At 44.5% G+C, this 127861-nt stretch overlaps 5 protein-coding genes and 1 non-coding gene across 12 annotated transcripts; 3 read left to right on the top strand and 3 right to left on the bottom strand.

The window, feature by feature from the left end:
* Window positions 1–10898: 10898 nt before the first annotated feature.
* Window positions 10899–10970, bottom strand: TRNAG-UCC (transfer RNA glycine (anticodon UCC)). The gene has a single exon. It is a non-coding gene; the product is annotated as a tRNA-Gly (tRNA).
* A 2501-nt stretch (window positions 10971–13471) lies between these two features.
* TBPL2 (TATA-box binding protein like 2) lies at window positions 13472–20920 on the top strand. Its single transcript, XM_055793987.1, has 7 exons — window positions 13472–13608; window positions 13899–14305; window positions 15303–15390; window positions 16057–16148; window positions 17001–17168; window positions 18786–18880; window positions 20684–20920. Exons 2-7 carry the CDS (start codon window positions 13935–13937, stop codon window positions 20761–20763), a joined length of 894 nt encoding a protein of 297 aa, XP_055649962.1. The 5' UTR covers window positions 13472–13608; window positions 13899–13934; the 3' UTR covers window positions 20764–20920.
* A 2549-nt stretch (window positions 20921–23469) lies between these two features.
* On the top strand, window positions 23470–43268 carry ATG14 (autophagy related 14). 2 transcript variants are annotated; one of them, XM_055814059.1, is made up of 10 exons: window positions 23470–23753; window positions 29195–29257; window positions 29395–29437; window positions 29848–29929; window positions 34555–34792; window positions 35212–35441; window positions 35898–36015; window positions 37097–37187; window positions 37298–37383; window positions 40195–43268. In XM_055814059.1, the coding sequence occupies exons 1-10, from the start codon at window positions 23485–23487 to the stop codon at window positions 40499–40501; spliced, it is 1527 nt and encodes a 508-aa protein (XP_055670034.1). In that variant the 5' UTR covers window positions 23470–23484; the 3' UTR covers window positions 40502–43268. The 2 variants fall into 2 exon arrangements, with proteins under 2 accessions (XP_055670034.1, XP_055670042.1); XM_055814067.1 differs by lacking the exon at window positions 23470–23753 and adding an exon at window positions 24268–24287.
* A 3635-nt stretch (window positions 43269–46903) lies between these two features.
* FBXO34 (F-box protein 34) lies at window positions 46904–87202 on the bottom strand. 5 transcript variants are annotated; one of them, XM_055811192.1, is made up of 5 exons: window positions 87071–87202; window positions 72795–72873; window positions 72580–72676; window positions 58433–58632; window positions 46904–49671 (listed from the first exon to the last, which is right to left on the bottom strand). In XM_055811192.1, exons 4-5 carry the CDS (start codon window positions 58507–58509, stop codon window positions 47487–47489), a joined length of 2262 nt encoding a protein of 753 aa, XP_055667167.1. In that variant the 5' UTR covers window positions 58510–58632; window positions 72580–72676; window positions 72795–72873; window positions 87071–87202; the 3' UTR covers window positions 46904–47486. The 5 variants fall into 5 exon arrangements, with proteins under 5 accessions (XP_055667167.1, XP_055667163.1, XP_055667176.1 ...); XM_055811188.1 differs by lacking the exon at window positions 72580–72676; XM_055811201.1 differs by lacking the exons at window positions 72580–72676; window positions 72795–72873; window positions 87071–87202 and adding exons at window positions 51122–54854; window positions 61537–62477.
* Window positions 87203–93387: 6185 nt separating this feature from the next.
* On the top strand, window positions 93388–117487 carry DLGAP5 (DLG associated protein 5). 2 transcript variants are annotated; one of them, XM_055813666.1, is made up of 19 exons: window positions 93388–93444; window positions 95863–96110; window positions 97426–97634; window positions 98605–98697; window positions 99639–99723; window positions 101794–101907; window positions 103035–103105; window positions 104770–105044; window positions 105452–105573; window positions 105656–105785; window positions 106178–106263; window positions 106872–107032; window positions 108474–108566; window positions 109780–109999; window positions 111140–111386; window positions 111745–111802; window positions 113205–113373; window positions 113791–113840; window positions 117087–117487. In XM_055813666.1, exons 2-19 carry the CDS (start codon window positions 95873–95875, stop codon window positions 117093–117095), a joined length of 2430 nt encoding a protein of 809 aa, XP_055669641.1. In that variant the 5' UTR covers window positions 93388–93444; window positions 95863–95872; the 3' UTR covers window positions 117096–117487. The 2 variants fall into 2 exon arrangements, with proteins under 2 accessions (XP_055669641.1, XP_005243095.2); XM_005243038.4 differs by lacking the exon at window positions 117087–117487 and adding an exon at window positions 114880–115105.
* Window positions 117366–122128, bottom strand: LGALS3 (galectin 3). The gene is made up of 7 exons (XM_055813675.1): window positions 122049–122128; window positions 119817–119870; window positions 119663–119685; window positions 119019–119345; window positions 118707–118795; window positions 118283–118451; window positions 117366–117623 (listed from the first exon to the last, which is right to left on the bottom strand). The coding sequence occupies exons 3-7, from the start codon at window positions 119678–119680 to the stop codon at window positions 117468–117470; spliced, it is 759 nt and encodes a 252-aa protein (XP_055669650.1). The 5' UTR covers window positions 119681–119685; window positions 119817–119870; window positions 122049–122128; the 3' UTR covers window positions 117366–117467.
* Between the last annotated feature and the right edge of the window lie 5733 nt (window positions 122129–127861).

Genomic DNA, 127861 nt, shown 5'->3' with positions numbered 1-127861 from the left:
CAAAGCATCTTTAAGAAATCAACTGCTCCACAAGCATTCAATATCAAAGGACAATTTGCATCGAGCTGTGCTAAGAGCTCACCATTACCCTCTTCGCCAGCCAGCCCTGTGTGTCACTCACCTGCAGGCTACCACCGCATTTCCAAACTATCTGGAGCAAACAAAGGCGGCAGTGCAAGGCTGACACTGGCAGAAGCTGTGCCTTTGCATGCAAGGCTAAGCGAGTCCAGGAGGCAAGGCCATGGTGGCAGCTTTGTCCACGGGGATGTGCAGGAGACGGCCACTTTGAAAGTGGGACTGGCCATCAGCTGGCGAGGCAGAGTTTTGCTGCTTCATCCCAGAGCTTCCCTAGCTCAGCATATCCCAGCTGGTCACTCTGCTCTTGCAGGACCGTTGCTGAGTGCAGCACATGAGCCAGCCAAAGGCAGTATCTGCACCCTGCACTTGCAAGGTGAAAATTTAAGGCCAAATTTTGCTTATATTAGCCATTTAAGTAGCTGCAGTTGTTGTGGTGGGGCTTGGCAGCAGCAGATTTTGCCGATGTTTAATTGCTTTTGTCCACAGCAGAGTTTTCCAGCTGGCATCAGAACCAAATCACCATTTCCCAAGAGTGGGAACAGATTTGCTGCCACACAGACAGGGGAGGGGGGTCCTGCCAACAGGAGGAGAAAAGTTGGGGCCAAGAGCCAGGGAAGAGCGTAGGAGGGGCCAGAAGCTGAGCAGCAACAGAAGAGCAGAGAGTGCAAATTCGGCTGCTTACAGCTACAGATCTTTCTCAAAGGCAACTGCCCTGCTCTCTGGTCACTTACTACCAGCTCAGAAATTTCAGGTCCTTCACGTCTTATACATTTGCCACAACATCACAGTATAAGGCATGATATAAGGACCTGAAAATGCTTTTACTTCGTATGTTGTGTACCAGTGCCCAACACCTAAGGCAATAAACTATCTAGATTATGTGGACTGGGAAACCTGGTGGAAAAACTCACTGGAGAGCTACTGCTGTGCAGATTAGCCAGCCAGGGTAATGATGCTGAATATCCCCAACTGCAGGGAGGAAATAATGCAAACAGTCACTGAAATCCCAGTCACATTAGGCAGCCACTCATGGGGAAAAAGAAAAGGTTTAAAAATGCCGCAGGAGCCCTAAGTCATTAGCTTTGTCAGGAATTTTGCTTTCTCACATCACAGGGAAAAAGCCTTCAGATCTGTGGATACAGAGAAGGCCTGAGAGAAAGGCACGCTATGCGCTTAGCAGGGCTGTAAGTCATGAAAGCTGATTATTGTTAATTTAGCATTTTATATAAGAACGTGAGAGATCCTTATCAATGCCGGAAACAAATGCCCTGCAAGTTTCAACAGCTCGCTGATTCCAGTTAGGAAAATAAGAACATGACCAAATGCTGGATTTTTCTCTCTATTTGCGCTAGATTTTTTATACATTTTACAAGCATGAATTCCTACAACTGCTACGAAGTGGAAATTAATAGATAATGCGCACATGTGCCAAAAAAGTTTTCAACTGCTGCTAAAGAAGGTGACAAAAATTACTACAATTTTCTTCTCATGGTAGTAAATGAAGAGTAGCTCCACTGCAGAAATTTGAGCTACACAGAAAAAGACGTTTGATCAAATCCAGTTGTAAGGAAATAAAAATACATCTGTCCTAAGCAGAATCTGTCATCAGAAATGACATTGGAAACTCTTGCAAGAAGAATAAAAGTTCCTAATAAAAACCAGCAGTTTAAACCATGACACTGTGTGTGATCAGTGTGAAAATCCATCAGGCTAATACAAGTCTCCACATAATTCACATGCTATCACAACATACATATGTTTCTAATTAAGCTGTGATGATCACAGTCTCATTTTGTACTGCCGAAAATCCAGCTAATAACATGAATTATTAGAAGCTGTTTCAGAGCTCACTGAAAAAAATTATTTATAAACTATATCCACCCTCCATTTCTGGATTTCACCATTGTAATAGAGCACTGGAAAGCCCAAAACGGGGTTTAAGCTTGTGCTGTTCAATTCTATCATGTTCAACAGAGGACCAACTGTAAGCAGCACAATTAAAGACACCCAGACAGCTCAGTGCCCATCTCGGTGACTGATGTTTTCAGAGTGATCAGACTTAAATTAGGACTTCAGGCTCTTCAGTCCTAACCTCCTTATACAGATCCTCCTAATACAGACCTGGGATTAGTCACTCTCAGCTTTTGCATTTGCAAAATAAAATGGAAATCCCAATGGGAACCCTCTTGCCTTCCCTCCTCAGGCTGCTGTTCCCATACCAGACACCCAAGCCGCAAACGTCTGCTCCCGAAACACTGTGGTTTATATCTAGCGTGGAAGCAATTGGGTAAGCACTGCATCTCACCTGGCTGTCCAGACTGCACAGCTCATCACCTCTGGCCGTGCCACGGCCACCCTAAATCCATGCCAGCCCAAGACAGAGCCCTTCTGACCATCCTATGCACCAACACAGGCAAGCAGACTAAAACAAGCACCTAAATCCCTGCAAACTCAAGGCCTGCCATCAGTCTGAATAATCTCTGCTAATTTTCAAGTCACTAATTATTCTTACACCTGTATCGGATGGCTTTATCTTTTCTTCCCAAAAGAGTTCAATTTTGACTGAAAAGCAACAGCTTTAGCTGGAAGAGCTCACTTTAAAGGAAAACCGATTTGCTGTGACTCCAGTGGGTCATCAGGTCTGAGCCACAAAGGTGGAATTTAATTTCTAATCTGGAGATTTCAAGCCTTCAGTATCAGATATAGCTAAAGGGATCACAGTGAAGCTGGACAGAAAAGCAGCTTTCCGAGCAGCACAATAATAACCATGCTTTGAATTCACATTCGAGTACTGTTTCAAAGCAAGTTTCAAATATTCTTCCTCTTTCTTGGTAGCATCCTAGCAGAAGATGATTTTTTCAAGATTGGATGGGTATTGTTAAGCAAAGCAAATGAAGAAATGACACAGAAAATACCTTGTCTCCTGTAAAACACTCCCTTGTGTGGAATCACAGTGACAGTTCAAATTCATTCTCCCATTCATCATTCATAGTACCAGTTGTTATTTATGCTATTCTACATTAATCATTAGCAGGTTTGAAATTAATACTCTGCTTCATCAATACCTATAGAATGAAGATATTTTCCTTTGCAAAAAAACAAAACACCAACGCAACGCTCCTCCTAAGCACAGACCCATAATTCACCTGAAACGTAGCAGGATGGGTAGCAGAGAGAAACAATATGCAGTGACAGAGAGGGAGGAAAAAAAGAAATGGAAAGTCAGACAGACCTTCTGCTCCAAGGGCTCTTTCAATATGAGGGTAAGGTATCCCACCGCTGAAGCAGCCTGCAAGGCTGGCTCAGCATGTTTTCCTCCCGCAGCCAGGGAAGGACATTGATTGAGCTCTGCGAGGCATCACGGGAACAGCGTGTGTTAGGCTGTGACAAACTTCTAACGAAATGTGCAGCAAACAGGCTTATAGCCTGTCTGGATAAATCAAAGAGTGCAGGAAGCATCCCAGCTGTTCATGCCACCAGAGAGTAAGTTAATATTAAGTATTTTGTCTGTGGCTACTAGAGGGATGCAGCCACCTGCCTGGTGTAGTAAGTGTCATGCCAGAGGGGATCTTTGTTCTTTGGTCCCCAGTTTGCCACCTTGCCATGCACCCGTGTCCCAAGGGTGGCTGCAGACTTGGAAAGGTTTGCAAATCCTCGGGTCCAAGGAGATGTCCTGTGAACAGTGCAAGGATCACTGGTGCCCCAGGAGACCCAGTGACAATTCCCAGCAGCGTCACAAACTCCACACACATCCCTCTGTGCGTTGCTGTTTAGCTCCTCATACTTAAAATAAGCAAATATTCTTCTCTTCAGCTATATAGCCAATCGTTTTAGATAGTGACAAGCCTCTCCCTAGTGACCCTACCATTTGCCTATGTTGTGTCTAAGGGTTTCTATCACACCATTCGTAAGGACAGAAAGGGTTAAGAACCAACTCGGATTCTCTAGGGAAAATAGAAAGGCACCAGAAAAGAAACCAATTGAACTGATTATAACCAAAGGGACAAAAGGAGGTTTAGAAGGTGCTTTATAATACAGAGAAAAGCATTATTGTCCTACAGGGAAAAACATGCCCATTAACAAATTAGGTGAGAGTCCAGTGAGATGTAAGAGGTCTGAAACAGCTGCATTCCTCAACGCCTTTAAACTATCTGTCTTCACATGCTTCATTTATTTTGGCTAGCAGCACTGCCCATGCCAATCTGGGAGTAAAGGGGACTGTAAAAATACCTGGGGATAAATGTGAGTATTTTTAATGTTAATAGGCAAAACCTAATTGATCTGAGAAACACAATTTGGGTTTTAGAAAACAGCCAACTTAGGACACTCCCAAACACAGGCCCATCTGGGTTCCTCATTTTCCTCAAAGCATTGCTGAGCGTACCTTAGCAACTCTACCTGAGCGGAAACAGAGCTCAGGGGAGCTACTCTTGTATTTATGAGTTGGTTAAATGCCCATTGAAGGGAGGCCAAAGCAATCACAGCATGTAATTACTCCTGACAAGTTGCAGATAAGTAAACTGGGGGCGGGGGGGGGGGGGTCCGAGAGGAAAAAATTACACCTTCATAAGGAGGGGCACTGTGACAAGTTAGCTTCTTCCACAGCCTGCAGACACCAAAAATACACTAAAATATTCCATAATAGTATCTTGGATTGTATGGGGGAAATTAACTCATATTCCACTTCTATACACTGACCATAAAAGCTAAGGAGTAAGAAAGCATGATGTCCATAGTCTAATGCCATAGCCTGTTCAAGGGAAAACTTACTAACAACAGAAACTGCAAAGACAGCAAGGAGGAGTGGGGAAGATCCAAATGGAGGGATGAGGCTGTACCAAAAGGGATCTCACGCTGGATTCCTGCCTGGCTGGGATGAGCATGGAAATGAGATGAAGCACAAGAAGTGCACATGACGGCAGAGCTGGGTATGGACTCCTTCATCACGGCTAAGCTAACTGCATTTATTGGCAGACCACAGGCGAAGGCCTAGAGTGATAGAAACATGACTGCATTAACAGTTAATTATGTGTGTTAAAAGTTAAAAAAAAAGACAGGGCGGCGGGATTGGAGCTTCTGCTGACATCTGGCAGCATTTTGGGGATCTAGCTTCTCCTGAGGTCTTCATTGACTCAGAAGCACTGATTTGCTTGCTGTTAACTGGAGGAAGAGGCAATGAGAACTGACTAATCGCCGAGTTGTGCACCCTGCGGACTCATTCTGGTGTCAGTCATTATATCTGGCTGATCACTGAGACAAAACTAAGTTTTACGGGGATTTCAGTGACTGGTCAGCACCCATCCCTGGCTCATTGTGTTTGCACAGTATTTAGTTGTCCTCCCCTGTACAAGAAGCTAGTAAAAATCTAGTGGTGGCGTAACTTTGCTGACGCAGCAGTGAAGGCGTCACAGTATATGCTCTAATTCCTGGAGAGCTTGCACTGAAGGTCCTAGACGTGCTAATGTCATTGCTTACGTCTTCAACGTTACTACAGCCTCTGTAAACTAAATTAACAGAGGTCTGTTAGCATCTGCTCTGCTTTTCTGTGCAAACACACGAGTGCTATTACTATATTGTTTTTCCAGATAAGGCTTAAAGGATCAATATTTAATTGCAGCAGTAGGTTCAAGGTATGAGACAGTGTTTGCATTAGAGCGATTTGTCACAAAACTTGGAGGGAAACAGCAGCAGTCAGATGAACTATCGCACATTCACCTCATTTAAATGCAATTCAATTTAGACAGACCATTTGGCACAAAAATTAGCAAGATGACTTAACAAAAAGCACAGAAGAATACTTCTGAACACAGGTGTCAGATACATTTGTGCATGATGTTCATGGAGAAGCTGCCCAAGAAAGCCTGTAGCCATTAATTGCTATGTTGGCAGCCAATGTTTAAAGCCCCCCTCTACCCCCCTTTTCTAGCCATATTTAAATGCAATACAGAACGAGAAATAAAAATAGACTGATGTGTTCTCCCACACACAGCAGTACAAGGCTTAAGAGCACAGCTGGGCCAGGACGAGTGGATTTCTGTGCAAACAACATACAGAATGCCTTCATTTAATCACTTTGCACAGATAGGAAAATTAAAAGAAGCTAACTGTATAGTTTTAAAGTCACCATTCAGCCTTTCAGTTGAGACAGATGACTTTTACTTACAGTGCTTCCTCTGGCATTCAGTGGAAGATTTGGCAATCCTCTCTGGGTCTGGTTCTCAGCTATTCTCTGACACAGGGGTAGTTACGTGTTGTCATTACACATAATAGTGCTGTAGAAGCCAGAAAAATGGCTCTTTTCTAGCCAGTTTACCCCTTTTCCATCTGATAGAAGTGACTTTCTTTCCTGATCCAGAAGTCAATGTATGCTGAGCATTGACCTCACGCTGGCCTCTGCCAGCAAGCATGTAAAGCACATGCATTAGCAGACAAATGCTGAGAGTCTGCTAATGTTTGAAAAAAGTACCAAATCCCCCATTACTGTCCTTCTCAGGGAATAAGAGCACCTAGTTTAACTGGGACAAAGAAGCAGCAGCCTTACCACTGTGTGACCTGGGCTGCATTATCCGATGCAGGGAGGGACACATGGCACTAGGGGGTAAATGGGAACTTAAAGTCCTTCTTCCCATCACCCAATAAACTTGGAAAATTAAACTAGATTCTGACCCAATTTCAAATCATTATAACCTCACTTCTGTAAGAGGGTTACTCTTGATTTGCACAGGGGCAACTCACAGCCAAATATCAAATCTAATGGATTTAATTCTCTTTACACCAGCATAATCTAATGATGATACACTTAGTAATTCACACTTAAAAGTCACATTACTCACTGCTACTCAGTGAATAGTCATGATGGCTTCTTTCCTTCCCTGGCAATAAATCCAGTTTCTACTGACACTGACAAGCATTGATCAGGTCTAGAATGGAATATTACAGGACAAGTAAGTATGAGAGAGTGATGGTCACACTTGTCAGACCAAAGGCACTCCAGCATCTCTGTCCAAGTTGCCTTTTGGGCTGCAGTTGCTTCTCGAGAGCCTTGCCAGCTCCATGCAGGTCTTTTGCTCCTACAGAGCCTGCTAACCTCACTGCAGCTCATCTACTTCTCTCTCTGACCCCCTTCTGGGGTCCTCACTCTATCTATAACCCTGGCAAGAAGGCAATCAAGGCATAGGGACCAAAACAGGGCTAAACCAAACAGAAGGAATCACCTTCACAACAAGACTTGGATTCTGCCATTGATAGAGAAGCATAGAGTCCTGGGGCATTCGGAGACATCTTGTGCATAATATATTGCTCTTGGAATGCGATCCTGCTCTCACTTGCTCTTCTACCCCTTCCAAAGGCAAGGCTTTAACATTGCAGGCAGCAAGAGTACCAGGAGATGGAACTACACCTGAGACAAGCTACACACTTCTGAGACAATTACAGCTATAAAAGTTTAGCATAAAGCTCAGGACAGCAGACAGCAGAACACTGTCAGTCACGAGCTTTTAATTCTCAATTCTCAAACTGGCTCCTCAAAAAGATAAGATAAAGCCAAAGCAGATTAACCAACTTCAAAGCAAGCCGCAAGGCATTTACAGCATGCTAGAATAGAAGGCAGTTGTTGAGAGCACTAATGAATAAAACAGGTAGCGCTTCCTTACTGAATTACTCCTTGTCCCTTCCAGGTTTTTGGAAGTCTACTGTGACTAGTCCCATCCCATAACCAGACTACAGCATCCAGGTAATGAGGGAATGTCTGCTACAGGAACATTAAGAGACCGATACAGGAATGCTTAGCAGAAGCTCTGTGAAATAGTCTTCTCCAATTAGTTATCCAAGGAAGAATGATACTGAATGACTCTTACAAAGAATGCACAAGGCACTTATTGTTCTACTAACCATCAACTTTCTAAGTAAAATTAACCAATTTGCTAATTAAGACTCATGACAATTCATCATTGCAGTAACTAGGCGCATCAGATGATTCATTGCCCTGTAACTGGCTCCAGCCGCTCCAGGAAGTGCGTAATGGCTGCCTCCACCATGCAGAAGGGAGCGTGGCTCCCTCCCTGCTCGGAACAGTCCTGCTCATGAGTCACCTTAGCCTGGCTCTGGGCAGCTGCTGCTTTCAAAAGGGAATTAAAAAAAAAACCCAAACAAACAGGGGGTTGCGGGGGGGAGAAGGTAGCTTGAGATAGAAATAATTTTTTCAAGTTGGGATGGGAAAAATAGCTGCCCTTTCTAATGTTATTTGACCTGGATGATTAGAAACTGAGCAGGTAAGTCTCACAAGTTCCAAGCTTTAAATTTACATGTGTCCAACTGATGACAGGGGTCAGAGTCTCCTGCGCAAGAAGGAAGGAAAAACACTACCTCACAGCAGAATGATGCCTCTGATGACTAAGAAGGGGAGACCCAGAGAGTGGGAAACTTGGTGGCGGGGAAGCCCAGGGACTCACTGCATTGCCACTCTCTGGATGTCCCCCTACCTGGGCCTCCACTCGCTGGGTTTCCCCAGCTCTGGGCATCCCACACACTGAGCCTCCTGCACATTGGGCACCCTGAGTGAATACCCAGCCTTGAGGAAGAGAGTGTCAGCACAGAGCCTTCCCGAGGCACAGCCATGCCTCCCCTCCCTTGGGCAGCAGCCAGAAGACCCTTCCCCTACATCAAAGCAACTTAGCTTGAGTTGCCCACACAATATGACTCTAGACTCCTTTGATGATCTTTCAGCTTTCTAAACATCTTTCCTTCTTCTCTACCTCAAGATGGGTAAACAATCTTACACCCATTTAGCAGGAGAGGCACCAAACTCTGTGACTTACCCAAAGTCACATCGCCTTCCACTGGTGCCCTTGCCATTTGCAGGGTGCCCCTATCCAAGGCAAGAAGCAACACCAATATTAAGAGATTTGTATTTTAAGTTGATCTCTGATCATCTCAGGCTCACAAAATGCAAATCAGTCCCCAGGAGCTGTAAGATTAACATATCTCATCTCCAGGGGGTTCTGCAGTGCAACGAAGGATTAATTAGTTGAGGAAACTAATAGCACCACAGCTGCAATGCTACAGACAAGGCCACACCAAGGAAACACCATGACCACCTCGATAATCTAGCTTCCCGACTAAAGCACAGCAGTAGTGTTCACAGGCTGGGGGAGTGCCAATCTCCTGTCCCTGTGAGATGTCACTGTGAGGACAAAACAAATTCAGCACAACCCCTGCATTGAATTCAATGATACCTTGTCATTGTGGGCAATGCAGGCCCACACTGTCATAAAGAAGCCCGTGAGGGCTGTGTTTGCCACTGCTGGTGGGAGCACGACCCCCACCACAGCCCTTGGTACTGGCAATTGTGTTGACAAAAGCAGCTCAGGCTATGGAGCTGTCTAGAACCACCCCAATCACCCCCCAGCCCCAAACAGGATGTTTTAGTTTTAACCATCCTGAACTGGTCCGAGCTAGCTCCACCAGCCTTGGTAACTCAGGTGTAATGTCTCAGAGAGCCCTCTCCTTGCTTTGCTGCTCGGCTTGCCTCCTGAGTGCTCCAGGACAGGCTTGTGATGTAAATCAACTTGCTTGAGGCTGAATTTTTCCAGAGCCAGAGGGATTTGGCACCTGTAAAGCACTGGGGCAAGGTAAGCCCTAGAAATACCACGAAACCAGCCCAGCAGGCTGTGCTGAGAAGGGAAGAATGCTGTCAGCCACACATGCTTTGCCACAGGGATGAAGGGTACTAATTTAAACCTTTGCACCTCTGGGGCAGCAAGAAGAGCCTGGCAACACCTCCTAAAGACTTGCTGCATGCCTGGGCTTTGACATCTTCTTCCAAAGGGTTTCTTCAGCTCAGCCAGCTGTTTGCAAGCAAATCTCACAGTGGAAAGCAAAGCAAAGTCTAGCAGAGCAACAAGTACATCAATCGCGACAGTCGGCACGTCTACCCCTCCAAGACATGAACAGGGACATGTCGCCAGCTGCACCTTCACAGAAACCCATCCACCCCTCACTGCACAGCGACAGCACAGGAGGAAAGGAACAAGTCTGAAAGCAACTGTAGGCATCAAGTCAAGCAGCACCCAAGCTGAGCTGCGTTAGCAACAACAGGCTCCTGCAGCACCAGCTGGTGAGGCCTCCTCCCCAGGCTCTGCACATGTGAGGCTTTTGAAAAAGGATCATTATTTTTTAAAAAAAATTTACTTAAATCATCACACATAAAGAGCAGGAACAAGAAAGAACAGTGAAGAAAATGTCTGCAAGAGGAGAACAACAGTGGATAGAAGAATAGCTTCTTCCCTCTCAGCAGTATTAGGCACATGGGTCTAACTAAGTACAAGCTATTTCATTGCAACACCTCCAGCTGGAGATTTATAATTTTGGACTGGGGCTCCTCCCAAAGGACCAGATGTGCCTTATTGCATATGATGAGGCAGGTGGGAGAAATTAAGGGCACGTTACACTGGCTCACACCAGCTGGAAACAAAGCCGTACCTCTGCAAGGCCCAAGGCACAACTCCCGCTCCCAGGGAGCTCAGGAGCAGGTTGGGTTCACAGACCACCTACCTGAGAGCCCCCCACAGGGCAGGTGAAGGGCACAGAGGCTGTTTGATGAGGTAAAAATCCCCCCAGGAGGGCTGGCAGCCTGGTGGCAGGGCACGGCTCCCTACCAAGCCCTCCGGTGCCGCCCCCACGGTTAAAGCCGGGCCCGGGGCGGCGCTGAGGGCTCGGACGGGCGGCTGCAGCTATGGATGGCGCGTCGCCGCTGAAGCGGTACCTGGAGTGCTACGGCGGGCAGGTAGGGAGGGGAAAAAAATTTTATAATAAAGGAAAGCTGCGTTGGCCGGGAATCGAACCCGGGTCAACTGCTTGGAAGGCAGCTATGCTCACCACTATACCACCAACGCCACGTTGAATAGCTTTCCCGCCCTAATCCCAACTGCGGCTCTGCGTTCCCGCCCGAGGGCCCCGCCGTGTTCCCGGGCCTGGCCGCCGCCTCCGGCCCGGCCTCGCCCAGAGGAGCGGAGCGCTACAGTGGCCCGGAGCCGCTGGGAGCATGGAGGAAGGGGCGGAGGGGCTCTCTGCTAGGGGAGGTAGCTCTTACCTGCTGCAGGAGCAATGCTGCTGTGGTTAAACTCGCTATGAAGCGCTGTTTGCGAGGAGTGGCCTGTGTACTGGGGTGTGCTGACACTAAGGGGGTAGGAGGCTCAGATCTCTTCATGCTGACTGGTAAATGTTTGCAAAAACTGCTTTTCTTCGGTATTCGGACTAACCCTCCTGGTCTCAGGTGGCTGCAGAGACAAGAGGGTGAGGGAGCGGGTGGTGAGGGTCGGACTCCACAGCTGAGCAGCATCTTCACCCAGGGAATGCAACTGCTTCACCTGCATCCTGTTGTAAACTACTTTTCAGCTCAGAAAAATGGGTTTAGCACAGGCTGTTTAAATCCAGACACCTCCTTACGGCAGTCAATAAAAGTCTTTGAATATGGCCCTATAAAATAATGTGGTGAGGTATAACCAGGGGTTTATAAATGCTACTGACTGTGCTGAATACTGAAGCATTTCAGGCTTGCTGAGACACTTGATAATAGCAGATATGTGAAATATCACTGCAGAAAGAAAAAAAAATAAATCCAAGTCTGTTGCTTAAAGCAGCTGGATTTGATTTACATGTACCTGGCTTGCAGGGATTCCTGCAGTGGAAGTGAAAATGGCTCTTTTCCCCCTTTCCCCCCAAGCCGCCCCCAGCTTGGTGATCTCAGACAGGATCTGTGTGTGAAATCTCCTTCCTGGAGCTGCTGGGAGATGTCCAAAGCTATGTGGTTGCTGGGGCCTTCTGTGAAGTTAATTAACCTAGAGTCTATAGCAATAACCCTTGGCAGCCAGCCCAATATAAACAAGGTCTTGTGCCCCCTTTCACAGCCTCTGAGCATCTGTCTAACAAGAAGGCAATCTTCCCCAGCGCTTAACCCTATAAGCGCTCTTTCCCAGAGCAGTTATATGGAAACTGGATGAGAAAGGAAGATTAGCTTTCCGTTTCTACCAGCTCTATGTGGTTTACTTTCTGTTACTTTTTTTTTTACTTCTTTTACAGCTGTTTAATACTTCCAGCCTCCTGTACCATTAATTTCTCCATCAGCTTCTTTCTTTAAGCTATGCCACAGACTGGGATGTGTGTGTTTGACTATTACATTTATCACATTCTCTGATGCCCCTTAGCACAATGTGTGAGTAGTTCTACAGGCTTGCAGTGATGAGGCTTTTCTGTGCCATCTTCTCTGCATCATGATTCATACAAAACTTTCCCAGTTAGCTCCTGTACGGCTGTGCCTTAATCCACTGGAGGTCTTGCAGGGACTGTGCCTTCACCTGCTGCTAACTTGAAATATAGTTATTTAAAACAGATGTGTTTTAGTTATTCCATAGCATGTTGTTCTTTGTTAACACACTTGTATCTGAATGCTTAATTCTCAGGTAGTGCTCTTGGATCCTGTTTTCCAAGGAGCTGAGGAGTTAAGGAGTACCTAGCCTTACTCACTGGCATACTGCCCCAACTGATCTCGTGTGGGGCTATGCATCTAGAACTCAGTTTTACAAACAGTTTCGGACCTAGGTATTCATGATGCCTTCAGAGCTAGACCTGATCACATCTGTATTCAAGCAAGTAAGGGTTCTCTGGGAGGAGTTGTCACTTAGTAAGATTTTTCCAAGTATCTACAGGAAAATATACTGCGAAGTAGGAGCAGAGATCTCCCTGTGTGCATGCTTGCATTGCTAAGTGAGATGATTAGCACTGAACATAAAGCAGCAGTAGCTTAGGGCTGAAAAGCATTGATCTGGAAACCCTGCTCCCACTGGAGCTCTGGCAGTTGCTGCCAACTGAAGGGCCTCAGTCTTGTGCACTGTTCCCTGTTCTGATTTTGTGCTTGGACTTCTCAGGTTCTTCTGGCTCTTGAGCCTAAAAGTGCGTAAATGAACACAAAACATCTTGTATGGATCACCTAGTCCAAGCTGTTGCTTGCTGTGGGTGTTGGCAGAAACCACCTTCTTGCAAGAAGCTTTTCAGTAACTAGAGGCTTATGCCCTAATGGAGAAGGGAATAAATCCTTTCCTAAACTCTTGCCTCCTCAATATTATGAAACCTTTTAAATGGCTTTTAAGAATAAATAGCTGACAAAGAACGTTAGTATGCAAGAACTTGCTTGCAGATATGTTGCCTGCTTGATCTGGGAAAGGATGCTGGCTTTGCCGACTGGGCCTCACTTAAATTAGGCTGGTGACCTCCAGCAGCTGGAAGAGGGAACTGCCGGTGATTCTGTGAGTTGCTGCCCTCTGTTGCACAAATCCAACACGACACTGACACTGTCCCCTGGTAGCAGGGAGAGGAAATAGTAATATACCGAATGGGAGTTAAACCCAGCCAGAAAATGCCAGCTGTCCTCTTTGGAAAAACTCAGGAGCAATTATGTTGGTTATGTGCGTAACTGAGGCCCGACAGCAGCTGTGAAGGGCAAGGCACCAACAATACCTCTAGTTACTGCTGAAGGTATATAGTTAATTTCTCAATTTGTGGTATTACAGTATTCTAGACTGCCTTTTAAGTGTAGTGGGAAAATGTGTATCTCTGCTATAGAAGTTACCTGGATATCTATATGCTGATAGACAAGCAAAGGACACACTTTCAGATCTTAGGACTATTTCTTGCTATAATGTTCTGGGAAATGGGGTGAGGAATGATTGAAACTTTCTCACTGAACAGAATGTTAATCTTAATTTAGTCTCCCAGTTAAACATTTTAATACAAGATCCTTAATGACACTTTTTCCTTCATTCAAGGATGACCTCTCAACTAGTGATCAGCTGTTTACTTCCATGAGCCCTTATGATGTAGACCTTCCAATTCAAACAACTGAAGATGCGTTGTTCGCTTCTCAATTTAATCAGCCCAAAGACTTCCCTACAGACTTCTCATCTGTGGATCTCAGCTATCTTCCTGATATCATCCAAGGTAACCCAGAACAAAATCTATCTGAAGATGGCTGCGAAATACAAAAAGAGCTTGATAGGTCAGCATCAAGAAGTGAGGACAGTGGTATCTTCAAGGATGAAAGCAGCTTGTCACATCCAGATGCAACTCAACCATCTCCTGAGGCATCTGGTGTATGTCATCCTCTGATGCCAATGACTCCTGTGACCCCAGTGACACCTGCATCAGAAAGCTCTGGCATAGTGCCTCAGTTGCAGTAAGTTCATGTATTATATATGTAGCATATATAATAGTTTTGCTTAAACTGCAAGGTAGTGCTCTGACTTCTCACTTAAGAGAACGTAGCAAAAGTATGGTTTGGTCTTTAATAAGCCCAGCCAAAAAAATAGAGGGGCAGTTCTTCCTCTTTGAGGAGAGGTGGAGAAAATGAACTGACAATATTGGAAGGCAACTGGATTCTGCGCTGTGCAATACAACACAAAAATGGAAGTGGCACAGAACAATATGCAGCTTAGCAAAACAGGGGAGAGTGGACTTAATAAACATGCTGAGTGAGTAACTGAAATGCCAGTGGCTTTTTAAGGGGGGAAAGTCTCTTTAAAGGCAGAAGTGTTTGGTAGAAATAATTTGTATATCTTATGTACTGCTAGTTATTTCAGTCTGCAGGATGAGAAGACAAGAATACTTGGAAAGGAGGACTTCTTCCATCAGGGAGAAAGTTAAGGGTGACAGCAAGCTCTCTGGGTTTAAAGATGTCAGCCTGCTGCTTTTGTGAGCAGAAATAGTCTGAATTGAGCAAGGGGAAGGGGCATGACAAGAAGCGTGAGAAATTCTGGCCTTGTTAAAAGGTCCTGTCCTGTCTAGGCTACAGCAACTATGGAGTAATTTATACCTGTAGAGAATAACATACCCTTATCCACCCTGAGTGCTGTAGTAATTCTGTAAATACTCGTTAATGGTTCAAGTCAAAGCTGTAAAAGACTTCAGTGATGTAGTTATTGGAAGACACACAAACTCAGTATTCAGGGACTAATAATTTTGTACTTTGTTGTACCTCAAAATGTAATTTTGGTATTGAATTACTTAAGTTTTGCCAAAAGTCGCTTAATGCTAGAGTGGGAAAGAGATAGGCAGGAAGTTAGTTGATGGCAATTATTAATTAGAGTGTGACTTCACATTAAGCTAATAATGCTGGGGGTTGGTTCTGCAGTGGCTTGCTTTTGCAATAAGAATTTTTTTCTCTCATTCCTCAGGAATATAGTGTCAACTGTAAACTTGGCTTGTAAACTAGATCTGAAGAACATAGCTCTGCATGCCAGAAATGCAGAGTATAACCCAAAGGTAAATCTTAAGGACTCAAAACTGTGCTATCACTTAGCTTTCTCAGTGCTAATGGATTCTAATATAGAAGTTCACCATGAGCTTTGTACTTTTTCTAATAGCACTGTCTTGACCCACAGAAAAAAACCTGCAACTTGAGCCTGTTAAAGTGAAAGAAATACAGGGGACCACAAGGAGATTTTTTTTTTTAATAAAGCCCCAGCAATGTTACGAAGCTGTTTAAGAAAGGAGATGAATGGTCCCACCTGTGGCTAGCCACCTCCAGCTGAAATGGCCCAAGCAGCCCTTGTTGGGGGGAGGAAAGATCAGCCCTGAAATTCTTGGCTGGAGGAAAGAGAATTACTGGAGTCAAACTGGTATTACAGGATACTTCTATCAAGTGGCCTAGGCTGTAGAATCTCACTGGGAATTAATGGGCTTTCTGTAAGTGACTCCAGACTGCTCCACAAAATGTAAGGGACAAGGCAGTGGTCCTGTGACTATAGTCTTAAGCCCCTTGGTCCTAGGGAGGTGGAAAATAGTTTCAGGGTGGTAAATAAACACTTTTACAAAGCAAAGGCATGCTGTGTTGAGCTTTGCAAGTGACAATTCTTGAAAGAATGAACAGAAATGCAGTACCAGCCAAATCTCTTGGCTGGACTGTGAGGTCTGCCTCTGAATTTGTAGAGGTTTGCTGCTGTGATCATGAGAATCAGGGAACCACGAACAACAGCCCTCATCTTCAGTTCAGGAAAAATGGTCTGCACAGGAGCAAAAAGGTATTTTTTTGGTTTTCCTGCCCTCTAAAGGTCTGGGTCTTGCAGCTATGCCTATATTGTAATGAAAAATGTCAGAAAACCTTGTTTAAATTATCTAGCAAAGGGTTGTCATAATTGCAAGAAAAAAAATGAAACATTGGTATTAAAAAATGTCTAGCTTTCTTCATGATGGCAGTTTAGTAATTACTGAACTATGTGTTTCTGTCCCTGACCATAGATTGAGCTGAGCAGACATTAGCAGAAAAGCTGCTAAAACGCCCAGGAATTGTTAAGGGATTATTTGAATTTCTCACTGACTTTGAAGTGAATTAGGACATAACTTGTGTCTGTCAAGTCTCTCTTCAGTGTCTGTTTGACACATCTGCCTCTAAAGGAAATGGGAATTGGAGAGAAGCAAAGCTTATTTCTATACTCTGAAGTTCAGCATCTGCCTTGGTTTTTATGTCCCTAAATTGTCAGTGAGATAATGCATTAATTTACAGCTTAGAAGACCTCTTCTCCCACCCCAGCTAGCTAGATGATTGTACTGTTGTCTGCAGTCTACCTCTTGGATCAGCTCTGAGAAGCTGTTTCAAGGAACTGAGAAAGAAACCTCTGAAGAGGGGAACTCCTGAGTGATGCAAAGTGCTCCATCGTGTTCAAATAGACCACAGGAAAGTGAATGACTAAGTGCCTTATTCCTTTTAGTTTGCTCAAGTGGCTCTAGGGATAGAGGCTTGCTGTTTTGTGCAGTAGCGTATCTTTTTCTGGAGCACAGATTAGTACGGTGGTGGCTCCTAACTGACTTCCATCTTGAGAGCAGAAGAAAGCACTAATCAAAGATGCTTTTTGCCCCCTCTGCTCTTCCTTCAGTGAAGAGCAATCACGGCTCGCAGCCAGGAAGTATGCACGCGTGGTGCAGAAGCTTGGGTTCCCTGCCAAGTTCCTGGATTTCAAGATACAGAATATGGTTGGGAGCTGTGACGTGAGGTTCCCTATCCGGCTGGAAGGTTTGCTTCTCGCTCATCAGCAGTTCAGCAGGTGTGTGGAATTCAGGTTTACAACCCCATGCAACTTGAAGTGGTGTCATTGTAAGCTACAAGCAGACTCAAATTCTGAGGCTGTACAAGCCTGGAAGAAGAGAGTAATAATTAACTGGATACTGAATATCGAGCATGTCTTTTGCTCACAGAAAGACATACTTACTGGTCAAGCAAGTGTGACATGGCTGTAGATGCCATTGTGTTACAGTAAAGATTGTAAGGTTTATCTTCTGCAGTAACTCCTGTTCTGAGAGGGGCACAGGCCAAAATGACCCTCTGATTAATTGCCAGGATAATGTGCAGCAGCTAGCAGTAAAGCTTCCAGTGCTTGAAACCGTGACTGACATAATTCAACAGTGAAGGGCTGTTGTAAATTGCCCTCCTGTGCATTTTTCACTGCTTTCTCCTTGTCGGGACACGATAAACACCAACTCTAGAAACCTTGTAACTGAGAGCATACTACAAACTGTTCAGTCACTTCTGGGGTAGATGGGATGCAAGTTAGATCTGGTTAAGATGAAGGGCTCGAGAACCGCTTCTGGGTTGTTTGCTCAGTTGGTTAATGAAGATGCTGTCTTTTACAAAAGCTTTCTTTGACTGTGATGCTGTTGACAGATTCTTCGGTATTGCTGCATATTGGCAATATGTACCAGAGATTTTCTTTAATCTGAGCAGTGTTGGTGATCATCATTTTACTAGTCTCCTGTAATTGCTGAGTGCAACGTTAAACCTTAGTGGTTTATAGTGTCAATATAGTTTATATTGTCAATATATAAGGTTTATAGTGTCAATAGGAAAATAACTGGTCTTGATTAAACATTTCAGGTTTAATTGGAGCAGCTCTTAAACTGCTTGAACCTGGGCTGTGCCCTTGCTCCATGTGAAACTTTAATACGAAGTGGGCCTCTTAACTCCTGTCAAACCAGATGCCAATCTGCAAGGATAAGGTTGTTAAACTTCAGGCATGAAGCCAGATTGCAGCTGTAAAATATAGAACTGAAAATACAGTGTGTTTCTCTAATATCACTTTGGTCCTTTCTGTCTGGATCTCTGTTAGACATCAATTTAAAGTAAACCTGTAGTTGAGCAATGGGCATGCTGTGCCTTCAAGATGGGCTTGTTAAGAACTAGTTATTGCCATTGCTGAGGAAAGGATAAAGATTTCAGCACTGACAAAACCAAAATTCTGTTGTCTTTTTCAACTAGCACTGCATTTAATATTTTGCATTTAATTTGGGGACTAAATACATATATTAAAGATTCACTTGGCTGTCATTTTGTCTGAGTTGCACAAGATGCTTCCTCATAAGGGCTCTTTGCAGACTACAAAGGATTTGAGTACTGATCGGAGATTACAATAACGTCTTCAATGCTATGGGAAGTCACAGTCTCAGAAATCTTTAAAAGTAAGCATGAGGTACTTGTACCAGCTCCAGCTGGGAATACCAGTTTTCTCGTGAAGATGTCTAAAACATGACCTGCCTTTCTCTGGGTAGCTAGCTAAAATCTGTGGATGCAATTACTCTATTCTTAGTATAATTAAAGAACAGTTTATGCATACAACACTGAAATAGTATTTGCGTTTTACTAATTTTACCTGCTTGGTTTGAAACAGCTATGAACCTGAACTGTTTCCTGGCCTTATATATAGGATGGTCAAACCCAGAATAGTGCTGCTTATCTTTGTGTCTGGAAAAGTTGTGCTGACTGGTGAGTGGTCTCCCTCTGTATATCTGTAATCAAATGCTACCATATCTTCAGAGGAAGCATTTAAATTGAACATTAGCTAAACTAACACCTTGCCACAGTAAAGCCACTTGGAAATCTTTTTAATGCCTGCTACTGCTTATCTGTGTTTTCTGCAGATAACAACATCAGTATTGTACTAGAATCTCATATTGCTTCATATAGAGTCTCGTATTTCCATGTCATTAAACTTGAGTGTCTTTATTCAAAGCATAGTGCCATGTGTCAATGTACAGAATCCCAACAGGATGCTGACATGCTAGTTACTACTTAGTCACTTAAATACTAATATCACAACAAGCAATTTAAAATTGCTTGGACAGGAAGCAAACTTCTTAAAACACTTCACTGACAACATTTAGCAGGGATTATTAGAGGAAAGGGTGGAGATCTGAGGACTTGTTCTAGAGTGTTTGGCAAAACACTCATGAAGCAAAAGCCTCGCTGAGTAAGTGTGCTCAGTAGATATCTGTACCTCAGATCCCATGTCAGAAAAGTTGAATTTCTGAGTGCATGTCCCTAACATGTTCTTTTGTAAAGCTCATGAAAATACTTTTACTCAAGATGTACTGAAAGGTAAATGGTACTTGTTCCCAGAGGACTCGAATGCTGTATGTACACTCACAACACAGCTTTGAGGTATGTGAAAGATAAAAAGAGAAGTGCCTGCCTTAGCCAGAGATTCTCGCAATCATAAATCATGAATGAGCTCAACTAACTGAAGAATTGGACACTCTGTACAAAGCTTGAATGCTTTTCCCTCCAATGTGTGCCCACCTTCTTCTTGGGTCTCAGTAAAATCAGTCTGGTCAGTTCCATTCCGCTGGTACTTGCATTTTTGGGTACACTAACTGCAACACTCTTGAGTGTGCAGCAGGCCCAGAAGCAGTGAGGTAAGCCCTGGAACTTGTGTTCACGTGGAACTGTGAACAAGGGGTGCAACTTTAATGACAAAACTGAATTTACTGAGCTGTGAGGTTTTTTTCCCCTAGTCAGGGAAGTAACTTGAAAGTAACTTTACTTTGAAAGTAAAAGTTGTGGTAATGCAGATGAATTAGTCATGCCCAAGTGTGTTCTGAGGGAAAGGTTTACATGCTCATCCAGAGTAGCGCTTAATCCATCTGCTAGTTCATTTAAATGCACTTTTCTTGTAGCTGACGTTTGTTGTACTAGCATGATAGTCATGTCACTGGCAAGGAATGTGGCTGCCTACTGCATTACAGTTAGCATACAAGACTTGGCATTAAAAAATTTCTTGCAGTAATATGGAAAAGGCTAGCTTTGAAATCACAGGTGCCCTAACAAAGCTTAAAACCAAAAAAGCTTCTCAGGACTGAAGGAAGGGAGTTCTCAAACCATGGATCAACTTCCAGTATTGGGATAAGTGTCCATCATTTCTTGTTTCTATCTTTCCACTTACGAACAGGCAGAGCTGTTACTGTTAAGCAGGTAACACCATAGTTCTTCTCAGTTCCTTCCCCCACCCCTCCCAAAGCCAATGTTTAGCACTTGGAAAGAGTAGCCAACTGCTGGTTTGGTTCCACAGATTAAACAAAGCTAGTCTAGTCTTAAAGCAAAGCAAGCTAGAAATTATTCTTTGTGAGGTGGCAGAAGTATGATGGAAATTCTGCCTTAAACTAATAGTAAGTTGCTTTTAAACTCCTGTGTTTCTTCATGCTTTGTAATCTTTACTAGGTTTGAGTTGGATTCAGTTATTCTCAACACTCTGTTAATTCTTAACTTGTTTCTTCCTAAATGTCTTTCTAGGAGCAAAAGAGCGTTCTGAAATCTATGAGGCATTTGAGAACATCTACCCCATTCTAAGAGGTTTCAAGAAATCATCATAACGTGGCCCGTAAAGCAACTAAGAATAATACATGGGTTTGTATTACTATGCATGGAACAGAGGCAAGGGCACTTCTGGACCCCGTTGTACAGTTGTGGATTGTTAAGCGAACAGTGCTATTCTGAATGCTATAAATGCTGATGCCTTTTTGTAGTTTGTGAGATGTCCTTTTTTGCTTTCAGGTTAGCTATCTGTAATCCAATTGAGTTCTAACAACTTCTGTCAAGCCGAAAAATCTTCCAAATGCATGTACTTTTGATAGAATACATATTAAGGTGGGACTTAAAAGTATTTTGTGATAGAAATCACATGTCTTTTCCCCTGTTGAACAGATGAATCAACAAGTCCGTTTCAAACTAGCTTTGTCAAAATCCTTAGCTTTAAGTGTACTGAAACCTAGCTCCTGCAATGTTTTTGTATTTTCATGTGTAAACTCAAAATATATTTTTGTCTACAGTGTAGTTTACAAAATCCAGCATGTGTTTACTTCAGTGTTTTGCAGACAGTGATTTTTAGAGGACATAAACTGAACCCCTCTGATCCTACCAGTTAGATAAACTCTTGTTTGTAATGGTGTTGGTACTCTTTTTGAGAGATGATGTTCAAGGCCCCTGACTGCTGGAATGTACCTAGAAAGGTTGTGGGTGGAGGGGTAACTAATCAAATCGCCTAATTTGTTAAAATTAATTTGTGCCATGACAAAATGGTACCCAACTGTATTACTGAAGTCCCCTCAGATGATGGGAGTTTTTTGCCTGGTCCAGACAAAAACATGTTGGATAGGAACTGCCTTAACATGGACTTGATGGAAAGACAGAAAGTGTTGGATGCTCAAGACTTGTTTTAACCAGAGTTCAGCCAGTGGCACTACACCACATTCGGTAATTTTGCAGCTAAAATAATGGAGATTTTGTACATTATCTCCAAGTGAACTCGGGGCTTACTTTGCAAAAAAGTGTCATGCTTGGAATGGCAATGTGACTAGGAGCAGTACAAACACTATCCCTTCACTGTTCAGGTACCTTCTACAATTCCCTGGAAGCAAGGTGTTTTTTTCCACAACAGGGCTTTGGTGGTGCTGGAGTTTTTGTGTCCTCCCTTTGTTTCCTGCTGAAGATGGGATGGATCTGCCGAGAAGCTCCCTAAGCCACTAGAGGTTGCTGTTAGATGACTTACGCATAACCCAGGCCAAAAGCTAGCTGTGTCCTTGATGGAAATGCACAGTATGGACAACAGCTTAATACAGAACAGGGAGTCATAGTCTTGCTGGGCTTAGTTTTGCTGTCACAAGTTTTTCTGATTTGGTGAGGATGTGGTTTCAACTTCTGTGTCTGTAATATGTCTTACAAGTGCTTCTGTAACAGTCGCTCTGCTCCTCTGGGGAAAAAAGTTTGAACAACTTCATGCACTTCCTTATGATAAACTGGTCTTAACTGTTACCAGTTTCTTTTTCACAGTCAAACTGGATTTCCACACTCAAATCTATTCTAAACAGAGGCTTGCTTTTCTAACACTGTAGGCTTCCCACAGCTATGGGCTGGACTTTTATTTGCATTGTAGCTGTAATAGCTGATGATCTTGAGTTACAATAATGTTTTCCAAGCGAAAACCAACCTGCTGTTATTGGGATGCTGGAAAAAGTTTATTTAAGATGAGTCCTCTTAAAGAAGTTGCATTTTAATTATGAACTTGCCACATAATTTCACCAGTAAAGTTAATGCTTTTTAAAAGTGTGGATAAAGCCTAATAGATGAGAAAAGGGCTCTGTGCCTTTTCCCTGAGCTACTGATTTAGTTTGCTATGGTAATTCTTAACTATCTTGGTTCTACCTACATGCTAGTGTTTTGTAGCACTTAAATATATGAGGAAGGGGAAACAATACAGGCTGGGTAGGCTGGAATTCTCTTTTAAAACTGGAACATGTTTTAGGCATATGTGGTCTGTTTCCTTTTGATGGGAGATACTGCTTTAAGTTATTCTGGCTTGGGTGGACTCCTTCTCCTAACTGCCTGGCATTTCCTACAGACTACTTGCTCTGCTTTTACATACTGGTTGATCATATCTATTGAACTCCTGAGCCTGGCTCCAACCTTGAGGCTGGGATGAGGAAACCTGCTAGTCTGTCACCCTTAAGGATGTGTATGGGGACTGGCTCTGCATATGTATAGTCCGTGCAGCATTTACTGACTGGCTATGGTGCATACGGTCCCCTTAGGACTGCCACGAGGGTGGCTGCAGCTGGAGCCCCCCCCAGCCCTGCTGGGGGGTGAGTGTGCTCCCCTGGGAAGCCAGGCCATTCCTCCCCAGGGTGACAGACCCACGAGGTTCCTGTGAGCACCCAGCACCCCAGCAAGCACCACTTACTGCTGGCTCTGAAGCATGATGGCAGATCTGCAGTCGGTGCTTTCTACGTTTTGTTGGGGTTTTGGGATTGTTTGGGTTTGGTTTTTTTTTTTTTCCACCTCAGCTTTTACAAAGAATGTAAAATGACACAATTCTTTACCAGGCCCGGCGGAGCTCAACCCGGTCGTGAGGGGAGCAGGGATGGGGCTGCCCGCCTTCTTTCAGCAGGTGCTGAGGGCAGCCAGACTGAGGAGAAAACCCGAAACGTTTATTTTTAAGGCCAGTATGTGCTCTGGAGGGGTACGCGAGGTGCCCCGCAGGCCGGGGCCAGGCGGGGGCCGGGTCGGGCCCGCCGCCGCCTCGGCGCTCGCTTCCCACAATGCCCCTGCCCGAAAACAAAGTCCCACGTGACCGGCGGCGCGGGGAGCCCATCATGGCGTCTCCCAGCGGCTGCCGGCCGCAGCCCGGCGGGCAGGGCGGCGGCGGGGCCGGGCCGGCGGCTCTGCGGGGCGCCGAGGAGGACGCTGAGGGGCTGTACGTGGCGGTGGAGCGGTGCCCGCTCTGCAACACCACGCGCCGCCGCCTCACCTGCGCCAAGTGCGTCCAGAGCGGCGACTTCGTCTTCTTCGACGGTCGCGACTCCGAGAGGTACCGGCGGCGCTGAGGGGACGGGGGCGGGGGACGCACTCACTCTCCCCCCTCAGCCCAGCCCCTCCGGGGGGGGAGGCCGGGCGGCCCCGCCTGGCGCGGTGGCCGTTGGGCTGCCCCTCCCCCGCTCCCCTCAGGGCTGGGGTCGGAGGAGGGGGGCGGGTCGTCCGCCTTGTCCCCCTTCCCCGCCGCCCTGGGGCGGGGGGCGGTAAACGGGGGGCGGGGGGGTGGGGGGACGCCCCTGCCGCTGCCGGGCCCACCGCGGGGCTGCCTGCTGGGGGGGGGGGGCCGCCCCGCCCGGGCGGAGCATGGCCCACGGTGCCTTCCTTATAATAATAATGTAACTAGTACAGCCCCCGCGACTTTCCTTTCGGCGGGGCCCTCAGCAGGTGTGCCCGCGGCGGTGTGGCTGGCAGAAACTCCGACGGTTCAGGGCAAAGCGAGAGCGCTGCGGCAGGGTGTTGGAAACGGCTGTGTTTTCAGCAGCACGCGTTCAACCGGGAGCCTTCTAAATCATTACACAAAATCAGGAAGGTGTGCAAGAAAACAGCACCTGAGTTTTTTTATTTTGTTGCCTATACAAATAGTTGTAATCATGCCCCCCCCCCCTTTTTTTTTTTTTTAGAATTACAAAAAATGCTCCGCTGGAGTTAATCATGTACCTTCCTGCTCAGTTTTGCAAAATGTTGGCTGTGTGTTACATCAATAAGCAAATATTCTCATTACATGACTCAGATCCAGATCGCCCCTCCGTAGCTGTCGTTCACAGCATGTCCATCCCAGATTCTTAAAAAGTCTGCCCAGCACCATCTCCAGAATAGCTCTGTTTTTTGGCTGACGCTGTGTTCTTGGTCCTTCATTTGTAGCTTCGTTAGCAGCTGTTGAGAGTGATTTCTCAAACTATTTTGGGAAGGTGGTAAGCAGCGTGCGGTGTGTTATGGTCCTCACACCAAAGGCTCTTCACATCCTTCTGCCAAACACAAGAACAGCCAAGGGGACAGTGGTGTCTGTCTTCCATTAACATCAGTGGGAGTAGGCATAGGGTGTCAGCCGACGTGAATCAGCTTGTGAAATCGAGACCTTAGTCAGCTGCTGGATGGGCTTGCTTTTTATTATTATTATTAACATGAAAAACTGTGTCATAGAACCACCAACTGTATTTAGTCTTTCTAAAATAGATGGAAAATTTGTGTTTGTGTGAGACTGCTTGGGGTTATCTGCAGCTTCCACAAAAAAAATTGGATTTGGAGTTTGGAACATAAACCACTTTTTTTTTTTTTTTTTTTTTTCCTTGCCCCTTTTGTAGCCTTAAGATTTTGGCTAAACATCAGGCTTAATTATAGAAATTCAACCGTAGCCTTTGTTACAGTGGAACCTCTGTCATTCTGCATTAACTAAGGCTTAAGAAGTTTTTCTACCCATCAGAAAAATGAAGCCATGAAGAAGCAGCCTTAGCCAACCAAAGTGCCAGAGTCAACAGCTTGTTGGAAAAAAACACAACTCTTTATCTTACTTTATCTTCTCACGTGAGACAAGATCAGCTTTTCTGTCAGACAGTTTTCACTGCATCCTCCTAAGATGCTTTAACTGTCCCATTCATCTGTGGCTAGGAAATATGTATATTTACACTGTGTTTCTTAACTGCAGGAAATAAGTCTCTCATTTTTTTCCTTTTCCCACCCAACACCACCCCCCCCCGCCTGGACCCATGGTTCCATCTGTAGGGATCACTGCTCTTCTGTTCTCCTAGAGCCTCCATTCTCAGGGGTCTCCCTCTACGTTCAATTTCCCCAGGCTTTGTTTCTCCTGCTGCTCAAAACTTCCCCAAGCAGTAGTGTAATTCATTGAAAACAGCAACTTCATATTAATGAATTAAAGGAACGACGTAACGTAGAGGAATAATGCAACACCCCAGTAACACAGACATGTTTGATGGCAGCAGGAACGCTCAGTGTAGGGTCAAAGCCCGCTAAAGCTCGGGTTTCTTCTTGTTCTTCTGAGGATAACAGAATTCCTTGGTTTTAAAACTGTGCTTGACACATTTTGTCTGCATTCTATAATTCATGCGTGGAATGACTGATAGAAAAGTGAGGAAGAGCCTGTCACTTCAGAGGGCAGTTTTCTTAGTTTCCTCTTTGTAGGTAGCGAGCGGGTGCCTGTGAATGTCTTGCCACATGAGCACAGAGAGGGGGAGCGACTTTTTAAACGGCAGCCACACACCATGGCAAGGTCATGCAGGGACAGGTGCAGTTAACTGGCTGGCTTTCAGGTTGTGTTTACTGTCATCATTATTTATTTGTTTACGTTATGCCTTCTAGTAGTAGATGGGTTAATTTTAGATCAGTGTTATGGCCGGTGCTGGAGGAGGCTGACAGGGTCACGACAAGGGCTTTTCTGTGTGATTCGGTTATAAGGGCCGTGTGAGAAATTCAGAATGTGGAAGTGTATGGGGTCACTTGGGCCTCCCATTTGTCTTTTTGAAGCATTACAGATGAGGGAAAAGGATTGTTCTCTCTCTTGTGAAAAGTAAAGGAAGCAAGCATTGCTCCCTGTATCCAATGGTGGTCTATTTTTAGAATTTTCTTGTGATTTGTCCTTATAAGAAGATAAATTGTTTTGTGTTCTAACAGTAAGAATTATGTCAGGTTTCTTTTCATTGGACTGTTTTGTGTGCTAATTTTTATAGAAGCTGCAGTAAGACTGAAGTTGTTCAGCTGTCTGGCAAAAATCACACCCTGTATCTGTGAGGGGGAGAGATGGAGGAGCTGTTAAGATTAATTATTAAAGTACAGCTACAATTAAGGATGAGTAGGCCGGAAGTCCTCCGGTAAAATAATCACTGACATTCTTCTTTTCATTAGTAATGTGTTGTATATTCGCAAACGAAGCCGGCATCTTGAGGTTGGCTTCAGCTTGAAGACTCTTCTTCCTCCCGGGAGTTTGCTCCAGCCTGTCATATGCATTAATTCTCAGAGTGTATTTTACAGGCATGCTGCATTGCTTTGCTTTATGTGTCTGCAGGTGGCAAAAGCCAAAGACAATATGAATGTGACATCTAAGCCTGTCTGACTTGTTTTAAGCTGTGGGTTATCATTAGGAACAGTGACTTTTCGCAGCAACGGAGTTTTATTATAGCAAACAGGTGCGGTAATGGAGGTACCTATTGCTGTCCTCTACTCCTTCGGTGTTAATCAGTCCCTATAGATTAGGAAGCCCTTCTTGTTGCTTCTCTCCAGTTGTGAACATGTGGAAATAAGCCAGGTAACTGTAGAACATGTCAGCTTAACGTGGTAAGACTGAAGAGAAACATTTAATGGATGATTCGAGATGTTGAGTTCTTTCCTTCTCTGTTTGCATTGTATGGGAGTTCCTATAATAGTTCATCTGAAGTCTTGTCTTTGCCAAATTGGAAGGCTGTAGATATATAGGGAAAAATTAGTTACATGATGCGACGCAATTAAAATTAGGGCTATATAAAGAAATGGAAATGTTTGCTTAGGAGAAACCTGCTAAAGAAGTTTGTAGGAGCTGTTTGACGTAGTTGCTGAAGTGCGTGGTGAGCTGTAATTTTTGCAGGCTTTCACAAATACTTCTATCTTCCCTCCACAGTAAGAACTTAATTTAGTCGCAGATTCTTGACAGATCATTCAACTTTTTGCTGATGTGATGGACGTGATTTGGGTAATTGTGTTTAGTCAGACTCCATGCCCATTAACCCAGCTTTGAAAACAAGAATTGCCAAACTACCCCAGCGTGTTCTCCCTGTGTGAGTGCCGAGCGGTGTTTCTGGGCCAAGTTATTTTTGGTTGCAGCCAAAGGTCGAGGTGCAGTAGGTGTGCATTGCTCTGTGGTAAACTGGAGTCTAGTACAGTGCATTTTTGTAATTTCCATGATGACTGGTGGGGTGAGGACACAGGAAGAACAAATGCACTGGGTTGAGCAGCTGGGCTGCAGTTGCACCACATTCCTCCGGCTCACGCATAGCCTCTGGCTTTTATGCCAAGCACCTGCATTTGGTTTTGGTTTGTTTTGGAAGGAAAATAGGTATTTTTGCTTTACTACAGAGGCAGCAGCCAGTAGTTTTGTTGTTGTTTTAATGCTTATGTCATCTGGAAAGGTGATTACTCACTTTCTGAACCCAGAGTTAGTCACCGAGCTTTCAGATTTCAGCGCTTCGATGAGAAAAATGAAGCATTTTAATGTTACACCTGAAATCAAACCCACAGAGTTGAGCAGAGAGGGAGGCCCAAGATGCCATCCTGTCAAGGCTTACTATGTAATTCTTTCTAAATAAAGGACTTGGTGGGTTGTAGGTAAAATGTTTAGACCTCTGTTAGGATAAAATCATCAATTTTGCATGTTGCAGAGGGAGATAGAATGAATTGTTTTTCCGTGCCTGGACTTAACCCAAGACACACTTTTGAGGCTTGGATGGGGATGCTGCTGTAACATCACAGGCACAAAGGGAAGCTGGGAAGCCATACGCTGGCAGAAGACAGAGTGCATTTGCTATTTTTTGTGTTGTCTAAATTTCTTGGCTGGCTCTCTTGCTGTTTGCTCTTACTGTTAGCTTTGTCGCTTCATGCTTCATTGTCATTTCTCAATATGCATCATTCGTGTTTTCTTTAAATGTATTTCTCAATACGTTGTGGAACATGGAGGGGAGCAGAACATAGCTGCTGCGTATTCAAAGGGTGAAAACACAGGGTGATGCATCCAAAAGAGTCCCCTTCTGATCAGTTCTTTGTAATTGCCAGACCTCAGACATCTGGGGAAGCAGAACTCCAGCAGACAGTTGGGTCATGCGCTTGTGACGGCTACAGGTGCCTGGTAGGAAGAAGTAGAAGGCTGCAACTTATTGCTGTTACTAATACAAAAAAGATTTGGATGTCATGTAAAAGTCTTAAGAGAGTGCTGTCCTATTTGGACCCCTTAATGAATAAAGTGTGAGAGACTCTTGCATGTTGGAAGGGAGAAAATGCAGTGTAGTGTGTGAAAACCTGCATTTCCCACCACCAGAGTGGACTCAGCTAATACCATCGCAGCTTGTGAAAATACGCAGTTCAGCCTCATGACAGTAACTGAGATAGTACTGTTAATTTCTCCAGCGACTAAAGGTTTTTATAGTACTATCTGTTTTCTTAATACACAAAATATTGATGTTTTGAAACTATAAATCTTCTAGAAATAGCAAATAATTTGCTTACAAGTTGGGTAATACCACAAGCTGATGTTTCCTCATCGTAGAGGTTCTGTTGCAATTCCTGTGAGACACATGCTGTAGAATTCTGCAAGAGTTTTATACATTCAGCCATTACTTCCCAAGAATAAGGCAGATAGTTGAGGTTTAGACTCCCACAGGCTTAAGTCTTTTTATCTTTTCAGAAACTTACAATGCCATATTATGCAAAATATCAATAAAAACATTTAATCTCTTCCAGGTTTTCAGACAAGAAAGAAAGGCTGATGCATCTTAAAACCAAACAGAGAGAATTCCAAAAACAGTAAGTTGTAGTTATTAAATGAAAATAAACTGTAAGAACTCTCAGAAAAAACCAAAACAGTCTCTTTAATGCACTGTTGCTGGAGACAGACGTAGTCCAGACAGTCATAAAACTTTCAATCATGTTTTTTCCTCTAGTGTTTTGAAGGCCATGGAAGGGAAAGAGATAACTGATCAGCTGGTGAGTTGTTCAAAGCGTCCCATAGTTTTAAAAGTCTCTGAATTCCTAGATCTCATAGTTTAAAGTTAAAATTTACCTTGAGGTCATTGTGTTGCTGTCCCAAAAAGCCTGTTGTAAGCAAAACTGAAATTGGCTCTGCAAGCAGAGTGATCCAAACTGTCAATATTTTTAATTTCTTACTAGATATTTGATCAATAACATATTATACTGATTGACTTTATACTAGGCATTTGGTTTGTTTGTGGCATTCTTCTGTGCACCAAACAGTATATGAAATATTTATTTGTTCACCTGATCCAATTAAGAACATCCTGCTACTTTTGCACTAAAGCTGCTGGCTTTGTTGTTAATCATTAGTCAGTGTGTTTGAAGTTGTTTGTGCCCTAGAGTTGCTGAATGTTCTTTTTCAGAGATGGAAAATAATGTCTTGCAAGATGAGGATTGAGCAGCTGAAACAGACCATTTGCAAAGAAAATGATGAAATGACAAGACGTGAGTAATGCCTGTGCTCTTGTGATGTGGAAAACTGTGCCTTAGAGTGAAAAATCAATTGATGTGAATTTGAGTGTTAGTTTTTAAGAATGGTGAATTTCCAAACTGTCACTTCTTAAATCAACTTGAAGGCAAATTAGTGAGTGGATTTTAGCCTTTTTATGCTTGAGTTTTAATTAGAAAACAGTAGATGTTCTTCAGCTGGATGGAAATCATTTTGCAACAGCTTTAAAAGTAAATGCTTAGCAGCCTATGGCTTCAGCTTGGTCCCTAGAGAGGGCCTTATTCAGTGTAGTGTTTCTGATCACTTCCTCTTGATAAAGAGAAGCAAACAGCTTTGCAGCTGTTGTGAAGTAACTGATGAATTTTAACCCACACCTGCCTAGAAATGCTAAAATCCTCCTTGAGCAGGGGTCACAGAAATGCAGCGTAGGCTGGTAAGTTGCCACCGTTCAGCAGCTTCGCTTTTGGAGCAGTGAATTGTTCTACACAAGAGATTTGTAGGGTCATTTTCAGAAAAGAATATGCAGCACTTGTTACGGCCTACGTGCAAAAAAAATATAGGAAGCCTATTCAGAAGCATATTGATGCAATCAAGAACATTTTTACGACTTGAAATTCAAGGGAGCCGTACAGACAGTGGGAGCCACAGCATATACCTGAGAGTAGTTATAAAGGATTAGCACAAGCTTGTGGTGATAATGTCAAAAAGGCTGAGATGCAGTATGTTTTTCAGTTAATAAGGAGGATGGATAGTAACAATAAGAAAAAGATGAAGAAATAGGCAAGTCTGATAGTTTACAGGAAAGAGAGCAAATAGCAGTGCAAAGAAGTGTGAAGCATTCAGCACCTTCTTTGCTCTGTCTTCTCGAGAAGAAAATGTGATCAGCTGCTTAGCCAGATTAAATTTTACATCATGAGAGGACCGCAGGCTAAGGAAAGAAAACAACCAGCTAAATAATATTTTGATTATGTCAGCAAGGCCTCACAAGATTCACCTTAGGGAACTTGAGGAACAAGCTGAAGTAGTCTGTGGAGCACTTGGGAACATGAGGGAGAGAGGATGTCCCAGGAAACAGTGAAAGCAGGATCTGTTTTCAAAGGGTGAGGGAAGGGACAACCTTGAACTGATGACATATGGTCACCTTATTATGAACCTCTGCCCACTTTACAGGTAGCTAGAAGATAAGGTAATTAAAAGTAGGCACCACTTTGTTAAGAACAGGCCACGTCAAATCAACTGGGGATCAAGCGGTCTAGTGGAGGATGGAGCAGAAGATGCGACATACCTTACCTTGGGGCGCTACCCCGTGCCGCCTCGCAAGCGAGCAGATACATTTGCTCTGGGGGTATCACTGTAAGGTTGACACAAAAGGCTAGAAAGGCTGCATTCGAAGAGTGGCGATACTTGTCAAACTGAGGAGGTGAGACAGGTGGAGCTCAGCAGGAGCCAGTTCCTGGCCCAGTTTTGTCCAATATTCTCCATAATAGCCTGCATGGTGGAATAGAAGGTGGAACAGAGGAAGCCAAGGAGGATGTTGATATGACTTCTGCAGAGAACGGGATCACATTCAAAATAATGCAGATAAATTGGCAATATCATGAAAAGGACAAAGTCAAGTGCATATTGTTTAGGAAAGAGAAACATATATATATAAATCCGAAGTGGGGGACAGTGGTGAGATTTGATGGGAAAAGGACCTGGGGAATTGCAAATTAAATATAAATGAGCAATCTAATGCTGCTCCAGAAAAGTTCAGACCTCGTTCTGGGTCATACTAATATAAGGATTGTATTTAAGGTGGAAGCAGTTACCCTGCTGTGCTGGCGTTGCCTCAGTGGAAGTCTGGTGTCCAATTTGAGCAAGTTAAGAAAGATACAAATCAACTGGAGAAAGTCTGGAAGAGAATATTGGGAATAAAACACAAGGAATTGTCTAAGAAAATTGATGTTTGGTTTGGTTTAGAGAAGAGGAAGGTGAGGAAAAGCAAGCTTTTCAGTAGGTAGAAGATTATTATGGAGGTAATAACTACTTTCTTTCTTTAGCCTGTGCAGCAAGAATAGGAAGCCAGTGTGACTTTGAGGAACTTAGTCATCTTTTCTCAAAATACAGCTCTGAAAGTGGCAAAATGTTAGGACCAACTGGGGAGTGGAGTTCCTCCACTTTTCTACTATTCTGTTAAGTGTATTACCTGCAGCTTCTGCAACTTCTCTGATTCACAGTGAACTAGATTAGATTTAACCCATGAACTGACCAAACTGTTGACCTGTTGTTAGCTCAGTTACCCCAAAGCTGCTCTTGAGACCCAAAATTAACTCTTGCTATGAGTGGCCAGTAGGTCAGGAACCCAGCTTGGTTCACTCGTGGACCACATTAGGAAATGCAGATTGGTTGGTTTTCTTCTCTTAGATATGGTTTAGTTTTCTGAAATAAGAACGATTTCTTGGAACATTGGGTTCCTGCTTTTGGAGTTGACTCTCCTTGATACCTCAATAATTGGTGCTTCTTAAAATAAGCTTTTAAAATGTTTGCCTTCTGCCTGTGGAGAACAGTTCAAGGAGACAGTCTTGCAAATATCTGGCGTAGCGCTCTGTTGGGCAGAGATCGGTGTGCCCGTGCTTGCATGTACCAGGCAGCGTAGGTGTGTGGGACATAGTGATGTCCACAAATACTTCTGGGGACAATTTCTAATCACCTCATAAACTGGGTCATAAAACAGAGGTGCTATGCCAAAAAAAGGACAGTTGTTTCTGCACCGGGACTGCTACTGAGGAAACGCGTGTGCAGTGTTCTCCCCTGCTTCTCAAATAATTGCTGTTGAACCTGCAGAGAAGGGAGTTCACTCTCTGAAAAAGCAGCCTTTAAGTACAATATGAGTATGAAAATTGAACAGACGGACATTTTTTTCCTCCTCTGTCTCTTACTCGTTATGCAAAGGGAGAGATTGGGAATATGAATGCAAGCATTAATTGATTTTCTGTTGAGGTTACAGGAATGTTTAAAGGAAACTGAATTACTAGCCAACACGGGGATTCTCGGTATCGCTCAAAGAAAAGTCCATTTTTCTATGATTCCTCTAATAGGGCATCACTTACTTGATAAACTTGAGAATTGTTAGTTCTTATCTGCACAGAGAAACTATTCTCACCTTCTTTAATCTGAGACTTTGCATTTCCCGCGTATCAGATCTTCCTTCCGATCAAACACATCATGGATCACCACAGGTCAGACGACTAGAAATAATTCCTGACCTTCAGAGAAAGCACTCTCTGTGTCTGTGGGGACAGGCATGCTCTGAGGGGTGCCAGCAGGCCTGGTCTCCCCCCTCTGCTGGAACAGGGACCATTCCAAGGTCTGTGTGGTTCCAACCCTGCGGCTGTGAACCGGGACTAGCAGGAGGGTATCGTGTGCTGGCTGAGCGTGGCTGGGCACAGACCTGCAGACGGGAAACGGCCTTTGGTCCCATTCTTTGGATGTAGCCTTTAATTTTTGTGCTCCCCTGTTGGGAAGGCTGATGGTCTGAATGTGTTGCTTGAAGTAGGTACAGCTACTTAGAGGTTTTCTTGATTTTAGTAGTATGTAATGTGGCTTTTTTAAGTAGCAGATGCCATGAAGCTTCTTGTTGTAGCTCTGGTCTCATCTGTCCCTTGCAATCAAAATAGATCAGTAAAATGATGTCAGGGCTTAGTGCTTCCCTTCTGTGCAAGGGACAGTTATCCCACTTCTTAATTATGGGAAAGTGATGCCTTGCTGTAGGAAAACCTGACCAACACTGTTTCTTTTCAGCTGTAAACCCAGAAAATGAGTGACTAAGATAGCTCTCGTTCAAACTAGGGTACGTTAATACATGTGTTTGGAGAGTGTGTCTAAGAAATATTTTCCTGTGCTTTTGAAAGACAGAGGTGGCTAACTGTCTCTAGCACCATATGTTTGTGGAAGCATTACTGCATTACTGTGGTCAGTTATTTTATAGGAGAATCAGCAGATGCTCTTGGAGGATATTTTTCTAAGCCTCTGTGTGCCTGCTGCGTGGAGTGAATTCCGGTGGTTGCAGTGCTCCAGTACACAAGCACATGTTTCATTTTGTTACTGGAAAGGGAGATAGTGTTCCCTTGTGGTAACGAGAAGTCTGCGCTGGTGGGATCCAGGCGCTTTAAGAGCACATGGACGAGAGCAAAGCCCAAACAGCATACACTAATAGCAGCAGTGGTGCCAGAAATGGTGAATAAAGATGCTATCTGCGCTTGATTTTGGCTGCAAGCAACGTATGTCTTTTTGGCCAGCACCATGCAAACATGTACAGTCAAGCTATTTCTGTCATGATGATTACCTCAGAAGTTTAATTAAACTGTGAAATCTTGGCTTTTCTGCTCCAAATCCAAAAATAGCTGGGTAAAAGGCAGGGAAAGAATAATCCCAATTTCAGTCTCTTTGGAGATCTTCAGAAAAGATCAAAAAGTTGTACCGCTGAGCGGCTGGAAGTTGTTAATAGTTTAGCAGTGTTTTCCATTTTAAGCTGCTATAGATCTTTTTTTCTAGAAATATTAGTAATACTTTTCACAAACTTACTACAAGTGCCTCAGAGCTCCTTTTCTGAGGCTAATATCTGCTGCTGCTTTCACAGACACGGAGGGGCTTCTGAGAATTAAAGAGGAGAACCAGAAGCATTATCGCAGGGCCCAGCGACATCAGGAGAAGAAAGAGAAGATCCAGAGGCATAACCGCAAGCTGGGAGACTTGGTAGAGAAAAAAACCTATGACTTGAAAACCCAGTACGAGCATCTGGCAAATCTTCGTCGGACGCATATCCTGGAGCTAACATCAGTCATATTTCCCATTGAAGAAGTAAAGACAAGCGTGAGGTACGGAAGGCTTATCCTTTTGGACTCGTTTTGCTCTGCTTTAGACACCCAGAAGTGAGTCATGTAAGTCTAAGCTAGACACTCTGGCTCCCTGAGCGTCTGTGGGGAGAAGGAGGTGTTTCCCAAAGGCAAAGCATCTGACCCAGAGATAGAGGTCCAGAATAGAAGAATCTGGAGGTGCTAGCATCTCCCCACTGAGAGATCTGAGGTATGTGTCCAATGTTAAACTTCCTTAAAACAGATAATTAAAAATCCTAGAACAAAGGAAAGCAGTTTGGGGAATGAGGAGTTTTGCAGGGGTGTATCTACAGGCGTTCTGCTCTCTGCGAAATCTGGCTGAGTGCCTGCTAAGTGCATCTCTGAGGATTTTTTTTTTTAAGCTCCTTTAAAAACACTCTGTTCCTCTTTGGGTGCTACAGAGATCCTGCAGATGTGTCTTCTGAGAGTGACAATGCTATGACCTCTAGCACTGTGAGCAAGCTCGCGGAAGCCAGGAGAACCACATACCTGTCTGGGAGATGGGTGTGTGATGATCATAACGGGGACACCAGCATCAGTATCACAGGGCCTTGGATAACCCTTCCTAATAATGGAGACTACTCAGCGTATTACAACTGGATGGAAGAGAAGAAGACTACCCAAGGACCAGGTAAGGAGGAAGGCCTGATTAGGCATCTGGGATACTCCAGAAGCCGTAGAACTTGCAGCCGTGGATGCCAACAGAAGGCAGTGAGGAGCAGTAGCTCGGTCCGTTTGTCCTTACCCAGACAAACCTGAGTCAGAAATAAACACCGGGATAGGCATCAGTCCACTCAAATCTTCTTTTGCAGGAAATGCTCACTGGGACACAGCGCAATGTAATGGAGAGGTAAAGTTAATTATTCACAGTTTTGACATGGTTCACATGTTGTCGTTTTAACAGGAATTCCAAGAATTACTATTTTCTACCAACTTCTGACAGATTTCACTGTAAATGATTGCTGGATTCAGGCTGTTCTCAGTACTTACAAATGACATTTTCCAGAGTAGACTTCAGTAACGCATTAACACACCCACTGAGGCTTTATTTAAAACGAGACTTTCATGGTGTTTTTATTTCTTTTAGATATGGAACATAATAACCCTGCTTATACCATCAGTGCTGCATTGTGCTATGCAACTCAGCTTGTTAACACTCTGTCTCTCATACTCGATGTCAATCTTCCCAAGAAGCTCTGCAACAGGCAAGTAAACGCAAGCCTCAGAGGAGGTGAATCGGTGGCCAGTTTTGACTGGTCTTAATTCAGTTTGGTTTTGGGAACGAAGTCATTACTTGGAACGGCTTTTATGGAACGGTTGATGGCTCATGGATTTTTGTCCTGTTCAATTTTGGGTGGAGGGCTAGCAGGATTTTAGACCACAGTTAATAGTCCCGCCCTCATTTTTTAGCTCCTGAGTATGTAGACCAGCCATCATAGTTGACGATAAGAGCTTTCTAATTGACGTATTCAGCATCCTCAAATTAGAAATGAAATATGACAGTCGGTGAATAGCAACTTTTTCGTTTTATGAGACCCTACTGCACATTACAAAATCGCAGCCCAGTTCAGCAGCTCTTAGTCATCTTGAATAGCTCCGCTGCATTAAGTGCTGTAGAACAAGGCCTTATAACGTGGCATGACAGCAATATAATTCTCCTAGGGATAAAACACCAATGGGGAACATACCTGGCTGCCAGATGTCTGGGAGAGTATTGCAGAAACCCCATTTGTGATGAAAAGCACTGTCAGATTTTTCACGTCTATGTGGAACAGATGGGATGTGTACAGGAGAGGTACTGAGGGAGCTGGAGAGCTGGTCAGGCTTCCAGGGGGCTCAAATATGCTCCTGATATGCTTTTTAAGTGTTTAAAATAGTGATTGCTGAAGTAAGGGCACAAAAGTTGTTTTTTAATACTATTATTTGGGTGCTCGGTCTTCACAGAAGGAAAAGCTTGGGAACAGGCAATGATGCAAGATTTAAAGGAGAGCTGAAGTAGCTTGGCTACGGCAGATCTTCAAGTTTCATACAGTTTACATCACCTGTCTTGTTGACACCAGTGAGACTAGGGCAAGCAGTGCTGGCTGGTGAAATGCTAACAGTCTTGCTAGGTGAAAAATTAATCTCCTGAGCACTCTAAAACCGGCTGTATAGTTTAAACAAGCACTTGCCGTGAGGGTGTTCACTCCGGGATTTGTTAGGAAGCCTGGGCACAGAATGCTAATGTCTCCAGTAGGTGTATTTTCACAGCATTTTGCTCTCTCTTTCTGTATGGTGTTTCTACAGCGAGTTCTGTGGAGAGAATCTCAGCAGGCACAGGTTCACACGGGCGGTGAAGAAGCTGAATGCTAACATCCTTCACCTTTGCTTCTCTCAGGTAGGGGGAATGCATGTTTGGATTCTTTGAATAGCTTTTAAAATACCAGCTGTGCCTGCAGGTTTCCTCCAGTAACTGATCATGTCTTTTTCTTACCTTCCCCATGGTAGCATGTAAATTTAGATCTGTTGCACCCACTGCATACGCTCAGGAACCTTATGTACCTGGTCAGCCCAGACACTGAGAACTTGGGCAGGTAAGAAAAGCAGTATCTCAACTCACCTGTGACTGAATCCCTTTGAAGTTATGCATTTGCCTTGTTACTTATGAGGGAAATTCTTCTCTTCTGCTGTGCCTATAGATCAGGCCTCGTTACATCAGAAATCAGGGTAGTTACAAGGAGGAGGCAAGGGAGGACAGAAAAAGAAGGGGCCTGAGTAGGAAATTAGATTTCAAAGATGCGTGTCTGCTGTGCTGCTGCATATGGCAGGCTCAGCTGGAGGCTTTGCTGGAGACTTGTTTCCCCTGTGCCCAGAAGCAGGAGCTCCTTCCCTCCAGGGGACAGCAGCACAGATGCCAGGCAGTCTCCCTGCGTTCCAAATATGACCTACCCCTATCTTGCCAACATGTGAATACCTAAGAGCATCCAGCAATATAAACCCTAAAACAAATCCTAGGTAAACCTTTCCCAAAATACTTCCAGTCAATGAACAACCTAGACCAAAGTCGACACTTCAAATAGTATTAATTTATATGTAAATCAAGATTAAGCACAACTTCTCTGTTAACTTAGTACGTGATGAAAAGAACATCAGTTCCCATGGGCCCACGTGCACCAGGTTTAATAATTATTTTTTTTTTTTACAACTGAAATATAAGAAAGCCAACAACATTGATTTCCTGTTGGGATAATCCAGTCACAAGTCACTTATGCCTAAGATAGTCTGCAAATATTTGTTTAATCTTTATCCCCCCTTAAACACCGTAATGTTCTGAAATCTGCTTTTCCACTTTGTTCTCATGTACAGATCTAGTTTTATTAGAAAACCTGCAGTGCCACTAAGAGGGACCGAGTGTGTGCCTTTAACCATTTACCTGAAGTTCTCTGGGTATATCCCTGCTGATTCAGCCTAAAGATACGGGGAGCCAAATCTTTGTAACATAGCTCAGTTTGGAAAAAATTTCGTGCTTGCTGCTGCTTGCCTGAAAACGGGGAGAAGTGCAGGAAATACCCAGAGAATGAAGAACTGTGTCCTGGAAAGCAGCTGCTGTGAAAGGCCCAGGCGCCACAGTGGGTCTCACTTCTCTGTGCACGCATCAGTTGGGTCCACGCAGCAGCATAGGAGGTCACAGGAAAGAGTCGGAGAAGATACCTACCAGGGAGGGGTGTGGTTTAGTCTGTGTAAAACTGTCTTAGCTTGCTAGAGATGAGATCGATAGATGGCTTGGTTTCCATGCCTTCCTGGGGAGGAAATAACGGGCTACTGAATGGCTTTACAGACGCCGTTGGAAGCAGAGAGTCTGAGCTAGGTTGAAATGAGGCGCATGTGCTTAACACAGAGATTGATTACCCACGAGAATGAAGGTGGGGATTCTCTGTTTCCTTATGTCATCCTGTCAAGGCTGGGGGAGTTTCCAGAATGGATGCTTTCATCAGGCAGAAGTTCCTGGGCTCAGGACAGGGGGAAGGGGTGGAACATAATGGCCTTTGTTACGGAGGAGATCACTCGAGATGATCTAATGGTCCCTTCTGGCCTTAAACCTGATGATTCTCTTATGTTGCCTTGTTAAGCAAAATGCTTTGCCAGAAGACAGTGCTCCCATTCCTTTCCAGACTAGGGAAGAGGAGTGGCTACCTCTAATTTTTCAACTGTCTGCAAAGTCTGCAGCAACCAGCTCTCTTTATTTTTCTCTAGATATCTAAGCCTATAGATGCCCGATAGTCTCTTTTATAGGCTGCTGTTTTCACATACATATAATTTTACCAGGCTTTAATTGTCTGGATTAGAATTTTCCATGCTAAATCGCTACTTCAGGCTCCTCCCACTCTACACTCTTACCCATCTCACATTCTTGCTCCGGTTCCACTGAGCAGCTTTGTGTTTTGGAATGAACTTTGGCCAGGGATGCTGCTTGCTGCGGGCAATCCACCTTGCAGCACCTCCCTGAAAACCTCGCAGGCTCTGACCATGGGTCACAAGCCTCTGAAACCGCCAGCTTTGGCTCGGTGAAGAAGTTCCAGGGTCTGGCTGCCTGTTCGCTAGCCCGAAGCGGCGGGCTGGGGTGGGATGCAGTAGCTTCCCCCACCAGGCAGTGGCAGCAGGGAACTTGGAGTCACAGCGCAGGTGGGTTTGGCCAGGACCTCTGGACATCCAGCCCCTCACCCCACTCAAAGCAGAACTCAACTAGAGCAGGTTACTCAGGACCAGTGGCCGCTATGGTTTTGAGTATCTCCAGCGGAGACTCTGCAGCCTCTCTGAGCAACCTGTTCCAGTGTTTGACCAGTTTGATCAGAATAAAAAAAAAAAAAGATCTTGAGGTGTTGCTGAGGGTGAAGCGCTGCTGTGGGAAGTCTGCACCAGCAAGTTGTGCCAACGCAGCTCCGTAAGTTGTAAACTGCACCCTTCCCCTCGCTGACAGAGCTGCAGCCGTCTTGGCCTAGCCAAGGGCTAGCGTTAAAAATAAAAGCCGTTCCACATCAAGCTGAGATTTCCAGCAGTGGAGCTGTGAGTTATTAGCAGTAGCTTTTTCTTTTGAGTGTACGTGTCTCACCGTCCACTGCCAAAGCAGAACGGCTCTTCCGCCATTCCTGCTCCGTGGGTTGGAACCCAAGTTATCGCTTCCTTGGCCAACTGTGTTCATTTCACTGTTGTCATAATACACAGTTATCTCTGTAGCCAGTGAGTTTCTCTCTGCCAACTGATAAACACAGAGGTGTTATTCTTTCTCTGCTGTACGCATGACAGAGCAGGGTGCTTTGGCATGCCTAGGACTCATGTGAGCGAAGGGACGGTCCCTCTCCTGCGTGGTAGCAAGCGTGCTGATGGCTTTGGGTCCGTGTTTGCAGGTCTGGGCCATTTGAAATCAGTGCTGATCTTGAAGACTCCATGGAGTTTGTGGATCCCAGTGCCACCGGTGAAACAGATGAGAGTGGAGATGAGCACGTCAGCGATGAAGAGACAGACCTAGGGACAGACTGGGAGAATCTGCCGAGCCCCAGGTTCTGCGATATCCCCTCTCAGCAGGTGGAGATGCTGCAGAGTCAGAGCACACAGGTCTCTCAGCCCATTGCCAGCAGCAGCGCTGGTGGAATGATCTCGTCTGCTGCTGCCTCGGTGACTTCTTGGCTGAAGGCGTACACTGGACATCGCTAACAAGCACGGGAAAAGGATCGTAGGATTTGTGGAAGGAATCCCTCCCTGACAATGCTGTAGTAAAACCGTACCTATTCAGTTAAGTAGTGCCTGGAACAAAGAAAAGGTCAGACTTTCATTTTGTAAACCAGAAAAACCTTTTTATTTACCCAAGATGACTGTGATGGTACCATTTTGTAAATTAGCTAGCTACGTACTTCTGATGGATTCTGTGACGGCACTTTGTGTCTTGGTTCTGTCTGCGTTGTTGAGTATCGAAGAAAAAGGACCCAGCAGCAGCCTCCAGCTCTACTTTCTGAAGAAGAAACAGATTTTGGAGTATTTGGATCAGGATGAGTACAGAGAGAAGGCTGCTCAGTGTGCGGTCTGGACAGTGGTGCAAATGCAGTTCACATTTTCCTAACTCCTTACAGGGTTTTTGTTTGTGTGTGTTTTAAATCTGTCTTGCATAATGCAAAAATGCATATTTCTAAATTTTTTTTCATTCAGGACATGAAAATTATGCATTTTTAACATGTTTTCTAATCTCTGTTGCCATATTTTTAATACAAAGAATCAGCATGGACAAGAATTCACACAGCAAATTGCTCTTACTTTAGGTTTGGTTGTGAATCTTTACCCAGTTTTGCCATAGAAAACTGGTTTGTTTCAATGCTGTTTCCACTGGTAGGTAGTCTACAAGTTTCATGTTGTGCTCTTTACTCTTAATATCATACACCAAAGAAACACTGGACGTTCTCTTAGCTAGACCCATGTTTGAAGCTGATACAGGATTGCGTTGTTGCAATAATATTCATCAGTTACGACACCACGTTGCCACTTTTTAATATTAGAAAAACCTCATTGCAAGCTAGTTTAATGAAGTCACAGGGTCTCCACACTACATGCATTTTTAAACCCTATTTTATGTTTATGGTGGGGTTTTCTTCTCTTGTTTACTGAATGCCAAGAAGTTGATTTCATTTCACTGCAGAAATGCTCACAGCGCAGCTGGCTCACTTGTAAAACTACGGGAGGTGCGATGCCAACAGATGTGTTCGTTAGCAAGTGCTCCTCCGCTTCCTCTGCCTTGCGGTATGTATTACTTAAAGATGGTTTGCTCAGTGAGGCTTCCAACATACGGTTTACATTTTATATAGCTTGACATTGTACTTCTCCATGGGGTAAACTGACATGAAAGCATCCTCCCGTCCCTCCGAGAGGGAAGGTTTCTGCCACTCTGCCCGGTAGCTTCCCTGTGGGGACGCAGCTCCTAACGGGGGCACAGCGAGGGTGCAGTCAGCGCTGCGTGAGCCACGTCCCTGCCATCGGGCCGTGTCCTCCTGCACGTCTGAAGTCCCGGCTCCGGGACTGGCTTGCCTAGCCATCTCGTGGAGCGTTCTGTGGTGGTTTTGTGCTGTTCCTCTCCTGGCCAGCCAGCGCTGCCTCCTCGCTCCACTGAGGAGGGGGTGGAAGAGCAGGTTTGGTTCCGATGCCTGCATACCCCAGCGAGCTCCACGCCAGGGGTACCAGCCCAGTATCGTGTCTCCCAGCCCCCCACCCCTCTCATATGGCAGCTTTTCTCTTTGGCCTTGGGAGTTGGCGTCTGTTGTTGGTAGTTTGATTCAGTTTTTCTTTTTTTTTTTTTTTTTAAACCAAAGACCCTTACCTCCACACTAGCACCATGGACGTGGTTAGATGAAGACACCCTCGATCCTACCATCCTTTTGGTCTAAATCCAAGAGTTGGGTTTGTCTTAAGAGAACAGCCAAGGCTCCCTTGACTACTGCAGCCTGAACGGGGCTGGTGCCCCACAGCAACGAGCACTGCCGGGGCCGGGAGGGTTTGGTCGCTGCTCAGTTCACAGCACTTTACTCCTTGCAGCTATCGGACCCTTCGCAGTTCAGAGCAACCAGCACACTCTCACCAGTACTGTATTTTGGGCTCTTAGCATCGCAACAGCCCCTTCTGCTTCCCCGTTTATTTTGCACTGGACCCCGCCATAGAAATATCTTTTTTTGTTTGTTTGTTTTTGTTTTAATTTTGCGTTTCAGTCACTCTTTCATTGCTGCCTTTGTGCTACTTTGAATCCCTAAAGGTCAGGCTGTGATTCAGCTGTGTACACTGTCATTTACTTAGGGAAAGAAAACCCGACACAAGACCTTTTTTAAGCCATATACTTCATGTTTTCCAAATAATTTATTTGCAGTCGTCATATTCTGAAAGTGCACAATGGCACCGCCAGGGTGTTAAAATGCATTGGGCTAGGTCTTCTCACGAAACATTTTTGTAACAGAATACAGATTGTGAGTTTTGTTGTTTTGTTTTTTAAGTGTTTTGCACATGTGTAGCTAAGGAAGAATTGTGTGTGTCCAAACCTTGAGTGCAATCGCCAGGATTAGTTTTCCAGGTTGTTTTGGGGGCAGGGGAGGGAGGGCAGGAATTTCTGTAATTATAGGTATTTGAAGACAGCCAGCTGAGAGTTTACAAAACACTTTGCGTAACATGAATGCGGGAATTTGGGTCTGGGCCGTGACTTTTGTCCATGACCAGTGATCTGGGGTGGCCGGTTTGAGCTGCCAAGGAAGAGCCTGATTTTGAGCCCGGCCCTCCGCTGAAAATCGGGTGCCTTTGAAGGGTCTCAGATGGGACACCCAAGGGTTGCTTGTCACCTGCAAAAACTCGGGGCCTCTCTCTGCAACTTCCGAACTAGATGTAACTAAACACAAATGTTTTTGGTTTTTTTTCTAAATTTTATTGTATTATTGCAATAAATCTTTAACAGTAAGTTTTTTTAAAGTTGTATATTTGTAATTGTTACTTCTGTGCGGTTTCTTTTTAACTGTGCTGGGGAAGTACACAAGAATTTCCAGCCTTCAAAGCATCACAGGGACCAGACCTGTTACAGTGCAGTCATACAGAGGTGGAATAAGCAGTACGCGTTCTAAAAAAAATAATCTTGCATAAAATAACTGCATCTCCTCTGGAGCAGGTAGTGTGAACCGAGAAACCTCGTGTGTAAGCCTGGCTTTGAACTGCTCCTCTGCTGGGTGACGGTGGTTTCTGCAGGTGGCGAGCCAGAATTACTGCTGCATGCCAGGGAGGACGCTCCTCTTTACACGGTTATTTCAGAAGGACGCGTCGGAATTTTTAAAGAGGTGACGAAGTGAACCGTTGCATGTCTGAGGGAGAGGGGTGGGAAAGGGCCACTAACTGGTCAGCAAGAGGCAAGCTCCGCCTGTGGGACTGGTAGCCTGGCAGGCCATGGATTGCTGGCTGCTTAATTTTTTTCTTTATGGCAGGTAGGGGATGGGAGGGCTGATGCCCCGTGATTCCCGACAGCGGCACGTTCAGGTTGGCAGCAGCTGGGGCTCCGCACACCGAGCTGGGGCAGTTTGTCGTCTCGGCCGCAGCGCAGTCGGTCCTGGCTGTGCAGGAGAGCAGCCTGTGTGCAAAGCCAAGCCTGACCGAAGCTGAGCGCATCCCTGCGGGTCGCTTAGGTCACTTCTGCCTCAGCAGTGCCATCAGCAGGAGGTGTGGGCTGGGCTGTGGCAGGAGAGCAGCCTCGTCATACCCGGAGTCCCACCCCTGCTCCAGGGTTGCCCGGATTAGCCAAACGCAGGCTGGGGAGGAGAAGCAGCCTAGGGTGAGGCTTTACCACCCTTCCCACCTTGCCAGAAGTGGGACTTGGGACACAGGTCGGATGCGTCAGTGCAGTTCTGTGCAGGGGTGCAATGCCAGGTGCTGCAGAAAGGGAACGGAGGCCAAGGCAGGGGAGCCCAGCGCTGGCGGGGCGCTGCCGGGCTGCAGCACAGGGGAAAGCTGCCGCACACACAGGCAGGAGCCCAACGGCAAGCCTCAGACATGACGGCTTACTCAGGGGTGTCCGTGCCAGGAGACCCCCAGAGCCTGATGAAAACTAGAAGTTTACGAACAATAGAAATGTTATTACAATTTCTTCACAGGCCTATCTGGAAATTCAGTCCAAAGACTCTTAACTGCTCCCAGGCAGGGAAGTCAAGCACACAGCCCAGTCTTCACTCAGTTCTTCTGAACACTGAATTTTACAAATCCAACACTAGACTTTTTTTTTTTTTTTTTTTTTTGTTATTTGCCTCTTAGAAAAAAAAACGTTCATTGGACCTTAGGTTCTCTCTGAACTGGCCCTTCAGGAAACAGAAATCTGTACTTTACTGCTTTTTAGAGGGGGAAAAAGCCTGCAGGCAGCTCAGCATGGCTACATTCAGAACCAACCCACTTCAGGATGCAAAACTTGGTTCTGTAAAACAATTCTGTAGCAGCAATGCTGGGCAACAGGGATAGTTCCTGCAAACTACATAATTAATGATGTATAAAACAGCCCATGCTCCTCAGCCAGTGTGGGGGGAGGGCAGGCATGGGATAAGGTAGAGATCAAATTGTCCTCAGTATTTAACTGCTTCAAGGAACAAAATAGCCCAATGTTATTATTTTATTCTCATTTTTCCCCTTGTTCAACAAAGGTGACCAAAATCTCACACCCTGTTCCAAAGAAAATGACCTCACAGCCCCCTTATCTAGTTACAAAATATTTTCCTCTGCTGCTTCTATTTCAGCCTCACAGGGACTTTCCTCGCTGCTGTCAGCCTGGCATGGGTTATCTCAAGTTTTCCAGAGTCTTGGGTGGGGGGCAGGAAAGCAGTTTCTTTCCCCTCTTCCTTAATTGAAATTAAGCTGAAGGCCTTGGATGGTGACAGCTTTGGCAAGACGACTCCTGCCAGAAAGTTGTTTTGCAGCTCATCCCAGTGCGGCTGATGAAGCGGATCGAAGCTTGGGTGAAGCCTGCACCCCATTAAAGAGAATGAAGTCACAAATTAACGAGGGATCCTGCTTTTCCTCTCCCTCTTCCCAGCTGATTACAAGGCAGCCACACCCTTCTCTTAGATTTCTAATTTCATTCCTCCTGGTTGCCATAATGTCTGCTGCACTGCAGAGGTGGCTGAGCGGCACCGGGGAGGGGTGCGGGACGCGCAGCCTGGCAGGCACCAGGTAAAGCAGGGACTAGCAAAAAACCAAACATACTCTTTAAATCTACCGTGAGCATCCTGGGCTCACCCAACCCGCACTTCATGCTGGAAGGGCTCCGTTTTCTTTCTTTCACTGTTAACAGAGAGAATAAAAGGCAGATGCTTCCACCTTTTATCCTCCACCCTCTCCTCCCTCCTGTTCTCCCACTCCAAAGTGCCAGGCACTCCACGCAATCCCACCAATTTTAGGCAAACAAAAGGGAGGGAGCCGGGGGGCTCAGCCTGGCCACCACAGCCGCAGCTTTCCTCACCCCCCACACCCCTGCGCTGCGTGCACAGCCCCCCCTCCTGATGCTGCTCCCGTGGAGAGCCCTTTGCCCTCTGCCAGGTGCTCCCCTGGGGTTCGCAGGGCAGGAGGAGCCTGGGTGAGCCCCATGGGAAGGGGGCACCAGCTCTTTTTGCACCAGGTCAGAGGTTTTTGTCTGCCCCAGCTGCAGCAATGATCGCTCGGTGTCCATCCTGGTCCTGAGAAGGGGCAGAGAAACAGCAACGGCACGAAGCGCGGGGAGAGAAGGGACTGGGGCGAGGCAAAGGCACAAGTGCCACTTGCTGCTTGAACAGCTGCTGCTCCACTACTCCGCACCCAGGAACCAAACGCTGCTGCCGGGCTGTCCAGGGTACATTCCCAGGCTTCCAAACTCTTCATCCCCACAGGCAGTGAGCTGTAGCAAGGAAGGCTGTAGCAGAGCCCAGAACACAGGACTGCCAGCGGGGAACGCGTTTGAGGAAATACTCAAATAGATGCCACTCTCAGCTCCCGTGCAGAGTTCAAGGAATTACTGTTCACCTGCTCTTCAGATGCAAACGTTCACAACTCTCCTCCAAAAGCACCAACTCGCACCTCAGACATAAGACGACAGAGGCTGTAGCAGAGCAGGGCAAAGCACTGCAAGGACCCCTCTTCTTGCAAGGGAAAAGTTCAGCGTACAGCAGACAGCAAAGCTTCCAGCACACCACTGAGCCAAGGCAACTCCACTTCCCTCCTGCTGGACTCACTACATCCTCAAGCATCCAGGGCCCAGTAAGGGGCTGGTGCAAGAGCTGAGGAGCAGGACTCAAAGCAGAGTGCCCCCCTTTTTGCAAGTTTTACAGACCTAGCACCAGCCCTCCCAACAACAGGAGCCTCTGCTGCACACACAGCTGATGGGACGGAAAGGAAAAGCTGGAACTTGTGAATGTTACAGCAGGGAGTTGTTCAAGTAATATTAAGTATTTTTTGTTTCTTTTTTAGGAGGATGACTAGTTTTCTACAGGAAGCATGTCCAAACTACTTCACAGTACCAAGTTTCTGCCACATGTTTTACAGTATTTTTATTGTGGGGCAAAAGTCTTACAAGAGAAAATCTGGTAAGGCAGATCTAGGAATGCACATTTTATTTATGTAAAAAAAAAACCACGAACAACAAAAGAAACAGAGCACGGGTAAGGTAGACAAGAACTTTTTATACTCTGACTATACAATAATATTCCTCTTTTTTTTTTTTTTTAAATCCACTGCCACACTACTATAATGGACCTGTTCTAGTCTAACTTTAGGGTTGTCCAGTTAAGTTGTCTGCAGATTCTTTAAACAAGTTGACCTTTACCTATTTAGAGTTTCTTCTCAGAAACATTCATATATTATACAGGATATACAGATTTTGAAACAAGACACTTAAAACCACACACAACTATAGCCGCAACACTATCATAGCTGCATTGTAGTGATTACATTGTTCAGCCAGCTGTAGACTCTGTATGTACAATTAGTTTTTATAGTGTTATTTACATAGATGGACTAAAAGCTATCTTTAATCTAAAAGGTAAAGGCTCTTGTGTTTAAGTATGTGCAGTTTCATAGCCCTGTGAAAAAACACACAACAATTATATACACTGTAAACAGCACAAGGCATGAGAATCTCCTCCTACCCCAAACAATCTTGCAGGAAAGTGTATGTGCACTAATACTCCTCTTCCACTTCAGCTCCCGCTCCTCTGGTTTTCTTATGAATAGCACGGTTAAAGCTGTGGCAGGCAGGAACCCAATGATTGTCATGAAGACCCAACTTACAGCCTGGGATGCCCTTCTGAGACCGGTGACAGCACATCCAGTACCCGGGCCCATAGGGTAAAGCCTGGCAGTATGGTTTGGGATGCCACCGGCACAGCGATACGTCCCCTTTCACGTACTTCTTCTTGCACTGCTTGCAAGGGTCCTCTCTGTAGCGGGAATCACGGACCCAGCGGGAGTCTGCTGGCCTGATGTTGTAGTATTCAATGATGAATTTGAAGTAGTAGCAAGTGCATTTGAGGGCAACCAGACTCCTAGTAGGAAGCAATCCAAAGATCTTCACTATGATGTGGTGAGGCAAGAAGGCCATATACTGCTGAGGCTCCAACAGCTGCTGGATTTTAAACCTGGTCTCCAGAAAGTCATGCGAAACCTGCCTTTTTAAGCAGGAAGCATCAAGTACTTGCAAAGCCCCTTCTGTCGGAGGAACAGGAAGGGCAGATGGCTCTGTAGGGACACCGCTTCTGACACACGACCTGTCAGATGCCAAGGCATCCTCATCCTCATTTTGGACTACTTCTCCTGGCTTTTCTTGGGTACTTTCCCGTAGTGGCTGTTGCTCATGAGCAGCAGGCTGGTCAGCCTGGAGGAAGAACAGCCTCCCTGGGAGCGGATCTTCACTAGCACTGGAGTTGGAGAGCTTCTCTTTCCTGCATCCCTTCTCAGTCTTGGTGACCGATATACTGATGCATAAGGGCTCCTTCCTAGCAGGATGCAGACTTTGCTTTGGGAAAATTACAGGCTCTTTCGCTATGCAATCAAGAGTCGCGTTCTTGCTCCGCAAGGAATCCGGCAGCAACCTGGCAGCAGCTGGACATGCAGACAGCAGGGGTCTGGGAGGCTCGATCCGCGTTTCAGAATCACTCCTGCCAGCAGCTACAGCCAATGCTGTATGAGCAAGTCCCGAATTCACATTCCCCATCTGAGTATCCAGCCCAGAAGGAAAAGGCTGCTGAGCAGAGGCAGCACCATCCCACAACTCTGTGTCACCCAGAGGACCACAACACCCTCCATACCCAGCTTCTGCTACCCCTGCCTCCTCCAAGCCATCCCCCTGAGCCAGGACCCCCGAGGAGACCTTCCCCACCTCGCCCTCGGGCTGGGTGCCGCTCGCCAGGAGCACCCTCCCGACATTTCTGCGGAAGCTGTTGTTCCGCGAGAGGCTCCCAGCCTCCCTCTCGCTCTGCTGCCTCAGGCACTCTGACTCCAGCTTGGCCACCATGTCCAGCACACGCACAGGCTCGCTCTGCTGCTGCTCGCTATTGCTGCAAGGTCCCCTCTCCACATGGACCTCGCAGGCCCCGGCAGAGGAGAAAAGGTCTGAGCTGGGAAGCGCACCTTTAGGCTGAGCGCTCAGCCTCGTAGCAGAAGCAGGCATGCAGGTTTTAGCACAGTCTACCAATAAAGCACTTGCTCGCTGCTCCAGAAAGGCTACCATCTCTATCACCGAGAGGGACCGGCCTGGGAACACACCCTCACCGCTGTCATTCACGTAATGCACCGAACAGTGCTCGATGCCGCAGGCGAAAGGCTCTGGCTGGGAGCACCTGGCATTTGCCTCCCTCATTCTTTCCAGCTGAATTTTGGCTTTTTTAAGATCTACTGATTTTTTCCTGCGTTTAGCTGTTCTTCCGTCAATATCCCACGTGCTTTTGATTTTCACAGAGCCTAGCCGGTTGTTGTTGCTGCATTGCTGGGCTGCAAAGAACGCAATCTTCTCCTTCGTATTGCCAGGTTTCACTACAGCCCAGACATCCAGCGGTCCTTCTTCTTCTCCCTGGTGGATGGTTGCAGAGAGGGCATTCTTCTTTTCCCTTGCACTTGGACCATCCGCTGGGCCTTTCCCATTCATATTGCACATAGTATTTGGATAAATAATCCCCAGAAGCTTTTGAGATGGAGTCACAAAGGAGGGTTTTGGGAAAACGCTCAGTTTGGTGCAGTTGGTATATTTTTCTTCTTGTGCTGGTCTCTGATGGCTCACAGGTGAGCCTCTCAGAGAATCCTGGCTTATTTCTGGAGATCGCTCTTTCTTCTGTAACTTCAGATATGGCTTTAAGTGCATACCAGAAACCCTAGGAAAAGAGAAAAGGAAGAAGTTATAGCTGCAAAATATGCCTGCCTGGAATTAGAGAAGGTAGCCCGGAGTAGGCACCAGCATACCTCCCACTCCATGTCAAGCAGCCCACACCTCAACAGGGACACATGAGAAAGGAAAAGCAGCAACCAAGAATGCAGCACCTGCCCTTGGAGAACTCCTTGTAACAGGATCATGATCTTATGGACAGCAGAGATCTTCCTGTTACAGAAATCTGTTTCCAGGGAATTGCAAGGAGAAATGCCAACGTTTAACTTATATGTGTTGTGCAGACTCTAGAGTCAGAGCTATCCTTCTGTCCGTTCATTTAATCCAGCTGTAAGGTACATGTGGGTCAAAGGGTTTATCTTGACATTAGCTACCAGATATATAGATAGATATGTTCTTTTCAGTAGATACAGTACAGTTAAAGCTGAAAAGGAAAATTAGTGAGTGTAATTATATTCATCAGAGATCCCAGCAGATATCTGATTCCCTAATACCACCCAAGATTAAACCTATCCTTTAGTGTATCAACAAAGGCAAATCTGGTGTGCTTTCCCATAAGGGTTCTTATGCTATATATATCACATGGCCCTCCAAAAAAAGTGACAGAAGCAGCACATACAGCTGAAGAGAACCACTTTCAAGGATGTGGTTTTATGGTTAGAAATTTAAGAGCTGTAAAGGAGACACTTGGATGCTGCTGACATTACAGCAGCAGCACCACTGCTGCAACAGTCCCAGGCACTCGACTCCTCCTTTCAGTTACACCTTCGCACTAATCTTCAATTCAAAGCTCAAAACCACAAAAGCCCAGGGCACTGCCACATGGGATGCAATTATCAGGAGACTTCAGCCTCTTCTCCCAGGAGTATCACATAAGCATATTACAGAACTAACTATAGATTATGTTTCCATGGTAATCTTTGAATTGTTACAGGTTCAAATTGAATTGTTGAAAGGTTCAAAAAGGACTTTTTGAAACACGGATAATCCACGCTTGCTAGTTTGAGAACAGCAGGCTCAATGCCACATTTACCACAAGCTGATACGGACACAGACAGAGAGTATGTTTCCCTTGACAGCCACCACCAAAACAACTGCTTTAGTATTGCGTTTCTAGCCTAAAAACAGCTTTTAATCAAAAAACTCAAGCTATAATGTCTAAAAAGTGGGTCAAATTTATAGTTTAACACCTGCAGTTCGCACACATAATAGGTTTGTATCAGACAGACACAGCCAAAGTCCAGCTGGGCTCTCCCTGCCATGCCACGGTGCAGCTGGGACACACACCTACCTCAAGACTCCCTCAGTGATGCTACACACAGGGTACCCATGGGGTCAGCACACAAGGAGCAAGGAACCCAGCACACCCACCCCTCGAGCAGACCCTCCAGAGCGCACAGGATGGCTGTAAGAGGGAAGTCTTAACAGCAGACACTGACCTAGAACACACATGGACATGCCGTAGGAGCAACCTGGAGCACAGCTCGGGGACCTTCTGGGCAGCCCTGCCCCACGGGATAGCCAGGGCTGCAGACTGTCCACAGTAACGGCTGGCAGAACGGAGAGCTGAGCCAGAGAGCACCACAGCCAGCCAAGGGAAGGCTCTGAAAGCAAGATGCTCCACTTCCAGCTGCTAACACAACACACACAAGCACACAAGGGCAACAACTCAGCCAGGCACCACCTGCACCTCTTCTGCACCAGAAGCGGCCATGCTGCTTAACCACTGCTTACCCCTGAGGTTTTGCTTCCTCCTCCTGGCCCTAGCGATAAGAAGTGAGGGGATGGGTGACAAGTGCTGGTAGAGGATTTGGCGAGGTACATCAAGAGGAAGGGCTTGGTTCACCTTCCTAGGAGCGTGCATAAAACCTAGGGGACCCCTCTGGTCCATGCAGTGCTTTGAAGGCCAGGAGGCAGTCACTGGAAAGGGATGCCGTTATGTTCTCTCCCCTCCCAATTGCATAGGAAGATCATTACCTCACTCTTGCAACCAGTGCCAAAACCATCTGCAGTTCACCTACAGCCTGTGACGATGTGAGTCCTCATTACTGCAGATACCCCGATCTAGTCCCTGGGTTAGATCTCTCCCCATGCCTTCTGCATGCCACTTCCAGCTCTTGTTGGAATTGGGTCACCTCCCAATTCAGTCTCCTCTGCAAAACGCAACCGAGTTGTTTTGTTTGCCTTCTCAGTTGGATGCTAAAAACTGAAATAATCTGATAAAAATAGAACTTCAGGGTGCTGAAACAGATGAAAAGGGAGAATGGGGAATCAGTGCTGCTGTAGTTTGTTCCAGCTTCGTTTTCCATAGGGTCTGCCTCATTTCGGTTGCACTTTACAGCTAAGCAGGGTCAGGCCACCGATGTGCTCGGGCCAGAGCAGCAGGTGAACCACTGCAGCAAGCCGCTGCAGAGAACGGTGCCTGCGGCCCTGCATTCTCCACCCAGAAGGGCATTTTGGAGCTGGGTTTTTCAGACTAGAGAAAGAAAAGCTCTGATGGCTGCCCACCACCGTACCCTGGGGAGAAGAGGTGAATACAATTAAATACACGACTCCGCACGTTCAGTCTCATGAGCTAGAAACAGAAGATCAAATTCAATTCATGAGTTTTCATGCCAGGGTGTTAGAAAGATGAGCTGAACGTGTTTTTAAAAGGCTTTCTTCAAGCAGTTTTCAGGAATCGAGCAGGACAATCGGTTCAACACCCTTCATTAAAAGAAGATGCAAAACAAACGTGAGACCAGGTTTTATACGAATGAAAACAGGACCAAACTGGTTACCCCAACATGCTTAGAGGACACGTTTAGCCAGCAAAGTTGGTTCAGCTGCTCCCAGCTATTTCTGGTCTATGGAAAAAGACAAAAGGGCAGAGTTATGCCTCACCTATTACAGATTTCTCATTTAAGGTTATATTTCCTCCTGTGTTTCAGTTAGTCCCTGGCTCAGCCAACAATACCATTTAAGGTTGAAAAGTTATAATTTACATAACAAAATTATGCCTTAGTCAGAAGTTTTACTGCCAGAATAATTGCCTCATTTGAATTCAGCATTCAGTTCATTGCACTGTTTTAATGGATCCAGATTTAAAGAAAACCTTCATTTAATAACTCCAGACAGCTATAAAGAGTACTGCTAACTCCACCTGACCAGCTGAATCACACAGTGCCATCTGCCTCCCAGTTTTCAGGCAGTGGGGAAGAGAACTTAACTTCCATTTTAGAAGAGTTAGTAACAAACCTTACCTGAAGGTGTCACTTGGAAAATACAAGCCCCCACTCCCACACCCTTTGTGGTGAGCATTAAGAACAACAAACTGAGGCAAACAGAGCTTCTTCCTCACACAGCAGCAGCACATTTCATTTCTAGCTCCCAGAATTAGAACAAGGCTTCCCAGCAGAAGTTTCTTTGAAGATGAACCAGAGCCCAGCCCTCACCCACAGAATACCTTTTTTCTACAACATTTCAGTGCTGGCAAGCAGAGAATTGCGGCAGCTGAAGTTAAGTTTTTAAATATTTAAACACACAAAAAGTAGCTGTTAAAAGGTGAACTCACTGACAATTCCCTATGATACTTAATTCCAGAATAATTCTGTTTGTTCCCCTCCACCCTTTAAGTCATCAAGCTTTCCAATTTCATTTTGAGAGATTACTCTTCAGAAATTCATGGAGTAAGCATAAAAGGTTTTTCAATCCTAAATGTGCCATTTTGAACTGCTGATAATTCTGCCAGGAACGATCAGCACTGAAACAACTAGCTCTGCTGTCTTTATACTGTTATTCCATCCTTAGGATGATGAAATAAAAGGGCCAGTTTTTCTATTTCTCATCAGCTGCATCTGAAAAACAGGATACTTACACTTGTGGAATGACACTGCTGTTTTTACAGGTTGTAACTACAGCTTGTTTCCACTACAGTTTTATCACGTTAGTTACTACAACGGATTGATATGGAAATATATGCCTTTATACATGCCCAGGCACGCACGCACCCCTCCTCTCTCTACTGAAGGGAAAACCCATAAGCTGCCACACCAAGCTGGTCAGAATCTTTCTGCATCCTTTTTTACGTATCTTCTAAATCACAGCAGCCTGAAAAAATAATATATTTGCTCTAACGGCAGCTCCAAAGTTGGAGGTAAAACTGGTAGAACAGGCTCAGTTTTCACTGCTCCTTTCTGAGATCCAGAGAGCCCAACTGCCCCTCACTGCACCTGGGTCAGGGACTCTCACAATGCCCCACGAAGCCAACAGATTTCCTCTGGCCAGCAAGAACAACAACAACGTGCGATCTGCTCAAACAACATAATCACACTGCAAGTTTTCTGGGCAAAGCACCGGAAGGTTTTAAGGTGAAAATTTCAGTCAAAACCCCAAAGTTTCCTGTGGATTTCTTCTTGTAAACACTTAACCCCAGTTGACAAAAGTTCCTAGCATTGTTGACTGCACATGCAGTGCCAACTACAACTCTGAAAAAACCCTCAGGACATACCAACACAAGGCAGGAGCCAAAAACAAAAAAAAAAGAAAGAAAAAACCTAACTACAATAAAACCCACAGCAAGCAAACCTCTGGCAAGGCATTTCTCTTCCCTGGCATCCCATTTCTCTGTCTATAGAGCTTTGCTCCTCTCTAAAGGACACTGACAATTATGAAGGACTGAGTACTGAATGCAAGTTAAGCTATGGTCAACCCCTTGTTATTTCTGGAAGAACTTGGTGGGTCCTTTGGGCTCAGTCTCCAGCACCATTTCCATCCCCTTCGCACTGCCAGGGCAAGGCAAAGCAGACAGAGCTGCTCCAAAGGCATTCCACGGATCCTGCCAGGGCGGGAAAATCCCAGCCAGAGCAGCCGGGATGGAAGACACTCTGCTACTCAGTGGAGCTTGTTCTGGCATGTGGCAAGTGTCCAAGCTTGGGGAAAAGCAGGTTGGGAAGCACGATGCTCCAGATCAGGGGCGGGTTTGCCTTCAGCAGCTGCGGAGGCATCCAATTTCTAGAAAACCCACTCCCTTGCAGCAGTAACTTCATATTAAAGCAACCGCTCCTGACCCACCTCCCAGCACCTGCAAAACCACCTCCTGCATCAGAGATCAAGCGAGGATTTTTGTGGGCTTTGAAGGTAAACAGAAGTTATCGGACTGCTGAAGCGGCGCTCTCCACTTGAACAGCGAGCCTGGGGAGAAAAAGGAGCAAGCTGAACATGTGGGGCAGAGCTGGCCCAGAAGAGCCGAGGTGCTAAATGCAAAGTAGGTGTCTAACTCTTATTGCATCCCCCACTGCTTGTTCACCCACACCAGGCATTCAAATGGCCTGACTTTGGTGTTGACAACATCCAAATACAACTGCACACAGGAGCAGCTAAAAAAATTTATCGCGTATAAAATCCATCTTCTTCACCAAGTAGAGGTTTAAGGTGAGATTGCACACCCGAGCCCAACACACAGACTACTCTAGTCTGAGGGATCCCACCCATTAGTAAGTTTTAAACACATTTTAAAGTAAACACACACACATATGCCCTTCAGCATAAAGCACAGCAGCCTCAGCTACCTTCTAAATTCTACACAAGTGCCATTGCTTTGCCAGTCTTTTATACAAAAGCACTTAGCGTGAAGCGAGTGACATAGAAGCAATTCTTTGTTGAGCCTGAGGAAGCTCAAACCCATGCTCCCCGCTTTCCAACTGTACTACAGATGACACAGGGATGACAAAGCGGAAGGGAACAAAATAAACTGAAAGATTTGGTATTCAAGATTATAAGATGCTCCAGAAACACGTAGCTCCGATGATAGGATAGCACACATGCCTGTGGTGGAACAGGCTAAGGTGAGAAGAAATCACAGAAGCATGGTAAGAAAAGAAGTGGTGGTTTTATACAACTGCCCAGAGCAGCACAGGTAAGTGACATGTTTCCTTCTGGAAATGTTCTTTCTTAACATCTGGTTTCTAATTTATTGACTGCAAGAGGGCCTAGACCTTTCTTAATATCACGGCACAACAAATTTCTTCAAGCAGTTAATGAACCACAAGAGTGATGCTATTTAGTCCTTATTTTTGTGCATACATAATGAGAACACATGAGAGGTTGTAGCAATTAACCTTGGACCACACTATCTTTATTATTTAATTCAAAGTTCAAAAGAGAGAATAAGCAAAAGTAGATTGAAGGCAAGTCATCAGGTTGTTCTTTTGAAACTCAAGACCGAAAGGAACTGGATCATGAAGTCAGCTGCCTTGCAGTGCAAAGGATTTCACTGCAGACAGCACAACCCAGCAAGCATTTTCCAGGAGTCAAAAAGCTGGTTTCATTATTAACAACACATCCCAAGAACACAAGAAACCACCTGAATACATTCCTCCTTCAGGAAGGATACAAGAAGCAGACACAGGTTTTGAGTCACCAGGTCACATCACTTAGAAACCTGTATCTTAAGCGATCAAGAAGCCTTGGAATAAACAAGAGAACCGGTGCAGTGTTAAGACACAGCAAAAAGATTTCAAAACAAAGATGGTAAACTGTTCTTCAGTTTGTGGGAAAGGACAGAGAGAGAAAGAGGGCTGCAAACAAGGTCAGGGCAGAGATTAAGAGTACTCTAGGTACAGCACAAGACACCAAATTCAACTTTGCATGATTTTTAAAGAGGGGTGGGAACAGTGATCTTGAAGGCAAAAGCCCAGGGGCTAATTTGAACAAAACCATTGGTGTGAGGGGGAGGATTACAAAGCTTCATGAAAATTGTGAGGACTGGCTCATGTCAGCTTTAGAATCCAAAATAGACAGGCTCATAAACTGCAGGCCTAGAAGCAAGGTTTATAAACCTCTTGAAAGGCAAAAATTTGAGTTAATAAAATGTGGCACATCGGAAGTGGCACTGCAAGGGAGAAAGAGATCACAGCCTCTCTGGGCCTGGCAGTCTGATTTCAATATAAAGGTGCTTTGCAAGCAAAGAGGATTAAGGTGACACAGGGAAAAAGGGGGAAGAGGAAATAGTTCAAAAAGCCAGACTAACCTGAAGGTTCTCAAAAAAGTAATCTTTTTAGACAAATGTACTACATCTTCCTCACATGGACTTCAGAAGGCACAAGGAGATTTACTGGCTAAGACAGATTGGCAGAGGAAGGGAAAACAGACAAAGGAGCTGGCTTAGCAGCAGACGGCGCCAGGTGATGCTGAATAAGAAAATACCAGCCTGCAAACCAAAGACATGCCTCTAAAATCAGCCTTAGGAACATCCGATTTTGTTAGGAATTACCTCAGCACAAATACTATAGGTGCACTCACAGAAATGAAGGCATTTCCAAAAATGCAGAGGCACAAAACATCAAGTAACAGAAACTGAAGCAAGTTTTGAAATACAGATGGTGATGCACCAGCAAGCTGAACACCAAGAAGTTTTGGAGGTAACTAAGAAAGGTGCATTGGCTACCACAGACATATCCGTGAAACAGAGGTAAGCAGAGGAGATTCTGTGATACTTTCAAGGCAGCAGTGAAAAGCCCTCCTGCCAGATTGTGCCCTGGAACGCGACATACACTTTTTGACACCACTCAAAAGTGATACATCCACACTGAGAACAAGAACACACACACTTTGTTATTCAAGAAGCTACTAGGTAACACCTAGGTCATTTAGCACAGCAAAACCACAGATGAGGCTATACAACCATATTTTATAGAATACAGCAAAAGTAGTAAACCACTGAAAAAAAGAAGCAGTCCTTAGACAAAAGTTAATAAAAAAAACACACTAGCTCAAATGAGTATATAAGCTGGCACAAATGTTGCACTTCTGCAAATCAAAAGAAGGTTCCTAATCGCACATCTTCGGTAACGGCTTAATCTATGGGAGGAGAGAAGAAAAGACATAACTGTTTTTAGGGTGGACCAAGTTTACAAAAGGGATTATGAGATACTGCTTGGGAAAGCAAGGAGCTGGGTGACCCAGGAAGTCTCTTCCAGCACTAAATTACCATGAAACTAACATAGCAAGCATATGCTGTCTACACAACCACAAAGAACAAAGGTTAAATTTTGCTTTAAACCCACACAGCTTTTGGAAACCAGAAAGCTGGCTCTCTTCCTCCAGACTGAGGAAGTTTAAGAGTCTTGGTTTCAGAAAAAGAAAAAAAAAAAAAGAGAAACATATATTTTCAAGTAGTTTGAACTCAAACAAACTGGCTTGTTCTTGCATTTGCATAAGGACAAGTTGTTCTGTACGGTGTTCCTATAATGAGACACAGTGAGAGGCGTTCACTTAATTGTCACAAGCAGAAGTGTTTGAAATCAATCATGCATTTCTTATTAAGACAACACACAGGAGAGTGGGCAATACCATATCTGAGCCTAAACTAATTTAATTACTCCATAGTAAGACAAACCGCAACAATGACTGCCAGTATTTCCACTTGCTTTAAGCTGACTGTATGTTTTAAAGCCTACTATGACAAGCCATTCTTCAATTTTTACTACAAAACCATGCTCCCAAACTAATTTACAATTGTTGCTAAAAACCCCAAAGATTTCTCCAAGTACAGCACCAGCTGTAGTGACTCTACAGTTGTCATTATCAATTAAAAATGCTAAAGAATGTTTCTACTTTTAAGCCATTACAAGATTACAATAAAACACTATTCGCAAGTAAGAATTTAGACCAAACATTTGAATGACACTCAAGACAATAGGAAAGTAAGGAGAAGGCTGTTATCAGTGCTAAATACTTAACCATGGGCAAGCCAGCCAGTCTGTTCATACCGTTTGACTTGATGGAAAGTGGAAGATGTGGAATTTAGCGGTTCCCTGTGGAGGCCAGCTCTGCAGGAACTCTTCATCGTAACTACCTCTCCAGCTAAGGCACACCGTCACAGCCAGTCCATCCTGGGTTACACGCAAGGCTTCCCCATCAGCTTTCCTTGCCCCACACAGAGCTTCACCGTGTCTCTGCCACCTAGAAACTGAACAAACAACCGGTAAGTAAGATCACGTTCCAGTACAGCAGCAACTGAAGCACAGATGGTCAGGACAAGGATTCTTTCCCAAGAAAAAGAAAAATACATGAACTCATATATGCAGACACATACATACAAAAGATATATATAACAATATAAAAGAACTTAACACCATTATGCCATTATCGCAGCACGAGTTTCTGAACACCATTAAAATACAAACTAACACACCCCCCAACAGCCTGTCTGCACATACAATGCTTCCTTCACCTTATATATGACTGCAGCACTACCTTGGCACCTCCCATGGAACACGCTGTGTTCCCAGTTCCATGCAAACAGGACGCACAAGATCTTTCTGATTAGCACTGCATCAAGCTTTGGAGGGTAATCGCTGCTAGCAGTAAGATTTGATGCTGCCAGGAGTCAACGTTAGCATTTTAATCAAAATAATGTGGCTGATTACATAAAGGACAAAACATGACACTATGCAGCCTCCAAGCCTTGTGAAAGCTGCCCGGTCTTTGCATCACACACAGATAAGACCACAGATTTCACCAGAACAAAACTGTTCTGCACTATCTCTCATTCGCACTAGGTTGCAGCCTTCTACACCTTGTCCTTGGAGTAGACACTTGATGTACTTAATGGCGCCTTCGTGTACTTTGATGGTGAAAAAAAAAACAACCTTCAAGTTGGAACATAAAAGGAAAGAGTGACACAGCAAAAGAGCTCTGGAAAAACTCAAATACTCAAGCCTGAATTGCCAACAATTGTTTTAAAGATTGTCTGCTTCCTCTCTAGAGGACCACGCACAGTGATGCTGCAATAAACAAATGCCATTGGAAGACGCTAACTATAGAGCTGTGTCCCCAGGGGATTTGTGATTTAGCACAGCAGGTTGTTCTTTCCTTTCCAGCAGCTCCGCCCAGTGCTCCTACCGCTGCCCTATTCCTACAGTGGCATTTCCATAGCGCAGCCTGGCAGAGGCACTCGCCGGAGGTTCGGAGGTTTGTGCTTGCTGGCAGCCAAGCTCTCGCAGAGATGGAGCCTCTCACATCACCCCTTCCGCAACACCTGCCAAAGAAAAAACTTCCACACAGAAAAGCACCTACATATGCACAGCTCAGTGTATAAGTTAAGTAATTGGTGCTTGACCGGTGTGGTTTTACAGCTCTGCACTGCCACTAACCCCTCCTGGCCTGGAAAGCCCACCCTGTTCCTGTGTCAGGTTCCCCTGGTTCCTGTCAGGGCCATAACTTGCCCATTCCCTAGACCTGGCTTTTTGATGAGTCATCTGGTAGGCTATTTATTAACTGTTAAGTCTGTGATCAGGACATTTTCCCTTTTTGGCACTTTTGGTGTCCCGTGTCGTGTCCCGTCCCCCCCCCCCCCTTTTTTTTTTTGGGGGGGGGAAGGGCGAAGTCTTCAGGCTGCCCTCCCAAGTGCACCAGGTAAACACAATCTAAGACCTGAGCATCACACTGTTGGTGGTCTGTTACCTCCTCAGGAGTTACTGAATGAGACTGTTTGGGTATTTGGGGGAATCACCTTGACACTGATGCACTTTGTTTTCCATTCAGTCCATGCTACCTCTGCTAACACTGACACATATTAAACATGACATAAAGCCCGCTCCAACTGGGTAGCCACACTCGCCAAGAAAGTGACGAAGGATGACTTTCCAAGCAGGGAAAACAGAAGCTGGTTTAGAGCCATCTGACTTGATGCCTGCCATAGCAATTCCTCTAGTGAGTGTGAATGACAGGTCAATCATTTGCCTACATTTGAGTAAGCAGGAGCCTAAAGTAGTCTATAAAGTATTATATAAACACATTCAAGTCTTCATGAAAAAAAAAATCTCTGCTGAGCTCTACACAAGGCAAAGAAACATGTTGGATGAAGACGAGCGAGGCACTGCACCGGCAGAGTGGGGGGATGAGAGCATGCCCTCTACTCCACAAATTCAGAAAGACAAGGAGTTAGGCTGCCACGGTTAACAGCGGCAGAAATTGAAGCTTTGTAGTTAAACACCATCTTCACTGGACTACCCAGAGCCTATAAGGAGGCCCTGCCTGCAGGAGGGAAAACTAGGCATAAAACACCAGCCATTTCTGATGTTTTGTGGGCTGCAAAATATATATCCACAAACAGCAATTCACAGAGAAATAAAGCATATGCCTAGTGCTTTATGAAAATCAAAAGTTAAACAGAAAATCATTACTTTCCCATGAACCATCAGTAAGAGGCACTGAAATTCTGACTTTTATCCAAGCTTTTGTCTGGCTTTGCTTCTGGCTTTACTGACACTAGCATTTCAGACTCAGCAGGAACTATATCACAGAAACATGATTATATCCACACCCAAATAAGTGTAACCATATCATTTCAAGAATGCCAGTCACTTTTTCAACAGCCAAAACTCCCCCTTATTCCTGATGTTTTGTCCTAGTCCTAATTTTTTGCAGATCAATTGAGAAGTAAATGATAAAAGTGCCAAACAAAAAATTGAAACCAAAAGATATCTTGTTTGCAGTAAAGAGCTTGAGAAGCAAAACCATCAAACTGGTTCAGGTCAGGGACAGCTACAACCCCGATCCTAGCACTGGCATCGCATGGTGGGATGTCATGCGTTTAAGAGGGGACTAGCACCTACTAGAGGGAAGCACAAGCTGACAAAACAGACAAGTTCAGACAGGCACTGCAGCACGGATCTAAACACAGCTCCATACAAAGCATGCTTTTCCCCCCCCCGCTCTTCTAGCTGCTGGGCTATAGAAAAGAGCTGAAAGACTATTAATGCCAGCAAGCTACTGACAAATTCCTACTGTGTAAGTAGTAAAAAGCTGTACTTGTGAATTAAAAAAAAAAAAAGAAAAAATCACCATCCAAGCTAGCACAGATACTTACTGCCCTTTAACTACCACAGTGTGTTTCTTTACCAAGGCTGATCCTTATCAGTAGGTGCCTCAGTTGATTTGCTAGTTTTGCATAGAGTTGGACACAGCCTGAAAACTGAAATACAGATGCACAGAGAAACAAAACAAGAGGAAGTTAAAAACCTAATCGTGTTGTTATCCCTTTCTGAAACCACCTCCAAACATATGCCTTTATGCATAAGATGTGGGAAGGACTCAGATTTTGGCAGCAGTTAAGCATCACGTCCTCTCAGCAATGGACAGCAGGTCGCTGAATGGTCCCACAGAACTCCCTGTCTTATCAGTTTTGAACACTGCTGCAGTTTAGGAAAACAAATGTATTAACTCAGCCAGCATGGATGGGGGCAGGGGTGTCACTGTCTCTTCATCTGTGTGGCAATACACTACAGCTTTTGATACTCTGGTAGCTGAAGCTCCACTGCAAGAGCAAGCGTTTTAAACAGTAGCCATAATAACTGGTAAACAACAAGCTCGAAGGATGGGCCCATCCTTTTAGAAAATTTGCTTTCTAGGAAGGAGGGCATGGCCTTGGGACTGGTTCTGAGCAGTTTTACTGCTGGTAAAACCACATTTGACCACCCCACCTCCATGCAGGGCTAGCTTTAGGATGCTCTGCTGGGCCATTGCACTGGATCAGCTGGGCAAAGAGCATCAGCACACTCAGGATGCAGAAGAAAGCAATGGCAAGTATTTCAGAGGAAAACTCAGAACAAAGAACTGTCATTATGAGGGGACAAGCACTCCTTAAACATTTAAAAAAGAGCAGCCAGTGCTGAGGCCTTATGATAGAGACATCAGTGTGGGGTTTTGTTTTCTTGCAAGAGCAGGGTTGCACATCCATTCCCCCACCACTCAGCTCAAGTTTAGGTTGTTACATGGTACTTGTCTCAAAGTATTTATTTCACCAGACATGCAATTCTGCCATTTCCCAGCATAGCCAACCTTTCAGCCTTCCTTCCCTCCCCAAACCACCCCATCCCCCAACCCCACCCTGGGACACCTCCAAGAGTATCACTCTCCTGAGCAAGAGGCTTTTGCAGAAAGCTCTCCCTAGTCCCAACATTCACAGTTTGTGGTAACAACCAGCGATCTGCAGCAGCTCCCAGACTAGGCTGGACAGTGCAGTGATACACCAGCTCCTCATACTGCACTCTTAGACACCTAGAGGAACACAACCCTCTCTTTCTAGGGTTCTTCATGCAATATCTACCCATTTCAAACACCTTAAAGAACCACCTTTTAACACTAAGTTTACCAGCTAGGTTTTACTACTTTATTTAATAGAAAGTCTTACGCAACACAAGAGGAAACAAGCATGTTTTAACTAAAAGGAGTTTCAGAGTGACCTCACATTTGTGTTCCCATCTACCCGCAACTGCCAACAAACCCTCACATGAAGCTAGGTAATTCGTAAAGCACTGTATCCAACCCACAAGCATTAAGAGGTGCAAAGATTATTAACTACTATCAGATGAGATTCTTCCACTCCTGGTGAACTGCAGTTTGGCTTTTTCACCTGCAGCAGGAGGCTATGGGAGCCACCATAGACATTGCTGGCCTTGTGAAACCTTGTGTGCTCAGCTTCCCCACTGTCTGATGGGAAAAAAGTGTAAATTTGCATAGATCTAATGTTATCTAAAAGGAATAAAGCTGCCACAGGGGGTCCACAAGGTGGGATGTTCCTGTGTCCACTTATACCCCAAAGCCTACTCATACCACTTCTAGGCACCAGGAATCAGAGCTGGCCAAGCAGCAGGACCTCATTACTATTGCCCTCGGCTCATTTCCCCACCGAATTCACTCCAGCCCTTCTCAAAGCTCCACCAAGCGCCCATCCATACTCTGGACCCTTGTTAACACCAGAAGAGCAGTTATTTAACTGAAGTCTGAAGATTCCCACAAAAATTTGAACTTGGGCATCCATGTCAGCAGGGAGCAGCACATGGACGCTCCGAAACACTGTGCAGCCCCACAACTCTTTCAGTCACTCTAATTCCTGTCATGCCAGGGTCTCACCCCTCTCACACCTTCTTCCCCTTTATCAGCACTGGTTCCCATCTGATTTCTCACCTGAAGTAGCTCAAGGAGCTGAACTAGGAGAAAATTAACCCACAAGAGGTCAGCTTCCTGAACCCACTTACCCCTGGACCCGGCAGGCACTAGCAAAGCCCAGCAGGACCATGTTCCCAGCAACTCAGACTGGACTCAGCTGACTTGAATCACACCAGGAACGGTCTCTGCTACAAAGTGTGTTTTAGCTTCTTTCAAGTCAGTGGAAAGGAACAGTTCACAAAGCACAGTGTGCAAAACAGACTGTTTCAGAAGCAGGGAAATGAGCATGTAGGGCTCCAAGGCAGTATTTGACTCTTCACTTCTGTCAAACAGCGCTACTTGCTGTACCAGTAAGCATATGAAATGCTTATTCTAATGAAGCACTACAGGGAGAACCTGTCTTGCTTCCAAGATCGTGTCAACAAATGAAAGGCTTCAAATTTGTAGCTCTCATGCGTTCTGTCCTCTAGGTGACGACTAAGTCATCCCCTCTCCCAACAAAAGTAAAAATAAAATAAAGATAAGCTCTGCTGCACCTTGTTAACCCTGCATTTTAATATTGGGAAAAAAATATTACAAGTGTTTCTCTTGTTCAACTATTCCTGAAAGGTTTCAGATGTCTTGCACAATCTGGGTAAGGACATCATCCATTGCTCAATTGGGAAGAAGTTAAGAACCAGCTCATTAGATTTGTTCTGCTTGATCCAAGAGGAAAATAAAAACAGTAAATCCCTTACTTGCCAATGCTGCTGCAGTGCTGGTGACACACCCAGATCACACACTACTCTGCTTTCTAGAAAGCTACCACCTACTCTGGCACTCGTCACCGCACAACCTGTTGTGTGCCCCGAATGATAAACAGGGGCTAGCTAACCACCCCAGAGCAGGGCTATGGCTACTGCATCCTCCGGTTACAGGGCATGGGTGAAGACACTAATGCTGCGCATTCGAGGCCACGTGATCCATGAGCTATGTCTGAATTATTTAGTGTGTAAAACTAGATTTGTTTTGCCATGCAGATTCTGAATTAATGAAAGCTCGGCTGAAAGGCTGCTTCCTTGGGGCAAGGGGAAGGAGAAAGCTTCCAGAAGCCTCCCTATTAATAGAAGTAATAGAGCTGGTTCCAAAAATAGTAAAGAAGCACTCCCAGAGCTCTGGAGACGTTGTGCCCTCGTTTTTTAAGGCTGAGATCTCGCTAGATTGCTCCTGTATGTGCAAATAACAGTAGAAATGACTGCAAAATGCACAATTGACAATAAAGGCAGTTTTAGGACAAACACCAGAGACAGAAACACCAACAGCCTACCTGAAAGAGATCAGCCTGAATGCCAATAAAGCCAACCTGACCCATTCTAGAGAAAGCCAGTTAAAACCAGCACGAAGAATCATCCTATCTTTTTCAAGAACACAACATTAGCTCTCTAAAGATGATCCTGATGATTATTACAACACTGACGTGGCAGATTAGCTTTGTCAACAATAATTTCATCACCCTGTTTTGCCTGTGGATGTTAGGGATCCTGGCTGGAGAAGTCCACTTGACTCATTTTGGCACACATTTGGTAGATTAGTTTTTGCTGCAACATCTAATAAATTGACCATCACATGGCCTGCCTGACAGTAATTACTCACTAGTTTGCCCATAAATTTGTTAGTGATCCAGCAGCACAGCATAACAAACCACTCTAATTCTTAAAGTTTCCTTTGCCTGTTTTGTGGCAGCTCTTACAACACAGTGAAAATCAACCCATTTGCAATACTTCTCTGATTACAAGCGAATCTTTGAGCCTCTGTACTCCAGCACAGGACTGGCCATTTTACTGGCCTATACCAACAAAATAAATGTCAGCAGGAAACCAAAAATCTCATACATGCCACTATATAGGCAAGAAGTCCCCCTGCACCAGGGCACACCATGTACAGCAATAATTGTGCATATCTCTGTGGGGTAGTAAATGGCTTCTAAAGTGAAAGACCAAACCTACAGCTAAGTATCCGGTAAATAAATACAGTTCCTTCTTTAGAACTTTGCTAGTCAGGAAAATCCCAGAGAAGATGACCATGTTAAACACTAAATTCATCAGCTTTGATACTTAATTGCCTGAATTAAACATGGCTTTAACTGGTTTATATGGCTCTAACTGGTTTGAAACAGCCTTTGGACTGATAGTTCTTCTTTCACAGAGACTACTCCATATACCCTGATCACAGGTCCTACCCTCAATAGTTTAGCAGAACAAGGGATAATTCATTTTTGTTTAATTCTGTGGAATCTTACCCTATAACCAAAGTCACATTGTGGATTTTTCTGTCCTACACCACTGTGGACATTTTCTCAACAAGACACAGGCACAAAATGAAACACCAAAAAACAACACTTCTCCCCTAAGACAAAAACACCAAACAAAAACATCTAACAACAACAAAAAAAAAAACTCAAAGCAAAATGACATAATTTTGTCCACATGGATTCATTCTACCAATCCATTGCCGAGCTGAGATGTTACAAGATTCACCAGGCATCTCTGAAGCATCCAAATTTTTCCTAAGGGTCTCCAAAACAGAATTCAACAAACAAAAGTCTTGCTCAGCAACACAAACACTACATTAAGTGTAACAATACTCAAACCCCAAACCTTTTGGAAGTAACTGTGCCATTAGTTGCAAGTATTTCTGAAATCCAAAATGCCCAATTTTTTTCTATCACACTCTTGAATAAACCTTGTTTTCACATACTAGCATCTTCCATGAGTTTTTGAACCAATGCCTCATGATTTGTCATGAAATCTTAAATCCTTTCAGATTTTTGTTTAAACTAGGACACTGATGCCCCAATGCCATGCTTTCACAGAAAACTCCCCTTGCAAGCATAATGTAAAAATGCTGAATTCCAACATTTCAAACTTATAGGTCAGCATATTCTGCTCTACAAACTCAGGAGAAGTTACAGTAAGTATTATACCCAACTTCAGGACAGAATTCATGTAAAAGGAAGTTTAAACTATTGTTATAAAACATTCTATGAAAAAAGTGCATCATTACATCTGCTGAGGACAGAAAACTTCCAACAAACAGATTCATTAAGATTATAGATCATTCATCTAAAACCAACCCACCCACCTGCAAACAAACAAGACACACCACTACCCAATACCTTCTCAACAAGCTTTGGATTCACTGGTCTTTCCAGTGGTATCTTCTAAAACCAAACAAAACCCCCAAAGAACAGGCTACAATCTAAGACCAAAAAGATCACTTAATTAGTGTCAGGTTCCAACACAGCCTCTGCAGGAGGAGGTCAGGGCTGCCCCAGGCCCTTTCCAGCTGGCTCCACCAGGACCCACCCCAGCACACAGTTGAGCCCATCAGCCAAGCAACCACTGCAAAAACATATTTAAGAAGGGGCAAAAATACTCAACAGGAAGGGGAAAAAGCCCACCAAGGTCAGAGAAGGATAGGGAGGAGGTGCTCTGTGGCAGAGCAGGTATTCCCCTGCAGTGAAATGCAAGAGGAAAGGAGTTGGTTTAATGTTTATCTTTTTTTTTCTCTACTCAAATCAGGTTTAACTGGCAATAAATTGTTTCTCTTGTTTTGTCCACAACAGTAATCTCCTTGATTTTATCTGGAGCTTTAAACTCTCTAAACCTATTTCCCTGGTGCTGATGAGGAGGGGGAGTGACCGAGCAGCTGGGTGGGCATTCGGCTGTTGGCCAAGGATAACTCACCACACAACTTTTCACAAAACCTAAATAAAGTTATCCTGACTATGCCATTAATGTTGGCGCTGTTTAACTGACACGACACACAAGAATCACACATCTTCAACTGGACTGCACAAAGGCTGCCGATCTTCACTCTTCATTAGAGGATTAATTGGCCACAGTGCCAGAGTCACTTGCTCACTACAGGCAGGATGAGGCCCCATCATTTCAATCCAGCAGCATGGTTTTTGCCTACCATCATGCACTGCGCTAGTGTCTCTCCAACAGCTCCAGGCTTGCAGTATAAAGTCATACCCATGGCATGGCAAGGAAACGGGACAGCAGGCTGTCAAAGCCAGCAAAACAGAGGTGTAATCCAAACCAGTGACAGAAGGAATAACACAGCAATGCAGGTGGGACTCACAACAGCACTTGGCACAATCCTGTAAGCAAAGCAGACTCTCTAGTTATCCATCACATAAAAGTAGGTACTCCCAGCCATCACACAGCAGAGCTCATCCAAGCACGTACAGCTCAGCGGGAGCAGATACAGGGAGGAAGCATTGGTGAGCAGAGCTGGGGCCACAAAAATGCAGGTGAATGTTCCAGGAAACAGCATCTGGATGTGGAGGATGTTTCTCACCACTAGACTGCTTTGCAGCCTGCAAACCACAGAACCTGCTCAAAGAGACCAGAACGGATTCTGAACACTCTGACACAAGCCACAGCTAAATAGCTTAAGATGAAGACAGAAGGCAGGCAAGAATGCACACTAAAACTCTTTCCCAGCCAAAGTATCTGTTTGGTTTTACACAAATTTTTAGAAGAACATACACAGAACATCTTCTGCTGAAATAACTCAGCTACAGATAAACCTGGGGTTTTGGCCAATAAACTGCAGTGTAGACCAACATAAAATACAGTATCTTTTTGCATGTTTTTTCAAAAGACTCTTTAAAATCTAAGCTAATTTTGAAACCTACCAATTCCGTGGATCTTTAATCTTTTTTTGGCTACATTTTTAAAGATTTCTTTTTCCATTAATAACTCAAGAGTTACTTGAAGTAAAAAATAGGTTTTTATTTTCAGAGCTTTGTAGTTGATATGCCTAGCAACTAACATGATTAAATTTTCAGAAAATCCAAGCATAGCACAAATTCTGCTGTAATTCATTCTTCTTTAAAGAAGAAAAGGAAGATCTCAAAATAACAGCTAAATTTCAGGAAAGGATAGCTTCTGCACCCTCAAGTGCCTTGTTAACTGTGAACTTTTGCTGCATATCTTTCCCTTTTCATGTTTCATCTTCAGAATTCAGTAGCACAGACCTACAACAGGACACCAGAAATAATTCTGGTGCAATTCTTTCCAGGTTAATGATCATTTTAGAACTCTTCTAAAAGTTCACCTGAAAACATCAGATTTGGGCTTGTTTCACAAGACGCTTAGACTTATTAATGCACAGACAGTTTTATAAGCGAGACAGAAAAGGAGAAATATACATACTGCTATCTAACTCTGTATTTCCCACTGCTCCCCACCAGTAACAATCAATATTCTCTTTTCAAGGTTTCCTCCTCTTGGACAAAATGGAGAAAATTTGAATGAGAACCAACAAATCACCAAGAAACTAAGCAGAAAATAAGGTACCCACAACTGTGTTTTAAAAAGGATGGTTTAAGCAAACCAGATTTTAAGGTGGGGATTATTACTTTACTGTGAAAATACTCAGCACATTTTTAGGCTCCCCAGCGGAGCAGCTGGTGTGAGCGCACCATACAGCAGAAGACCATAACCTTACAAATCAAACATGCCAGCTCCAGAGCTCCTACTCACCATGCTGGCTTTCATCAACAAATTGCTACCAAATCCCTCTCCCAAAAGCCAGCTTAAGTTTGTTAGCCCCAAAACTAAATTGCCGAAGTAATCACCAAGCCCCATCAGCTTGATCTCTCACCATTTAACATCTCTTACTAATTTTCTATGAGCGTGCAGGAAAGTTTCAAACAGCTCCCTCAAGAAAATACATTTTAAGCCTTAGTTTTTCCATTCTGAGCCATCCCTGCACTATTTCATAGCTCTGATAATTGTACCACTGACTAACCTCCAACTGGGAATAGCTGTTTTTATCATCACTATTAAAAACAGTCCCTCACACTGTTAGGAATCTGGAAAGTCATTGTAGCTGCATCCCACCCTTCGGCCTCTCAAAACACTACAGAGCGATGAAACTATGCGCTGAAACCAGAGGATCCCTGTGCTGAACAACTCCTGTAATTTCTGGGTAGTTACAACTGCTTCCTAAGCAAAGGCAGCCATGGAAGTTTGGTAATTGATTTTAGAGGGGCAAGGGGCATGAGATCTTAGGAAGTCAAAGTGAACTTAGTTTTCCACACCAGACTGGAAAAGTTAAATTATTTATAGAAATGCAGCAGTGATGTGCGTGTTAAAAAGCCTCACACATTCACCTAGTTTTGTGTTTTGGTTGATGTTTAGGGGCTTTTTTTAAATAGAAAGATTCACCCGCAGTTTTCCTTTCCTGAAACCACATTATCTTGGTTTTTAAACCTTAGCCAGAAGAGTGACTGACAGCTCTCAGAAGCAGCAAGATGCAAAAACCTAAGAGCTGAAAGAAGAGTGGATTTAAAAAACAGCTTTTAATTATCTGAAGGTACAGTTGCCAAGTAGACAGCAAAGAGGCTGTGCATCACATACAGACACGAAAATTCCCCCAGGTTTATTTCACAGTCAATTACAGTACATTAACCTATTAGTAAGTGCAAAACAGGGGTTTTTTTGAATGCAAGTTTCAACAACTTGAAAAATCATTGCCACCTGGACTTCGATACACAAGATCAGCAATCTATTTTATCACACTTCCCATCATCCCAGTTCACAAACACACCCTACAAGCAGCCTCTCAGCTTTTTTAATGCATCTTCTGCTGTTATTTCCTTCTCAGGGAACGGCATCACTTCTCTGCTTCCTGCTTTGAGTAACATTTCATATATCCACTAATATACTTTTTTTTCATTGCTGTTCAAGAGGAGAACCAAATACCTCCAAACTCTTTTTACACACACCTCTGCACACACTCACAGGTGCTTAAATTATTTACTTCTGCCTCTGTAATATGTCGTCATACAAGGTATTTGTCAAACAGGGAAGCACTGCAGCACTGAAAAGCAGCTTTCCAGGATCCCTGTGCTAAATATTGGGTGTGCCTACTTTTGTTTGGTATCAAGTTCCTTCTGCTGGCTCCTCTGTGAGAGCCAGCTACATGGATAGTTAAGTTTTTCCCCACCTCCAAAAACATCTGTTCCTTTTCTAAATTCTCCAGACTTCCTTCCCCTTTACCGTATCACAAAGCCTCTCTTTTCAGCAAGGCTGCCTTCTTGATAGTCCATCACCATTATCTTCTTGTTAGCTGCAGCGCAGCATGAATCACTGAATCTTGCAGAGCTTCCAGTCCTTTCAGCTCAAGGCCAGGCACTGAATTCAAGCATCCTGATTTAGAGAGGATTGTTAAAACTCCTTCCATGCCTCTTTTTTAACACTCTACAGCTTCCTGTCCTGGGAGGCAACCAAACTGCTGTAAGAAATGCCAGTTTCGGTTAAATATCCTCTATTCCTGTGACACCGAACATTTAAAACAATTACGTTACTGCCAGATCGTGCGCTATAACAGCTTTTATTCCACAAAGTGCAGAGATGAGCAAAAATTACTTCAGCACGAAGGAGTTTTAGTTGGTTGTTTGCTGAATCCCACAGCATTTCAAGTTAACATTCAGGCTTGGCACAACCAACCATTTCCTCAAACACACAGCACAATGTCACCCCTCAAAACCCCACTGTTCAACCTAAAGGCACTTTTTTTTTTATTTTAAGGGTGCGTCAGCTGCTAACTGAAAGTGGGAATGCTTCATTTAGCACACACACTTGTTAAACTGCTCACAGCATGCAAATAAAATACCGCATTGTGCAAAAGTCATTCAGTCTCCCCATCCGTAGATATGAGCAATGGAACCGCGTCCAGGAAAGAAACTTGGAACAACATGCAAATATTTCAGTCCCTTATTCCCAATATTCACATACTATGCTAAAGCCCACATCCCTGTCATGCTGAGGGGTGACCATGTCGAGAATCTGCTGTACGTAATGGGTGGGAAAACGACCATTATTTGTCTTGCCCCAGTACTGCACCCTTTTATTTGTACTTATTACTGCAAACTGCTTTTTTTTCCAGACAATGGTTGTGTTATTATAGGTACCTTCATGCCGTGCCAAAGCACATACACACAGCAATTCAGAACAATCAGCCTTGTTTTCATGGGAGCAAAGGTTGCAGCCAAATGAAATGGGTGGAGATCACATTAAACAATCTTGGAATCTGCTAATAGGATATAGGAAAATGTGACCATAATGCAGATGCAGAGTTCCCCTTTCACCTTCCAATGTTATGGATAAAATAAAAGCTTTGGAAAACCAATTAAACTGTTTGAACAACATTAAGCAAGCTGAAGTGTTCTCAGTGGGCTTACAAGACCACTGAGGAGTTCTTTAACACTAAAACAAAAAAGTGCCCTTTCAAAGCTCTGAAACCAGAGAACAAGTTTCCCCACCCCAGAACACCACCTTTTTAAAAGGTATAGGATACCTGCAAGATGTCTGCTTATCTATGGTAAGGAGAAGCTCATCTGTCATAGAAGACATGATCAGCCCCTCCCTCTATCCAAAAGGGGAATTTTCATACTGAAGTATGCTTGGTCAGCCGTAACCTGCATTCCCCTTGTTTGCTTTTGAGATGTGCATTAGTCAGCTTTCTCCTTCACGAATCTGATCATGCCTCTGCATGATCATACACTGAAGTCACGTCCTTGAGTCTGTGACATCAGCCTGTTGCCACGGTAACGTACAGGGCAGTCCAAAATTCAGTATTATGGCATCACTGCAGGACCAGACAGCAGAGCAAGCCAACGCCTGAGAGTTGGTTAATGCAGCACAAACAGCAAAGACATTTCAATATAAGTGTTAAAGAACAACTGCACTTTATCATTACATTCTTCATAAATACAGCTAGAAGCCTCTCATCAAGACTATCCAGAAGGTCATCAAGTTGAAGATGACAAACAGGCAAGCCATCAGGCATCACTAAAAAGAAGGGGAGTACGTTTCCAAGGATGGCCACCAAGTATGACAAAAGCTTAGTTCAGCGCTCTGAATAGAAACCACCATCTGTTCCCAAGGCAGTATCTCAGACCTACCTAAAGAGATGGTTCACAGAAAAACAGCGATGGCCCCTTGGCACCCCAGATCAAGCGCTGGAAATCAGAGGCTGGCGTGTTAACAGCACTGTCATCCCTTTGGAAGACAGAGCATTACATAAGACATGGTTCTTCAATTTCGAGATTTGAAGCAAAGATCAGTGCATCATTAACCCAACCTATAACAAAGCCATGTAGTTAAAAAAGGGTGGTACCTTCAAAGAGCTGTTATTCCATGTAGGGTTAGACATTACAGTTCTGTAGGTTCCTTGCATACTCATGAGAATGGCATTTCTGAAGAGCAAAAGGGAAGGAAAAAGGAAATTAATTGCATGGTAACAGTGTTACAACTCTTAAAACCCAAAAGATCTGGTTTTCCTAGTGCAAAGGGCACACAGGAACAACCACCAATGCATTGCTGGCATGGGAAACACCATCAATTCAAGCAGGTCTTCACTGCTGATACCTGAGTACACCCCGAACAGTCCAGCAGCTACAGTTACAGGCAGCTGCCCTGCCACACAAGTCCCACAGGGCAGCTGGGCAGAAGCTGCTTTGGCACTGTGGGAGCCCAGGGGCAGCCAAGAGGAGAGACCACAAAGCTCTCTGCAGCCGCGCCAAATCCCTTTCTCCACCTGTTCCTCCATTCTCAACAAGCACATGTGTTTGGGGGTCTGGGTGCAGATTCCCAGTCACTGCTCCACTACCCACATTCCTCATCACCCCTGAGTGCCATTGCTTTTGCACATTCAGCTTCTGTGTAAACACAGCCACTCCCCATACATACACTTGACTAGTTTCAGTTTACCTTCTTCCGCTTTCTCTTATTAATCCACGTGTCTCCTATAACTCACTCAACACTTCCTTCTACAAAGCTGACTGCCATCCCTCCTATAACCTCAGACGCACCCACAATTTCTTAACAGTGCCATTAACAAGCTGCCGGCACAACAACGAACACTTCTTGTTCTCTACATGGATGCACCCCTCACCCTCTCCTAACCCCTCCGCCCAGGTCCCTGCCTATAATTACCCCATGTGTCGTTATCTAATACTGAACACAAGCCCCAGGGCTGGGAACCATTGTTTCTTAGTCTCCGCAATGCCACACACCCCAACAGTGGTGTACACATAAATTCCACAACCTGTTTCAGCCTGAGATTGATTCAGGCCCGAATTATACCAGTTTCTAGATGACTGGTGCAAATACATTCACTTGCTCCCTGCTCGCTTTAGCAATACCGGTTTACGCAATCAGCTACCATAGGCAGCTCCAGTGCACACCCTCACAACAGCTAATTGCTCCTATGGACCACAACTGCAGAGGAAACAAAAGTTAAATCCCTCTACTTTTAAATACAAATGGTAAATTATAGAGGGATGAAGAGACAGGCAAGAAGCACACTGGTCTTGGCAGAACAGCTGAATGACAAGCTCCATGTGCCAATATCACCTCTCAGCCACCAAAGCATCCAGGCTTTGCCCCAAGCTCAGCCCTTAAACACCCAGCAGGTTACCCAGTTGAGAGTACCACACAGGCTGAGATTCTGAAGGCAACTTTAAGCCAAATGGTTTTCAGAGCAAAATAAAGCCAGCAGGCTTCATCTCCATGGAGCTCCTGCAACATAACAGAGGCTGAACATGTTACTTAGTGCAGAGGTCTTTCTTATTAACTACCTAGTAAATTCAGATTAAAGTCGGACAGCTTTTTCCCCTCCCTCACATAAAAGATCAGATGCTACCCAGCCCTGAGGAATCAATCCAGCTTCTGCAATAAAGAAATCTCACTCACAGCTACATGACACCACACACAATCTACAGGATTGTGGCCCTTCAGGTACTCATTAAACCTTTTCCCCAGACAAGTCTCCTGTACTGGATCATTTGCCTCCGATTCATTTTGTACAGTCAAGATTGATCATAACCAAGTACTCGATATCCACCGCAGCTCACGAACACACCAATGTAAAAACCTGTGGACACTCATCTACGCTCCCAGTCACAAGTGTTGATTCAAGTGGCTACGTTGCTTCAGAGGGCGATGAAATCCCCAAGCCGAACACACGGAAGTGAGGAAGGAAGTACCGAGGCACACTTCAACCATTAAGAGGCAAACAAAGGCCAGAGGAGAGCCAAGGCTGGGTGGCTGCTGCGGAAGCTTGGTTAACAAACTTCAAGAGGAGAAGCAGAGCATGGGGAAGGCCACTCACCATCCCAAATGGTCACAAGAGCCTTGTCAGCTTGCACAGACCCAAGGGCAATTCCAGAAATACTAAGCACAGTGCTGGGAAGGCAGACGGACCATTTTGAGATGTAGGATCAACTTTTTTACTGGAGGAAGGGAACACAGCCACACATAACCGTTTAACAATTAACAAAGCAGAACCCAGCACTGTGGGTTTGAGAGACCATTTAGCAACCAGCAGTCCATCTCAGCGCAAAAGATGCCAAGCTCTTACTCTATGCAATGTATTTGCCCTCATCATAAGCATATAGGTGGAGGAGCTTCACCCACTCATAAGAAGATGCTGTGCTTTGCAGACCCCTCCTGACTACCCAGCCGAACCTCCTGTCCACTGGCAACTCCCTTTCCACTTACATTACCCTCTGAGCACGTTGACCAGCACGAGAAAGTTATCACAGCCCATCTTTTAGCTTCTTCTCCCCACAAAGCCAAGGCCCCTGACTTCTTTTAAACAGGCAGCACAGCACCCATGCTCCCACACTAGTCTCGTGTCCTATGACCTTCTCCCAGGGAAACTGGCAAGAGCACACTGGGTTGACCTCCCCAGTGGGCTGGCTGGGGGGCAGGCAGCCCTGCTGCCACGTAACACCCCAAGTCTGAACCTAGTTTTTATTTAGGCAATACCCAATCCAGCCTGCCAACCTCCTGTCCCTGTGATATCAGCAGCTAAAAATGGATGCAGGAGTCTGATCAGCTACATATTTTCACAGGGGGGTGGGGTGTGTGTGTGTAGATTTTCCCCCTATACAAATAAATACCTCCTTAAAAAAAGGTGATGCAGTTTGTCTCATTAAAAGAACCCATATTGTTCTTATCAAAGCATGGATCCACTTCCGTGCACAACACAGGCCAGTTCGTAAAGCATGTTTGGGTCTCCCTCTGAAAGCCACCCTATAAAAGCAGGGCCTGCCTAAGGAAACTTCATACTCATCAATTCTCTGAAATTCACTATCACTTCACCTTCAGTTATTCCAAGAGCTTAACACTGCCGTTGGATCCATACCAAGTTGCTCTACATTATCAACCCCATCTGCCAACCCAAAATTACAACCAAGACAACCAAGCCTAAATGTACAGAAACTATCAACATTAAAAAAGCATATTACGTTTTCTTCCCCAAGACATTTTACCTGCCAACAACTACCTGTCTCAGTGTATTACCATCCTCCCATCGTCCTGATTTGAGTTACCAGGCTTACGGCAAAAAGCAGCGAGAGCCAAGAGCACTCCGCCTAGAGTCCAAGCAGAGCCTGCAAGGACAGACCCCCTTTGGGGCAGTGACAGTTGAGTTTGATTTAATGTGAAAACAAACTGCTTTTCCATTCAAGTCAAAAGTAGAGACAAAGAATTGTATGTGGCTCAGATCGCACTGTCAGCTGGCTTTTTAGGAATAGATCAGATTTAACAGTTCTATGACAGTCCAGAAAAGTTAGCCTGACAAAAGTTTAAGCTTTGCCCAGTACTACACTATGCAAAATCCAGGCACTTGTCTGCAGTGCTCTCACGGCCTTAAGACTGCAACTCAGAATCATCATCATGATCACCATCAGTTCCAAGAAGGTGTTTTATCAGGATTCAGCCTGATGCACAAATGCATTTTTATCCCATTTCAAAGGAAGACAAAAACACTATCTGAAGCTCTGCCCAGAAATTCTCTTTTGCATCATATGGCTCGCCTATAATGCCATTTCTACACTGGGGAACCAAAACTATGCAGTTCTGCTACGGCCTCATCAACATGACAACCCTCACTGCAGGGACTCGTATTCTGAAGCAGCAGACAAGCACTCAGGCTGTTTTACTTCACTATTCAGGGCCTAATGCAGACAGAAACTAATTAACACATATCACTATGGAAAGGAAATATAATCTAAATGTTCATTGGTTTATATCTAAACCCTTTGAGACATCCAATGTCAAAGCTAAACAGATCTTCACCTGACAAACTACTTGGAGAGCCTTCAACCAAAGCTGCCAGGTAAGTATTTCACTTTCAGTATTTTTACTTTTTTTTTTTGTAGTTTTATGCAGTATTTTAGGATATTTTTGCTACACACACTGGGGACACACCTCTAACATGCACAAAGCCCAGAGAAGCATCGTGACAGCTGCAAAAACAACTTTGTCCTCGCTAACATTCACATAACAAAATTGCAGTTTCACTCCAGGGAAAAAAGGAAAAAGCACTTAAACTTTGTTTAGATTAAAGTGCTGCAAGCCACACCACTTATCTGCTGTCAGAGCAGATCGCAGGGCTGCTCCAGTGATTATTCAGTAATGAAGTAACTGGAATTGGAAGGTATGCAATTAGTCCCATCTCCTCCTCCTCTTGCCTCTCCCCCCCCCCCCCCCCCCCAAAATAAAAGAAAAAAACAGCACAGACATTATCACCTCTCCTTCTAGTTCCGCTACCCTCATCACTTAAAATACCAACAAAGCAAAGTAGGGCTGTCACTTACAAGCTGCTAACAAGCCTGGCTTGGCCCTGACTGGCAGCAAAGGTGATATTCTCGGCATCTCCTCAGAAGGAAGTTACTGGCTTACTTAATGGGATGTTTTCTCAGGTACCCACACACGCATATATTAAGCTTAACATGCCTGCATTCAGCTATTCCACTAAAAGCACACCACTTGTCAGAGAAGAAAAGCATTGCTGTTCCTGCTAGCTTTAAGCATCTTTCACTAATCCTCCTCAGTACAGCCACTGTGAATATACTAAACTCGGGACACAGGTATCCTTTGCTGGCACTGTCTAGCTTTAGTGATTCCACCCTGAAAACGTTGGTTCATTTTACCTGAGCCATTTGCACCTACCTTCCCTTAAAGAGTGTCATGTTTGTAAAGCCCTGTACACAGCTTCTTCCATAACAGCAGCTAATAGGGAATATGTAGAAAGGCCTCAGAAACCCCAAAGCCAAATGGCAACTCACAGTAAATCCATGCTTCCAAACTGCAATTCTGATAAAATAAGCTGACATTTATTCATGCCCAAAAGTTCACTCATCCTCCCCTCCACCCCAGCAATACCAGCTGGTCTAATTAAAGACACATCTTCTCCATCAGCCTCTGCCTCATGTACACCCCAGTAAAGTTTCTCTATCTGTGACCACAGGCTTCTACATTTACTTATTTTAAAAAAAATATCGCTAGTTTTTTTTCAAATGGAAAGCAGCCTGACAGACTCTTGTTCTGTCTGGACAGCCACCTGATAAGCAACTCCTTGCTGGTGTGCTGTGACCCAGGTAACATAAGGAAGAGCTAGGGGACAGGGGGGATTCCCCCAGCCCTAAAAAAAAAGTTTTTTAAAAAAATCCACCTTACAACCAGTATTAATGCAACTAGCAACATCAACAAACTTGCTCTGTATGGCTCCACTATGGATGCAACAGTTTTACACTTAAAAGTTCCTGGATTTCCAAGTCAAGTTCTTCCCAATCTCTTAGAAAGATGTTTTCCCAAAGATGCATGCACCATCCCTGCAGGATGCTCTGGTGCCTTCCCTTCTTTGGATCCAGTCAGGCCAGGGATGAAGCTGTGTTAACGTCCCAAAATCCATACAGAACCGTTTCCTCACTGGCTATATTTACCGATCCAAAAGAGGGAAAACGGGAAGAAAGAAGACTTTTAAGAAGAGTATACAGTACACTGCAGAGACATTTGCTACAAACATACACGAACTACTACTATTTGTCCTACAACTTACACTGAAGCATACAGCTGACACATCAGCAGGCACCATTTTAACAATACCACAAGCTGCTAAAGCCTAACAAAGCAATCATTAGGAAAACTGGTTGAGTCCACTGTTGGTGGCATCCCATGCACTATCTGCAGAGGGAGTGCGACTCAAACTGCTCGGAGCTCCCATCCGCAGTATGGGCTGTAAAGCTGCACTGAAAGAGAATTCCCAGTAACTTGTAGCAAAGCCACATCTCCAACTGCTTGTGCTGCAAGACCAATTCAAATCAAGTTATTTTGATGTGACTACATCTGCAGTCCTACTGCAGCAAAAAAAAAAATAATCCATATGCATTCTAAGAGAAACACAGGGATTTTTTTCTTAACACCATGGAAGATGGATTCATTGCTACCAGCAATCCTCCCACAGCCCAAATTTCAGAAGTGGTAGCAGATTTACTTAGATTTCAGATGCATAAACAAGTGCTCTTTGCATGACTTCATTCATGTGTTTATTAAGATAAAAGTTAACTCATTAAAAAAAACACAAGAGTAGAGTGCCATCCTTCCTTAGAAAGGAAATTAAATAAAAAAATAGGCAAGAAACCAAGTCTGGCCCACACTCAATGGCAAGCTGTGGTGCCCTGATGGTTAAATGCAAGATTTAGAAAACCAGTTCCAGAGGACAAGCTTTCCTTAAGGGTATTTTTTGGAGTTCACTTCCCAAGTCCCTGACCTTTGTCTCAAGCTACCATGCCTTGCATGCCCCAACTGTGCAGCAGTGGATGGCCTGGGGTGCAAACGTCCTACGCAGGGACAAAAAAAAAAATCTCACCAGAACAAGGATGCATGCAGGTGGTCAGGAAGGCAAATGAATGAGAAAAGTCTCAGTCAGTGTGACAGGCAGTACGATACCAAAGCAAGAGCTGTCTAACAGCAGGAGAATAAGGGGTAGCTTTGCATGTATGTTTACAGGGAGCTTCTCTCAACCTCAGGAGTCAGGACAGGAGAAGCACAAAAGCTTTGAAGGCATAAATAAATTAAGACTACAGTCTCAATGCCAAAGCAGAGGCTTCATGATGGGGAAGGGTTTTTACGCTTTGCAATGATGACTTAGGTAAGGCAAAGTTCAGAACAAAGACCTCAGTGAAGACCTTCATAAATCAAAAGGGAACTGGTTTGCCTCTGGAAGCATGTGAGCTGGTGAACACAAACCCCAGTTCAACACCAGCTACTACCAGTCGACACACACCAAGTCCTGTTTGAACCCAGTGTCCAAAGTCTTTTTAAAAAATACAGCCTCCAGTATGACACATTACAGAAAACCAAACCACAGGCACAAGCTGCGAGTTACTCTTTGAAGTTTAGATACAACTGAACATTATTTCACCTACCCAGATGCAGAGGGATAGCTGCTGCCTTTGATGCTACAAGAAATTTTGGTCTTAAACAGCCCAAGGACTTCAAATTGCTTGCTGGGCTGCATAGTGGCAACACCCAAGCCTACACATACACACGAACATAATTATGCCTGGTCTAGACTGGGGGGGAGGAAGAAAAAAAGTCTTTTCAGAGATTTTAGCATGCAAAGAAAATAATAGCATGTACAAAGAAATCTCTAGAGTGACTTATTAAAAAGATTTTATGCTTGGCTTTCTTCCAATTAGAGGGGAATTAAAGAGCCTAGCAATATAACCCTGTTCATCCCAAGGAAGAAACTGCATTCTTAAGAGAGAGGAGGAGAGAGGGACAAAGACACAGGACTGCAATTGCACATATCAAAATAGGAAGTTTCTAATGGGACAGAAAGTGAGCTAAGACTGTAACACAGAAAGAATAGTTCAGATTTTAAAATTAATCCAGTCTACTGCATCCAAAAGGGAATTAGCCAGTAAATAACAACATTCCAATAAAGCAGACTATTTTTTACTATAAAATTCCGACCATTTTAATATTTTACAGGTTATATGCCTCTCATCACTGCCAACCAGCAAAATCAGTGAAAGTAGGAGGCTACAAAAAGAAAAGCAAACCAAGTGGAAAAGGCATTGCTAGACACCTTGAGAATCTGAAAATGTGTCAAAACCCAGCCTTTAATAAGAAAGAACATTTAGTAGCTGCTATCTGCAACGATTATTTTATATCCAAACTCTTTGGAGCTTAAGAATTCACATCATGAAACCAGCTTTTAGCAGAACTAGGACCAGACTTGACATGCCCCAGTTTCCCCAAGGTTACTTTTTTAAAAACCATCTACGCTTACATCTGCTCAAGCGCTCTTCTCACACTACAGAAGAGCAACCAAAACCTAACTTCTAATTTTACTGGTTTAGCATTCATTTGAAGAGAATTTGGTTTCAACACTTTTTTATTTGAATGACAGAAATAATTTTGCACTGGATTGCAGGCTGAAAAGTTACTGGAAACAGCAGCAAGCTGCTGTAACATATAAAGTCATTGCAAGGATGAAAAAAAGTTACTGAAGCTTACTAAATCAAAGCTTGTAAAAACACCAAAACCAGAAAATGAACCAGAAGTAGCTTAGGAGTTGCTAGCTATGTTTAAAGTTAATAAAATTCCCGAGTAAATGGCTGCCGCTTAGGTTTGCCAAAAAAGTATGCTAATTTCCAAAGTTCATGCATAGTAATTAGAACCGCAAAAATCAGGTCCCAAATAAGTCATGAAGTTAGCCTCGGTCTTATTTTTCCAGCAGATGGAATTAGCTGCGTGTGAAGTTATTTTTTGCAATTTGAGAACAAACATATTATCTTGAATATCAATTCTGCAATTATAGCATATCAGAAACATGCATACATGGTATCAGGAATATGCAAAACCCAAACTGAATCCCTGTTTTCCATCCTTCTAAACAGGACACTAAAGAGGTTGGGGGAGGGTTTACATATTTAAGACTTCATTTTTCAAACCAATTGCCTAACTACTGACAATTTAGCTGAAACAAGTTCTCTCAGAGTACCTTGGCTTTAATAGTCCAAACAGGTTTTTCCAAAGAAAAATGTCTGCCTTAACTAAAAATACATCCTCTTGATGTGCAAATTGACAGATCACAAAAAGCCATCCAATTTGCAAGTTCAATCAACATGCATAAACTGGAAGTCTCCAGTTTTCACCCAGTACTTCTCCAAAGCCTGATTTACAGGCATATTCATCATATACTACACAACACAAAAAGCCACCTTCTCCATTCCTATTACTGATTTGTCACTTCATACTTAAAAAGATACAGCCTCCTCCTAAGCACTGCAACTCAAAGCTACCTGCAGCAATGCACTGAGTGATGGCTGAACCTCGTGTGTGCCCTTGACCAAAATACTCCACCTGCGTTCCACATTCTGAATTTAGTTTCTCTTCAGCACTCAAGCCAAAAGCTGCCCCAGTATAGCGAGTTACTCTCAAAGACACTGACAAACCCAGCAATTTTTCTCTGTTGTTAGCCTGCCTTTATTGTGCTTATAACAGCACAATCCATAAAGATGTACATGCATCTAGTTTAGGGGGCACTTAGGTGCATTCTATCTACTGCGAGCATCAGTAGATGGGTCTCGAGAACGTGTAGAGAGGTCAAACAAAACCAGAGTTACTGCACTGATCACACAGATTATAGGCTTCTCGTGCAGTACAGGCACCAGCTTCCAAACAGAAAACTGGTGAAAGCAGTGAAAACAAGCTACAAGTCTTGTTACATGAACACTACTTTGTAGCTCCAGGTAACCCAGAAAAGGTTTCCAGAACCCGTACATGCTCCAAAACTAACCCCAAGCTTACATAACTGAAAGAACATAGGGAGGGGAAAGTAAAATTTAACTCTATGTCAAGCGACGCACTAGATTGAATACTATTAACCGAAATTGTGTTAATTAAAAGTAGATGTACTTAAAGCAGTAGAAACCCTGCCCAAAACAAAATGATATTTCTCATACAAAAATATTTCTGTGGCCAAATGGAATACTGAGTTCAAGTAAGAAAGCAAGCAGTTACACCTATCATGCTCTTTTTTCCTCCCCCCTCTAAACTAGGGAGTCTCATTTATCTCAAAGCAATCAAAGGAAAACACTTTGATTTTTAAAGTGAGAAAAGCCACAGAAAGAAAAGCCCTGTCTAGCACAAACAAGTAATATTTGAGAAATCAAAAGAGATTCTCCAAGTTAGAAGAAGGATGAAAACAGTTCTGAATAATGTACTTTGCATAGCCCAGTTCCTGCCAAAACTGTTCTGTAAATCCCATGGTAGTTCAGATAATTTCCACTCTTAGAACAAAAAAAGCTAGATTGAACATTAGCAACATTGTGTGATATGACCTGAATGATGCAAGAACAAGTAGTTAAGTGAACCACAATATCTGCTGAATTTTTAATCACTAGTTGTTTTGCTGCAGGGCAGAAGAACACTGTATATTAGCTTCCAAGCTCTGTACAGACTGACACATTAGGACAGCAACATTTTAACTGGCAGAAATTCAGCCTCTGTGCTACCTAAATGCCATTACTTTGTTAAGAACTGCAGGCATAACACCTTCTAAAGCAGGATATTTTTTTTAAACCACATGGAAAAGAGCACTATGTTCTGTACCCCAAAATACCAGTCAGCCATTTCTGAACAATATTTTTTTTTAAAAAACTGACATTTTCTTAACAGTCATTTATGTGTCCCTCTGTAGTGTATTTTTACTCTCAAAACAGCATTAAGTAGTCATGTGGTTGCCCAGCAGCAAACTGACTACAAAAGAGGTAGTTGAACCTCTGATGTGTAGGAAGGTGATCTATGTAAACATTCATATTACCTCTGTACTGCAACAGGAGGTGCAGCTGCAGCATGTTTAGGCATACCTGAGCTATATTTAACCCATCTGCCTCTGATAGCCATTGCAACAACACTGCAGACACCTCCCTTTTATCATGAACTAGCTGTCCAAGCAAGTATCATCGATGCAAGTTGCACAAGCCCACTCTACATCTATACCCGCTAGCCCTGCTGTGATTTCTCTGCGTTTGATACCCAAAATAACTAGATTTAAAACAACCAGCATGCCTAAAGCTGTGAATACATCTCCAGTTATGCTCTAGACAGAAGACTACAACAGCAGGATTAACAAGAGATCCAGCAGATATTCCCCTTCAACAACAAGGCAATAAAGAAAAGATATTTGGGAATAAACACAAATTCCACAACTACAAACACAAATTCCAAATACAAATCCCACAGCTACAGCCAAAATCCACACTATGGGCAATTATCCCAATTCACATTTTAGGGGTAGAAATAAAAAGGACATTAAAAGGAGGACAACATTCATACATTAAAAAACATCTGTCACACTGACTTGAACAGATTTTAAGTTTAATAAGTTAATGGAATCAAAATAGCTTAGAGAACAAAACCAGTGAAATATGGTACAAATAAAAACCAAACAGCCACACATACCAAAGCAGCATTCCTGTGCCCTCCTTACTGCAGAGCTTACAAAGCTTGGAAGCCGATCTCTAACCAGCAACTTTCACTGAAGTTAAGATCTCCTTCAAAAGCTTAAATGTACAGACAGGAACACCTAGTAATGCATCTGATGACCAAGTAATCCAGAAAAGCCAAAAAAAGCAGCAGACAAGGACAAGAGAGATGCGTACTTCCAAAGCTACATTATCTTTAATCACAGGCTTAGGACTAGCCCTATGTTTTCCTTAGAGTCAACTACCACATAGAAGAAAAGCTCCTATCTTCTCTGAAACCAGGTATCAAAACTACAACTGGAATACTAAAACATGCCATATCTGCTGGTAATAAAGCAACCAGTGTTTGAGTATTATACAGATTTGCTTGTTTTGTTATGCTACAGGGCAGCAAAAGTAAAAATAACACGTTAAGACGAATGTGTTGACACCTGGAACCTCAAGGACAGTCAGCACCTAGGTAGTATTGCGCATCTACTACACAGCAGTCAACTTCTCACCACCAGAAATCAAACTTAGTACCTCTGTACCCCAAAACCATAGGCCTTTCTGGCACAGGAACCAGAAGACAGTCTCTATGAACACACACTCTCACTGCTATTCAAGCCGGCCAAGAGCTCACCAACACCGTGGTATACACCCACGGCACAAGTTGAGTTTCCGATTTTGATGGATATAGAAACTTATGTTATATGCCTATAAGAAAACAGAGTTGCAGCTTAGCACCTGATAAGCCACTCTCACTTTTTCACCATCTTTATCTAAGTTTAAAGAGTGTCTAGTGCAAGTGAAACACACTTCCTCCTCAGCCTCTGCTCGTTCTCCAATTAAATAAGAGACAACTTAGTCATACAGAGTGTGCATGATGATTTTAAGACACCAGTATTAAATCAAATCCCACAACTTTTCACACCTATTAAAATGGAACTTTGTCATTAGAAGGGGAGATTTTGATAAGCACAATGCAATTACCAAGACACTGCCATTGTTACCAGGCTGCTCATGATGAAGCCCAGGCTCCCTGACATTCCATTTCTTTCCCTCAAAGGCTCTGTGCTACAGCAAATTTATGGGTTTTTAGCATGTAAGAGGAAAATTGGGTATGTTACCTTCAAAACCAGTCAATAAGGCTCTTTCACTCAGGCCCGGGGAAGGCGGGTGGCTGCTGGAAAGCAAGACAAGGCACTCCCTTCCCCCTCCCCTCAGGACCCAAAAACACTGTATTCAGAACACTCCCATCCCCTGCAGCAAGGGATTAGCCATTTATTAAAAAGGAATCAAAACACTGTAAAAGGCTTCCAGTTAAGATTTCAAGGGGGGGAAATAAATGCAATGCTGGTGCAACTGGAGTTGCATTAGGAATTCCTCTGGGCACTGAAGAACAAGTAGCTCAAATGTAAGCAGGATGTCATTTGTCCAGACAATGCTGATCGGATGGCTCAAAAGGAGAGCAGATCTAAATTATTATTTTTTTATTCCATCATTTTGCTGCCTCCACACTAAGCAGTAACAACATTAACAACTTACATGCATTTACAGGTTTAGACTTTTGGACTTCCAAAACAACTGCCTACCTTCATTGCCTTTTTTTTTTCCCCCTCCTCTTCTCTAGGGGTGACAGACAATTATAATGGCCAATTATGTAAAACCTTTCATCCGAGAAAACACGAAGCACTACGCAAACACTCATTAAGACTCGGAACCTGAGTCTGCGCGGCACGTTAGCCAGTTTCAAAGCTAGCCTGGATATCTCTAGCTACCAAAACTGGATACCGAGAGCTATGGCATAGCCAAGATAGCATGCAGTGCAGCAGGGTTAACCACTTGAGTATTTACACAGCTTCACAGGCGGGTTTTACAGCCCACAACGAACCCGGAGCTGCTGTGGCAGTGCTTTACAGACCTATCCAACCCAGTTATTTAAAAGCAGAGCAGAGAGAGGTACGCTGCCCGTTGGGCACTGTACAAAGCACCTTGCAGGACAAGCATTAGACCCACCTGTCCAGCTGATACAAGGTATTCTGTCCCACCTGAAAGCCACAAGATTCAAGTCAATGACCTTTGTTTACTGGAGAAATCAAAAGCTACGCTTATTGTTTCGAGTCAGGCCTCAGAGGAAATAATTTTGAGAAGCAATCACTTCCACCGTAATGGTACTTTTAACCTTTCCTTAGGTCCTTAACACCATCCCCACGCAAACACGTTATGAGAAGTATTCTCTGCAATAATTAATAGCGATTAAAGCCGCCTTTTTGCACCATTCCTTATGTCCACCGAGCTTCACAATCCTCCCCCCTGAAAGGCTGACAGGCGCCCGGAGCACAGGGTGAGCCGTGCAGAAAAACGCCATCAGGAAGTGCAAATATTCAGAAGACCAAAATTTGGGGGAAAAATACATGCGGCTATTGCTTTGCTGGTGCATTTTTTTAAAACACAGGTACACCCCCCCGCCCCGTGCTTGCCGGCGGGCCCCGCGGCGAGGCCGTGACCTTCCCGATGCCGGGGTAACACCCCCCTCGCGCCCCCGAGACCCCGCCCGGTGCGCTGCCCGCAGCCACGCGTGGGCCAGCCGCCCCGTGCCACCGGACTTCGGCTGCGGGCAGGGGACGGGACCGGGCACCCACGGAGCGGTCCGCGGCTGCGGGCTGCCGCTGTCACCGCCGCCGGGCCGGGAGACGAGAAGGCCACGGGAGCGCTGCCAGCGGAGACGGGGAGGGGGCACGACGGGGGAAGGGAACAGCGGCCCCGGACAGGCGGCCGCCCCCGACACGGCGGCGCCCAGGAACGGGAGAGGGGTGCCGGTGCGGAGGGGGAGCGCCAGGAACGAGATAAAAATAAAATAAACCAGAGAGGGGGGAGGCGCCGCGCCGAGGGAGCGGGGAGGCCCGGTGCCCTCCGCGGGGCCCGGCGCCGCGCAGCCCCGTCCGGCGGGCGGCCAGCAGCCCCTCGGCGGCCCCCGCAGCCGCCATGGCCGGCCGGAGAGCGGGCGGTGCGTGCGGGGCCTGCTCACCGCCCACCTGCCCGCCCCGGCCCGCGGCCCCGCGCCCAGCCGAGCACGAACCGAGGGGCCGCCCCGCCCCAGCCCACGCCGCCAGAAGCCTACCCGAAGGGGGGCCGGCCGCGCTCCCGCGGGGAGGAGGGGGCGTCCCGGCGGCGGCAGCGCCGAGCTGCACGGAGCTGCCAGCCCAGGCTCGGCGCGGCGCGGCCGTTTCCCCCTCTGCGGCCAACGGCGGCGGGCGGGGGCCGCACCGGCCGGGCCAATCCGTGCCCGGGGCGGGGCGGGGCGGGGCGGGCCCGGGCTCACCGGGGAGGGCCGCGGTGCCGCCGGCCGCCCCCCGCGCGGTGCCAGGCACCGGCCGCCCCGCTGCGCCAGGCACCGCCGGGCGGGCACCGCCGAGCGCTGGGCCCGGGGGCCGGCTGGGGGCCTCTGGCGTCCCCTCAGGGCCCGCAGCTCCCCTCACGGCCCCGAGGCCGCCCTCGCGGCCCTCCCCGGGCCCGCAGCTCTCCGCAGGGCCTCAGCGCGCTCCCCGGAGCGGCGCCGGGCCCGCGGGGTCCCCGCCCGCAGGTTCGAGGCCGGGGACGTTTTGAGGCAGACCCCGGGGCTGGGGACCGGCAGCGTCGAGGCCTCGCCGCGGTCCCAGCGCTGGCAGGCACGGGGGCCCCGCAGCCTTGCTCGGCCCGGTTCCCCGGGCACGGAGCTTCCCGCTGGTGTGCCGGCAGCTGTGGGAGGCTGAGCCACTGGGGTGCCAGCTCCCGGCCTGCGGCGTGGCACTGGCAGCTTATGTGTGGGTTTAATGTGGTGATAACAGGCTAAAAATCTATACGGTTCTCTACAGCAGGCCAGAGGTACTCAATTTGATAGACCTTCTGGCTTTAAAAGCTACTTAATTCCTGACTGCAGGGCCAGGAGCTGCTGGGAGGTTACCAGGAGAGCACAGGGGTCCTCCAGGGCACTGGAACCCCACCAGCGCGGTGCCAGCCCTGCCAGCTAGCTTGCTTTGCCAGCGTTACCTCCCCAACCACCAAATACCCTGTGCTGTCACCTGTGCGGATGCCACCCTCGACAGAGGAAAACATGAGCTGCTGTTCCTGGTGTAGATGTATGCCAGGAGGCACAGCTGCACAGACCCTGGGCAGTGGTTTGTCACGCTAGTATCACCCCAGCCATCTTCTCTGTGCTGTCCTCACGAAGCCCTCAGCTGGCAGGTAGAAAGAGATTGGGCACCAGAGAAGTCCTCTGAAACCAAAGGTATGGAGAACAAGAGTGAAATGCAAAGGGAAGGCATTGGGAAAAGGCAAGTTAAGTGGTGGCACCAGACGGTAGCTTGAGCCTGAAGGGGTTCCTGCCAGGAGCTTCCCCCCTCCTCATAAGATGTCAGCAGTTTGTTTCTGTTCAAAGGGAAGTGGGGAGGGACGCACGTCCCAGTGGAGATGACCCAGGATGAAGGCAGGGCTAGCAAACCAAAACCGCCTGGTTTCTCTGACCTGCAGGAGGGCAGCAGTGAAGGTACTGCTTACTCTGTGTAATGCAATACTGTGAGAAGATCCTTGAGACCATTCTCAAGCTAAAAAGCAGTATAAGTGTGTCAGCACAGCTCTGTGCTGCAGCAGTCCTGATGAGGGGCAGAGCTAATTAGCCAAGACACAGGATCACATTAAAATGGCGTCTCAGATGGCTGGGACGAATCTGCTAAAGTCTCTGGAGTCCCTGTTGTCTACAGCTGCAATATACAAAGACAAAGCAAGGATGGGAGGGAAGACAGAGGTAAAATGAATTGCTGAAGGTCAAACATTAGATCAGTGACAGGACAGAAAACAGAACCTACAGTTCCTCATCCCTCCAGTACTTTCTCCTCTGGATTGTGACAAAACCCCAGAACAACAATGGGATTTAGCTGCTGCTGACGGTAACTTCATGTGTTCCAGAGGAGAATTTTGTGTTTTCATATAGGACCATGGCTATTTGTTTGTGCATGTGAAAAAAAAATTACTAGCAAGGTACCACAGTTCAGTAACATACACTCACACACGAGGTACCGCCAGATGACTTAAAGGGGAATTAAATATATGCCCTGTCATAATGGAAAAAGGTTCCACAACAGCACAGACCCAGTCTTTTTTCTGTAAGTTGATAAAGATGGCTAAATGCCATTTGCTGTTAAGTGACTTCTAATGATTAAATAACCTTTCTCCCCCTACCCCCCCAGGGCATTTAGTGATAATATAAGAAAGATTTTGCACATTGTTGAGCTTACATGGCCATCTGGCATTTTTGCATTTCAGTAGCCTTGAACATTAAAAAAACAATAGATAAAGAAAACCAGTCCTATCTTATCAGAGGCCTGGAGAAGTTTAACTCTGTCAAAGTACACAGGATTAACCAAGTCATTGCAGCTCTTGTATTGTTTCCATCTTGTGTGATGGTCATATTCCTCAAAACTTTAGGTTTGTACTCTCTAAACCAAACTATTTCTTACCGCCTTTGTATTTGTTTTAACCATGAAACACAACTCCAGCAGTTGCATCCATCTGCCATATGATCTGCTTCTGGGCAATGGAGACACAAAGGAGGTGCATGCTGAGAAAAAAATACATACATGCTTTATGCTAAAATAATAATAATTAAAAAAATACTGGAAGTCTTGTCTAAGTAAAGGAACAGGACATTCTTTTCAAATCAAAACACAATGGTCTTTGCCTAACTCAATTAAAGAGGCCTACTTCATGCTGCTGAAACATTCATCTAATGCCACCACACAAAGTGGTTTCTTCACCTGCTTTTCTCAAGGGGGTAAAAGTACAATTAATCCAAAGACCCTGGAAACAAGAAGTTTGGTCTTAACTCAGCAGTGGCTTATAGTTGAATCCTGCATTTGTTCTGGGGTTAATTCCCGCAACTCTCTTCCCCATGGAAGAAAAGGTTTGAGTCTGTTCAGAAAGAAATGTGATTTGTGCCTTGAAGGATGAAACCAGCTGCAGGATGCTTTCACCTGTAGAGCTACAGCAGGTTTTTGACTAAAATGTCTAACAGTAAGGAACATTCAGTGTAAATGCACTGTATATAGCAGAGGATGTAAAGATATGCAGAGATAAAAACTACTCAGGCTTTGTTTCCAACTGTACTTTGCATTATAAGATTGCTAGTTTGCATTTTAGGCTAGCTCCAGGGAAACCTTATAAATGTGCTACAACTTTTAGCTATTAGGTATCAGGCTGCCAGAGTGCAATGTAATACCCAGAGTCGGGTACCTCGTCTTTCTATTTATAGCTGGAAGAGTGCTAAGACACCTCCTGAGGGCCAGTGGCAACTCACACCTACCAAGCAGAGACCTGGTTGCAGGAAAAATCAAACAGAGGATGTATTAGACTTGCTTTGCATAGCCAGCGTGTGGGTGTTTCCATCAGCTTGGGATCCTGGGCCCACACATCTTGGGTTTAGCTCTTTGACAGAACAGAGCAAGGTTACCAATTTCTTTTGAAGACTGTGGGCTGCAGGGGTTGCATTTGGTGTCATTCATTGTATATGCTCATCTAGGTGGCAGAGCAAATACTCAGGAAAGGGAAGATGCTCTCCAAGCCCATCCTGGTGAGAGTACATATGTCTCTTGTCTCCTAGCTGCTTGGACCACAACCTGTCAGGCTACAGGCTGAGGCGTTAGGGGTTTGGTGGGTGGCTATCTCACACTTTTGTTAAAAGCATGCTACAGTGCAAAATGAAGCTCAAAGAACAGAGCAAGAAAACGCAGTAGAACACTTAATTGTGTTTTCTAGTTGTTGTAAGACAGGAATTTACCTTCTATTTTCTGCTCCTAGAATTTGTTCTGGTTTTTTAATTAGCGACCACCTCAGATGAAAAGCATAAGCAGAAGTGGGAACAACAGCCAGTGCACCATAATGGTTTTGCTGCACAACACTTAAGAGGTTATCAACCAAATTTGGCAGGACTACTCTGCGCCTTCTGCAGCATTGTACTGTGCTCCACATACAGTAGTTTGCCTACAGAGGCGTCTCTTTGACTCCATGCAAGTAGCAAGTATGCCTCGCTGTGGTCTACACCTTTGCAACAACATTTGCCTGAAATTTCACCAAATATATATTCAGAAATAGAAATTATCTCAGGGCTAAATTTGGGGATAGGTCTCCCTACACGCTCCATATTGCTCTTCAGTAAGGTGCATTTATGGAAGGGTTGGAAGAATTACCCTCACAAAGAACAATATTCTATGTGAACAAATGAAGAGTAGAAAGAGCAAGGTAGCAGATTTTCGCATAATGATCTCCTCGGTACAAAATGTATCTGATAATGACAGTTAGATTGTCAAGAAATAGATAGATTCAAATTGGTTCTCAAAGCTTCAATGGCTAAAATGTAGGCATATTATCATAAAATCATCAGGACTTATGAAGATGACAGGTTTAACCTTTCAGGCATGTGTAATATCTGTACAGGATAATGAGTTTTTATATTCTTATTGCTTGTTTATCTCCATGAAATGGTAATGTGTTTATTCCTCCTAACACATTAAAATCAGTAGCAATCAGGAATTTGGTTGAAAAACACCCCATTACCCACGGGGTAATCTTAAAGCAACATTGCAATACTTTAAAATCATGGCATTATTCAAATACATCAAGACCCCTGTGGTGACCTAGATATTGTTAGTGGAAGGTGTCACTGTGGTACGTTAAGGAAACCCATTCTGGCTTTAACGTAGCTAGCTCAGGTAACAACCAGCAAAGGTGCATGGCAGAGCCTGAGCCTGCCAAGGATCCAGGTTAGGTACTCAGATTACCAGTCTGCCTTGAAGGGCATACCACTTCGTTATCACTGATGTTATTTGAACAAGTGAGATTAAAGCCCTGGCTGTAGTGCAGCCATGTTTCCTTATTCAATATCAACAGCCACATGAGGGGAAATTAGCAAACGCATCAGTCCAAATGCTCCAAGGAGCAAACAAGTCTTGTTTCAGTATGAAGGAATCCTTCAGATGCAGATATGCAGTAAGAAAAAATGATTTTTGGTTAAAAGGAAGACACACGTAAACTCATTTTTTCCCTAAAACTTGTGCTTTGGCATGGCCCTTGTCATTGGGCTATCTCCTCATATCGTAAGGTAGAACTGCTGAATACCCTCAAATTCCACTAATTTAGGGAAAAAAAGGGACTAACAAAAATCAGTGAACACCAAGGACTGTGCTGGATTGGACTCTGTGGGCAGAGCCTACAAGTATGAGCTCTGTTGTTTACTGGATCTTTTTCATACCATTGGGGAACCTGGCACCAGCCAATAACCTCCATACTAATCTTTTATTATTCTGTATCAATGATTGTAGGATTAGTCCAGATGGTCAGCGTTTGTGAATCTTTGCTGTAACCCCTGGCAACATATGCAGGAAACTAGGGGGTGACATTTCTTCGAGTACTACCATCGGTGATGCGCAGAGCTGCTCTCCAACGATGCAGAACTGATCACTATAGTGGGGAACAGCTCTGTGCTCTGACCAAATGGTCTTTAATCCACTTACTGCTGTCTTCATCCACTGTAATCGCGTTTGTATAAAAATCTACTGACATTTTACTGTAATGCCATATGGAGGTCCTGCATTTTTAGGCTGTTGGTATGGTTGTCCTCTGCCGTTTACCATCACCCTTGCTGCTTAGCAATTTCCTGTTTGGTAATATTTATTTATTTATTTTTAAATCTTCCAAATGCCATTTTTGCAGTGCCACCAAGTGGCTGGTTTCTTCATTAACATTTTTGCATTTTAATTTTGCAGATTATAAATAATCACAGAACAAACTGTCTTGTAGATAAGAATCGCGATTAAAAACAACCCACGGCAGCAAACCGCTGGGTCGGTCCGATGGCAGTACAGGAAGAAATAAGAAGGGCTACAGCAGCAAAGGCCGCGCACAACCCCAGGCTCCTGAAGGCCTGCATAAACTCGGCTTCGTTACCTCAGGAGACGGCACAGCGCGGCCACTGAAGTACAGTCACAGGCCTGCCTGGCTGCCGGGAGGGCGGTGAGAGGCCCGCGGGCCCCTCACCCTGCCCCCGAGTCCCGGTGGGGCGTGAGGGCACCGCACAACACCGCGAGCCGCGGCCTGGACTACTCCCACAGCTGCCAGATAACGCCGCCGCCATCTTACAGCGGCGGGCCGCTAGGCCGCTAGCGGCAAGCCTCGCCCCCGCGCAGCCCTCCGCGCCCAGCGGGCCTCGCTCCCTCACCCCACCGGCCAATGAGTGGCAAGTGCGAGGGGGAAATGTTCAGCGCAGCCAATGAGAATCAAGCGTGGCAGTGACGGACGACCTATAAACAACCTGCTCGGGGATTTCGGCTCCGCCTATCAACTGTCAGCCGTGAACTGGCCAATGAGAGCCTGCGGGCGGGCCGGGGTTGGCCAATGAGCGTTGTCAGGTGAGATTTGAAAGTGAGCCGAGGCGGGCTGGGTGAAGGAAGTGCGGTGTTGGTACAGGTATGTCGGCGCTCGGGCGGTTTTGGGGGGCCGGTGGGCGAGCGAGCAGGCCCTAGGGTGGAGGTTTCGACCAGGAGGCCTGGCAGCGGTGCTTCCCCTCTGAGCTGACCGAAAAGCGCGGCGGGAGAAGGGGTTGAGGGGAACAAACTCTGGCGACCCTTCGGAGCCGCGGCGGGAAGCAGGGGACCGGAACGTGGTGGTCCTGTCGTGACCCCCGGGGCCCCGTCTCGGAACCCTTGAGTCTAGACCTTATGCAGCCCTTAAACTTGTCGCTAAAAATAATAATGCTTTTGCTTTGTCTGCTCTACTTTGTCACTGTTCAGGCTAAAAATGCTAACTGTGCATCTAAATGTTATTCGTATCTGTATTTCTCATTTGAGTTTTGTGGTGTTGCTGTTCAAAAGTCGTTCTTTTCCCTCACTATTTGAATAAAAATTAGTCCTATAAATTTTCCACTTTATTTTGGTAGTTTACGCTAGCCAGTCACAAAGCTCGTCTTTTATATAAGCCCTTTTTCCTTTCCCTGCTACTAATCTTTAATTTATGCTAATTTAGATTCCAACTAGTCATCTAGATTGCTGTTTGAGCAAGGTACCACTCAGGAGCCATAACCTGGAAAGAAAAGGAGGTAGACATTTTTGTCCTAAAGAGATGTTTAGGACAGTGAACATGCCATACCTTTTTAATGAGCCCAAAGAGATCACAGGTCATCTCTTATATTGCTTTTGCAGACCTGGGATGCTAGGAGATAATACCTCTCTATATCTCTGCTCATATCTGCCACCTTCAAGTTTCAGATTAATTCTTCTGCAGGACTAATTACTGAAATGCAGGCCACTTGCTCTTGAAGCTTATTTGTGGGAGAAGGCCTTAAGTGGACTTATACTACAAAACATAGGAAAAATATTATTCAAATTATAAGGTAGACCATAAAAATCCTTTAAACGTGTTAAATATTTATCAGTTGGAATGTCAGATGCAGGATGAAATGTAAGATATTCACAAATCAGGTGGCACTGGTGTGCACCAGCTCTTCTAGGATTATGTAGAAGAGATCTAGTCTCTGATTTGAGTGCTTTAAGCAGAGTTAATTTTTATTCCCGTTTGCTCATTTAACTTCCATTGACCATTTTACTTTCCAGTAGCACTGAACATATTGGAAAAAAACCCCAAAATGTTTTAGATTTGACGTGTACATTATCTCTAGTACGTATTCTAAGCACTTGCAGATGGTTGTGCAGGTACTGCTGGTGCTGTGCAAGTTACTATATGAATGCTGCCATGAACAAGGAGCTGCCACTGCCAGCAGTGGTGGCAACTGAATAGGCTTTGGCTGTATTTCTTCTTATGATAGCTCAGGTTCTCCCCTTGCTTGCTTTTCCTCTAAGTATGTACACTTTATTTCTGTATTCTTTCTGTTTATTTTGGTACTCTCTTCTGACATTTGGGTTTTTCAGGCCGGCTGCTGATGGTGTTTTTGGCTTTTGGTAGCAAGTGGAGGGGAAGGGGTTTGGCTTGAAGAAATCCTGTGCACGTATAGTCAAGGCTGATCTTTTCAGTCCCGTTCACTGATGATTCCTTTAGTTTGATCAAAGCTTGCTGTCTTGAAGTTAAGAACCTTAGTAAGTGACCAGTTTACTGATAAATGAGTAACTGGTGGCTGTTCAGTTTAGCTCTTCACCCTCCTTACTGTAAAGCTGTTTTCTGTAAGTAACAGAAGGTAAGATTTCTAAAAGACCCTGTTTGAGGTGACAGACAAAGACCAACTGCAAGAAATGGTCCTGACCTCTCCAGGAAGAGAGCATGAAACCCCTTGACAAGACAGGCATCAGCGGGATGCAGGGGATGGAGTTTTTTACATTGCTGTTAGCATAGCACAGCGTGTGCAGACCAGCTGATGTCTGTGTTAAGTCTCCCTCAGGTTAAAAAAGTAAGGAGAGATCCTGCCTGAAATAAACACTATTGTATTGCAGTTGCATCCTGGAAACTCAGTTGAGAAATGGTGCCAAGTACTCTGATGCATGACAAAAATGCCTTGCCATCAGATAGGGTATAATCTAAATGCTCAGTGGCAGTGTTGCTTCCAAGTATTGTCCTACAACCTTGTCATTTACTATTTGTCTCCTTAACACGAAAAACATGTGTTGAAAACAGATTGGCAGGCCAATCCCTGGCAGCGACAGTGTCCCCTACTAATTCTGTGTCAGACTTGTTGACCGTTAACAAAACAAACTAGCCCCTTGAATGTGTAAAATAAAGAGAAATAATGAAGAGTCATTACTGAAATTGTCATTTGCATTTTCTCTGGTACATACACAGAAACGAAGAACCTAGGGCTTTGTAACATGCAAACTGTTAATGAAAAGGGCAAAACACAACATGATAGTGTTCTGCCTAATCATTATAATTTTTGTCTAGGGTTACCAAGATGGCTGCTACCTCCCAGTTTGCCAGCCGATACAAAAAGGATTTGAGCACAGAAACGCTCAGAACTAAAGTTGCACGCAGAAGATCACTGCTTCAAAAAGAGAACAGACACAAGTTGTTTGAGAAGGGCAGACAGCTTGGATTGGCAGATAGCAATGTTCAGCTTTCAAAAAAGGGGATTTCTATACTACAGGAGACCAATGAAACGGGCTCTCAGGAGAACAGCAGTGTAAAACAGAGTAAGTAAAGACTTGTTATAAAGCTTTTTAAAAATTGTTTAAAATGTCTTTAAGTAGATAGAGTAACGTTATCACAAGAACCTAATTATGGTCAACGCTTTAATTTGAAGAAAAAGTTTAAAAGATTTAAAACCCCATGACTACCAGTTCTTCTAACTGTTAAGAAAATCAAGAAAATAGTCTTAATACAGCTTTATCCTCGTCACTGCTCCAGTGGTATGTATAAGACTTCGCTCTGATTTGTCTGCAGCAGCTAAGGAAGAAGGCGTTTTGCTATTAATACTCAATGGGAAGTCTCTTAATGATTGCTTTGTTTGAGAAGTGAAGAAGCCTGATCTAAAGTCTCATCTAACATATAACTGGTGTCTGTCATGTGCTTAAAATATGCTCAGAAATGGGTAATTTTATGTTAAAACTGGGTATATATCATTATAAAGAGGTAAATGCATAGTATAATTTTTTAAAAAAAATTGTTAGGTTTTGATGACTTACCTTTCCTCCCAGAAAATAGGATCTGCATATATACTGAAATGTGCTTCCCTGGCTCTCCTGGATGCTTATGGTCTAAGAAATTAGTTAATATTTTAACATGTTAATGGATTTCTTTAGAAATACTTCCACCTTAGTATTTTGATAGCAGAAGATTATTGGAGGGAGGAGTGCAATCCCTATGTAATCATGGCAAGTAAGAAACATAGGAAGCTTGTATCTTAATAAATTTTAACTTTATGTATACTTTTTTCAGATAGACATGTAATTCAAGTATAGCATCATCTTATGGTTTTATTCTCTCACAAACTTCTGCCTCATTTATTCTCAGCCTGCGGCAGACTTCAATATCTACAGCTGACCTAAACTTCAGCTTTCAATGACATTACAAGAGTTTGAATAGAGAAACTGGTACAAATAAGCTAAATAAGTAGTTTAAGTATTAACTTCAATACTTTAACCTTGCAGGAACAGCCTGTACACTGTAAAATGGGTATGAATTTACAGTATTCCTTGGGTGCAGATTTGGGGAGATATATTGTAAGCTGAAACTTACCATTGAATACTCTTCTGAGTGGGAAGGGTTAAAGCAATTAAATGAATTTAAATTTTTATTAATCTAATATGTATTAGCAATCACATGTATTTGCATTGTAAGACTTACTGAAACTTGCAGGCACAGATTCCAGTCTTCTGCTTTTTGACTTAGTATGTTTATGTTTCTCTTCTAGCTTGGAAAAGGTTTTTGAAATTTTCTGTCTTGCATATTGTTGGCTCAATATCTTCAAGATGTTCTTAACAAGTCTGTCTTCCATCTTTACTTCAGGCCAATCTACAAATGGAGCCACCAGGAGGATTAATGAACGCAAGGAAATGCTCCAGCGCTATAAAGAAGAAAAGGAACTTCGAAAACTGAGAGAGCAGAGAGAGAAAGCAAAAAAGGGAGTGTTTAAAGTTGGGTTATACAGACCAACTGCGCCTGGATTTCTTTCATTTGTACCTGAAGATCCAGTGATAGTGAAGCCAAGAGAGAAGGTAATCAGGGTAATATTAAATATCTAAATGAGGTGTAAGTGTTGGAAGAAGGGTTCACCGGAGTCAAGATGACGCTCAATATGAGTTATGCATCTTGTTCAACTTTATTAGTTTCTAACACTACTTATATAGAACCGATAACATGCATATTCATAAAGCAGAAATATAATTGGTTAGTAGTCTCTAAACATGCGCGGTTCTCACACCCCTAATTATCATGACTAAAATAAGCATTCTACCCATGTAGCTAATTGTGTTGCTGTGCTTCAGCCTTGTAGTTTGTTACTCCCTACTTTCCCATACCGGTCCCTATCTTTCTTGGCCCTGCACCTGCTTTCCCAGCAGCTGTACCTTGTTACAGCCACGGCCTGTTGGCGCAACATAATTACTTGGTCTCTGGATTCAAGGATAGCTCAAGGCTACCTTTCTTGTTAACTTCAGTACAATTCTGATTACGGGCCTATTCTAATACCAGGCCTGGATTGTGCAGATCTTCAGAGATTCTAAGGCCATGCTTCTGCAGCCATTCTTCTACATATAAGTAGTGTAGTACATTAAAATTTCTATTTGTATACAAAATTGTGTATGTTATACCAAATAAACAGTTGATTTTATAATTACTTTATAAATATTTATTTTATAAGATTGAACAATAAAGGGAGTAATTTGGCTCACTTTTTTAAAAACAAAGATGGAAATAGTACTAGTGATATGTTGCTTTTTATATTTATGACTGTGTTCTCAGCTCAAAACCTGGGATGATTCATCCACAAATGCAATGGTGAACTTATTTTAGAACGGGTAACTTGTTCCTGCTTATTTCACTGGACTTTGGAAAGTTTTCCAAATTACACCCTTGACCCATTTTGCACGAGCACGTTGCTTTTCACACTTAGGCTTTTTGCCTACTCGAACAGTGACAGCAGGGGAAAGACTATGTTGGTTCTTGTTTCCTTGTGGACATTTCCAGGCAGCTCCTGCTTTCTCTGGGAGGATTACTCGATCAAAGGCCAAGAACCAGGAAGAAAAAACTGTGATACCAACTGCATCGAAGCACTCTACGGTTTGTTTTTTATATAAACTTCAGTGAATAAATTTAAAGGATCCAATTATCCTTCAGACCATAACTCAGGGTTGTGTGCTTACAAGTTAAGTGCTGTCTTTTCCTTGTTAAGAAAGACAAACCAGGTCAGAAAAGGTTTCAGCAAGCTGATAGACTGTATTGTGCTGAAGTGAACTACAGAGTTTGATTAGGTCAGTACAGAGAGGCATGCACAGATCTTCCAGATGAGTTTTTCAATACGAAATACTGTAGTCAGCAAGGACTGCAAATATTTCTAGAGGTAGTAGTGAGACTGAAGTTACATACTTTAGTATCCCTTACATGCAGAAGGGCTGTCATGAATGCAGGTTTTAAAGAGGCAGTTCATTCTTCACTCAAAAATCACTTCAGTGTTGGCATATTTTTACTGTGAATCTTGGCAGCTTACTCTGCTATTATTTGTATAGAAAAGTAGATTTTGTTGAGAAATTTCACCAGCAGTAATCTACAGAAGAAGCTGTATTTTGAATCTAGCACTCTTGCCTTACAAAACCTGATGCATTTGAAGGATTCCCAGTCATAACTTCACAAAGGGACAACTGAGATAAAACTGTTTTTTGGGTGGGTTTTTTTCTGAAAACTGATTTTTTTTAAATGCCTAATATGTACCAAGATGTGGCAGTAATTGGCACCTGGTTTCATAGTAAACTGAAACTTCCTTAAATATTTTTCTTCATTCTTTTTACTGATAAATTCTTAACTAACTGCATAATGCACGTTAACACGTGTCTGAAACAAGCTATTTTAGTTATCCTTAATTTCTCTGTACTTTTTAAAGCCCTTTGTGCCAAATTATTTGACCATTTGTTTTACCGGAGCCTAGGAGAAAAAGATGAAGAAAGAAATTAAGGTGTTTATTTTCTGGAAATCTTATGCTTCACAAACATTTTCTTCTCTGGTAGGTCAGTGCCAGTGGGCGTAGTGTGCACCCTACACAAGCAGGATGTAAACAGCTGAGTACAGACAAAGCAGCTGAAAAAGATAAAGGTATGAAAGTAGTATGATCCCTGCATCTGAATCTGAAAGGACGCTGCTGGGTCTGTTTTCTGAGTCAGTAGTTGTGATGTTATGGGAGGGAGATCTCTGGGAGAGATCTGCGGTATGTTTTTGGGTGTAGGAAATGAATTTTTAGGACAGCCATTCCTACTAACTATGACAAGGACAGCAGCTGGCAGGTTATTAAGCGTGTGGTTCTAGGCATCGCATGTACTTGCTGCCTCTCTGTGCTTGGGGAAATGGAATGCAGAATACTAGCTGTCCTGGTTACTGATTATTCACCCTAGAGAGGGACAAGAAAAAGGTCAGTACGCAGAATTGCATGACTGCTAGCTGCCTTAGCATCTGGAGCTGTGCAGAGCTTTCTGTTGGTCTCCAAGAAGAATACCATGTGTAGTAGCTGCTGCTATTACAAAAGAACAAGTGACTTCACCTGGAAAGATGAAGAACAGCTGACATAAGTAAAACAAGAATTTTCCTTGGTGGTGTTGGTAGCCTGAAAAATAGCTGATTATATGAGCTGCAAATATTTTCAGTGAAGTCTGTCTTCTGTCTGTGCAGCAGATATGCTGGTGTCTGTGGTCTCTAAATGAAACTGTTTGTGTAGCTCAGCATTGAAAAAGGTTTGGAAAAGGATGGCCTACTGGTAAAGCATATTTGCATATAATGTCAGAGACAGGAGCCCAAACTTCTGATGCACACTAGTGCAACTGAGTAAATGTATGATTGTAATCTTCGATAAATGACAAGTACTATCTTAATTTTTCATATTTTACAACAGCCCCTTCTGTATCTGTCACTTTCTATGTGATAATTGTATACATTTCTAAGAAAACAATAAAATAATCCAACCCATGCCACCTTTAAGGGAGTGAAATACTTTTGATTAGAAATTCTTCCTGATAGCACAGTGATGGCCATGGCTTAAGTAGACAAGGCTAAGTCATGTGGAATATTGTTAATGCAAGATACTCAGTATTTCAGTATGAAATGACTTTCACACCCCTAATGTAATTAAATCAGCAAGCAGCAAACCTTTATTTAAATAAATTTCAGTAGTGCCTTTGGTGAATACTGAAAAGATCTATTATCAGTGTTTGATAAAACAAGGCATTTAATTTTTGAAAAATTGTCATCCGCTAGACTCGATTGTTCCTTTTGTGCTGAATCAAGAATATGCATTGTATGTATTTAAACACTAGTGTAAAAATGTTAGGGAATTGAATGTCTGGATAAATATTATAATTATTTATCCAGTAATTTCTTCCCCAGGTTGTCATTCTAGCTTCCACAGAATTGCATCTTGACATTAAAAACGCAAATAGCATGAAGAGTCACCAAGTGGGGCTACTGGATTTCAGGCAGATGTAAAAAGGGAGGGTACGAAATAGAGAGCTGCTGTTAAATGTTTCTGTGCGGGAGAATGCTATCATTCTTGGAGGATATTACAAACAGTACTAAAATACAAAGATAAAAATTATTAAGATGGGTAATACAGTGCATGAACTTGTCATATTTTATAAAATATTTCAGGCGTAATTTGTCTTAAGAATACTTTGTTAGATTACATTAAATTGAGACCTTAGAATACTTTTGTGTAATGACCAGGGCATCACTTCATTACTCTGATGGTTTGCTTAAGCTTTCAGCTGTGCAAATAACCATGGCAAGTTATTACTCTGGAGAACTTAATCTATAAAATGGGGATGGTGCTGACGCTGATTGCAGGGAACATTGAGAAGGGTGCCTTAAGCTTTGTACGTGTCATCTAGCACACTGGTACCTTGATGGTCCTGGGGGTACTATGGTACAGCTAAAATATTTTTCAATCAAGATCTTTCAGAGCATGGCCTTGATGCCAAAGCTGAGCTGTGCTGTCCATATTTAGCACTGCTTGCACTGAACTGACAAAAAAACCCAAACCCTGTTGATTCTGGCAAAATAATGCAATTTATAATTGCTGGTGCATATTTGACTTCAACAAAATGAAACTTTCAGTTATGTTACTTGAGTGCATTTCCTTATTAAGCTTGAAAACTCTGGAATTAATGTTTCTTACAGTGTTGCAGACTGCAGTCCAGACAGCCTCAAATGTAAGAATCACCAGAGCAGCTGCCTCTGCAGCTAGGCAGACGCTGAAAACAACAAAAATAACAGCTACTGCTGCTACTTCTGGTAAGTGAGGCAGTGAGTATGGTCCTGCTTGTGTAGCTCAAGCCTGAGATTTGTTTGGAATAGTGTGCTATAGATAACAGTCTAGTACTGGATAAGCGAGCACTGGAAACAACGTATGTATGTTTATATGCTGCTGTTAGGCTCATTGTCAAATGATACACTAAGACAGCGCTGTTGTCTTTAGGGTCTTGTTCATATCTCAGGCCCTCAGTTGTGCTGCAGAGTTACTATTGGCTTGTTCTGAACTGTCTTAGTATGCTACGTTCTGCTGTGTAGCTGTCTGCTTTGAATACAGACTCTATGTAAATCATGCTAATTTGTCATGTAAGAAAAGGACTAGATACTGTATCACTTAAGCTCTATTGCAATATTTAAATCAAGACATTTCCCATGAAGCCCATCAGTGTGGAGCATCAATGCCTGTATGGTAATTATAAACTGAAAGAACAAAACCAGAACTGGTAAAGATTTGCCAGTTTGGTGTATTGCTGTCCAAGGGCATATGATTATTAAGTCTATGATCAGGAACAGATATCTTTGGAAGAGATGAGAGCCTCTATTCTTCAGATCAGGAATTTCTTTTCATCCATGTTTGCCTGTTTACTAGATTAGGGGAACATGATGGTTACTGTAGGGGAAAATTTTAGTACGTATTCTTGTTCTCAAGATATTCTCCAGATTATTTTGCAGTGTCCCTTGTGCTACGTATGACAGAAGCATAACCCCTAGGCTGAAAGCACAGCTTTAATAGTATCGGTTTCAGTTCACCAACAGAAATCTTATGCCATATAGAAATAAAAAATCTGAACTCAAATTAGCTTGATAGTCCCTCTTCAGCCTTTAGGGAAGTAAGGTGACTTTTATTTTTAGTATATGACATTAAAAGCTAGTGACTTAATCAGTTTTCCTTTCTAGGTAACATGCATCTCTTGATAGGCAGTGAAATCCTAGGCTAGGTTTTCTTTTGAACGAACTTCTGCAATTAGGTGTCTGCCCTCTAGCCGCCTCCCGCTCAAACAAAACAGTCCCTCCTTGTCTTAAGCGCTGGACTTTTATGGGAGTCTTTTGGTGAAAGATTATTCTTAATTAGATGCCTTTTTGACCTTCTGGAGTTTCTCTCATTTTAGGTAACCAGTCACAGAGAAAGACAGCAAATGCAGGGAAGCAGAGGAAAGCAGTCAAACCTGACATCACAGAGGTAGGCTATTTAATATTTGAAATGGAAAAGCAGTAAAACTGACTTAAGAGCTAATAACAGTGTAAGTGTAGCTCAAATATACTTGTGTTCAAGCACAGTAGTAGTAAGAAGTTCACTCAGAGCCTAGATTTTGGAAAGAAGCTGTATGTGTTTATATTGCTATATTTTAAAAATTAAGATTGGAGTTGGTGCTTCTATGGATGACTTGATTACAAATCAAGATCTGGACAATGGTTTACATTAGATAAGAAGTTCTTACGTGACATATCTCACGTCTGATGTCTTAACTAATAAAAAAAAATAAGCTTGCTTTGCTAGTTTTAGCTGGCATTTGTAAATTTTGTGCAGTTCATTCCTTTTCGAAACATATTCTGAATGTATCCTTTTCCTGCTCGGGTAATGATATGAGACTCTAGAAGTGAAGAAATAAATGCATTTTTAGGTTTTGAACCACTGAAAAACGAAGCTGGAAATGTTACCCTCTGCATGGTAGACATGATTTAGCATAATTAAAGGCAGTTGTTGTGGTTCTTAATGTCACTGCTATAAAAAGACTTTTCTGCCTCTACCTAGACATGGCAGTATGTGGGTTCATTGTAGCCCTCCAACACAGGTTCCCAAACAATATGTGTACGTATTCATGCGCTGACAGTCCTGTGCAAAAACTATCAATGATTTTTCTCCTTTGCACTCTGCTATTCCCTCTCATCTCGTGTCTCCTTTGTGCCTTCCATCTCCACTCCTGTTTCCATAACTGCAGCTGTGCTCTAGTATTGAAAGTGGTACAGTCACACACAAACACTGACAGGAGGTAAGAGGCACTTATATCTTTGCTTAGATAAGAACCTCTTCACAGGCAGGAGTTGCTTTTGTGCTGCCAGTTGTTAAACTCTTACTGTAACCTCAATCATCTAGTTAGAAGTGAGTGGAAGGCTGAATTCAAGGCTTACATTCCAAGCAGGGGTATCTGAAGTATAACAAGACTTTCAGTGGATTGAAGATGCATGTTTCTTGAAAAACAATCTAAGCTCTTTTGGCTGGCTTGAGCTAACAATATCTCAATCTAGATATCTCAGAAATGTGTTCTGTATGACTATCTGGTCGCTCATCTCATAGGAATGTGGATTCAACTTACTGATTAACTTTCCCTCTTCTTTTAATGACATTGTGGTCCTAACTGCACTTGTCTTGGGCTGCATTCCTCTGCTATCAGCTTATTTTAGCTTTTCTTTGGATTAGAGTGTGTATAAACTGTGATTATTCAACAGACCTAGGTGGATTTGGAGCCAGTAATTCTGCTCTTGAGGAGCTTATCACCTTAAAGCATTTATTTTCTAGTAGTGGGAGCAAGCATTTACTAATTTTAATTATTGTTTTGGTAGGTGAGGTGTTCTGCTCCTTTAGCCCCTTCAGTGGACTGTTGCATTCCTCGTAGTGAAGTGCTACCCCAGTTGCTAGAACGATTTGTAGGTGTCAAAACCAGTTGGGCTTATTGGTAAATAATGACTTCTGTACACGTACGCTATTTAGAAAGTGACTTATCTGAAACTATTCCCTTCCTGAGGGGTTTCAGACAGCCATGTTATAATTCAGCCCATGCCTATAGTAAGCACTTTGTTGATTTGATAATGTAGTGTTTGCTTTGTCTATTTGTGCTGTTACAGATAATTCCTTCTAAACAAGAAGTGGATAAAAATGCTCAACTGGATCCAGCATTGAAAGGTTCAGTGTCAGTAGAACCTCAACAGGAGCAAACCGCAGCAGAAAACAAACCAAATTTTTCTCCAGGGAGACCCAGAACACGCTCTTTTGCACCTCAAAACTTTGTGTTTCAGCCATTAAGTGGATTAGCAGCCTACAAAGTTACACCCATGACTCCTTCTAGGGCGAATGCATTTTTGACACCTGATGCCTCCTGGGATTTTTCAAATTCTCCAGTGTAAGATTCTTTCTTTTAATGGCCTGAAATGCAAGTGAATCTCTCTGTGATGATACAGAAGACAATCTTTCTATAGATGCCCTGTGTAACAACCTGTGATGTTGAAACACCTGATCATCATGGTTGCTATCATTGCTTAAATGTGGACTTAATACAACAGCAAAGAAAGCAATATAATCCGTAATTCTGTCTATGCTTTAGAAGTAGAGCAGCTCCATATATTGGGGACTGCACCATGTGTATGTCTGCAGAGATCTACTCGTTTTAATAGGATTTGCTTAAGTTCTCTAGTGTTGTGTGTAGGATTGCCTTCTAAATCATGCTTTTTGTGTATTTGTATTCTGCTGTATTTAATGTCGGTTTCTCAATGTGTCTTAACTCTAAAGGTACTTTTTGATTGTTTCTAGTAATAAAATTGAAAAATCCAGTGACACTAAGGCACAAGAGCCTAATTTAAAAAGTCAAGTTTCACCTGCTGGTAAAGATGTTCAAGAACAGCAAACCACTACAAGTTTGAGAGGAGAAAAAGGTGGGAGCTTTACATTTAGTTTATTGTTCTAATGTTTTTAGTTTTCACCAGATTCTGAACAAATGCCTTTCATATTTTTCAGCAAGTGAATCAGATGAGAAAACTTCTGTTCAGAGAGCAAACGAAACAATTCCTGTCTCTACAGATATAACAGCACTTGAAACAGAGTCAGATGATGTAAGAGAGCAAGAGCACGACGTGCCCTATTTCAGGTTTGTGTTCGTGTGTTTCACTTCCCTGTTGTCTGTTTGGAGGTCCTTAACATGACTAATGAGACATCTTGTAAAGATCAGCTTGTGGTATTCGGTGATTGTGGGAAGTGACCTGAGTAGGCCCATTTTTGTCCCTTCTGTATGGTTAGTGCAAGTAGAGAATATAAAATTCTGGATACTAACGCCTTGTCTTAAGGAGCACAAGCTTGAAGGGAGTAGGAAAGAAAAATAGCATCTCAGCGAGTCAGCAGACTGAAACAATCCAATGGCTTCTGCTCAAAGACAGTGTAAAGCAAAAAGGATAGTAACCATTAATGGTCACAAGTAGTGATGGAAGTTTAAAAATTCTCCAAAACCTTTTTTTTTTTTTTTTGCTGTCTCTCTATTTTTAGAACCATTCTTCGGTCTGAGACAGAGAAGCTGATGTCTCAGTGCCTCCAGTGGGATGGAAAACTTGAGCTGGATGTTCCAGAGGATGGTAAGACTCAACTATAATAGGGCACTAGAAGGTGTGTTATGACTGACAGGGACAGAGGGAAGCACCTATATCTGAATATATTTGTAAAATAGCAAATAGTTTACAGCACTTAGTAAAAGTCATATTAGATAAAGTTTAGAGTTCTATCTACTTCAAGGCAAAAAGGCATGCTTTATCTCCTAATACTAAAGCTTGTGCAGTTCTTGACATGATAGTCGTTGACACTAAAGTGAACAAAGTACATGTCAAAATATTTTTTTTCTTGTCAATTTCAAGTGTATTTCAATGTATGAACTTGAACCAAGCTGACTTTTTAAAATAAAATTAGGTTTTAATGTAGAGTAAGTGTCCTTATCTGGGAAAGTGAAGATGACTTATCAATGCTTATCTTGGAGCACTGATAAAACTTGGAGATAGTAGTTTGTTTGTTTTTTTTGGAAAGTAAGTTTAGAGCAGTTCAATGAATAGGACTGCTGCAACTCTACAATAGATGAGCATAGTTAATTAATAAACAAATTCCAGACTCTTCAGATACTTATTTAAATCAATTGTAAAATGATGGATTATTCAAAGATGTACTTTCTTTATTATTTTCTTGTTGCTATCAGCTAAAGACCTTATTCGCACCACCGTTGGTCAGACAAGACTGCTCATAGCAGAGAGGTTTAAACAGTTTGAAGGACTGGTGGATAACTGTGAATTTAAACGAGGTGAAAAAGAAACATCGTGTACAGACTTAGATGGATTTTGGGATATGGTTGATTTTCAGGTATGTCCTTGCTTGCTAACCCACTAGAATGAAGTTGATGGGGTTAATTGTAAACAATGGATTGAAGCTATTTTGGGTGAGGGTTTTTGATTATTCAGGCTCTGATTTTTCTTTTGTAAAAAATGCAGGTCCATGTTTAACACGTTCTGATAGTGAATAGTACCTGTTGGTATACTATGTTCTATAATTCATGGAGCAATTAATCTGTCATGTCTTCTTGTGCCTGTGTATGTTGTTTTGCTCTGGAATGAAGGCATGTAGTCAAGTCTTACTCTGGTTTGGGGTGAGGATACAGTCACAATGTCTACCTGGACCAAAAGCTGGGAACGTTTGGAAAATTCCTGGAGCTAACCTGAAAAGTGGGAGTTCCATGCTTCAATAAGAGAATAATGCAGAAACTACAATAACCTTCTTTAGGGCTGAACTTAAGTGGTAGAAACCAGTCATCTCTCTCTGTTGATGCTTCCATTGGTTTCAGAACAATATAGAATATTCTAAATTATCAAAAGGGCTCCTGACGGTATTTGTAAATCAGCATTCAACAAAGGAACTTGTAACTAGTTAAATTAAATGTGAAGATGGGTTTATTCTTAAGGTCGTAGTCATAGGTCTTGAATTTTCCCCAGAAAGTGTGAGGGTTCGGTCTTCTTCAGAGATACTTGAGGGGAGCTTTGTTAGAACCAGTAACTTGGCAGTCAGAGTTTTGCTATGCTTACTGTGTGTCTAGGAGCAGCTTAAGCTTCTCCTGAGCCTCCCTTACCTTTTCTCTCAGATAAACTTTGAGTAACAGAATTGCAGACTCTGTTCCTTTTTTGCATCTGTTTTCTGTTTGTGTCTTCTGAGTTACAGTAAGGATGTAAAGGACTTGTCACTTCAGTGACTGCTCTGCTGTACGTAAATAAGCCTTGTATGGCCTTACCTGCAAATGAGGCAAGTGTCTCCATTACAAAGTCGGAGAACAGGGCTGTTGCATTGAGTATCAGGGAGGAGGTAATGCTGCAGAGCTAGCTTGTCCCGAACAAGCACAGATTACATCAGGAAGCTGTTCAGACCAGTAGTTCGAGAGAGCAAACAAGCTTGCATGGCTGTTTCCTGCATAATGGAAGACTCTGTACTTGTTTGGATAAAGACTATTACACAATGTGTTCTTTTGCATTCCTTAAGCGCGACCATTGTCAAAGTGCCTAAGTTCAGTACCAGAACAGGTTTTAAACCAGCTCCTTCATTTTACTTCTCAGATCTTACTGAACCATTCTATACTGCCCCTCCTAACCTCAAAACTACATACATGAGACCTGTCTTGTCATTTAATCTGAAGCTTGTGTGTGTTTTTGTAACCTTCATGTCACTGTCACCTGTATTAGAACATATAATACTAACGGTGTTCTATTGTGAATCTGAAAATGTGTGTCTTGAAAATTAAACCTGGATTTTCCAATAGATCAAAGATGTGAATAAAAAGTTTGATAATCTGAAGAAGCTTCAAGACAATGGGTGGCAGCCACTTGAAGTCCCAATCAAAGCAATTGTCAAGGTATGAATAGCCCCTAAAGTGTGCCTCCTAAGGCATCAAGGTGCAACAGTGTGAGTTACCTAAAATAACTAATAAGCTGCTATTGCTGTAATGAATAGTCATCTTAAATGGAAATTCTTCTAAAGCCCTACTCATCTGTTGTCTTTAGATGTTTAAAAATTCATAGAATCATAGAATGAGTTGGGCTGGAATTAGTGAAATTACTCTCAAGATGCACCCTTCTCCCGTCCATCTCCCAAGTGCACTTGTATTAGTTGGTGTTTGTAATGCTAGTTGCCTCTTCTGGCTGGGAAGATTATAGCTAAGAATTAATGATGCCTCTTTTGGAGTCATTGGGCTCTCTGCTAGTAAGACACATCTGCTACATTTAGAATAGAGATTTACCCTTCAGATGTAGAACACTGTATCTGGGCCACTGACTTAACTGAAAAGGAAACCGCACAGGAATTTGGCAGTGATGGCCAGTTCTGAGCAGGGAGTGCTAAATTATAATGGTGTCCCACTAAGACAGCACCACGGGTAGTGTTAAACTACTAGTTCTGTAAGCACAGATGGGTCAGACACTATCCAAAATAGGTTATTGCATATTGCAAAATAAGCTTTAGTGTAAGCTATTTTACCTACTTTTTTGTTTGGAATACGTAATTGCTTCCGATGACTAAATATCAAGTCATATTCACATTGCCAAAACTCTATCCAGTTCCTTGAGACTACTTAACTAATCATTAACATGATATGAAGGTTGATAAGAAACTCCAAGCACAGGAAACTGGAGGGACTGTAGTGTGCATGAGCTGCCCGTAAATGTCAGAACCCTAAAGATGGTACAAGACACAACTTCCTTTGAAAAATGGAATGCCAGGAGAGTCTTCACTGGCTGACTGGTATCTGTCCTGCAGTTACTTTATCTCCCTGCCACTAGGAGTCCCTGTATCCCACTGTTTTCAGAAACATTAATTGGATTTGTTAGGAAAAAGTTGTACGGAGTATTTCTGCACTGCAGCATCAACATGAAAAATCCTTAATATTGACATCACAAACTAATCTAAAAAGCTGAATGACAGACCAAGAGATTCTGGAGATGAACAGGGACCTTGTTTCCAGCATGTTTGTTGCCTGTTGCTGTCTTTATGCATGGCCAGCAGCTGTGCAGTTGAGTAACTGCTTCTATCCGAAGCTTCCAGATGTAACCTAGACTTTCTTACAATTTCAGAAAAAAACGATTCCAAATGGAGTGTCTAAACCAAAGCTGGGAGCAGCTGGAAGAACGGCTGCCCAAAACCGGCTTGCTGCTATAAAAGCAGCTATGAGGAATAAAATGAAACTTGATGGAACTGCTGATTGTATGCATCAGGAGAAGCTACCAGAAGCAGAAAAAGTGGTTTTTGACGCGGGATTTTTCAGAATTGAAAGCCCTGTAAAAACCTTACCAGGTGAGTGAAGCTTAATCATGATTTTCATGGCCTGAAAGTACTGAAGAGAGTTTAACCAGTCTCCCTGGGGAGAGGGATTATGCTGTTGGTGCTGGATTCAGCTCCAGTACTGGACACAGTATTTCAACTAGTGGTTAATTACATCAAGGATCCAAAGCGTGCTGTTCTACATGAATATACTGACTGGAATGATTATGGCAACTTTAAATCTCTGCTTAGAGAGGTAAAAGCGGCTGGTTCATGTTTTTTCAGCATATGTTAAATAACGAAGTTTTAATCTGAGTGTTCTCAGGCTAGGCTTTGAACAGGTCCGTCAGCGAAGTCAGTGCAGGCTAATATTTGTAAGACAAGAACTGGGACTTTTTTTGAGCTAAATCTCTTGCAGTACTGTCTTCAAAGCTGCAATTAAAGTATACCCGTAACCTGTATTTATGGTTAACAAGATTATAACGTAATTCCAGTCCGCTATAAAAGCTGCTTAATACTTTGTGGGTGTTTTAGCAGGTGCTCAAAACAACTTCATTTTCAGTATCTTATCTTACTGCAGTCTGTGAAGCCAGTACTTCTAGCGATCCTTGACTCTCTGGGAGCTGTTCTGCTTTTCTCCCATTTCTAATTCATAAGCTGACTTTGAATTTCCCCTTTTTTTGTGTGTGTAGATCTTTTCTTATCACAAGATAAGCAGTTACTTTATATGCCTCCTGTTTAGTAGAGGAGACCTTCTGAGAAGCTTTGAGCAACACTCAGTTTAAGCAAGCTCTAGCAGAGAATCAGTTAAAAGAATCAATTCTGAATCACTGTCTTTAATTCCATTAAAATTATCTGATGTGAAAGATGGAAATTAATGATAGCTTTCACTAGGTGGACTTAATAAGAACAGCAAATCTTATTTCAGATTCTTTCTGAAGGGAGAGTCATTACTGATTTGCTTGGCTGGAGTTAGGTAGTTTTGTAACTTAATGACCTACTCTTGTCACCTTTTTTCAATTTTTCCTTGCAGTGTATATAAGAGTCCAATATAATATCTGTATAAGACAATTCAGCAAGCAGAACAGTATAGTGTTCCTAGCTAGAATCGTAACAAACATTTAATCTTCTGGAAACTGCTGTAGTAATGAAACATTCAATGTTTTTTTTCAGGCTTGCTTTCAAAGACACCTCGCAGATCTTCCCAGCGGACTTCTGAAAAACTAGCAACTCCACGATCATCCAGTAGAGCTTTGCTTCAGAGCATTCCTTCTATTCTTCATAACCCTGAGAATACAACTGCAAAACAAACACCACCAGTGCTCAAAGGCTTCCATCCAGCACAAAATTCGATAATGCACCAGTTTCCCAGTGGAAAAACTCCCACACTGGAAAAGCTCCCTGGTGTTCTTGAACAAAGGTAGACGTGTTAAGGCAGCTTTTAATTAACTTTGTACAAATAATTTTACAGTTTTAACTGGAAGAATTATTAATACCCATTAAATGTTATCTTCCAATTTGGCAGTGATAAAGATTGCAACGTCCTTGTGTCTTTTCCTTCCCTCAAGCAAATACTAAGACTTTTGCCCAAATGTAATTTTGCTGCTGGGGTAAAAGTTTATTTTTTGGCCAGAAAGTTTTATATAGCTGACCAGTGCCAAACAAGCAAGCGTAATTGCAGAACAAATGGGAAGATTAGTTGGGTAAATCAAAAGATGATTGAAGGTAATTGATGAAGATTATTGAGAAGAATGAAAACCTTTTGCATTCTCTTTCAGCATTCCCATAGTTGCAGAACAACACTGTCTTGTTGCTGGCACGGCAGAGGGGACTAAGGTGAGTCATGCATAGTTCATGTATGTGCCTTAAATGTTTTACTACTCGCAAAATAAAATGTTCTTTTTACTAGCCCCAGACGTTTCTGATCAAATCCTCATTTAGAGATCTTCTGTATTCCTGAGGCTGGTGCTTTTTCCTTCTCGTTACGGACATAGATATGAACTGCTGCAGTTTGGGGACCTTGTCTAGCTCATTGGGAGCTGTCTTTTGGAGGTCCTGGGGCTGTTCGATGAGGACACTTGTTGCTTGGGCAAGTCATGTTCCTTGAAGTCCACTACCTGCTTTCTGGTGTGATTTTTTTTTTAAGATGCTTTTGCATTTGGGGACCGTGACTAAAGGCAACAGTAGTACTTGGCGCTCTCAGTCCTCATGTTGTCAGAGCAGAGCACTGGGTTGTTACACTCTTTAAAGGTATAGCAGAGCAGTGTTACTAAGACAAGTATCAGCGTTCAGAAATCCGTGCCCTGAAATGTCTGAGGACTTGGTGTCATGCCTATGTTTGAGCAGCCTTAAAAAACAGGAATACAGCCTCCGTAGTTTACATATACTGTGCTACTCTGTGAAAGGCAGTATTTAGCTGCAATCATCCTTTAGTAGCTTTCATTGGAATGGAGTATCTTAATTTTATTTGTAACTGCTTGGATCTGTGTATGACTACTGCAGGCACTTCCCCCTTCCTCCCTCCCTCCCTGCCCTGTATATATTATATATATATTTAAAATAAAACTATCTTGGTTACTAATTTGCTCTTACACCTTTTACTTCATGCTTTCCCTGTCAAATGAGAAATCATTTGTTGGGGACGTCACTGGGGAAAACTGGTAATCTTTAACTTTCAGTATTGCTGACAGGTTTTTCTTGAGGTAGTCTCATCAGAGAACATCCTCAGAATGTTTTTGGCACTTGGAAGTTCAAAATCTTCTTTCATGTGGAAGAACTCCCTTTATACTCTCGAAGCGATTATCAAGCTTGAAAGGGTGTTTGGGAAATAGTTCACGTGCAACGGATCACAGCCTTAAGCTGCGAGTTTTATCCTGCCTGTGCTTTGTACAGTGTCTGGAGTCAAAACCCTCTCTCTCCTGAATTGTTCATAAAACCTGTGGATTAGATGTATGGACTTGGTTTGACATAAGAGACATGCTGGTTTCTGTAAACTCACATCCATTGAATATCCTGGCTACCTTTTAATCTTTGTGCTTTCTACATCAAAAGCTGTCAAACTTCCTTTTATTGCACACAAAAGGAAAATAAGAAAGCTTCCTAGTGTCATGGGCACTGCTTCATGTCTGCCTGGTTTCACTGATGCTTTTCTTTTGGCTCTCTGAGAAGCAAATACAGCTATTTCAGTCAACTTAGCCCTCTCAGAGGGCTAGAAACATTGCAAATTCCTGTTTTTCAGGTGGTGGAAAGTTCTAGCAATGAATTACAAGTAATGGATAGCATGGAAGAGATGGAGGTATCTGCTGCAGAACAGCAAGGGCAAGATACTGTCATGTGCAGTCCGGAGAAGGGTATTGTCACAGAGACTAACTTCGCTCAGTCTGGAGAACAAAAAATACATCAAACAGGTGAGCATCTTAAGCTGCTTAGTATTGTTTCTGTGGTATTGCCTGGGACCTTAAGTTTATTCCAGAGTTTTGTGGTAGTCTAAATACTACTCTGAAATCACTGTCACCATAGCTTGGTTAATTTATGTGTGCTGTTGGCAAAACCTCCTTTATCCCATGTGACTTACACATTGCTTGTGAGCAAACAGTGCCCCTCAGGTCTTTCTGTATAGTTTCCTTGTGATACGTGAAGGAGAAAGCTAATATAAAAGGCTTGAAGTAGAAGTAAATACAGACAGTTTAGTAGTTGGGTTTGGGGTTGGTGGGGTTTTTTTTGGGTTTTTTTTTTTTCAGTAAATGCAGAAAGCAATACTGTTTTTTCAACTTCGGCAGCATCAGACTAACTTAAAAAAATAATCAAATATTCTTATTTTTCAGACATTTCATGTAGTGATTTGACATCTGTTGGCAGAAATCCTTTTGATATGGTAAGTTGACCTTCAGGTTTATTTGACAATCTACACATTACAGTACTGTTAACCTTTCCTACAGAATCAGTTACTGCATAAACTAAATTAAACTTTTAAGATGTTATCAAGCCAATTCATGTAACTTACTCTAAATACAAGCCACAATACAGCCTGTCTCCCTGCTTGGGATCACACTATTGTTCCTTAATGCACATGATGAAAGTAGGATGAATGAAGATATTTTTAGCAGAAGTCTAAATCTTATCAGATTGATCCTTTAAATTATATTTCTTGTGAATGACCTTTAAAATGTACTAACATAATGAATGACCCGGCCTTTTTCTTCCACTTCCTCCTTGAAATTTTTCAGGTCTGTGCCATCTTTTTGATTGTTTTTTTTAATGCCTTTAACTTTTAGACCTGGAAGTAAGATTCAACAGAGAAAAGCAAAGTGTGCATAAACTTTTAAATTGTTAAAAGAATTTTGGTGTAATGAAAAATCCTCTTTAAAATATGGATTACTCATTTGAGTAATGAGTGTCTTCAAAATGGACCACGTTCACTTTGTATTTTACGTATGGAAATAAGCTTGCAAATTTTCTGTTAGAGAAGTTATGGTACTTACAGTGGCACATGATTTTGACCTGTGGCTCTTGCTTTGGGACAGTATCATATGTAAGCAAGCACTTTTTAGTCTACTTATATCTACTGAATTGCTGCAAGTTTCAGCTCTGCCTGACAGATCCATGCTTTGCTTACTCTAAAGCTGCAACGTGTCCACAGCACTGAGGGGTGAGAGAATTGCATGCTTCTGTTCCTTTGTCAAAAGCAATTTCTGCTAGCTTTTGTCCTGCAATGTTTAAGTGGCTCCTCAAGCAGGCAGGCACCTAACATACATAAGTGTTTGCCTGAGAGTAATTACCGTTGGTCTGGTGTTTATACAGATGTCCTGGAGAAAGGGGAATTTGCTATAGCTTATTTCATGTTGTTGCAGTGCTGTTTTGCAGAGCAGATAACTGTTCCTCAAACACTTACTTCACACTGATTTCTCCCACAGCCAATGCTGGATGCTGAGCTTCTCTCCACTCCAGTCAGGAGCAAAGCCCAGCAGTTTGCAGCAGCTGAAGTATTCAGCGACCTTATTGTATTTTCTCCCCTTTCTCCCTCTGGGGGAAAATGAAAGGTGACTAGAAATTCAAAATGTGTAAATTATATTCACAAAAAATTATATTAACAAGAAAACCCACAGAGGATATCTGGAAATACAGTCTTCTACCCTTGAACTGTGTCCTGAGTGAATTAATACCTGTAGTATTTTGTAGTGGAACTTACTAAAATATTTTGTAATGTCTTAAGTATGGCTGTATGTTAGTAGTGGGGTGTTTGGTGGTTATACCTGCTGTATCCAATGTTTGCATATTCTGACTATAACCTGAAATATTTTTATTTTTGTATAATTTCATGTATTTCCTGTCTACTTCAAGCTGTAAAATGATTAATTATTAAGCTTTTCTATCCTGACCTTACTTACCTCATATTATTGCTGGTAAGATGCATACCAGACTCGCTGTAGCTGTGCCCTGTTTCTGATGCAAGGGCACCTTTGGGGTAGGGCTCAGCCTGTTACCTCCCCAAAACACGGCTTCCTGCTCGGTCACTGCTGTGAGCTCCCACGGTTGCACCCTTAGGCTCCAATATTCTGTGCATTGACAACTGCCTCGGCAGCAGCTGCAGCAGGGTTTCATGCATGTAATTCTTTCCTGTGGGAGTCTTCCTGATGTTTAACAACCACTTGCTCTGTAATAAATAGAAACTATCTCTTAACAAGGATTTTTAAGTTGGATAATATCTTTTCCTGGCAATGTATTAAAATAGGCATCAATTATTATTATTTCCTTTAAGGACACCATTATCTGTTGAGTATTTTAAGGACCTTAAAGTGAAACCCTATTCTCTTTGCTTTTTCATGTGAAAATCTCTCACCTTCTTTCTCTGAACACTTGACATTTTAACCTCAGCCTGTTGTTGTATCTTATTCCTTATACATTCTTCTGTCTGGACTGTAATATGCTTATACATAAGGAGCATTCCAGTTACATATACTGTGTATTTGAGTAGTATGATTAGAGTACCTCCCATTGCTCTATTTTTAACGAATACCTGACTGCGCTTCCTCTTACAGTGGTGACTTTAGTGTAATACATGCATTCTTCCGCTAGTTAAGTCTTTATTTTAAAGCAAGCAAAGGTAATTCAAGCCCCTCAGCAGAAAGCATTGCCACTGCAGCTGGGAGAGCTCATCTGCCTTAAGCTTTAACCTGAAGGCTGTGTACTGGTTACACTGAAATAAATAAGAGGAAGCTATTGTGACTTGGTGTTACTGTGCTGGAATCAACTATCTTCATTACTAAACTCTAGTTATACAGGTAGTTTCATGTAGGTAGCTCTGAACAACTTGTTTGCTCTGTTCGGGGATCAACGCTGTAATTAATAGCAGTGATGTGGGATTTCTGCTATCTAATGTGTACGCTTAAGCCGATGTTAGCAGTGCTGCTCTGGGCCACTGCATCTACTTGAAATTTCAACACTGTGCTTGTTGTATCTTGGCGTTTCCCAGTATAAATGAAGTGACTGTTACAAAAGTGTGTGAGACATGTCAAAGACATCCTTGAAAACTTCAATAGTGGCTATTGCGCTGTTCTTGTTTTGCAAACCAAGACCAGGAGCATGACTCACAGCAAAGGGAACATACTTTTTTTTAACTAGCCTGACTCACGAGGTGAACTTGCCAAGTAACCTCCCCACCCTGGAAACTGTTCTTCTCATGCAAGTTATGAGGGGAGAGAAACAAGGCTTGTGACCTGTTCCGGGGAGTCCGTAACGCTTGTACAAGCGGGCCCTCCCTGGGGAGGGAGGTGTCTCAAGACATGCTGGTTTGGGCACCGCAGGGGCAGAATGGGCCTTTTGAAGTGAAGGAGAGGGGCGGCTCTTCCTAGCCATGGTCTTGGGGAGAAGTTTTGCTTTCACCAGCTCTGAACTCCCTCCCAAAGTACCTCTTTCAGGTCAGGCACAGAGGCTCTTGATATTTCCCTGTTCTCCAGTGTTTCCTAGAGGACAACTGCAGTGAGGTGACACTTCTGTGAATTCTGCATAATGTGATCACAGCCTGATCAGGCACCTCCTCCTCCCCCGGCGGGTGCAACTTCCATCCTTCACTGCACTACTTTGATTCCTTTAGTGAAGAAGTAACCGTTCTACCTGGCAGAGCAACTGAAGCTAAAAATACCAAGTTACTGACTGCTGCCTGGTATTTGGAGAAGATGGGGTTAAAGATCGATGCCCTAGCTCTCAGGACCAGTGGCAGTACACCACAGGCTCCTTTCCTAAGTACTCCTCTCTGTACAAACTGAACAGCTCCTGGTTGTCATCCTTTGTCAGAGATTTTCTGCCTCTACAGCAAGAATCCAGATACTTCCACATTTGAACTCAGCCTGCTGGAGGAAGTTGTGTCTTTTTGAGATCTAATTGAAAACAAGTTCTGCTTGTGAAAGTATGTTTTATTACCTAGAAGTATTCGTGTAAGAAGGCACTTCTGTTACAGCCATATTAAGACCACTAAGTTTGCACTAAAATTCCACCACCCTAATTATATCATGGTTGGCATGACACTGGTGAGGGTGATGTCCCCGTTGATGCAGAGTTTGTTGATTGCATTCAGCTGCTTCTCACGGAAGTTGTACTGCAGCAAGTGGGCACCGTCAACCGCTACCTTGAAGTGATCCACCTCGCAGAGGATCTGGAGCTGAAATAAAAACCTTAGCTCAGCCAAAAAATAACCATTGCATTTGCTCTTGAAGAAATTTTAAGCTGCAGACTGGTGCTGGCTGAAGGTTGTTGCCAGCGGAGTGCAGCCGAGGGGCATGTGGACAAGCTGGTGCAGCAGCTCTCAGCTGCAAAACCACCAGTGACCGTTGCCTTCCCCTGTGTTTTAGCCCATGGTTTGTCTTGTGACTACATTGGTTCAAGAACTGGTACTCCATGGCTCACACAGTGAGAGCTGTGTTCCCATCACCTACGCAACCATTTTGCAGGATAAAAAGTTTGTGGAGAGTGCTTGGCTGTTAACAGGGGAAACACCTTCTAGAAACCTGCCCAACAACTGCTGAGAATGACAGCGTAAATTGGAAGGATTTAATAATAAATGGGAATAACCGAAGTGGGGAGAAGTTCTACCCTGGGCACCTGGGCCTGCTGGAGCAGGTAGGTGCAGGGAATGTGCTGTAGGACCGGCTGTGTGGGGCAGCCAGGGAAGCACACCAGCCCTAGGAGCACCTCTAGGAGCTGATTCCTGTGCAAGAGCATCGAGGTCCTTGCAGTGAGTCTTGTTACACAGCCCTGACCGAACCCACCCACTGCATGTTGCAGGTGCACTTGAGACTGAGCTGGGGGTTTTTTTGTTACCTGGAAGGGTTTTCCAGCTTCAAATGGAAACCTGGGAGCTGTCCTCTCCTCCTTTCCCCAGTTATTCTGGAACATCGAATTGCAGACGATGACTTTTTTGTTGTCTTCATTGAAGCGCGGATTGAAGTGGAAGGCAATGTCATTCCCCTTCTTGAAATCCAGTGAAAACCTGCAAAGACAGTAACAGGTGCGCTGCTTTTTCTACAAAAGCCCTGGGCTCTCTTACAGGGCTTGCCAAAAGTGGCAGCAAGTGGGCAGAACCCCAGGGCCCGTCGGGCACTGACAGGGCATTTACACATTGTATAATATTTGATTTTACACCAGGCAGGTGTTATTCAGGAATGGAAAGCAAATTCCAGCACCCCTGCTCCATCCAGTGGCACCCCAGGACACCCCTGGCCCTCGGTGCTGGATGCCCCGGTACCTGTTTGGGTTGGGGTTGACTGTTCCCATGATGGTTATGAGCATCCGAGGCATGAGTCCTGCCTGCAGGGGCAGGTCGAAGGGGACTTTCTGGGAGACAACAGGAATTCAGTGTTAGCTAAAAAGCACATCGAAAGCCAAAATGTTCAGGCACAGGCTGGCGCTTGGTGTGACAACACACCGGGGCAGCCCTGTGACACAGTGACCACCCATGCCACCCCCCAGGGGACAGTCAGCCCCAGATCCCTCCCATGGCCAAGCGCAATCGGGCAGTGAAGACACAGAAACCCTTAGAATATGACAGAGCTGTTACCATTGGAGGAGCTGGTCCCCCCTGCGGAGGAGGGGGCCCAAATCCAGGGCCACTGGATGGTTGTCCTGGGGCAGGATACGACCCTGGTCCTGCTGGTGCTCCAGGGAATGCTCCAGGTGCTCCGGGATATGGTCCCTGTCCTGGTGCTCCGGGATATGCCCCTGGTGCTCCGGGATATGCTGCTGGTGCACCAGGATAGGACCCTGGAGGGCCGGGGTATGCCGGGAATGTCCCAGGAGCTGGTGGCTGGTTCCCCCAGGAGGGCCAGCCCTGGGGTGGGGGTGCAGAGGGGGTCGGGTTGTTGTTGGTGGCCAAGGCGTCGTTTAACTGGGGACAGAGGGGAGAGGAGGAGGGTTAGGTGACAGCAATGCTGGAGTCAGGCTGAGTCCTCCAACATCCATCTTTTGTAGCCTACAGTGTGCGCGAGGGCAAGAGCTCAGTTACTCCCCAGCAGCAGGGGTGGCTGAGCGCCTGGGCTGAGGCTTCCAGAAAACCAGTAAACACCGATGTTACTGGGGCGGATTTGAGGAGTTACGCAGGTTTGCAAACACATGTTCCCAGCCCTGCCAAAGGTCCCCGCTTCAAGGCAAGGCACCAGTCGCAGCCCCCGTGGTGGTTTGTTTTTTAAAGAAATTCATACTTACAGAGAAACCGTCTGACATTTTTCCTAAAACAAAAAGACAAAGCGCACTTAAGTAATTTTTAACATATACCACCTGAAAAACAGAGGTTTTTGAGACCAGTTAAGAGTTTACAGTGGCAACGGGCTGGAAAGGGGTGAGTCCCTGAATCACGTACCCGGCAGGCAGGGAGGACAGCTCCGGCAGCGCAGAACAAACCCTGGTCTGATACCTGCGGGAGGAATGGAGGGTCAGGCCACGGGCAGCCTGCATGGCCCCGGGGGGAATCCAACCCTGGACCCTGCCAGCAAGGCCCTTGGGGGGGTGATGGCAGCATGGGGGGGAGGCACAGCCACCTCCCTGCCCTGGCTGGGGGGTGCTGGCTGCCTGTGCAAGGCCCTGGGTGACCCCCACACCCATGCAGGAGCAGAGCTACTTGGTGGGATGAGTAATGTGGTATTGGCACCCAGCCGTGTCACAGGTTCGGTTTTGTCCTGCGTGCCAGCCGCAGTCAGCATGATTCACTTCCCCATCCCCAAAGCATCATCCCAGAAAATGTTTCAATTAAAAAAAAAAAAAAAAACAACAACAAAAAAATCCCTGGAGGGGCTGCAGCTGCAAACATGTGCTGCGGGGTGGGGTGGGGGGGCTACAAACCCAGCACCGCACATCGGGGGACATGTAGCCACCCCATGACACACGGGACAGACACCTGCAGCAGACCTGGCAGGGCGAGAGGCGGGTGGCACCCCTGGGTGGAGGTCCCCTTACCCAATTGCCCCACACTGGCTGGAGGGCACCGTGGGGGGGACACACGTGCCACCAACCGCTCCGGGCCAGTGGACAGAAGCTGCTTTTCAAGTTTTATGAGTCCATGCCAAGCTGCTCCGCCAAATGCATACCTGCCTGTGTGCAGGAATAGCTGCTGCCTGAGCTGGATTCCTCCCATCAAAGACAGCATTCATAAAAGAGGAAAAAAAAAAAAAAAAAAAAGAGGAGAGGCAGAAACGGAAAGAAAAGGAAAATTCCCAACTGAAAGCAGAGAAGAAAACTTCTCTTTGAAAGGAACGTCCAGACACACAAGGGTCACGGCAGATCTGCGGACAGTGGGAACGCCGCAGGTTTCACAACCAACAGGTAACCCCATCCCTGCAAAACATCCACACTCCTGCCCCCGCACCATTTCTCAGTCAGCCTTTCAACCGGCATCCAGGAGCCCGGACTGTTTGAACAGCCCGTATCTCAAAAAGCTTTTATTTGCCTTCGGGGGTGTTTTGGGCTTTTTTTAAGCCCTTGGGTTTGCCATGTGTTTGCAGCGCTGAGCCGAGGGTGCACAGCTCCTGCGGGCTCCCCGGGGCTGCATCCAGCCAGGCTGAGCTGTGGGTGCCGATGGCTTGTGCTGCTCGGGCAGGGGGTCCCCCTGCTCCCCCTGCCCACCCTGCAACACCTCAGGGAGAAGTATTTTTGCTCCCCTGCCTGGATTTCTTACTGCTTCGGCCTGGTGGGGCCAGCGCGGCAGGAGTCTCGTGTCTCCCCACCAGTCCAGGGATGGTCGATTTGATAAATAAACGAAATAAAATTTGTTATCAAGAAAGGAAAGTCTTGAAACACCACTGTTCTTCTGCCACCAAACGGTGCCACCCGGCTTGGAGCTCAGCAGCCAACTTGTCTCCCAGTCACCGCAGCGCGCAGCCCTGGGACATCTCCCCGGGAATGCTCCGGGGCTGGGTGCCCGCTGCCCGGCCGCTGGCGCCACGGGAAGGGTGGTTTTTCCCACCCACGGCACCGGGCAGCTCTGCCCTTCGGCAGCACCTCCGGGGTGCTGAGCTTGAGCCGGATGCGGCCGCCCCAGCGGCTCCGGGGCTCCCGCCGCCCCGAGGGACAGAGGGACAGCGGGACAGCAGCGGGGGCACCCCCGGGTGCGTCCCCAGTGCTTCCTACAGGCACCCAACACGGGAAAACTTGGGAAGGAAAGAGGTTCCTTCCCTCTCCCCTTCGGCTCTCTTTCTGCGGTGACTTTCCTGGGTGTCTCTCGCGGGCCCCCCAGCCCCTCCCTCCCCCCCGCGTGCCTTTTGGGGCTCGGGCAGGGCGCCCCGACACCCGGCAGGTGCAAACCGCCTTACAGCTCCATCCTATTTGCCATCCCACCGGGACCCCAAGCATTCCCAAAAGCCAGCGAGGGCTTTCTCTGCGCCCCGTGGCGCGTCCCCCACCGCCCAGAGCCCCGCACAAGGGGACAGCGCAGCCCTGCACCCCCGCTCCCTCCCGGGATCCCCACGGGGGATGCACCGAGCCCCCCCCCGCGGGGACGAGCAACACCCTTAACCCTTTCTTTGCCAGGCAATAGGTGCCCAAACCCCACCGCTGCTCCCCCCGCCCCGGGACCCCGCGCGTGGGCGCAGCCACTCACCCGGGTGCAGCGGCGGCGACTGGCTCCTGTCCCGCGGCGCCCGTGGGCGCGGACACGGCGGCAGCGGCGGGGACCCGCCTGCCCGGGGCGGGGACGGGGCGGGCACGGGGCAGCTGCCGCCCCCCGCGCTGGGAAGGGCCCTGGCAGCAGGAGGCCTTCGTCATATTTGCCTTTATGAAACGGTGACCCCCCACTAAGGGGGGAACATTTGGCCGTCCCGTGTCTCATGTCTCGAGTGGGTCCATCTCCAGGCATCGGGGTCCGCAGTGTCTGACCATGGCGCAGCCGGACCCCGCGAGCACAGCCGCGGCCGTAGCCCTTGCAAGAGCCCCGTCTGCATAGCCCACGGCTCCAGCTTTACTAAAGTTCAATAAACCACAAATTTACTTTTAAATTTCCGACGTTTTCTGCTTCACTGCGGAGACTGCCGAGAAAAAAACGACAAAAAAGCTTTGGGTTTCACCCGCCGCAGCAAGGCTGGCAGGAGACCAAGGCTGGGGAAGCCCTTAACGGCAGCTGGAATTTCAACAAGCACGATGGTACTTGGAGCTGAGGGTGAATCATCTCCTGCTTCCTCAGTGGGCTTCACAGCTTAAAGTGATAGAAAAGGAAAAGGTGCGTTTGCGTGCTGAAATCCTGATCTGCTGCCCAGTGCTGCTGGTACAATAGAAGAGAATGGGATGGGATGGGATGGGATGGAATGGAATAAAATAAAATAAAATAAAATAAAATAGAATAAATAGAATAATTTCACTTGGAAGGGACCTACAGTGATCATCTAGTCCAACTGCCTGACCACTTCAGGGCTGACCAAAGGTTATTAAGGGATGCACACATTAATTGGTGTCATTAACAACGTAGAAACTACTGCTTGAAGGCAGCGGCTGAACTCAATGGTTTAGCTGGTCCTGCAGCTGGTACGGAGGGAGAAAAAAGGCAAAAATCTGTTGAGTTTGGTTGTAATGATTTGTAGTAGAGCTTCCTGCAGTTCATCTCTGCTTAGCTAAAAGATTGGGCTTCAGAGGAAGGCGCCCTCCTCTCTACTGGGGCACCCGCCTGGATTTTAGCATCCTTCAGCTTGAATTCAGTATTCAGCTGAATACTTGTCACCAGGATTTGGACCAAACTTAAGCATGAAAAAATGCCATTGGCTGATGAGAGATGCCAGGGATACCCAAGGGAATGGGATGCCCCACTCGGGGAAACACTTTAACAGGGAGCACTGCTTCACTTGCCTTTCACAGCACCCAAACCTCACCACAATAAATAAACACTGTGCTATCTTGGGGGATGTTTTAGGGCAAAGGGAGCTGGAGAGGATTTAAGCCAGTAACGCTGAAGGATCCCTGATACATTGCATGAGTATCTGGAGCTTCCTGAGCCTGTAACGCGAGCAGGAGGAGATCACTGCTCTTCAGAACAACCGTTCAAGTCCTGGCTCCAGCATCTGCCTAAAGCACAGCCCTTCCGAGAGCAGACTCATCAAGAGGTGTGCATGTCCAGAGCACACGTTCGTGAACTTATTCGAGTGACGTGCACTAAGTGTTTTTAAACAGGCACTGGCGATTTCTGCCTTCCTGGATAAGGCTGTATTAACTCGTTAGTCCTCACCGCTTTTTCCCTTCCTCCCTAGGACTCCTCCAGATGTCTTTGGCAAGAGGTGTTTTCATGAAAAACCTCTGTAGTTATTTTCAGGATTTTGCTCAAAAGCTCCACACATTTACCAGAGTGGTCTGCCTGTTTTTTTCCACTTCCAGTGCCATAAGCTTTGTGCTTCCAGTTACGCAACAGACGCACAGTGTTAAAAAAATGTTTGACCAAAAGTGGAAAAGTGAACCAAAATCTGAGCTAATTTCTTTACTTCAATAAACCAAGCAGCAGTGAAGACAATGATTGAGCATCCCTTCGGTATTCACAGGGTGGGTGCCGAGAGCTCTTTGCATGCAGAGCTGTGAAACGTCCACATTTCGCTTTGCTCCACACCACCGGAGTCATCCCGCCGTGACTCACAGTCGGACACAGAGGTGTGGCAACTGTGGTTTTCAAGCTTTGCCTCTCCAGATCAAGCACAGAGAGCAGCTGGGTTTATTGCCAGAGCCCCAAGCAAGGCAGAGCACAAGCACACGGGCGCTGTAGGAGATTAAGTCACGGCGATCACATCTTGCTTGCAATGGTGCAAGGCCTGGTGATGCACAGCTTTGCAATGTGGGGCTGGCTGCTTTTCAAAAGCGGATAAAAAAATAGTCATTTCTCAAAAATAGGCATATACTTGGGGTCTGGATTTTTTTAAGCATTCATAAGCAACCTGTTTGCTTTAGAGACTCTTCAGGTAAAATGCAACTCTGCATGGTACCATGTACAATTTAAAGTCCCAAACTGCAAACCCAAGGGGTGGGAAGAGACAGAGGACCCTGGCAGGTGGCTCGGCCATCAGATCATGCTGTTTCTTAGGGATGTACTCTCTGATGTGCTACTCACTGCGGCCAAACACATTCATAGAATCACAGAATGGTTTGGGTTGGAAGGGACCTTAAAGACCATCTAGTTGCAACCCTCCTGCCATGGTCTTGCATTAAAGGATTAAAGGGGATGGAGTAATTTAGCAGGAAATACACACACACACACACGCACACATGCACGCAAGCACACACGCACACTCTCTCACACACATACACACACACCCATCCCCTCCACCTTCCAACTTTCCTCACCGAGGTGGGAGGTTAGGTCCGGCGAGGTTTAAATTCTAGGTGATGTTCAATTTACCACTATCAGTCCAGTTGTGTTTATTATGTATATTAAACTACCACGGGTCTGGATGCACTGATAGCAGTCTGCACCGCCAGTCCAGCCATGCTCATGAACTAGCATGGCCACACTCTCTCTCTATAAATATATATATATTTATATACACAAAGTGCCTATCACCATATTGATAAACATTCTTTGGAACCACTCTAGGGTTTGGTCACGTTCAATGAGAAACTGCGACGACCAGCTACTTAACAGTGCAGTTTTATTAGCAACAGATGGACAGGTTCTTTTGACTGCCGATGATAGTGACTGTCTGCAAAAAGGCACATGCAAATAAAATGTTATAAAGTATAAAATGTGCAGAAAAGTTACAACAATACAGCCTGGCTACAAATATTTAAAAGTAACTCTCTAGAGATATTTCCAAGTCTCCCAAAGAAGCTCTTAATTTAAGTTCCACCTAAGGGGGGAGAAGCAAGGCTCAGCCCATCGGCCGGTCACAGGAGTCCATCTTGGTGGCATCTTCCCCTAGCTTGTTCTCAGTGGCGTCTTACCCACTTGTCCCCTCATTCATTCACTTTTTATACTTCTCTTTACTCTCAGGCGGAGCTTGGGTGACCCTAGTCATACATTCCTTCATTATTATTGGTGTAAAGTTCTTTTCATTTAATGATATGATTCATTTTAAATTAACTGCGCACGCTCCCCGCACGGGGGATCCACTCTCTTCAGGGGGGACCATTTGAGTAGGAGTTATTTTACCCTAGCATCCTTGAGTCTTATCACTTCAGCAGTTTGTTTGCTTTTAGCAGTTAGCTCGTCCTCGTCAGAAGGCTCTGAGGTGCTGAGCAGGCCTGGTTCCTGACCTTCTCTTGCAGATAACGAGGCTCTTGCTTGGTCTTCGTCACAGTTGTTGGTCCAGCAACTGACATCTTCTCATATATTTTCCAGCTGCTATGCATCACTGCTGGTACCATCACGTTCCCAGTCCTGCAGGAAGCACAGCAGAGCCTCGCCATGGTGACTCCACTCCGCTCCACCCTGCACTGCTCCTCTAGGATAGCAGGTTGTGTGGCTTAGGGAACTCTGGTGCTGTACATTTCATGCATGCCAACCATCCTGAAAGTGATAGCTGTATTTTACCCTAAAAAGCTTTCTGTAACACTACGCTTCTACGAGGACCCAATTTTTTTCTATTCCCCCCCCACGCCCCCCCCAAGGTGATTTTCCCACACATGAGCAGGGACACCTCCCACCAGCCCAGGTTGCTCCCAGCCCCATCCAGCCTGGCCCTGAGCACTCCCAGGGATGGGGCATCCACAGCTGCTCTGGGCAGCCTGTGCCAGCGCCTCGGCGCCCTCACAGTAAAGAATTTCTTCCTCATATCTCATCTATAGCTGTCCTCTTTTCATTTGAAGCTGTCCCCCCTTGTCCTATCACTCCATGCCTTCGCAAAAAGTCCCTCTCTTGTTGGCCCCTTTTACTAGAAGTCCCCAGAGCGTGTCCCTGGAGCCTTCTCTTCTCCAGGCTGAACCACCCCATTCTCTAAGCGCAATTTACTTTCCTCATCTTAAAACGCCCAGCATTTACCTGATAGCAGGCGAGAGCCAAGTGATATTTAATGGCATGCCGGTTTTGGCTGGGGTAGAGTTAATTTTCCCTCATAGTAGGTAATTCAGGGTTATGTTTTGGGTTTGTGCTGCAAACAGCGTTGATAAGGCAGAGATGTTTTTGTTGCTGCTGAGCAGGGCTTACACGGTTTCTGCCCCTCACCCCACCCCACCAGCAAGCAGGCCTGGGGGGGGGGCACAAGAAATTGAGGGGGGACACAGCCAGGGCAGCTGACCCCAGTGCCCAAAGGGCTGTCCCACACCACGTGGCGTCATGCCCAGTGCATAGAGCTGGGGGAAGGAGGAGGAAGGGGGGACACATCTGGAGCGATGGCGTTCGTCTTCTTGAGTCACGGTCACGCGTGCTGGAGCCCTGCACTCCTGCAGATGGCTGAGCACCTGCCTGCTGGTGGGAAGTGGTGAAGGGATTCCCTGGCTTGCTTTGCTTGCAATCACAGCTTTTGCTTTACCTGTTAAACTGCCTTTATCTCAACCCATCAGTTTTCTCACTTTCACTCTTCCGATTCTCTCCCCCGTTGCACCGGGGCTGAGCTGCCACCTGGGGTTAAACCCGACAAACGGCCACCCAGCAATAAGGCTGGGGAGGAGCCAATTCCTGCAGTTCCACGGTGGGCTCAGGGTCAGTCCAGGCTGGGGAGTAACTCACCCACCAACGCTGGGTTCCCCAGACACTCAGGCATCATTACACTGGACAGCAACATACATTATTAAACATTTTCCTCTAGCAATAACCTTTGACAGGCTGCTCTGCAACAGCTTTGATGTGCCACCACCTCTTGAAGGGTCACCTGCCATTGCGTCACGGTGATGTTCACCACTGGGTTAATTAACTACATGCTAGAGTAGCTTAAAGAAGCCATTTAAGCTGAAGAACTGCACAAGACGGAGCAAATAGAAAATTAATTAATGGAGACTGAGCGCTAGAAGCCAGGAGTGGAGGTGAGGGGAGAGCAGGGAGCTGCAGCAGCAGCCACCTCGTGCCACCGCACAGGCAGGGACCAGTGGAGGCAGCCAGCCGTGCCACACCAGTGGCGCAGGCAGCCCCGTCCTCTGCAGGAACCAGGCTGCAGGATGCTGAGCTCTGTCGCTTAAGGCTTGAGGGTTGGCTTGTTTTGAAGAACAGTTTAAAAAAAAAAATATATATACACACACATTGTTACAGATAAAATATATATACACATATTAAAAATATACATATTAAAAAACGACAGTTTGCCATTACAATTCAGAATTATCAGTGCTTTACTTGGCCCCAGCACCCTTTATGCTGAGTTCTGTCAGGAGTTAATGCCTTCTCCGCCTCTTATTCTTGTGGCTACCGAGCCTCCCAGAGGCAAAAGACCCCACCCCAATGAGCAGCCTGTCTCTACAAAGTTAAATAACTTTAAAGCAGCCATTTCAAACTTCTTATTAGAAATTCATAAACAG

This window comes from Falco peregrinus, chromosome 1 (genome assembly GCF_023634155.1).
Source record: "Falco peregrinus isolate bFalPer1 chromosome 1, bFalPer1.pri, whole genome shotgun sequence".
Lineage (NCBI taxonomy): Eukaryota > Metazoa > Chordata > Aves > Falconiformes > Falconidae > Falco > Falco peregrinus.
The sequence above is the reverse complement of the archived record's forward strand: the minus strand, read 5'-3'. Positions and strand labels throughout refer to the sequence as shown.

Excerpts from the sequence above, each read along its gene's own strand:
- TBPL2 (XM_055793987.1), top strand. The coding sequence starts at position 13,935 with ATGAGCCCTTATGATGTAGACCTTCCAATTCAAACAACTGAAGATGCG. Across the intron at positions 14,306-15,302 it reads GGCATAGTGCCTCAGTTGCA|GAATATAGTGTCAACTGTAA; the intron begins GTAAGTTCATGT and ends CTCATTCCTCAG. Across the intron at positions 18,881-20,683 it reads TGGAAAAGTTGTGCTGACTG|GAGCAAAAGAGCGTTCTGAA; the intron begins GTGAGTGGTCTC and ends ATGTCTTTCTAG.
- ATG14 (XM_055814059.1), top strand. The coding sequence starts at position 23,485 with ATGCCCCTGCCCGAAAACAAAGTCCCACGTGACCGGCGGCGCGGGGAG. Across the intron at positions 29,258-29,394 it reads CAGAGAGAATTCCAAAAACA|TGTTTTGAAGGCCATGGAAG; the intron begins GTAAGTTGTAGT and ends TTTTTCCTCTAG. Across the intron at positions 37,384-40,194 it reads GACACTGAGAACTTGGGCAG|GTCTGGGCCATTTGAAATCA; the intron begins GTAAGAAAAGCA and ends CCGTGTTTGCAG.
- FBXO34 (XM_055811192.1), bottom strand. The coding sequence starts at position 58,509 with ATGAAGAGTTCCTGCAGAGCTGGCCTCCACAGGGAACCGCTAAATTCC. Across the intron at positions 49,672-58,432 it reads ACTTTCCATCAAGTCAAACG|GGTTTCTGGTATGCACTTAA; the intron begins GTATGAACAGAC and ends CTCTTTTCCTAG.
- DLGAP5 (XM_005243038.4), top strand. The coding sequence starts at position 95,873 with ATGGCTGCTACCTCCCAGTTTGCCAGCCGATACAAAAAGGATTTGAGC. Across the intron at positions 106,264-106,871 it reads GCTGGATGTTCCAGAGGATG|CTAAAGACCTTATTCGCACC; the intron begins GTAAGACTCAAC and ends TGTTGCTATCAG. Across the intron at positions 111,387-111,744 it reads CCTGGTGTTCTTGAACAAAG|CATTCCCATAGTTGCAGAAC; the intron begins GTAGACGTGTTA and ends ATTCTCTTTCAG.
- LGALS3 (XM_055813675.1), bottom strand. Across the intron at positions 118,796-119,018 it reads GGGGACCAGCTCCTCCAATG|AAAGTCCCCTTCGACCTGCC; the intron begins GTAACAGCTCTG and ends GTTGTCTCCCAG. Across the intron at positions 118,452-118,706 it reads GTCAACCCCAACCCAAACAG|GTTTTCACTGGATTTCAAGA; the intron begins GTACCGGGGCAT and ends CTGTCTTTGCAG.